Source organism: Tyto alba, unplaced genomic scaffold (genome assembly GCF_018691265.1).
Source record: "Tyto alba isolate M040663 unplaced genomic scaffold, T.alba_DEE_v4.0 Super-Scaffold_9, whole genome shotgun sequence".
Lineage (NCBI taxonomy): Eukaryota > Metazoa > Chordata > Aves > Strigiformes > Tytonidae > Tyto > Tyto alba.
Window position 1 is genome coordinate 27,541,038 of NW_024881330.1, and position 144,179 is coordinate 27,685,216.

General features: G+C 39.5%; 4 protein-coding genes across 5 annotated transcripts in view; 3 read left to right on the top strand and 1 right to left on the bottom strand.

The window, feature by feature from the left end:
- Positions 1–15,229, top strand: part of PIP4P2 (phosphatidylinositol-4,5-bisphosphate 4-phosphatase 2) — a 24,409-nt gene extending 9,180 nt beyond the window's left edge. Inside the window, exons 4-7 of the mRNA XM_033005898.2 lie at positions 347–470; positions 6,200–6,252; positions 12,410–12,500; positions 13,647–15,229. Coding sequence (XP_032861789.2) covers positions 347–470; positions 6,200–6,252; positions 12,410–12,500; positions 13,647–13,790 — 412 coding nt within the window. The 3' untranslated portion in view covers positions 13,791–15,229. The remainder of the gene's footprint in view (positions 1–346; positions 471–6,199; positions 6,253–12,409; positions 12,501–13,646) is intronic.
- Positions 15,230–31,062: 15,833 nt separating this feature from the next.
- Positions 31,063–45,395, top strand: CUNH8orf88 (chromosome unknown C8orf88 homolog). 2 transcript variants are annotated; one of them, XM_042786156.1, is made up of 6 exons: positions 31,063–31,118; positions 33,325–33,417; positions 34,229–34,299; positions 38,387–38,471; positions 41,858–41,964; positions 45,156–45,395. In XM_042786156.1, exons 2-6 carry the CDS (start codon positions 33,339–33,341, stop codon positions 45,192–45,194), a joined length of 381 nt encoding a protein of 126 aa, XP_042642090.1. In that variant the 5' UTR covers positions 31,063–31,118; positions 33,325–33,338; the 3' UTR covers positions 45,195–45,395. The 2 variants fall into 2 exon arrangements, with proteins under 2 accessions (XP_042642090.1, XP_042642091.1); XM_042786157.1 differs by lacking the exon at positions 31,063–31,118 and adding an exon at positions 31,189–31,259.
- Positions 45,396–48,196: 2,801 nt separating this feature from the next.
- NECAB1 (N-terminal EF-hand calcium binding protein 1) lies at positions 48,197–109,997 on the bottom strand. Its single transcript, XM_042786254.1, has 13 exons — positions 109,540–109,997; positions 104,788–104,812; positions 95,490–95,598; positions 83,112–83,137; positions 80,651–80,748; positions 65,290–65,426; positions 62,824–62,936; positions 60,709–60,785; positions 56,477–56,530; positions 54,840–54,952; positions 52,676–52,753; positions 51,596–51,687; positions 48,197–48,564 (listed from the first exon to the last, which is right to left on the bottom strand). Exons 1-13 carry the CDS (start codon positions 109,579–109,581, stop codon positions 48,536–48,538), a joined length of 993 nt encoding a protein of 330 aa, XP_042642188.1. The 5' UTR covers positions 109,582–109,997; the 3' UTR covers positions 48,197–48,535.
- Positions 109,998–142,324: 32,327 nt separating this feature from the next.
- The window catches only part of TMEM64 (transmembrane protein 64), a gene marked incomplete at its 5' end in the record, with an annotated part of 13,168 nt that continues 11,313 nt past the window's right edge, over positions 142,325–144,179 (top strand). Inside the window, 2 exon segments of the mRNA XM_033005877.2 lie at positions 142,325–142,373; positions 142,376–143,694. Coding sequence (XP_032861768.2) covers positions 142,325–142,373; positions 142,376–143,694 — 1,368 coding nt within the window.

Below are 144,179 nucleotides of genomic sequence, written 5' to 3' on the forward strand. Positions count from 1 at the left end.
TCTTTCTACATGTTTGACATGGGTATGTACATTCCAATTCACAGGCTTGCTCAATCTGGGTATTAAGATTTCATTTTCCTGAAGTGTTTCTGCCATGTGATGGCAAGTCTTTGATCTCTGCAGAGTTCTGGCTTGCATAGCTAATCTTACAGTGGAAGAGAATATTTTCAAAACTGAAAAGGAGAACACTTTGGAGAGAGACCAAAACTGGGTGCATCATCTGTTTAAAAAGCAGATTATAGTTTAAAAGTGTAAAATATTTGGTAGTGACAGAGCTAATTGTGTAAACGCATCGTCCTTCTCTTTTGCTAGCTTAATTACATGTACATGTAATGTTCTTACACAGTAGGCGCATCATTACTCTTGGTCCAGTAATGCTGATCCCAGAAGAGCAGCCAGCTCAGCCTGCCTTGCCAGTTCAACCAGACGGAACTAGAGTGGTATGTGGGCACTGTGGAAATACGTTCCTTGTAAGTAAAGCACCAGATTCTCCTTCTCACCGTACCGTGCTATCCCACAAGCTATTTGTTGTGAGCACTTTTAAGAGCATATTGCCTCACTTTATGGCATCGTTGAGGAACTAAAGCTTCTTCTGTGCTCATATTGCTGTGGATGTATGGCCTGTGTTTGGTTATCTTTACGTGCATTTCAAGAAAACTTTTAACAGTCTCTATGGATGCACAAATAAAGCCTATAAAGTCAGTCTTGTTGCTTAATAACGTGTGAGTGGACAGCACTGGAAAGGGAAGTTGTGCTTCCAGGTTCTGTTTGGGCTTGTTGATGATAGTTATGTTCTGGAGTGGCTAAGAGAGCAGTTCTACCGTTGCTGTGTGGACCCCTGAAAGCTGTTCGTTGTGGCACTTGCCATTAGCCTATCTGTAAGCTGTTAAAGAACTGGAGATTTTTGTTTATATATGAGGTTGATAGTTGAGCCTGTTTTTGAAGTGGAAGGATGCAAGAATATTCTTTTGCTGTTGAACTGTTTGCAGCCTTTTACATGGATAAGGGGCTGCCATACTTTAATTTTGATTTAGGAAGAGTCCCTGCAATACACAAGTAAGTTAGCATTTAGCTTCATCATCTAGCAGTGCTTGAATGTTTGTAAGGTTTGTGAGTTATGGGAAATGGCTGAGGTAAGTGGTACAGCTGAAGGACCTGCATAGCCACCAGAGTGGCATGTTCCTGAAACAAAGGATTGTAAGACACGTAAAGGCCAGAGAATACTCAAGTACATTTTGTGAAAGGAAAAAGGAAGCTTAGGGGATTACCCTCCACGTTGTCTTGTACCAGCAGTGAGAAAAGGGTTTGCTTGTGATGGACTCTGTAATGGAATAGACTTGTTCCTTCAAATCTTTACTTCGCATTTATTAGATCAGTGAGGTGCACAATAATGGCTTAACGACTGTAGTAGATGATGAATGCAGGGAACAGGAGATGGCTCTTATGACTTTTTTTTAAAGGGGAACTAGGGATTTGGTTATGAATTTACAAGTAAGGTAGTATCTGAAAAACCATTAGAGAGATGCTTGAGAGATATTCTGTCTACTAATTTTGCCTATATTTAAAAAAAACCTATATTCTTATTATAACCTTTGCTGAGGAACAGTAGTCTGTAACTGGAGATAGCTGGAGTGGGTTTTCTGTTTACTTAGTTTTTAAATGCAAGTCTATATGTGACCTTAACTATTAAGAATATTGCATGCAATATAGAATAATGTTACTAACAGAAAAATACTGGATCTATGGAAGAAAAAGGCCATCTCAAGTACATGTTCTAAACCACAAATCTTTTATTAAAGGTTGCCTTCTCTTTTAGCCTTTTTTTTTTAAATACAGTAGCATGCTACAAACTGTTAAGTACCTACATGAACACTGTAGTTTGATACAGAGTCATAATTTAATTTTGTAATGCAGAGATGTTTTTTAGCTTCAAAACTGCACAGGCAAAAGCAGTGCTGTGGAGGAGTTATGGTATTAAGTTTTAACATGGTCTCTTAACACAGTAGACCGTCTCCTCTCTGTGTTTTAATCTTTTTTCTTTTTATTAGGGAGAGCCAGTGTTATGAAGTAAAACACTTATTGCAAAATTATTGGCCTATCTTTGAGGTCTTTCATAAGCACAGGAGTTTTATTTATCCCCTATTTACTTTTTATAAGCACAGCCCAAGTTAATTTTATAGTTTACACTATGAACTTCTTTAGGTGAATTTAAGATTAAAAAAAAAAAAAAGCCAAACTCATAAAGGCTCGTATTGCCCATAATGACTAGATTATGACTTAAAAGGTGTCAGTTTTCTAATTTGAAATTTGTGCATGTGACTTCAGATCTGCTGTTTGCTTTAGGGAACTGCATCATTTTGAACTTCATAGTCCTATTTGCCAGTAAGACCAATTTACCACTTCATGGTACAGTGAAAAGAAACCCTCAAAATCATTAGATATTTGAAGATTGTATTATTTTATGCTAAGTTATCACGAAACAAACCCATTTTTCTCACTTCATACAGCTTCCCCACCACTCTTTTTCTTCTACCCTTTTCCATTACTAAGTTTGAGATTCTGCAAATTTTTTTGGCTAAGAAAAATCATAAAATTGCTTGGGTTTGAATGAGCAGAGAAGCAAAAAATAGAAGTGGATTAGCCAGCCTGGAAACTCAGCTGGAAACTCAGCTTCTGTGAGGGTATTTCTGCCCTTTGATATCTCCACATTGTAAAGCAAATATGTAATGCTAGATGCATCTCTCAGCAACTCAGTAAGGTATCTCTTTTACTTTACTTGGCAGTTAAAAAGTAAGTAAAATAGACAAGCAAAGCTAGAATCCCTGGGGTGGAAAAGTCAAACTGTCAGTTGCTTGTTTTGTGTTCTTTTAAGAGTATCAACTTGTGCACCACCTTTCCAAGAACTTTTTTTTTTTTTACATATGAAAGCATAAGAATGGGCTGTGCTTTCCCTGCCTCCACACACGGGGGGGTCTTTTTTATAAATTATTAAAAGCATGCTCCATGCTATGGAGCGCCTTCAAGTTTCTTTGTCTCAGCTGGGAGTAGGACTTAGTACTGAAGTGATACTGTAGCTGAACTATCACAAGCTATTCACATTTTGTTCATCAGACTATTTTTTTCCTTGGATAACCTGATAGGGGTCTTTTCTGTGTTAAGGTTTCCACTGTCTCTGGCAGATTCGGAGTTCAAACAAGTGGAAAAAGTGGTAGCATAGAAAAGGAGGGCAGGATGAGAGTTTAACTCTTCCGCTGAATTGCAGTCTGATCTGGTTTGGGCTTTTTTGAGGGCTTCTGGACTTGGGCTGTGGCCGAGTTACTGTTTCTGCCAGCAGTTCCCCTGCACTCATTCCTTGCAACCCCTCTCCCAGGGGCCTCTGCCTGTGATGATCTGTGGCTATTGGAGGCCAAGTTGCCTTTGGAAGTGGTGGCAGGCAGGGGAGAGGTCCCTGTGTCTCCCTCCATCCTCCTGCTACTGTCCTGCTGTCAGACACCCTCAAGGACGAGAGCCAGCAGCAAGCTATGTAGCCGCAGGCTGTAGGCAAAGCACTTTGGTTTGTCACTTCTGCTCTGTCGGTTTGATTTAGTTTTTAAAATCTAATCAAACATGAAAAGTATTTCTTCTAGAATAATTGAATAGAAACCCCTTTAAATTCTTCAGAAAAATAAGAAATGTTTTAATTGGCAAAAATATTTTGCTTTCCCAAAGGACCTGAGGGGAGTAGAGGGGAAGCTTTTTTTGGCAGAAGCAGCTGTATGTAGGGAAGTGTGTGTACATAGGTATGTAAGTCTTCTTTTTTTCCTCTGTCTTGTATTGAACACATTAACTACTTTAGGCTTAGAAGGAAGTTTGACATACTCTTCTAGTAAATCCTTTGATGGATGTCTGGTTTTGTCCACAGCTGGATGTTGGACATAACAAAACATTGGAGCTCTCTGAAATCCTCATCTGTGTTTCGTACATGTAACCAGAGATTTGGGTTATTGTTTATTGTATTGTTTCAATGGGAAAAATACAATTTGTATTGTCAGGGAGCTAAATTTCATGTAACTGTAACATCAAGTTTTCTTAACAACATGAAACAAGATGAGGTATTTAAAGCACTCTGGAATATGACTAAAAATACCAGCTTTAAGCATGATTTAAACTACTTGTTAAACCCACCAAAACTCCAAGAATTAGAATGTGCATGAAAATAACCTCTCCCTACAGTGCTAATGTGATCTGCATTCTTGTAGTTTGAATATCTTGTCACATTTTTGCCTTTTTTATGCAAATATTTACGATGTGTGCAGAAGGCATCCTAAGAGTTAGTGCTGCTGTTACTTCCAGGTAACTTTCAATGAAAACAGATTATCAATGCCTCTGTTTTTTCCATCAATATCTAGAGCCCAAGTGCATTTGAGTGTACATCCATCAGTAATTATGGCGAATAATCAAAAATCTTAAAATAAATAAAACCCTAGAAAGATCACTAAAGAATAACTTTGGAAATGGAGTTGCTTACCCTGGAGTAAAACTAGTGTACAGAAGTGAAGTTGAATTACAAATATATAAAACATAAATCCTGGATTTAATTTGCTTCTGTTTCTGGAATTGCAGTTTAAAAAGTTCAAAGAACAGCTCTGAAGATGTCTGTCTCCATCCCAGGTACTGACAATGGTACCCTATCCCACTTTTCCTGTGTAGAATTAAGCAAAACTGAGTAGTTTTTGATAGGGATGCAGGCAGATATCTAAATTGCTCTTCTGTCAGGAATATAGAAACAGAATTAATATTCCTAAAATGCATTGCTCAAGTAGGGAGTATTACAGAACCTTCCACTTTATTAAGGGATAAAATACAACTGTGCTAAGTGAGTTTGGCCAAGTCTTTGTAAACAAATAAATTTTAAAGAACAACTTTGTGACTGGAATTGTAATTAGATACTTCAGAACCAGGAAAAAAAATGATTAATTTCTTCTTAGTAGAGAATTAACCCATTAGAAGTAAATAAAACTGAGGGAGACCGTCAAGAGGCGGGAAAATGCACTCTAAATACTACCGATCAGAACCTTGCTCACAGCACAAACACCCATCTTGGCAAGGCATTACAAGCCACATCCTCCTTCTATGCACATAAAATCATAAATTCATTCTCAGTGTTTAAATGGTGCTGTGCTGTAGCTGGGTCCTGTTTTCCATACAAGGATGGGCTCTGATTTTTGATTTGTGTTTGTAGCAGTTACAATATTACTTGCTTCAGTAGACTGACTTCTGATTTCTCACAGAGATAAGGAGGATCTGAATGGAGGTCGTGCTGTGGCTTCTTTCCCTGCTAGTAACTTGCAGTGTGACTTTTGCGTAAATTAAGAGGGGAGAATAGAATTATATTTAACCAGGAAACTGCTAACTACCTCCAGCTAAGAAAGGCAGCAGAAAAGAGCTGCAATTACTATATAACCACTTACAGGGCAAAGAACAATGATCTTATCCCTTTGTCCAAGGCAAACATGTTTAAAATGTCTAATACTTCCATTGTCACAGAATTAAATTTAACAAAAACTGCTGGTTTTAAATGAGTATATGACTGTGTATCCTCTGGTTAAGGCAGTTCTAGACATTACTTTCACTAAGGCTGTTTCCCAGATAGGCTTTACTCTGTTCATGGGAGGTTATGATCATACCATGTATGGTTTTATATATCACCTCTTTATTGGCTACTCACATGACATTTTAGTGTTCTCTGTTTTATTGATATAAAACTCATAGACACCTACTTTCTGAAATATTTTTTAGCTAATATTTCTGTGTACACTTACTTTTCAGAAATGATGCAAGGGTTGGGGAAAGATGGGAAGATGCATCTATGTAATTGTGCCAAAACCCCCACATTTATTTTGATTCAGGGTATACTCGTAGTCGTGGAAGTAAGAGAAAAAGCTATATTAATATTATCACGTTGCTCATACTGCGCACGTGGATGAAACCACATTACGTCAAGCGAAACTTGTAACACGAAGGCAAGTCATGGGAAATGTTCACATGGAAATCCCGATCCTGTGTTGCCACTGATAAAAGGGCATCCCATTTATGGAAGAAAGCAAGAAACAAATAAAAGCCTGAGAAGCAAAATGTTTTCACAGTAACATTTAGCATGAAGTACAACAAACTTGTTCTCAGGCCAGTTTTTAAACCTCTTTACTTTTTCTTTTTACAGTGGATGGAACTGAGGTTTAACACACTAGCAAAATGCCCACACTGCAAAAAAATGTAAGTTCTCTGAAAACAAGGTTACGTAAATTAACTGTTAAATAAGTTGTCAGTGTTTCTTCTGTAACAGTCTTTGGAGTAAAATGTGTCTGCAGTGCTGATTAATTTGCTGTGCTCATCTGAATTTCAAGGCTAAAGAGCATGTTATGTGTACATGAATTCTCTACTCTTTATGCACAAATCAGTATATTTGACAAATCCAGCCTGCATTTATTAAAAAGCCTTGATTGAATTGCTAGGGGCAAAAATGAGCTGCTAACAATACACAGGAATGGGTTGCTAAAATTAACAACTTACGTCCTTGAAATTTTACCACTTCATGCAGTTAATCAGATGTCATGTTTACATGTAGAATTTGAATTGTCTTATTGTAAAAGAAGGAAATAATCTAGTCTTAATTTGAAAGAGGTTTTACTGATCTCATGAACTCAACAACTAGCTTGTGGTAAGCATCTTAATGCATTAGCTTGTTTAATGTTTATGAATTACTGTGGAATAACTTGCCTACACATTTGCTATTGCTTCAATAAGGAGAAAAATTAGAATAAAAGAGCTGTGAGGTTTTTCATGGGTTTTTTTGTTTGGTGGTTTGTTTTTGTTTTTTTTTTTTTAAGCATTTATTTGGCCTTTCTTGTCTGAGGTCAGGAATACCTAAGTTTGAATTGTTAAAAGCTACATTACTAACATACTTTAAATTTGCATGGAATCTCAACCACAGGGTGTGAAATAAGACTTAAAAATATTACTTCAGAGACTTTCTCGTCCTGCTGATTTATTTAAATATTTGTTTTCCTTTGATAGGCAAGTGTGACTTGCAGTTAAAGGAGCAAATGTGTTTTCCACTGGGAATGGAGAACCACAGCTGTGTTGCGTTTTATAGGAAAACTAACAGGTCCCTTAGGAAGCAGAAAGCTCAGGATAAATGTACTGTAGGTGTTGGCGTGGCCTGGCCTTGAACAGCAATTGAAATCATCTACTGGAGTGTTTGATAGAGAAGTTAGTCTGGTGGTACGTTTAACCTCAGGAGTGTAACTGATTTGATGTGGAGCAGTGGATATGTTCTAGTTTGCTTAGGTCAAATAAACTCATGGTCTTGATGAGAGGTTGCTTTGCAGGGGTGTTTTTACAGACTATAATTGCATTCAGTCTTTCCAATCCTGGGGTGGGGGGGAGGGTTGGTGTTTTGTGGTTTGGTTTGCTTCTTTTTAAACTAATTGCAATTATGTTTTATATTTTATCATGTTGCTGTTGATAGATGACTTCAGCTTTTTTTCTTGACCCTCCTTAGGTATAGAGTTATTTGCTGAAAAAACCACACACATACACACACCCCCACACACCCCACCAAAACAACAAGAATAGATCACAATAACAACAAAAAAAAACCAACCCCAACAATAACCAAAAAAACAAAACCACTCCAAGAAACAGTCAAGAAGTTATATCATGTGATCTTTTGGTCTGTCTATTGTTGATTTATGTTGCTTGTATTTTAAAATCCAGCTGTAGTCTAAGGATTTTTTTACTATTTTTGTCTATAAAGTGCAAAGTGTGATATCTGTAGGTAGCAAACTGGAGCGTCTCTGCAGTGCAATTTGTGAAAATTGCAGCTTGCATGGCAATGGAATTGCAGAATACAAAACAAATCTTAACAAATAGGCATTTCTGTCTTTGGGCTGAGGATGCAAACTATGGAATATTGTAATTTAGCTTTGAATGTGTTGCTTGGTGTCTTCTCACATTTGAGATACGATGGTCACAAGTTCTGCGCTTCCAGCAGCATGAACATTTCTAATGCATGGATTTAGGGCACAACATAGGTGAGGCAGAGCTTTGAGTCATGGTGGTGGAATAAATAACTGCAGTGACCTGCTGCTTTCTATCAGCCCTTTGTCAGAGGTTGTCTTACCTGTTGTCAAGTAGTCAGAAGGGAATGCAGGGTTCTTTATTTCAGCTTATTAATGCAAAGTTCTTTCATTAGTAGCTGACGAGTCAGATGCAAAACTAGTCATGCCTTCTGTTGACTCAGTTGATGATTGTCACTGAAAAAAGGATAGTGTAGACTGAGGCAAAAGGCACCTTGAATCACTGCAATAGTAGGTTTTCCAAAAAGACATTTGCTGAGATTTTTAGATTCTCAAATAATTTTCATGGTTTTGTTTCAGACGTTTTTAAAAGTGCAGTGAATCTCTGCAAATAGCTTGTTTGTGACCACCTGTTTGCTTGATGGAGAGTAGATCTTAATACTAAGAATGCCTTGTGAAACTGCAGGGGAAGTTAGGTGTTCTTACGTGAAAAGGTCAATAACAAAACAATGATGGTGCCTCAGAGTACATAAACAGAGGAAACTTTGTCATCTAGATGTTGGGGGAAACAGGATCTTGCATTTCTTGTTTGTTTTTAATCCCATCTATCTGCTACCATTGTGGTTACAAACTATTATTTTGTGACAGACTTCTTTTTGTTGGTGTTGTCCTGTGTGTCCCCTCCTTTGCTGCACACATGATAATTTTTTTGCAAAATAACTCGGGAAATACAGGAAATTAGTTGTGAAGCAGATCAGTTATCTGGTAAATGGACTACAAACCTGGTCATGCCAGTATAGGTAAAGTGGTTGCAGAAGGCCTACAGGTGCGTAGTGCCTGACGTAGGCCCTTAGTTGCAAGTTACCTGCTGCGTTGGGACAAAAAATGTAGCTAATGAGGAAATTGTTGCAATATGGTTTTAAGTGTAGAGGATGACACCTGGAGAAACCGTTTTGTTTTACTGTTTTGGTGTTCTTCTGTGTTTCAAAATACAAAAGGTCGATGTTTATCAGGCCTCTGGTATTTTTCTCATTTAATGATGGAGAAGCAGGAACTGTGTTTTGTCTGCTTTCCCGAGATGTATATTAAATCATCTAGAAACTTCAGGATCGTTAATTTAGTTATTAGAAAAAGAATTGAATGGTACAAGTTTTTATTTCAGAATGCCAAATGTCTCTACCTTTTTTTCCTTTAGAACCTACTTATTTTTCTTTCTAAGGCCTGACAAAATTACGAACCCTAATGAATTTATAACACTTATCCCATAAAGTCTGCAGGTCATTTAGGAAAAGGAGAGATGTTGGAACCCTGTCACTACTGTGGAGGCTAGTTTCAGCAGTGCTGTTCACCTTCAGAATACAGGCATTTTGATCTTCCTCTTCAAAACCCTTCTAAAAGCATGCCTGAAATCCTGGCAATAATTCCTATTATTTGGAGCACAAGAGACCTTGCATTCTTTTCTGTGCTACTCTTTTAACAGCCTCTGTCCCTTGAGGCAGTTTTCCCCTCTACTAATTACTACCTGATGCTAAATTGGCTTTGGTGTCTTTCATGGGCAGTGGCATTAGATGAAGGTCTGGCAGGTGCCTTTGCTTCCTCAGCAGCAGCTCAGAAAGAAAGAACTGCTGCCGCCGGACGGCTTTCTAGTGAGTTCACCCTCATTTAGTCCCACAAAGGAAGCAGCTGCTTCTGAGATTTAAAAATGTTCTTTCAACCCGAGTTTTAACATTTCTAAATGTGTCTGTCAGAGTTGCCACAGTTGGCAGGTTTTGGGGTAGGGTTTCAGCTTTCTTTATTCAAAGTTAGTTTGAGGTTTTTTTATATGTAATTTGGGGTGGGTAGAGGGAAACCTCAGTATTTAGAGTGGCCCAGTGGCTAATATCCCTGTCAGGAGATAAAAAATAAATTATTTATTGGGATTGCTAAATATTCCCAGGTCTGTTATGTGACTGTAGAAACTTAATATATTTATTTCATCTTTGCTTTCTATGGAGAAAAAAAAGGCAGTTAATTTAAAACATTCTTTACATTTCCTTTTTGCGGTATTTGAGGTGGTGGTTTCTCCTTCAGCCTTTCTTGCTGGATAGGAGGGGACAGAGCTTGAGAGAGATATGGATAGAAAATACACAGGGTGCCTGCAATGTTCTGATTACAAAACCAAGACCTTAAGTCAGACAGCTCTAAAAGTGAAGGCCTCTTTCCCAAAATGAACTTTGTCACTGTGTGAAATACACAGTGCGGTAAATACCGTGTGTGTGTTAGGTGTATTGAACATGACATTTCTATCAGCTTATCTGAAGGTATCCAGCTCTGTAATAGAATTAACTTTCTGAGTACACAGCCAGGAAATCCTGCAAAGGAGGGAACCTGAGGTCAGTTTGGCAAGCAAAGTGCTCATCAGTTCAGCTTTTGGAGAAGTCTCCTCCCTGTCCCCTTTAATAAAACTTTTGGGTTTTGTTTTTTGTTTTTTGTTTTTTCCCTCATGTAACTTGGAATCAGACAACATATCCCTCTTCTGGAATGGCTGTAGAAGTATTTAAGGTAGCTCTTGGGGGGTGTGTGAGAGAGGGTGGTACAATACCATTATTTCTTCAGCTGGGAATTCTCCCACCCTAATAACACCCAACATGTCCTCCAATCCCATCCCAAATGTGTATGGTGAGGCTTCCAGTAAGAAGTAATTTTCCATGGGAAATTAATGAGCTGAACAGTTTGGGGACTTTTCCTATTCTTCTGGAAATATGTAACAGATGTCTTGTGAGTGGTCACTGTATTGAACCCTTGCCTTGTAAGATGAAGCTCAGCGTGTTAGCTTGAGGACTGTAGTGTGGTTTTTTGTTTTTTTGTTTTTTTTTTTTTTTTTTCTTGGAGCATTTTAGAAATTCTTCGTAAAGAAATAATATTGGAGTAAAGCTGCTTAAACCAATCTATTTGAAGGCTTTCTAAGATGAATGCTTAAAAAATTCTAGTCACATGCTAAGCATATGAGGCCTTACTATGGGGTTAATTAACTGGAGGCAGAAATTTGGTCAGTCATATGACAGATGTACTACTTGAGTAGTTCAGCAGTGCTTTCTTCTGTTATACACTTACCTTGAATATGTTGAAGCATCACGAGATGAAAATTACTTTCATCTTTGAACACAGAGTATAAACATCCCAGTATCTGCAAAGGTGTGTTGATCTTCCAGAATGGGATGAAGTACTTAACTAATAACAGCATGCTTCAGGGTGCCTCAGAACTACCTCCAGGATAGATGGTACACGTTTTATAAAAGCACCTCTGCCCCTTGTGCTTTCAATGGACCTCTGTGTTCACTGAGTTTCAAAGGAATTAAATCATGTTCCTGTTTTTCCAATTAATATAGCTGCATGTGATTGCAAATGTCTGACTTAAGATGTATTTGCTAAACAACGCTGAGCTTCTGGAATAATTTTTCTAATCTGTATTAAAGAATGTAATGTTTTATTTGCATTTTATATTCTGTTTGACTGGAGCGCTGTAATAGTTAGTTTAATGCAGCAGGTAGAGACAGAGCTGTCTGTCTTGGAGTTCATAGTCTAGGTGATGAGTGATATAACTTCCAGGGTATTTATTTACCTTGGTTATCAGCAGCAATTTGTGCAGCTCATGTAACTTTTGGTAGAAATTTAAAAGAAAATAGGAAAGTAAAAAAACTTGTCATGTTTTTGAAGTTACTAAAACTGACTTAAACATGTCTAAAGAATTTCAGTGTTTGGAAACATTGAACATGAAAAATTTTTCATGTTTCACTAAAATGGTTTGGGTTTTTCATCTTCAAGAAATGGGGTAGAGTTCAGCCACTCAACAGTATTGAGTGAACTGTTCCAGGAAATAGATAGTGGAGGTTGTTAGACATTTAGGGGTGGTAGATGTGATTCCTAGTTACTTAGATGCAATTGAATGTATTAATGTATTGATGTATTAAAAGTCTAAAGTGTGTCTTGCACCCTGTATAAAAGCTGCAAAGCAAACTTGGGTTTTGCAATTCAGAGGCTATTCAAGATACTTATCTGGGTGCACTGTGGATAAAGGAGGTAGACACACTCGAGCTGTAGGTGTGGCACCACTCTGTTAAAGCACTTAGATTTTTTGGATACTAGATAACCTTCACCAATAGTTCCCCTTTAAAACAAACCTGTGGACTGCTTGATATAATTGTAGACTTGGCCTACAGCTTTATAAACTTAAGGTGGTGTATGTATATTGCCATTCTCTTCCCCTCCCCCTGTTTAGACTAAATAGTTGCGATGTATGCAGTTTGGGTGGTTGTTTGGTTTTTTTGTTTTTTTTTTTTTTTTAATTTAAAATGCCATTTATTTCCTAACAGTTCTTCTGTTGGAAGTGCACTGCCACGGAGACGCTGCTGCGCGTATATTACAATCGGAATGATATGCATCTTCATTGGAGTTGGATTAACTGTGAGTGATGTCCTATGATATACATGCAACTGTGTGCAGGGGTGTGCATGTCCTTTGGTTGACCAGCTCTTCTTTCCCTAGTGTTTGAGTAAAACTTCCAAAGTTGTGTGTTTTTTGTCACCTCTATTAAAACCATGGATTTAATCATCTGAGTTAGCCAGAAAAATGAAATGTTCCTAAAAAAATATCTTCTGGCAGTTTGAGAGTCTCCTCTTCCTGATGTTAAATTTGACTCTTAATCTTTTCAAAAATTTCAGTTTTGTGAAATAGGTTTTACTTCACTATAGAAGTACTGGAACATCTTGCTCTTGCTAGAGCTCTCAAAACTTCCAGGTTTCCTGAAATACATATTGGTGTATAGCCAGGAATGTAAGTTCCACTGCAGTGGAGGGGAATGGGATTCCAAAAGTTAGAAACATGTATATACTTTTATAATTTGTACCAGCTATAAAGAGTAAAGCCAGATAATGAGCTATTTACAAATTAAAAGGCTCGTATTGTTGTTACTCTCTTACTAAGAAAATTATCTGGCTTGCTTGTCTCTGAAGTATCTAGTACTGGTTACTAGATCCAGCTTCCTACCCAGCAGTCATAAAAGTATGTATGGGGAAATAACTGCCATTGAATTCATATGTGTGATTCTCACTGTACCTCTAACTTGCATCATAACCTGAATAATTTTTTATGTGTGAGCTTAAATGAGTTATGAAGGATTTTCCAGTTTCTCTAATAAAAACAGTGGCAGCCAGAAATAAAAGCAGCAAGAGACAGATTTCTTTTTATGTATATATTTGTAACAATCTTACAGAGTTTGAAAATGATGAAAACGTTTCACCGTGAGGTGTGCCCGGAGCCTTCTGTAGCCTCCGTCCTTGGAGCTTTTTGGGACCTGGCTGGGTTAAAACCCTGAGCAACTTGGTCTGACCTTAAAGTTAACCCTGCTTTGATTGGGAAGTTGGCACTAGAGACCTTCTGATGTCCCTTCCAAGCTCAGTTATCCTATGATTGTGTAAAATTAAGCTGATAAAATATCTGATTTATTCTTAGAGTAAAAAAGGTGCTGAAATGCTTCTCCTTAATATAACTTGCTCGTCCCTGAAGAGCAGATAGTGCTGTATGTTTGACACTTCTGTTTTCTCTTTTTAGGTTGGTACACAGGATTTTGCCAGGCGATTTCACGCAACATACGTTTCTTGGGCTATTGCTTATCTCTTAGGTTTAATCTGCCTCATTCGAGCCTGCTACTGGGGAGCCATTAAAGTCAGTTATCCAGAGCACAGTTTCGCGTAAAGAAATTGTTAGATTATAGCAGATGAACATCTAGTAATTCTGGATATTACATCTTGGACACTTTTGAAACCTTTCCTGTAAGGATTCCATTCTGTTCAAAGTAGTTTTAAGACTGGGGGTCTCTAAGAACAAATGTTCATTGCACTACATAATATGCAAATAGTTTGTTTTGCTGCTAGATTCCCTAGCTCTGAATACTAAAGCTGCGTTTACATGTTCATAACTCTGTCTTTATAGGTGTTGAATTTTATTTCAACAGACAGTATTAAGTTTTACATTTCCTTTGTTATGTTAAAATCCGTCTGCCATTTTTCTAAATGATCAGTAAGAATTCAAAAGCAAGAGTGTTTATAAGTGTTTCTACAGTAGCTTCACATTTGTACTTAACATTTTAACTAAAATTATATTAAAGTGGCTTGCTTTAAAATCTAAGCAATAAGCATTTTGCTTGAACTGCTTACTGTATCTTTTGCCTAAGATCATAGTGACCTTATTCAGGAAATGGAAGTTAGGAGTGTACTTTAAAAGACTGACACTGTTGCTAGAGAGACATTTGTAAACACTGTATGCTTTGAGATTTTTTTCAGGTAGAGAGATGCTATTTTGGTAGTCCAATTAAATTTCCATTTATCCAGGATTGGATTTCAGTTAGGATAAATGCTTTCTTCTCAAGGATCCTGGGACTTAGGTGTTTGGTTTTGGGTTTTTTTTTAACTGGCAAATCCTAAAAGCCATGCTCGGATTATGGAACTTAACTCTGGTTATTCGTACAAGTTCCTTTACAGGGTCTAAGGGAAGCATTTCATATGACTTGTTTTGTAATACTTCAGTGTCACATAGGTGGCAATAAGGTGGTGATGGGTCGCCTCTTACTTTCCTTTGATCGTGTCAAATTTTCCCTGTGTGGGAGAGTTATGCACTGGTCACTGCAAAGGGAGACACTGTAAATTCACATTAACTGCTGTAATAAGAGAATGAATAAACTGTTACTTGGACCATTCCGTCAAAGTACATCTAGGCAATTTAGCACTGACTTGCTAACAGAATACGGAAACAGAAAGCTTTTTCTAATGATGTATTCACGAAGGATTGAGGGACCAGTTCTTGCACTGCCCGTTGTTACAGTTTTAAACAAGTTTTTGCTAAATTTGGAAGGAATGTCCTGAGTGATTTAGATGACTGTAGTAATTTAGATAATGGGGTCAGATGGGTAAATTAATGTGGATGTTTCAGGGATACATGTAATTTAAATTATCTATGTTCCTGCTAGGACAAAATGATATTCAGATAAGGATTTTGGAGCACAATAAATGTAAATGATCAAACTGTAAATGATCTGTCTTTGTATGATGCTAAATGTATAAAGCAGTAGCTCAGGATTACAATGTACCTTTTACAAATAAACTAATAAAGAAATAAAGATTATTATTCAAACTTAATATATTTTGTTATTTATATATAAATAAAAATACACAAGTGGAAGAACTTCCTAGTATTCTACAGAAAGAACAAAGATACTATGCAGCAGAGGTGGAGTCTGCATTTTTGCCAAATGGCAGCCTCAGGAATATCAGAGAGTGAGAACAAATTGCTGTTTTCTTGATGTTTTGGGAAGAATGAGGAAGTAAATAAGGGATGAGACCAGTGTTGGGGTTAGGCCTTCTTTAGCCAATGTCTTATTGAGGGAATATGGTAATATATTCTCTTCTTTCCTAATGTTATTTACATCCCTTCGCTGAAGGGATTCGCTGTGTTTATTTGCATCTTAAACCTTCAAATACTTTTTCCATTTGTATTTCAAAATAGTCTGTCCTCCATATCCTGAAATAACGTATGCTGGGGCTATACAGAACATCATCCACTTCTTTTGTAATTAAGTGAGGATGGGAGCCTGGGTATAAGGTTATATTAATGAATCAGTGGAATTTGTACTTTCCCCTCTGTGTTAAGCTGTACTTTATTTCTTATATTGTGTTTCTCCTTTTCCTTTTCAACCTTTTTGAGCAGAAGGGCAGATACATGGACAAAGTAATTTATTTTTGTCTGGATCAGGATAATAGCACAGTATTTGTTACTCCTTCCTTTTGCAAAGTGAAACAATGTAGTTACTTCTATAAAATATGAAATGTATTGTGTCATTACATTTCAACCACTTCTGGGTACATAAGAATCATGATATTTTAACTGTGTAATAAAATTAATGGTAGAATCTGAAGGGCCTCTACAGGGGACTCAAACAGATCCGGCTATTTGTGGAACAGGCTTGTTTGCAGACAGTCATGACGTTCTGTGCTGAACTAAATCTCAATCCATTAAATGTCTAAACTTTAAGTTTAAAAAAATAATAATTCTGTCCTGTGCATATGAATCACTAGAAAAACTTTCAGCTTTTAGAATCACTCATTTATTTCATTGACTTTTAATAGTCCCTTCCTCCAAGTATTACTTCTGTGTTAGATGGGGAAAGGAGCTGTCTGAATTCACAGTGAAGGGCTTCTGTGCTTTCAGGTTTTAACTTCCCCCTCCCCTACTCTCCTCCCCACCAAAGAGTTTTTATACAAACTGAGTATTGTTGACTAAGAAACACTTAAGACCTTAAACTGTATTTTCATTACAAACCTACGGGTTTTGTTTGTACCTGTCATACGTGTTGATAAATCCTCATTTAAAAATAGAAGTCTAGAGGGTAGTGTTTCTGAAATACCAGAAGATCTTTGTCATAAGCAGCATGTTGAAAGAAACTGGAGGTTTCAAATCAGCCTCATTCACCATGAAGTGCTTAGAGAAGATGCTGAAGCAACCATGGAGCTGTTAGTGGTTATTGCTGAGAAACTGATTATGAGCAATATTTGCTTTTTCCCTAGTCTTTCAAACAGTATGTGTCTTTACAAACAGAGAGAAAGCCCCAGGACAGCTGCATAATATCAAGTGCTAGAAAATCCCTGTAGCTAAGTAGAAGGACTTGAATAATAAACAGGTGAGTAGCAGCAAAGATGATTTGTCATGTTCGATCAATCCAACTGCCTTTTTTGACAGGGCAAGTATTCTGCACTGAATGCAATATGCCCTCTAAAAATATCTGTGAAATGTTCTTCCAAGCAAGCTTGAAAAACACATCACTAAAATTATTCAATGATAGTGATTATCAAGCTGGGAGGATGTGGCAAATACATGCCAGCTTTCTGGAAATATTTAGTATTTTTGTAAAGTTAGTGTGCTGTTTACTTCATCTATTTCACTCCTAACTGATAGAAACGGAGAGCAAGCTGAATGACTGGATTAAGTTAACCTATTCTATTTTCCTACTTACTTTTTTTCCTACGTGTGATTCGGATGCCAGGGACTGAGCTTTCCCTTAAAAAAAAAATGTGGAGAAAGACATGGTGGAGTAATGAGTATCACTTAACTACTTGCAATAGAAAATTGTAATCAACATTTAGCACAATGTGTAATGTTTGAAAGCTGGACTCTCATTATTTTAAATCCCCCTTCATACCAAAAATTATTTTCTTTATAGCAGGGATACAAACCATGTTCCCCTCAGTAGCCGTATCGGATTCAGTTGTCCCCATTCCTTAGCCTTCCACTTGTGTCCATCTCTGTCGCACAGCTCAGCAGCGGAGCTGTATTCCTGGAGCAGTGCGAGTGACTGCACTGCACACCTGTAAGTGGAGGGGAATAAAGCCTGCTTGAAAATAACTTAAAAAGTGCCTCCTTAATTCAGACTTCTTTCAGTGATTTTATTGGTACAGTCGTGCAGCAGATTGCGTGAAGGTGGAGGAACAAAAGGGTGGAGGTCACGAAGGAGAGGGGAGAGAGGAACTTAATCCGATTTAAGTTATTTGCAAGATTTTGTTATGGTTATTTGAGCCAACAAGACAAGAATACCTAGGCTCAGTTTCCTACAGCTTTTAACCACAAAAGGGCTTTTACTTCAGAACAATAAAGCTACTTGTTAGCCTGATGAGCTAGCAACCCCTCATGTTACACTTCACTGGAATCTGGAGAAGTCTACCGGGGCGGTATCCTTGTATCACTGTCTCTGCTTTTTTTATTCATCTATTGGCATTCACTGTCGGCTGCTTTTGGAAAAAAAGAACATTGGGCTAAACAGATTTTGGATCTGGACCTGTACAGTAGGTTTTATGGTTCCCTTTTAAGAGGTTATTAGCAAGAAGTGTATTGAGCTACACCTGGTGAACAAAACTAAGGGATACGACAGAATGGATTGGAGATTGCTGATCCAGGTGACAAGCTGTATGTCATTGCAATGACTTAGTAAAATGATTATCAAATGGGTTTAAGAACACTTATTATAAATAATGGGTAAAAGATAAAACTGGATGAGACACGTGGGGTCATAAGGACTGTTGCATATTAGGCTTTTATCCAATAACAGTGTATTTTGTAGTGGAGAAAGAACTTACTTCAAAGTAAATTTAAAACTAGCTCTTTTGCATAGCTTTCTATCAATTTGTAATGACATGATTATGGTTCCAGCCTACTTAAATTTAAGTGTGTTGCTTACTGTTATAAAAAAAAAAATGTGGGAGGGACAAAGAGACTGAGGTTAGAAAAACACCTCTGAGGGCATGCTGCTTATTTTTTGTGCAATATTTCCTAGGGAAAATGATGTGGCTGATGGAATTCCAGACTGATTTGAGTTCAGCTGTGTGAGAAAGAAGTTACTAGTAGGCTTATGGGTCCAGGCCAATTGGCATACAGTATTATTACCTTCACAGAAAGATCAAACTGAATTTCTTATATTTCCAAAGCAACATCTTTCAACTTTAACTATTATTTAATGAAGTCTTTTACCCTTGTATAATACATATCTTTTCTCGTACTTTTGTTTAAAAAATTAATACAGATGCCTGGATAGAAAATAACCAGAGAATTTGATTTTTATATTATTTCCCTCCAAATTTTTGCCTATGTAGTATTACTGGAGTATTCTGGATCCTCTTTATTTTTGTAAAGTGATTATCATATTTTTCTTCAGATATTTTTAATTTTATATCTGTAACTGATACTACTGTGTGTAATACCTGCCAGTTTCTCAAACTTTTGAAATACTTTGAATTCTTGCCTATTTAAGGGATGCCTTTACAACATACTGAACATAATTGCTAACCATTTCAGAGAGATAAAACATAAAGCAACGTGAAAAAAATGAATCTTTAATACAGGATGTCTATCGAACATCAATTTGAAAGGTAAAATACACCTCCTAAGAAGCTCTGCAAGCCCCAAACACCCACCAGCCCAGCCGGCAGAGAGCAGGCAGGTTTTCACAAGTTCTCTGGCTGTATTTCATTGAAAAGGAAGAGGGCTGAAAGAGCCTACAGTGCTATTTATAGTTTGTGTACATTTCTTATTTAGGAGTAAGAAAACAGTACTTTACATTCATTTTAACATAAATGCACGCTATTGTTATTTTGATGGAAAGGTCAATGAACTAGAAAGTGTGCTTTAAAAAATATTTAACTTGCCTAACATTTCCATTCTCTGAGCTTTAATTGTCTTATTTCTGCTTTGATGCTTATAATGTCAAGCATTAACATTTTAGATACAAATTTTCCATCCCAGTTGACTGTCTCAGGTGTATTTTCTGTGCAGTTTCAGTTTAAATAAAATGTAGCTTTTCCAGGAATAAGAGCAGGGGGAAAACTGACTATCTGTTTATGCTTACATAAAACCACATAGCCAGAAAATTCCAGCTATCCCTGCCCCATGCTTTAGAGCAGTTTGGCAGGATCAGTTGACATTGTCAGGCAAGTTTTCAACTCTCCTGCAGAAATGAGCTGAAATATGGCTGAGTTAGAAAAATGTCACCTTTGTGTTCTCAGTTAACATTGTTAGCAGTAGTCAGCTAAACATCTCAGATCTGTTTTATACTGGATATCCGTTTCCTCTGAACTGGTCAAATTGGTACCTTCGTTCTGGAGGTGCAAGAAATACACCTGGCTTTCCCATAACTACTCCTTCTATTATATCTGAAAGAAGAAGAGGACTGCCTCTTCCTGTACTGTGGACTATTTTGTTGGCAATTGGGCAGCATGATGGAAGAAAGAAAAGTAACAAGGAGTGTCAGGATGAAGAAGCCTAGAGAGGAATAGTGATACAAAAAAAGAGGTAGAAAACAGAGCCTGCGAGAGTCAGACCAAGGAACAGGAATAGAGGAAATCACACTATGGAAAATGAGGAAGAAATGTTCTTAAGAACACTAAATTCCACTTAAACCAACATTTTTTTTTTTTTTCTCTCTTTCTTTTTTGCATGGTATGCCTTTTGGCCTAATATCTAGTCCACAAAGAATTGCAGCATCCCTGAGAAGATGCTTTTAGTACTCCTGATCATTATCCACCTGACTTCACAGCAAAAGGATGAGGGTGGAGAGAACCTGAGCTACAAGGTGGTCTTCTGGGCTTACTCACTGACACTGTCATCATCTGCATCAGTCTATCCTGGATCAGGTAACGGGAGCTGGAAGAGCTGTAGAAGCAAGACATTCACCTCTGAGATTAAGAGCACATTTGTGATCCCCACAACTTCCCTCCATCAGCACTGTCCTATGTGACCGAGGGACCTCGTTGCTGCTGACAGAAATGCCCTGAGCTTGACAGCACCCAGGGACATCCTGCATGACCCAGGAAAAGGGGAAGCCAATATAAACTTCAGTTAAATTCACTCCCAATGGCCAAAACAGCTAAGGAACAAGAACTACAAGGGCAATCATAATTTCTGCATTTTTTAAATTATGAATGAGTAAATGTCACTTACCAAGCTGTTGTATTTAATGTTATATTTAGATTGTCTAAACTGGACACTAGGAAGCTAATGGAGCTAAGCAAAATTGTTAAAAATGCATGCACAGCACAAAACAAAACAAATAAATCAGAGCCTGCTATGGAATAGCTTAGATTTTCCTCAGAGATTTGTCTCTCTCAAAAAAAAAAACCAAACAACCTTCTCGTTGTTATGCATTGATCTATTTCTAAACTGGTTTGCAGTCAGGCCTCTTTACCAGCCCTGACAAGGTTGATGAAACACTCGTCGCTGTAAGCATCACTGTGTCTTACGCAGTGCTAACACAAGTACTGTCCCCAAATTCACGGATTTTATTCTGATTAGAAAAATACTAAAGTGGTCTCATTTACAAATTGCTGAACAGAACAGATACTCTAGGTTTCCTGAAAAATCGTTAGAATATGCACTTCTCTTCAGAATACTTCCAGTTTTGTTTAAAATGCACTGTCACCAGTATCAGAGGTGATATGCAATAGACTTCATTGACTGGTAGGCCTGCAGCAAATTAGCCCTTTCTGTGATTGTCAACACTGAAAAGAAGACACAACCTCACAAATGGGTTTTTCTTTCCAATTTTGGAAAACATAACATAGCAGCTATTATTGATAATAAAACCTCAGATGAAGAAACATACTGTAATTTGCTTTGCAAAAGCAGAAACGGTGTAGTCATAAGACACTATATAGTTCTGGTATTACATCTACGGCTGGAAGCTTAACAAGAATGCTTTTTATAGATTACAAAAGTAAAAGTAACAATTAGTAAAAAAATGATTAGCTTGGGAAAAAATAAAATGCTTTTTTTTTTTTTTTTTTTGAAATCTAAACTGAAAGCTTGGGATGTATTTCATTTTGGGAGACAGTAACGAAAGCTTCCCATAGTTTCCTACCTGATGAATTACAGAATGAATATTGTTGCCTCCTCTAATTCAGGCTTTGTCAAACAAACTACTGAATTTTCCTATGCTTTTAGCATTAAGAAGACAGAGCAGGTCAAGAGCGTGGAAAAAAATGTCATGCTTCACCGCATGTGGGAAAAGCAACGTTTGTGTCACGCACAGGCAGGGTGGCACTGCGTTGGGTGTGACACTGCCCTTCTCTACACCAGACGAGCAGCCTGGCTGTAACAGCAGCCGGCCATCAGCACCCAGACAGGAGCAAGAACTTCCAGCACTGACAGTTACCATAGCACAGTTTATAATCTTGTTATGGCCAAAACAGCTCACGTATTTTTAATACTGCATGAAGTGTATTGGACTGTTGCTAATACTGATTTGATTTCTGAGAGTTGACAGAGGAAGAAGAAAATGATCAAATTTACAATTTAAGTGTTTGTATTTGTGAAATTTAGTTTACTTCCTTACTAGGATTATCTGCTTTTAGTTTCACACTTGTAAGCACACAGGCTGGCTGAGCTAGAAAGCTTGAATGGAATTTTCAAATAACAGCAGAACCTAATCTTGGCTTGAAGGAAAGCCTTGGTGTGAGCTGATTTAATGAGATATTTATGTGAGCTGACTGAACTCTAAGTTTCCTATTTCATTAATATTTATGGAATCTCTGTCATTCTTCTAAGTCTATAATATTTTCTAATTGATGAGGAATATATGCTTTAATGAATGTAAGAATTTCTCTCTCTTTGATACTCTGGCTAGAGTAACATTTTCTGTTTAGCACACCTTTCTATAATATAGTTTCAACAATGGCCGTATTGTTAAGTTTTCTTGGACTCAAGACATCAGAAGTTAGGATTTACTGATCCTGCAAAAAATGGTATTTCTGGTAAAAGACTGATACCCCCGGAGTCCTTGGATGCCGCTTTGCAGGAGTGAGATCAGACTGAACAACAAATTCCTGACCCAGGGCAGCACATGCTCAACGTTCAGGATCGGATACCGACATCCGTGTTTAACTTTCAAAATATGCGTATCTGCCCCTGGGTGTGGGGGGGTGGAGAGAGGGTCACAGCCGCTCACAGGCTGTTTTGTTTCTCACTGAAACTGATTTCCAAAGAGTAGTAATAGGCTTCCGCAAAGAATGGCTGAGAAGACTCCCTTCAAAACACCAACCTCCTAAATGCTTAAATAAAAATTTGGGATTTAAAAAAAATAAATCTCAAATCAGGTTATATTTGTTGCTATAATAACATATTAATGAATATGTTATTAAAAGGACTATTCCACAAAAGTTCAGGTTTCTCATAAACCTTGGTTTTAATTGGCAGTAGCAGTGAAAAGACAGCATGCAAACTGAAATACTTGCCTAAAAATCTTTTTTATATTTACAACCTCTGAGGAAAAATATTGGGTTTTTGCTACATCTTATATAACGAGGCTAAATAAACATTAACTCTGGATTAAAACTCTTTGTAAAAAAAGTTATCTGAAAACATTTAAAAACTAATAATATAAACTGTGGTAGAAAAATATAAAATAGAGAGATATGATGTACCTCCATAAATTTGCTCTAGACTAAGGCATAGTATTACTGTAATACTTCTAAAGCCCTGGAAAATAAGATATATAAATGAAAACAAAGGAATACCTGTAACTACCTCGTGGGGCCAAATGCCTCTCTAAGCATATGCTCAGAGACTGATTAACGAATAGTATTTCCTACATAGAAATGAGAACTTTATCTAATTTTTTTTTGTTTCCTTTCTTTTAGTAAGAGGAGTCTAAATTCCTTTCATTTTTGCCAGTTAGGGGGCCACATTCTGTGTTTATTCTCAATAAGGTCAAAGACTTCAACTGTTGATTTTGCAGACAGTGAATTTCTTCTTCCAATTCATATATTGAAAAAGAGACTTTCGCTTATTCAAAAAATCAAATTAATTTTGATTCCTGTGGTGCTTGTATGGCTCTAGTTCCAGAATAGGGTTTCTAGCCACTATTTTTGCTTTTCTGTGTTTTGTTTGTTTGTTTTTTTTTAATTAAATAATTCTATGTTTGGTTAACAACAGCAACAATTTTGTTGTTTATGGCCTGCTCTTGTTCCTTTTTCTAATTTTCTGTTTGGTGACCTTTGCTTTTTCCCTCTCTTTGGCAGTGTTCAAGGAGCACACAGTAAATTACAGGATAAAATCCAGAGCATCTGGGTGAGAAAACCCACCTTCTTGGCCAGAACAACCTGCTGTCCCGAGTCACATAAACAGCTGAAATTTGATGTGTCCATTGCTACAATGAAGTGGCAAGCTTAGATAACTGACAGTAAATAAATGATGAGTGTATTGGAGCATAAACTGTACAGTTTCTGGCTTCTATTAGCAGGGTAATCTCAGTAGGCAATGCTAAGCCAAGCCCCACAATACATTAATTTTCCCTTGGTGCACCCCAGTGCAAGTCTTCACTTGCCAGAGCCTCCCTGATTCTGGCAATTAGTTTTTATTGCAAGGAGTCCCTGCCCAGGCAGGAGTTATTTCACTAACTCTATCAAACTGCTATTTCTGGCAGAGGAAATCTAGTCTATCTCAGTGGATAGACTTAGCTTCCAGTGCCAGACTTCCTTTTATATTCCTCTTAACTGCCATCTCTCAGATCACGCCAATGCACTGTCTTGGTTCTCTCACGCTAGTTTGCAAAGCAAGAGATCGCAGTTCCACACAGTGAAGCAGAAAATGATGTTCTCACATCTTCACTGTCTTCAACAACACACACAGCAGCCAGAGTCTCTGTGCTGTAGGTAGGTGTGTGCTCCAGGCTGTGTTTTAGGACGAGATTAAGGCTCTTCCCCTGCCTCTTCCTTGTCTTGCTTCCAGAGGGAACGGGGAGCGGGAACTGCAAGGAAGCTGCAGTATTTCTCCCTGTCCTTTTCCATAATTACAATGTCTGCTGGACACTACACGAAGCGTTATCTGTCCTGCAGTATACATACAGGTGCAAATGCAGAAAGAGCTGGAAAGCACATCTGCTGTACAAAGCTTTTAAAACCTCTGATACACAAGCATGGGGACAACGCATTACATAATTCAGACAGATCAATACATGCTAAAGTTACACTGACTGCTGTCTTGATAGTTTGTTACAAGTGTTATAAATAACAGAAGGATTTTGCTTTTGCTAAAAGTAATTAAAGAAATACTTTTATTGAGGTAGGCTAAAGGTGTCATTAAATTAGTATTGTTGAAATGATAAAAGTTAAGCAAGCCTTTTTTGATCACAAATGAGGCATATGGTTGGGCATTGTGGGGAGTTGGGCAAGCAAGAGGATGGGGGGGTGGTCTGTGGTTAGGTGTCATGTAAAGGGGAACCTGGCTGGGAGGGGCCGGGGAAGAATGGAAGCTAGCTGAAAAGGAAGCGGAGAACTCCTGATGAAGAGGAACCTGGACTTGGCTGCTGCCCCCACCCCCCCCGGAGGGCAGTGGAAAAGTAGTGAGAGAGAAACAGCCTCGGAGAAACAAAGAAAAAGGAGCTGCGCAGGTGTAAAGAGGAGAAACCCCGCCACATTCGCTTAACCAGGGAAATCTCCTGGTTGCTCTATAAAAAGAAGCCCCTGCTGGGGCGGGGCGCGCGCCATTGCGCCCAGCGCCGTGTTCTTTGCTCCACTGACTTTGTCCCTGAATAAAACATATTTCTGATATACGTGAGCTTGTTTCTCACACAGGCTATTAGATATACACTACCACTGAGAAGAACAGTGAACTGACGACAGATACTAACAGCTATAGAAATATTAATCTCTTTCTCTTGTAAGTAAATTAAAATTTAATTGGCAATATAAGTAAGAAACTTTATTCTGGTTCCTTATAAATCAGCCACACCTTGCATCTAGAAAAACCTGAACAAGGTCAGAATTATTCCATTCTGATATGTGGTAATTTGCATTTAGTAATTTTACAGTAATATATTTCAAGGTAACAAAGCAAACCTGATTTCCCAGGGTGCATGAAAATGGATTAATCTACAAACAATTAATTTTCACTTAAGTCATTCTTACCCTCATATGTATATATGTGTATATACACATCTGAACACATAACAGTTTTATTATTCTGAAATCATACTTCTTATTTGGTGCATAAGCTAAAATTATCAACAATTTTGATAACCATTTTTCCCACAACTATTATCTCAGTCCAGAGAAACATGAATGCATAGTTTTAATGTGTGTGCTTTTTATAACCACTACTCTCTTGCATAGATAATATGTGTTTCCTTGGGTCACATTCCAAACTTTGGTCTTTTTTTTAACTCTTATGCTCTTGGTCCTGACTCTTCTAACCCCATTTTACTCTGTCTTTATTTATCAGTACAGGCTTTGGTGGCATTTGCTGAATCATGCTGATTTAGTCTGAATCTAAAGGTAGCAATGCCTTAGTCATAAGATACTATATATACTCCTGGTATTAAAACCTATGACAACAATCTCAATCAGGTTAAGAACTAAACCCAATTCCAGTGACTGAAATACTGGAAAGCAAAATTCTGCGTTCTGTTGGAGTATGAGCTGATTTCTCTTGAAGTTTCTTTTCAGATTCAGAGACTATATCAAGCATATATAAAGATTTTTAGGTCTTGTAATTCATCTGTGATATATATACCAGATGAAAGCACATAGAGTAAAAGAATCTATGCAAATAACAGGTGAAATTCTGGCTCAAACCCAGAAAAAAGTGCAAAATTTGCACTAAATTCATTAAGCTACAATTTCAGAATTGCAGTCTTCCAAAGTAAATCAAGCTCTCCCACGGTATTATCATCAACTATTAAATGTGTGAGTCTCCCTGTGCATATATATAAACACACAAGAGAAATATATGTGGAGGTTTTTTTTTAAATCTGTCTATTACTAAGTGTATGTTTACATAGATTATAAAGCTTTGTTATTCTGGATAATGACAGATGTGGATGAATTTTTATTGATCGATTCATGTAGGACCACAAATCTTTCCTAACTTCTTTGTCTCATGCCTTTGTTAGTACAAAAACATAAGCAAACACCAGATATCTTGATACTTTCTGATAGCCTCCTTCATATACAAAGTTAGATTCATCAAGCTGTTAGCTGCAGTCTAGCAGTCTTCCTTCTCTAGGGATCAGCTGTCCCATGGCAGCTTCTTCCACTATCCAATGCAATCATAGCAAAATAAAGCTCTGCATCTGAGGTGTGCCCTCCACATGACAGTTCCTTCAACAGAGGCACAGTGTTGTGTATCAAACCCAAAAGGGCAACTCTGAGAAGCGTGCAGTGGCCGTGCTGGTCCTGGCACCAGGTACCTGCTACCCAGGTAAAACCCATGACATAACAGAGCCCACAGGTTCCATGGGCCATTCCGCCTGTTCATCCTCCTGCCGGGAGCTTCTGGGATCCCCCTCAAAAAGCAGGACGTGCAGGTGGTTTTTCAGAACCTACAAAGTAAGGTCAGTTGAAATTTTGATATTCAGTACCTGCAGCTATTCAGTTCATACACCCTGAATGCACCGTTCAGTTCAGGTGCAGTAATTAACCTCTGCAATTCAGTACTGCCATCTCTTAGTGACAAGAAATGAGCAAGACAGTCCCCCCCCCCAAATAATGAATGTTTAATTTTGATATATCTTTTGTATATTTATTTATAAAATTAGTTTCATTTGTCATTTGGGGATTTTTTGGTACTTGTATGGTGCCTTTGATCCATGTTGTCAAGATTTTTCTCCACATCACAGAAATCAGAAATTTTGAAGAAAAATATTGAGAATGTTAAAATTAATGATCACAGAAAAATATTTTAAAAGAAAAATACAAAACCCTAATCCAAGAGAAGCATGGCGGTTGACAGAAGTGAAAGAAGTTTTATATGTGAAAATATATTTGCATATATTAATATACACACTATGTGCTGATCATAAACATTCAAACCTCTTTTTAGTTATATGTGGTAAGTACTAAATACAGCAAGAGCTTCCCACTTTTAATTCAACAGTTTCTCTAGTCAAAAAGAACAAGATTAATACTCATGTTTAATACACTGAATTCTCAAATCTATTGAAAGAACAGAATCAACAGGCAGGGGGTGAAAAAGCTTTTGCATTCTTTCCTTGTGCTGCCACCACAGGACAAGTCACTAGTTTAGCTGAAGCAGCCGCTTCACAAATGTACAATTAAAATATCCTATGTACACACATATATATTTACATGTACATTCTTGTCAGTGTTTGTTCTGACCGACTAATAAAGCATGTAAGATTGGAAATAATGCTTTCTTTGCTTTGTGATGAAATCACTTTGAAAGTGGCTTTAGGAAAAAAAAAAGTCTCCTAAAAAAGTACTGCTAAATAAATCACGTGTGCAAATAAGCTGATTACATTTGGCTGCACAACCAAATGACAAATTACACCGAAAATGGCTTTTTAAACTTGCAACTGTAAGTCTGCCCCCAAGGCTGACCCAAGAGTCCTTTCAGCTCAGCTCAAAGCCATTACTTTGCTATTAAGTGCCATCCATTACAAAACTAAAATCATGTGCCATTACAATTACACGCTCATTTAGATGTGCAATTGTTCATTTTTACATGTGCAATATTGATATTGTCTTTCATAAATGTTTGATGCCTTCCTGAACCATATCTAGTAAAGGGAGTAAGGGTGACTGTGTGCCTTTCTGCAATCTACAGCCTTTAGGAGCCCAAGCAATTTGTTAAAAAAAACCCAAAAGGAAATAATATCTCTGATTAGTTTTCCAGGTAGAACAAGGCAGCCAGTTTTGGGGTGGATTTTTTCTACATGTATGCATTTTCTTCACACAGCAATAAACCCTTTAATATTTATATTTTGCTATATATAACAAATCTCTATTGGCTATACCTGTCATTGGCTCTTTAAATTTATTACTGTATATACCAGATATCTGAGAGAACACTAGGTTATCAACATGTAATGTAAGAACATCGTACCAACTGAGGTGGAAATTTTCAGTAGGGTAATTACCAGCACAAGGCTGGTAAATTGATAAAGCAGAAAAGATGTTAGCTTGTGTTTTCATTTCCCACAGTCAGAAGCAGGATCCTCTCTAGGCACAGGCAAAGTTGCTTAAAGATGGGCAGGTTGTGGGGATCTGAGAAATGGCTGTGCTCCAGTGCTCCCTCTGCCTATGACAGAATGCCAGAAAGCTGGCCGCACTGCTACTGCTCGTATTGCCAACTCATGGGTGGCAGCGTGTGAGGTGATAACTATTCCTGCTGGGACCATCAGCACCTCAAAAAACAGCCATTACCAGTCCTAATATTCCCATCTTCCCAGCAAGCCCCGGAGCAACAAGCTTTCAGAATACCTGGCATATTCAATTTCCTTTCTCTTGCTCTGTTTTTGCTCCTGCCCTTTCTCCTTCCCTTTTATATTAAAAGCAGCAGCCCAATCTGCAGCCCCTATGAAATGCCCAAGTGAGGTTTTTTTACTGTTCATCCTTAGCATACTTAAATCTGCAAAAATACTGGAAGGATAGGGAATTCTACATCACGGTACATGATACCATTTTGGTATGTCAACCACAAAAAGGGTTGTGTTGATCCTATACAAATCTGGTTTGCAGCACCTGACACACCTCTTTCAAAAAGAGCAATAGCCCAAGGAAAACCACACCTTTATCTTGGTTACCCCATTGACTTTCCTGTCAGTAACTCTTCTGGGTAGCAGCAGACATGTAATATTTATGTGCACTTACATATTAATAATTGATAATTAGTTCTGATTTAGCTAAGGGAAACGGTTTACATGAATAGGGGAGTAACTGTTTTACATGATAATCTTGTGAGAATTGATGATGGGTCAGAAGAAACATGGTATGGCTGAGTATATAACTCCCTTGGGAGAAATTACTTCATATCAGTCTTTACGAGGCAGCAAGTGGGTTAATGAATATGCAGATGTACTGCATCAGTGTCTACAAAAAGCGTGTGATGGTGCACCATGCGCAAACAGTTCAGGAAACTAACTGGAAAATGATGTGTTATGAGAGAAGACGATAGGAGCATGACATCTATATATTAGCCTCTATTTCAAAGACCGTATTCGACTCTCCATACCTAGCTTAAGAAAAAATAAAACTCAAAGATTGCAGCAATGAACCAAGATGCTTAGTGGAACACAAAAGTCTTTGTATATAACAAACCAGGGTTGTAAATCTTAACATGGATATTAATAATTAAATACCTATTAATTAAGTACTTGTCTATATAATTTACATACTTGATGTTATGTACCTATTTTGAACCTCTGGATTCAGAGTTAGTAGGTGGTATAAAATATTATAAAAAGAACAAAAACCAAAAAAGTTACCTGGAATATAGCAAATTAACATCAAGGAATTTTAGTCTGCCCCTTTGGGATAATTAGCAGGGCGTATCCATTATTGTTGATTATATGTTGGAAGAAAAAATGTATTTTAATTTCCAAAACATGCAGGATGCCATCACGTATATAAATAAAAAGCTGACGGCCGTTCTCTGGTCCCTCATACCCATGTAACTGGTTGGCGCAATCAGGCAGGTTGGCAAGCGCCGTTTTCTCATTCACAAACCACACCTGAGAGCTTTCCCAGGCCGGTGGATTTTCCTTTTCTTTCTGGATGAGTCTAGTTGTGGAGGCCTCACAGCTGTGTTCAAAAGCCAATTATTTTCTCCTAATTTCCACTGTAATGACCTGATGAAACATGACAACACTTTGTAGGACAGAGTAGTAGTTCTAGCGATAGACTTAATTTTTGAAAGAAACTGGAAATCTCATTAACTACCAACAAAGGTAGGGAGAATGGGAAGAAGCACTTTCTGTTCAGCCAGTAAATCACCCAGACACAAGCTGTCTCCTAAATTGGACTTTTTATGGGCACGGTAGTGATTGATATCAGAAATCACCCTCGGGGGTGCCTCAGCGTACAGGCCTGAGTGTGAGCACTGGCTGTACTGCCTCTTCCTCATACAGGCCCCAGCCTTCTCCCCCCACAGCGGAGAAAGAGGCTCTGCCCCTGACTTGAAGCAAGCAGTGTTTCATGCTGGTTTTGTGCTGGTGGTGCACTAGCTGCTATAAAGTAACATACCTTATTATTTAAAAACAAAGCAAACAAACAAACTAAAAAAATAGCCTCCACAAAAAACCCCACCAAAACATAAACACAAAGCACTCAACAACCTGAAATGGCAAAACCTCGAAGGCAGTTTTACTTTACAAGCGACGCCACCTTCACTTCCAGTCCCCCCTCAGTCCTGACATAAGAGGGAGCTGGTGGCAGCACCTCCTCTTGCCCTCCCCGCACCTTAGCAGGGTCGGCAAAAACCGCCTCGCCGCGCCCCGCACGGCACCCTCCAAGCCCGCACCCCCCTCCCTAAATCGCGGGAGGAAGCCGCGGCAGCCCCGCGGAGGGTCGCGGCGGGCCGCCACCCCCCGCCTAGGGGACCGTTAAACGGCCGGCGGCGGCGGGCACGCGCCTGAGGCGAGAAGGCCCGAGCCCGCCCATCGCTGAGGGAGAGCGGCGCCGGGGAGCCCGCTCGGGGGGCGGGGGCTGGAGGCGGTGCCGCCGGCCGCGGGAGTCGCCCGGGAGGCGGTTGGAGGTGGGCTGGGGCAGGCCTTGCGGTCCCTCGGCCCAGAGCGGGGCGGGAGGGAGGGGCTGGCGAGCGGCGGGAGCCGCCGCGGGCTGCGGAGCGGTTTCTGGCTGGCTGGTGGGGAGCGGTTTTGTGTTCTTGCGGGTTGTGGTAGGTGCTCGAGGGCTTGTGAGGGAAACGGTGCTGTGCCTCTTTGGGCAAAAATCGTGTTAATTCTCTTCCATGCGTTGAGGAAAGAGTCTTCCAAGTAATATTTCTGATGGGCCCTCATAACATGTCAGCTGTGAATGTCCAACTTGTTAAGATGCTCAGAAAAACTGATACAGAAATCCTGCTGGGCTTGTTAGCTACTGCAGAAGGCTTCCTTTCTGTTGGACAGGTCACCAGTTAGAGTAACTACTGAGAAGCAGCATGGCCTTTTCAGGGGGAAGTCTCGGGGTGCAGGAGGTGTCCCTGCAGCAGCAGTCTCATGGAAGCAGTATATTTCTCAGCTATTGAAACCAATCTTTATCCACTCTTGACAGTAGTCAGAACACACTATTAGAAGGTTGGGCTACATAACTTACTGAGCTCTTTCTTAGCCTCTTCCTTCTGCTTAAAGGAGGAAATAGAGCTGTTAGAATACTGTACTTGATTTCACCCCTGCCCAAACTGTACCCTCTCATATTTTCTGTTGTGCTTGCTTTGAGAGTATGTGGTTTCACTGACATCCTTCTCATGGAAATATGGGGGTGGAGAAGGGCAGAGGGGCAAAATGTGTTGTTTTGCTGTCACCAGAAGTCATCTTATTTTCATGATCAGGAAAACACTTCAGAAAATGCAGGTGTGCTACATACTAGAAACTAGCTGTCCTCTCAAACAGATTTTCCTGTTGTTAAAAAGTGTGCATATCATTTGCAATCAGGGTATGGAGGAAAACTTTTTTTCTTTTTAAAATCTTCTGATGCAAATATTATTACTGCACTGCTTTATGAAGAAATTTAGTATCTAGTATACATAAGGTTTAAACAAGCATTCCTAATCTGGATAAAAGGAGACATATCTTCTGTGTCAGTAGTCTCAGTTCACCTGCAGGAATTTTCATTGTTGCTTTTGGCTACAGCTTTCAAGTCTTTTAAGTTGAAAAGCTAGGAAGACCAGGGGGATCAAACCAGAGCTTTTTTTCCTAGATTTAGCTCAACTGTTCTAATTCAGACAGTAGCCATTTAACAGTCAGTTTCTAGACCTGAATGGGTTCAAACTGGCTATGTTGGAAAATTGTTACTTGGATATAGTGTAAGTTCAGCATTTGAGTTCAAAAGATTGTAACATAGTAAATGGTCAGGTGATTTCTTTTTTTCTATAATGCAAAGACCAGGTAAAGTGGGGAGTGATACTGGATCATATTTTAAATAGCCTAATTTTTCTTTTCCTGTTCCATACTGGAATTGGATAATAATCTCTATAGTTTTAATGCTTGAAGTCATGGTAGTTTTCTCTGAATGCTTTTTGTTACAACAATTATCCCCTTGTTTTGTAAAGTCTCTTAAGACAATTTCAGTACTGTTGTGTTGTCATTTCTGCTATGCTTTTTCTCTAAAAGAAGCTGAAGTTCCTTCAAATCATGAAATCTCCCAGCTGACAAAGGAGCTGAGTGTGGAAAGAAGAAATAATATACAGATATTACAAAATAAGATTCTGCTAATTATTGTTTACTTAGAGTGGGAGATTTATCAGCCCAGCACCACCTTAGCAGTTTTTGGTGCTTCTGTAGCAGCTAAACTGAGTGGGAACATGCAAAACTATATTAATTTAAATAAAGTAGATAATAAAGACCAGTTACGCAAGTTTATTAAGATATATATCTATATATATATATATAGAGAGAGAGGAGGAATTCCTGTGCAGCCAGCAGACTGTAAAGGGTACACTGACTAAAATCCTATTGAATTAAATTGTTAGAAAATATCTTAATTTTCATCACCTGTCCCCATCTCCTTTCTCCAAGTGTACAGACTTGTAGAGGAAAAATCTTTTTGAGAAGAAACTAGGGTAGCTCAATTGGAAGGAAAGATGAGAGAGATGTCTGATTCAGTTAGGCCTTTTTTCTTTTTCCTGCCCAGATGCTCAAATATAGTATAATACAGCTAACAAGGGGTAGATAGGCTGCTCTACTCACTTAACATCTGTATGTGAAACTGAATGCTCTGTATTGATTTCTACTGCTTTTTTAAAGTGTGATGCTTCAAAATGTTAAAGGAAACTAAAAAGTTTATTGGTAAATCCCTTCAGCCAGCACGACCTGTGCATCATCTGTCTTCTAAACAAGGTAAGTAGCATGGCTAAGATGCGGTTTACTTTGGCAAAGCTTCAGTTGATTTTAAGGAAATAAAAAGGATATGTAAGGTGACTTGGATTTTTTTTTTTAATGACTTTGTTCAAACTACAGCGATGTATAAATATCTTGCTGTGTGTTGATCTTACTGCATCATCTATGTGATAAAATAGGAATTTATATTAGGCTTATGCAGAATTCTTTTTGGTGGTGGTGTTCTAGCTTGGCATCTGAACTTCTGTTTTCAGAAAGCTGATTTGGGCTCCTCTATTAAATTTGGATTTCTTAGGTCAGTTGACTCCTGCTATTGAAAGCATAAAATACACATAATTTAACAAACAGATTATTGTTTAGGTTTTATTGTGAGTATAATATAGTGCACTGTAGTGTTCTTATCTAGCCTTCATACGAGTTTAAAACAAAAAAGCCTAAGAAAAAAATCATTCAGTATTTATGTGAGGTGTGTACATTTTCTTTTTTGTTTTTGAATCTCTGTATGCCTCCTAGGATATTGCAGTATTACAGCTATTGTTAGAAATTTTTGGTAGCTAGAGAAATGGTAATAACAGTGATGATGTGGACAGAAGCTAAGTGACATCATAAATTTTTACTTTGTTTAAAATTCTTGGAAGAAATGGAAAAATGGTGCAGTAGTGATTTAGAGCTTTTAAATTGTGAATAAATGCTCATATAATCTCTTTGCAGTTGGATTTCAGTAATGTTCTTGTGGAAAATATCACAAAATAAAAATAAGGAGTCTATTTAAAATATTTTTTTCTTAATTTTTTCTCTTTGCCGGCATCAGCCATTGCGTTAAACTTTCAGACTGAATTAAACAGCGACACTGAAGTATGTTTGCAGAGTAAGGTTGACTGGGTGAGTATTGAGTAAATAGTAAATGACAAAGTTGATGGAGTATGTTCTAGTGTTGAACCTCTTTTGAATTGGAGGTCAGCTGATCCCTTAAGTTACCAAATGAAAAGTAAACTGTATTTCCAGCTAGGAATGCCCTTGAATCCATTTGTTATAAACCAACAGTCTTAGAAGTGTTAAAAAGAAGTATGAGTTTCAGAAATGCCTTTCCCTGATACTTGCATGCACTAGTAGCTGAAAACTAAATCTTATGTGTTACTTATTTAAGAGTATTACAAAAGTCTGTGGTGTTCGTTTAGTCTTCATTGAATTGAAGACAGCTATTTTAAATTTAAAGTACGCATGTTCAGTCATACGATGTGTAAAGAATAACATCAGAAATAATTTTTATTTTGTAGTTTTATTAGCACATGCACAAATTCATTAGAGGCAGTAAACTTCACGAAACTAGATAATTAAAGAGTTCCAGTGCATTCTGTAGTTCTGTTTCATTGACTCTGCTGGACCAGTCAATAAATGGGCCTTAACATTCGAATAACCAGAAGCACTGTAGTGCTTTATTGCCAGGAATACTTGGGTTTAGACATGGTCAATGTGTCCTTCAAATTTGAAATTGGTTCTAGCTGTTCACTGCAAAATGCAGTTTGTAGTGTTTCAACTGGAATGCTTGATGTTTCATAGTCTGAATTTGATATTCTGTTGATACTGATTTGAATGTTGTTCAGAGTGTATTGAAAGTTGTATATTTTTGTTAGACCAAGTGTCCCTTCATTTTTTATTTTAGAAGAGGTCTAATAATCCTGTAGTCATTCCTTTAATGTTTGAAGCTTGTGGTAACTGCCTTTGACATAAAAAGATAAAATATCAAGGTGTTGGCAACCTATCCTTGATCACACATAGGGAAATTAACGGTTATGCTTGTCTCTTGAGCAATATGTATTTAGGAGAACAAACTATTCCCTTTTAGAATAGGCCTGTGACCAGCAATGTTGTAGAACTCAGTTTCAACAATATTTGGCTACATGTAGCTGCATACTGCATTTCTTTGATATTAGTATAGCTGTACTATTTTTTAAAAAAAACTTCTTTTTACATAGGATGTTGAAAAGGCTTTTTATACTTTTGACTGTCAGCTGTTTCATGGGTACCTCCAAATACCAGCTCATTAGTACCTGATGAACCCCTGCTGGATGGACAGCATTGTCCTGGAGGCTGGCACAGCAGCTTCACAGAATGTTTTTCTAAGCAGGATGTTCAGTGTCTAGTTCTGAATACTTTGGAATCTGAATCTGATCATACAGTGTTGTGTATTAGTGCTCTTTAATCTTTCTGAACATTTTCTGTGTTTCAAAAAGTGTCAGTTATGATCTGAGAAAGCTGTATGTTGTTACCTATTTACTTTTTGGCTCCTGATACAGTGAAATAATGTCCCCATTCCTAGAATAATACATATAAATATTTCACTTCAAGAACTTGTTCTTCAAAATTGTAATTGTGTTTTGGGTACTTTAAATTTTATTGCCTTTTTGGCAAGACAGTAATAGTGTTGTGTATCTACAGTCATAAAATTTTAATTATCCTCATCCCTTTTCCTTCGTCCTCCAATATATTTCCTTTTACAGAAGAGAAATGAGCACAAGACTAAACACACTGTAAAGTGAAAAATAAGAACAACCATTGACATAATAGCATTGCTAAAGGAAAAATCACCTTGTTACAACTTTTTATACCAGTCATACATAGCAGCAATCTATTAAAGAGAGAATAAATACTCAAATTGATATAGGTTAGGAAATGCAGGTTATGTTTTGGAAAGTGTGGTGAATGGTGAAGATTTTAAAAAGTAAAGCAGATTTATAAGTTAGTGGCAAATACAAAAAGATTTTTAGAAATAAGAGAGGCTTTTGAAACAAACAAACAAAAAAAAAAAGCCAACTCTGACAAACCAGGTTCCTAAAGCAGTGAAAGAACTGAAAAAGAATCTGGCAACCAAATTCTCCAAACTTTTACTCTGGGATATTTAGTAGGCACACTGAAAGCTCCTTAGACTTCTTCCAGGAAGAAAGAATCATCATTATGGCACATCAGGAGTACTGCTCAGTGTTAGATTCAACTCTGAGTATAAAAACCAGTGAGTTATAGAATTAAAACTACTGTCTGAGTAACTTGCAGTCTGAAACTTCTAGTCTTAAGCTTTGGAGGAAGTGGAGTAGAGCTACTGTTAATAATGAGCACAGTGGTAGTGCTTGTATCAAAGATGTTAGTCTTGATTCTAGGGAATTTCCACCAAACCGATGTTCACAGTGAAAGTGCCCAAATACTCACTGTGCCCAAACTGGATAATTTAAAACAAAGAATAATTTTTATTCATTCATGGCACACAAAGAATTTTCAGAAGACCTGGAGAGTGTTGAGTTCACTACCTCAGATCTGTTTGAGGTAGAGTGAGAGGTTTGAAAAGTCTCCATCAGTCAGTATCAGTTTTAATTTACTACTTTTTAGCTACCATTTAAAAATATGTTGAGCTTCAGAAATACATGCCCTGCTCTGGGGATATTCTTTATAGATGGATTCCATTCTTTGTAGATGGATTTCAGATAGGAACATGTATAAGAATGATGTTGTGAGTAGAGATACTCAAATGTTAAGTTTTGTACTGAAAACTAAGCATAATAGAATTCTTGATATTATAAAGCAGTTGGCAGGATGATGTGATAGGAGATGGTGCAGGAAGAAATGTAAAAATACTGTGGTGACATTGTCTGGCACATTGCTGTAAATTCTGCTTTATCATGCATGTTTTGTGGATTTGAGAATGTGTTAAATCCTCGTTTGGACTTGGAAAGGGCCTTGGACTAGCTAAGACTTGTGAACACTAGTGGAACATCACAAAACAGAATTAGCAGTATGGCTGTTAACTTAAATCTCTGAAATACCTAGATTTTTCTGATTCCCCCCCAGCATTAGACAAATCAGGAAAAGATAAGCAAATTTCAACCATGAAAAATGGAAGTGCAAGCAGAGGGGATAATATACTAGAAATATTTCACCATTTCACTGTTTGTAGTCTTAGCACACCATAAAAGCTGATGACGCAGTTACAGTATGAAGTCTTAAGTGCATATCTGTCCAGAAAATAGGATGTCTTCTGCTTTTGACAAATGCTTTCCAAAATGTTCCGGTCTTCCCCCAGAGTCTGTCTCAGTGAGATTAAAATTCCTCAGCCAAACCTGTGGAGCCTTTTGAGAGCCAAGACAAACTGTTTCAGGATAAACTGCTTTCGTACTTTCCCAAACACTCACTTAAAGGTTTTGGCAGCTGGAAGAAATGTGACATTATACTGTAGATGTTGGGTCTTGATGCTTTTGAAGCCTTTTGCTAAGTGAGAGAATCCAGGTCTCTCTTTTGGTTTTAAGGCAAGTTCTTCCTTTTATTATTCCTCTGTGTAGCAGCTTCTGGCTATGTTCTGGGTGAGATAAGAGAAATGGAGAAATAATTGTGTTCTTTTTAAAAACTAGCAATAGCACTGTAAAATTTTATCTAAAAGATTGCTGTCTCAAATGTGCTTACCTATGCTGCTTTGTAGGTTGTTGAACTATTCCTTCATTGTATGTAGTAAATAGTAACAAATATTCTACAGGTTCAAATTAAGCTTCTCAGCAGTTTTACATTACAATTATTCCTATTTACAGTTTGCTGCAGTTATTTTGCAGGACCTTCATCTTTCAAGTTAGAGATGCATAAACTGTTATAAATAGCTGCAGTCCCGAATACAGTTTAATTTGTGCAAGACTTGTTGCTTTCTGGACTGTTCTTATATTGTAAAGCAGATGGTGATTCAATTGCAAAGAGTAGAAAAAATGAACAGAATCCAGTTTTCTTCATGCATGAAAGAAAGTATTAATTGTCCAAAATCTTGGTGACTGATGAAATAAAAATTTATTACTGAAGCTGTGCTACAACTGTTATTTTTAACTAAGAAACTCAGAAATATACATTCTTGGTTTAATATACTTAAAGGAAACAAGCTTCATACCATAGTTTTGTGAAATATATAAAAAAATGTTTAACTCTTTCCTCTCAATTTTAGTTACCTGAAATGACTGAAGTGAAGATCTTAACTCAAACTATGCTGTCTTGTCAACCAAAACAGCATGAATCAGAAGCAAAAAAAGGTAAAATATTGCATGGGGCTCTGTCAGAATTGTATTTTCTGGATAGACAGAAAGTTGAACTTTGAAGAGATGTGGGCTGCATGTTATCTTTTCTGATTAGCCAGTGCTTTGGGAATTTGGCTTCCTTCTGTACCACAATTTGAGAGCAATATGAAACATTTCTGCTTTTCAATAACACTCTAGAGAAAGTGTAGAACTTTGCCATAACTGAGGTGGGAAGCTTCCACTGGTAGACTTGCTGGCATATAAGGGTGTACCTGTCTTTTTTTTTTTTTTTTAAAAAAAAAAACCACAAACAAAACAATAAACAAAAAACAACAAGGAAAATCAAGGAAAAACAAACACTTAGCATAAAATTTTTTCTTCACAGAAAATCCTGTTTATATAAATTGCTTCTGTGTGTAGAAGTACAGATTTGAGTTCTATCCTTTAGCCTGTTGCAGGGGTCAGCCATGGCATACAGACTATTGCATGCAAACAATTTAACAATTTAGGATTTTGCTTTCCTTTTTCTACTCTTACTATACTGTTTCTGAAATATTAATTTTCTGATGGTTAGAAATAACGTGATTTCTTTTATGATTAGTCCTGGACACTTTGTTCTTGTGTCAACACTCTTCTTAAAGTATGCTTATTATGCTTTTCTTTCTGTACTGCCTGTCACTCAGTACTCATAAACCATAATAGTGTTTTTGTCATGCTTTGGTAGTTTAAACAAGTCAAACTTTTTTTCATTAAAGGATAATCTCAGGTTCTAGGTGTATTCTCACAGCCCTACTTTGCACTGCTTCCTGCCTAATTCTTCATTCTTAAACGTGTCACAAGAATTGTGACAGTGATCTAGGTTAGGACAACAGTTCATTGAGACAATTTTTTTTCTGTTATTGGCTCCCTGTAATTGGGCTTCTCAAATCTCCCATCTGTAAACTCCAATCCTTAAGTAATCTCTGGACTCTTGGGTTGTTCTATTGTTTAGTACTTAAGAATTGAAAGAATTCTATTAAGTTTTTTGAGCATTTCCTATTTTCCCTTAGTTCTTGCACAGTAATTCTACACTGTTGCGTGTTGCTGACTTGAAAGTAAGTCTTGCATGTATCCCCTTTGAGGCTTAGGTTTGTTTCTTCTTCCATCTTGGTAAACAGAATAATGTTCTGTTCTTTGGATCTAGCTTGGTGTCCGGCTTGTCAAGTTCTAACTGTTTGGTGGTGGCAGCTTTCTAATTCTACCACTAGCTCATTCACTTCCTTGCTTTCTCTTAGAATCATAAAATAGTTTGGGTTGGAAGGGACCTTTAAAAGTCATCTAGTCCAATCTCTCCGCAATGATCTGGGACATCTTCAGCTAGATCAGGTTGCTCAGAGGCCCGTCCAGCCTGACTTTGAATGTTTTCAGTGATGGGGCATCTACCACCTCTCTGAGCAGCCTGTGCCAGTGTTCCACCACCCTCACAGTAAAAAATGTCTTCCTTATCTAGTCCTGAATCTACCTTCTTTTAGTTTAAAACCGTTACCCTTTGTCCTATCACAACAGGCCTTGCTAAAAAGTCTGTCTCTAACTTTTACAAGCTCCCTTTAAGTATTGAAAGGCAGTGATAAGGTCCTCCTGGAGCCTTCTCTCCTCCAGGCTGAACAACCCCAACTCTCTCAGCCTCTCTTCATAACGAGAGGTGTTCCATCCTTCTGATCATTTTTGTGGCCCTTCTCTGGGCCTACTCAAGCAGGTCCATGGTCCATGTCCTCCTTATCCTGGGGGACCCTTGAGGTCTCTTACAAGGGTAGAGCAGAGCGGTAGAGTCACCTCCCTTGACCTGCTGGCCACACTTCTCTTGATGCAGCCCAGGATATAGTTGGCTTTCTGGGCTGCAAGCATACATTGCTGGCTCACGTCCAGTTTTTCATCACCCCCTAGTCTGTATTGATACCAGGGATTGCCCTGACCCATGTGCAGGACCTTGTACTTGGCCTTGTTGAACCTCATGAGGTTCACGTGAGCCCACTTCTTGATCTTGTCCAGGTCCCTCTGGGAGGCGTCCTGTCCTGTCAAGTGCACCACACAGCTTGGTGTCATCTGCAAACTTGCTGAGGGTGCACTTGATCCCACTGCCTGTGTCGCTGGTGAAGATACTAAACAGTACTGGTCCCAGTACAGATCCCTGAGGGACACCACTCAACACTGATCTCCATGCAGACGTTGAACTGTTGACCACTATCCTCTGGATGCAACCATCCAACTAGGTCCTTATCCACTGAACAGTCTACCCGTGAAATCCATCTCTTGAATTTAGAGAGAAGGATGTTGCGGGGGATGGTGTCAAAGCCCATAGTCATCTTTGTATGTTTTTAAACAAGGGTAAACAAAAAAACCCTGTAAGTATGCTCATGTTCTTTAAACTATTATTTTTAGTGTTGTCCTCAAGTCTTCACACAGGTTGAGCAGCTATTACAATCATTTGTGGTCAGAGTCAGGAAAAAAATCACATTCATAGTTGACTTTGTGGCCTCTCTTGTCAACAGCCCAGCCTGAGAAGCAAAAACTGTAGTCAGTCAAGTCAGTCACACAGTTACACAGTCAAACTGTGTAACAATCTTACAGGAGGTCCATTATTCCTAAAGGAGTAAACTTCTTTGTCATCAGGAGATAAAGTTTGTCCCTTCTTTGCCTAATTCCTTTCCTCTTGTTCCTGCTCTTGTTTAAAAATGTGAACTTTAAATATGGACATGGGTAGACCTATTATATTTGAAGCTATGCTAGAGTAAAGATAGTGGTACAAACTTGAATGATAACATGCATGTTCTAAGCAGTGCCTTTGACTCTTGTTAATTCAGTGTAAAATCCTCAAAACGATTTCATTGGTATTAATCTGTTTGCCAGTTTATATGCAGCAGATCTCATAATTACTTTTAGTTGTTGAAAGACATCGTTAATAGCTCCAAGAAAAGAGACACTCAGTTCTTGTTAGCTGTCCTATAGAAACATGTGCCACTTTGGTGTGACTTATAAACAGGTTTTCTTCTAGGGTTCCAAGACTAGTCTGTGGTATTTCTGTTAATTAGCACAAGATACAGGGAGTCTGCCTGTAGTGTGAGGTTGGATTCACTTGGTTTTGTTTTTTCATATTAAAACAACAAACCCTCATTAGCTTGGGATAGCTAATGATAAAACCCCGTATTTATTAAGTCAATGTGATAAATTGAAATTATCTGTAATTTATTACAGATTGTCTTGATGCAAGGTCAGACTTAAATTACTGCTGGTTTTAATACTGTTTTTTATATTCCACATGCAGCATTTCCACCCTTTTGTAAGAAATCAGATCAGTTCTCTGAATTCCCAACGTTAATACCTTAAACAACAGTGTTGAACTTGGTAATTCTGTATATTCACAGAAAGAATCAAATACAGCAGAGATTTCCTCCTGAAACTTTCAAGTGTTTCTCTGTCTCAGAAGAAGCCAGAGTTTCTTCCTGATCATCCAATTGTACTTGAAAAGCCAGTAAGAAAATTTTGGTATTTTGGTAATATATAAATAAATTGTATATAGCTATATAATTATATATATTATTATAGAAATAATATATAATTATAAATAATTATATACGTTTTGGTAATATATACACTTTCACACGGTTATGCTCATAGGTAAAGGAGGACACCCACAGAAATGGCAACAGTGGACAAATGAATTCTAAAATCACTCATGACATGGCTAAATTGCAAACAGTTTGGGTAGAGAGGAAGTATAGTAAAAACTGGTGCAAACCAAGATGGGTTGCATGTGTTTTAAGATACTGTTTTGGGGTTGGAGGATCTGTGTCTGCAGGATGATGACATAAGTGTATCCAGTTATATATAGTTTTGTCTTTAGAAATAACAGCATCTCACAGTTTGTGAGGCCTGCTCTTAAAGTCTTGCCTCTGCTTTGTGTTAGTTGTATGCTAGTTTCTCATACAGATAATAAAGCAGTGAGCTTTCTCATTCTATTCAGCTGCAAAAGGGGATGGGTAAATTACAAACCCTTATTAGTCAGGATGTTGTGTTAGAATAACGTAAAGTGTATCACTTAGCTGTTATTATTGGTGTCTTAAGCACAAAGTATGGATGGTTGAGTAGGAAGCTAAAGGAAAAAAAAATCCTGTTCTCATTAAAAGACAGCAAAAGCTGTTGAACTTGCTGTATGATTTTGGAGATGGTGTTGAAAAGGGTACTGTAGGTATACTGGTCTCATTAGTAAATAAATGTGATATTTTTAGCCTGCCAGTCATACCTCAGAAGTTAGTCCCACATAAGTATGAAATTTGGTTGGTGATAGTCTGTATTTTTTTTCTGAATTGACTAGAATAAATGTCTTGCTGTTAATATAGGATAAAACTATCCACTGTTGTGTTCTAGTGTTGAATTTTAGTATAGACATTGAATTCTTAGTAATTCTGGAGTTTGTTTTGAGGAATATTAACATTAATTAAACATAAGTTCTTTGGATGTAGACTGTCTTAAGATGTATTTTGTGTCTGCATGGGTATATCAGCTTGCTTTTCATTAAGCAGTTTCCTTACTGGCATGGAAGAGGAAAAAATTACCATTGTTTCCAAGAACGTTGTAAGATCTCAGTTAAAGTATATGAACCTTGTTAAAAATCTCATTCCCATATACTGAAATAAAAATTTTTGTGGGGCACATGAACCCTAGCCACCTAATCACTTTCTATAAAAAGATTGAAGCACTTGGGGATGTTAAGTTTTTCTGTGAATAGAATAGAAGTTGAATCTTACCCAGGAATGCATTAGACTTGACTTGGCCTGTCAACTAATAGATCTTACTTTCAGGTCTTGTATGTTAGTATGAAAAGATAACATGCTGAATTTCAAGAATGAGGAGGGATAAAACACATTTCAAAATTAGAAGGAAAAAACCCCAGTAACTACAAACATTTTATGGGACAAAGACCTGCATTATTTCCTCTTCTGAGTTAGATGCATCTCTTGGACAATGTTACTACTGAGACTTTCATGTAATGTATGACTGATTAGTCAATATGGAAAAAGGAGAGGCCTCTGTTCAGAATGCAGGGCTCGTTGTCTCCCTTTAAAACAGTGACACTGAATAAGCAGTTTTTCTTTCAAGGAGAGGGTTTATCTCAAATGAGAGTAGCCTGAGCCCAGTATGGGAGAACAAGCATTTAATAATTCTTGACCATGTAATCTGTTTGGTTTTTTGGTTTTTTGGTTTTTTGGTTTTTTGGTTTTTTTTTTTTTTTGCTTGTTTGTTTGCTTTTCTTTCCTAAGCATGTTTTTAGTAGCTTTTAATCAATTTTACTGGAATCATTTAGTTTGGAAGGAACCTCTTGAGATCACCTAGTCCAACCCCTCTGCTCAAGCAGAGTCAGCTAGATCAGGTTGCCCAGGATCATGTCCAGTCAGGTTTTGAATAAGTCTGCAGGCAGAGACTTCCCAGCCTCTTTGTGGAGAGATTGCACAATGCGTTGCAGTGCTTGGTCACCCTTGCAGTAAAAAAACAATTGGTTTGGGGAGGCTGTGAAAGCTGTGTCTCTTTCATCACATTTTACTGAATGTTCCTATTAGTTAAAAAGAAAAAAAAAAAAAAAATCAAAATTCTTCTGCATAGCCTTTGTGCTTTCTAGAAGGGTGGGAGAGTGACAGACTAATTTTAAGGACATCCTGTAGCAGAGTTGTCGTAATAGTGAGAAATTACCTGAATGTTGCTGTTTCTGAGATCTCTAAGGTAAGTGCTGAGATGGATTTCTGCACCGTTTTGCATGTGGCATCCTGAAAACAAGTCATCTAAAGACAGGACGCTCTTGGTAGAAAATTATAATAGAATGTTTGCATCCTGATGGCATCATTATTCTGGACTTGTTTTTAGTGGAGTGTGCAAGACCACTTGATTTACTTACACTGAACACTGAGTGATGTTCAACTGTCCCATTATCCATCCTCTTTCCTCTGCACTTTAGTTTCCTCCATGCAACAGATTCCCTGGCTACATGGGAAAATGCCAGTGTGTTGACTGATCCCATGTCATTCGTTTTTCTGCACAGAAGACAGAGGGATCACTAAGATATATGTGTAAACTAAACGAATGATGCTTGAAAGTGGCAGAGGGAGACCTCATCATTTCTAATGATGAACAGACAGTCCTACAATGTGTCAGTAAGCTTGTATTTAGGAGCAGGTGGTTGCCAACAGTTTGCCAACGAATTGAATATTCAGGCATTTCTTGCCCATCTTAAGACATTGCTAGTTCTCAATTTTTTAAGTCACTGCTGAAGTACATGCCCATCTCTGAGTGAAAGCCGTATTTTCAGATGGAGAAGTCTTCCTAGAGTGACTTGTACAAGGGAGATGCTTTTGTTACAGTTAGTGGGCTGTGAGTTGCATTTGTCCCAAAAGACACCGGGGTTTTTTTGAGATGTGGTGATGAGGCCTACCTATGCCTAGCTCAGCATTGGAACTGAACTGATGCTACTGTGTTGACAAAGTCTTCTGGGAAGATTTCAGATTAAATCTCTCTGATTAATGGAAGTAGAGCTGTTTGTATTAATCAAAAAAAAACCCCAAATTACTAAATGTACATGGAGTAGAAAAGGGTTATGAGCAGACCCCTGAAAATTTTGTTCAAATGACCTCTTATACCTTGAAGTAATTTGAGGGTTTGTTTGTCTTGCAGGAAAAGAGCAATCCTTTTATTGATATATGCAAGAAGTGACAGGTTGTTTGGAAGATGAGAAATCCATCAATGAAGGAGCTACGTATGATGTAGATCTTGAAGATTTTTTGAAGGTACTTGGGTGCTTACAGATGAAAGTAGGACCCTGTGAAACCTATGGAAATGCCTGCTTCTTCCTGTAACTGCCTGAATGCTTTAAAACTCAAACCTTTAATTTTAATGCCTGAGATGGTAATACAATTACAGTGAAAATAAATAATTTTACATTTTGCTGTGAAAGAATTTGTCCTCGAATCATTTGTTTTATGTAGCTGTATAGTTTGTCTGACCATCAGTTGTAAACCAATACTTGACTGGGGCTTTTTGATTGCTCCTACCTTCCTTCCTTAGCAGTAATAGTGGAACAACAAATGCTAGCTGTGTCAAATCTCAGATGTCTTAGGGTATGTATTCCTCTACCTTCCCCACCCCCCCTCAAAGAACTTCACTTCTTTTCTGTCTTAATTTGAAGCCTTCATCTTGTCAGAAGAGATTCCTTAATATTTTGTGATTACCTACCTTCTTTCAAGGTCCAAAGTCTCTTCTTACTAACAGTTTCACTAAAATGAGAAATCTCTCATCATTGACCAGAACAAGAGAAGTGTCTATGCATTGCATTCCTTATAGTTCTTCATAAATAATTGTCCAATGTTTTTTTTTTTGACGTTGAAAAGTGGAAGTAATGAGAAAAATTGAGAAACAACACAGATTTTAATCATGTCTTATATGGGTAAATGGGTATACTGATGCAAAGTTAATTCTATAATTTTTTTTTCTTAAATTAGTATAGTATTTAATAGTGAAGTGGAAGGCAGGAGTTTGAGTAGTTCCAGAAAACATCCTTCAGCTGACAAGCATCAATAATAGTTATTTTGTATGAATATAATTACCTTAAAAACCTGTATTCACACCTGCAATAACGTCATTTGGGCACTGAAGGCAATTTTTTAACCTCTCTCACAAATTATAATGGAGGATAAATGAGAATGTGTTGCAATAGTGCAGAAAACTTTCAAGGTGCATTTGATAGTAAGATTTTTTTTCCCTGAACTATATAAATGAACTTGTTTAAATTCAGTTTCTTTTATGCTTAGCAGCAGATAATCAATTAAAATCATTTTCTAAGTATATTCTATTTGTATGTTGTTTACAAGTAATGTTACAAAGAACTGAAATATGTGGTTGGTTGGTTGGTTGGTTGGTTGGTTTTTAATCACTGGGAGTTTTTTTAGAGTGAGTGCTATGGATCTTTTTCCCCAGTATGTGTTGAAGGCAATTTCTGTGTATAGCTTTCAAAACTCTTAAGTTAAACTTCTCAGATTTATTCTTCTGTATGATTCATCAAAGTGTTTGTTTACTAGTAAATATGGAAAGGAGAATAACTGTTGGAAGGACATATGACCTACTAGAACTTTTCCCTCCCTCCAGCATCTAATTGACATGAAGTTCTAAAGCAGGTTATTTTAAGAATCATTTTAATGTCTTTTTTTAGTGAAAAGGAAAATTGTCATAAACCTCAGTGTAGTGTGTTAGTTTTCACTTAAGGATTTATCCTGCAGCAGTGTCACATGTCACTGTATTTCCTTGGTCTTTTTATCAGTAGTGACAAAAGAAAACGTCATATACTAGACTGACATCTTGGCATAGGAAGAAAGCCAGCCAGATCTTCAGGAATATGAGTAGTTTAATTTTGCTAAAGACAAGAAACCTTTAAACTTCCACTGATATGTCATTTGTGACTGTAATATGACTATTCGGATGCTTTTTTTAAGAATGAACAGGTCTGTAGTTGGATCATGTCAATATGGGAAAGCTTTGGACTTCCTTATTAAAAGCATTCACTTTTTCCGAGTTACTGTAAGATTTAAAGGTGAAATTTGTCTCTAACATGGGCACCTAAATTTAGATTTCGTTTGCATAGAGAACCTAGGCTCCATTGATTTTATTGGCAAAGGGTTTGATTCAGCTACCTAAAGGTTGGCATTTGGCGTCATCTGAGACATGTATGATATCTGAAGTAGCTGCATGGGGCTGGCGTAAATGATACATAACATGTAGGTAACTCCTGTCCTTCTCAGCTGAAAGCTGGAGACTAGTCAGGATACCCTGGAGCATCTCACATGTACTAGATGCCTTTGTTTAGGCAACCAATTTGCCTCAGAACTCTGTTGATAGAATAGGAGCTAAGATGCCTTGCTCACATGCAGGTACCTAAATGTGCCACCTTTCTTAATCTTGGGCTCAATCCTGGTCATGGTTTCTGGGATAGGAAACCTTACTGTGATAAAGATTGCTTGTTAGTAGTCTAAATTGCCCACTTTTAATTAGATATGGTAATGTGTTGGCTGAGTTGAAATACAAACAGGTAAGTTATTTTATTGAATATGACTTTTAAATTACTTTTTGGGTACAGTTTGTAACCTTGGACAGCTAGATGAGTGGAGAGAGTGGTCATTCAGTGTGTAGAACTTGCCAACCTGTCATGGAGGTGTGAGGTTACAATAGTCACTTGCCTTTCATTCTTGGGCTGGAGGACACACCTCCTGCTCAGATGCAGGCGACAACAGCAAGACTTCTTAGGGAATAAAGTATTTCTACTCACAGGTTTATGGCTATTTGTGTTCTAACAGCAGTTTGTCTAATGACTTTTCAGTGAGCTGCCAGTGATCTAATGAAAATATTTTGAGTGGTCAGGACATGGGCTTCAAAGCAAATTAGTTGTGAAATGCTAAATCTGAGGATCCATAGCGGCTTGATATACAGGCAGATATGTTTCCTGTTGTGAGAGTAGGGGCTAAAGGCTGTGAAGAAAAAACGGTTTTGCAGTGTCTGGTCATGGGCAGAAAATATCCTCTATGAGTGAAATACTGTATTAACATAAAAAGTTGTCCCTATGTTTGTTCTAATTAATGACTTGCAGCTTCTCTGAAGCATAAGACGTTAATGGAAATGTATGTTCGTGTTCATACCGGTTTCTTCTGTAAAAGGAGAAAACAGCAGCATTAAGTAACAGTTGTTTATTAACGTGACTAAAACTTTTCACAAATATTTAGTCATACCAATCAAGACACAGTTTTCTGTGACAGTTTGAACTGAATATACACAATAAACAGTTTACAGTAGTTGTCTTATTTCAGCTTTTAGAATGCATCATTTCACTGAACGAGTCACAAGAAGAGAAGGTAATGTGCAGTTTTCCATATTTTAAAATGGAAAATATCGCATCCATAATAAACAGTATCACAACATAAATTCATAACCCAGCACACCTGTACACTGCTATATGAATGTTATTGTAATGAAAAACAATGCAACATTAGCATTACTTGGAACCACAGCTTCTAGTTGTTATTGAGGACCCACCACGATGCTGAAAGAGAGGAGAATTTATGTATTTATTTGTTAACATAAACAGTATTTCTTTTTCTACCGCTTTTAAAAGTCATAAATAAAGTAGCTATGATGTATATAAAGAAACATTCATTTCTATATGCAGCTAATACTACTTTATTTGAAAGCTGCATACTTTCAAGGACAAAACCTCTCAGTCAGGGGAAAAGTATTTTAAATACTAGGAGAGCCAAGTATAACTGGTGGGGGGATAGCTTTAGCACAAGAAATTATATCTCCTTTTGATAACATCCAAAGAAGCATTAACGTCATAGGTACAGTTGCATGGAATTAAGCACCCGGATCCCAGAGGGCAAACCAGATAAATCCTCGCTCGTGTTCTGCTGCGTGTGTTAGTGTTTCAGTTGTGCACTGCGGCCCCTGGGTGGTTGTGCTGCGTTTAATGACTTTCTTTCCTGGTGACATTGTTCAAACATGGTGTTCTTTTACACAACTCCAGGAATTAAAAGCGTTTTGCTCCAAAAGTGAGAGAGCTGATGGATTTGTAAAATGTCATTGCCATAAAAGGTCTGAAATCACCAGATTATAGACAGGGCTGGAGTAGGACACATTTGTACATCTGTCCCATAGTCCCTACCCTTTGGCCTTTTGAATTTGAGCCTTATGGAGAGAGGAACCACAAGATTTATGGAGAGAGAGAGAGGAAGGAAGGAGAGGAATTATGACTGTATCTGAGATGCCACATCCTCTTAGCAGAGGGGTGTCCTAGGCTCAGTAGGTTTTGCACTACACAGTTTGGGGATTAAATTTATTAACACAAGCTGTTTCTGTGAATGTGTCCATAGATCCTTCAAGTTATGCCATTTTATGAAAAATGTTATTCTTGAAGAAGAATGTTGAGAAGCTACTTAAGAATCTTACCTGAAATGGGGCTATGAAAGCCTGGTAGTCTCTGACACATTGGTGGATTAATGATTTTTGGTCAAAAAAATACCAATTTAAGTTTATTTCATGGATTATAGCATCATAAGTATTCAGTGGTTTCCCCCCTAGATGTTGTTTTCTTCACCAGAAGGTTCTCTAGATTCCTCAAGTCCAGATCCTTTATAAAAACAAGGCATTCACTGAAGATGAACTGAGTGATTTGTGCTGCCCTGGTAGATTGGCCTGAAGCAGCTTGTCAGTTAACAGGTGTGCAAGTGATTATAATAGGTTGTGATTCCTATTAACTGATAGTAAATTAATTTGCTTTAGGATAATACTAGATCTGACAGTCTTGAAAACCCTTGTCTTCCTGAATCATTCTTGGCCACAGAAGTGTATCCTTATTAATTTTAATTAATCAGCAGAGTAAAGACTCTTAGGTTGTAGTCCTTGATTGAGTCAGATTCAGATTACAATTTAGAATTGTTTCAGGGTTTAGATACCCAAATGCGTAAAAAAGTGTGGATGTGTCTGAGATAGGCTCTATTTTAAAACCAAATTTACCCTATCTGTGTGCTAGTTGCAGACAATGTTGTTTTGTTTTTTTGTTTTGTTTTTTTTTTTTTTTCCTGATTTTACAGTGGTATCACTTTATGGTGTCTAAAATTCTTTCATAAAATATCCTGGTAGGATTGCAGCCATCATTTTTTATTTCAGGAACATTTTCTGCCTATTAAATACAAATATGATTTGTATAGGTCAAACACGGGAGGTACTTTCCATGAAACAAAAGTTCAAATCTCTGCACAGATTCCTAATTCATAGATAATCCATAAAATTGTAAAAATAACTGTGAGTGCATTCCTTCCCATTGCCCCCCCAATCAAGGAGTGCACACTGAGAAATGCTGTTTCTATGGCAACTGTCTGCCAGGATGCAGCGCTGCAGACTGACATCCTCCTTAGCAGGCAGAGTCCGTGCTTTAAGGAGCATTTAAAATCCAACTGCAGACACTTTTATACTTAGGCATTTAAAAATCATGTTTACATTTTATTTTATGTTAATCATACTTTAGCTGTGAGTAAACCTCCCCACCCCCCCCCCAGGAATGCTCCTGGGTCATACACAGTCTAGCTCTTGGACATTAACCTTGGGAAAAGGCCACCTTGTTTCCTACAGCCAAGTTTTGTCTTAAACTCAGAAATTTCCCAGTAAGATAGAAGGTTTGAAGTGATTCTTGACTAATTAAGTGCAATACTCCAAGAATCCCTGGCATATGATTGTGTGTCCAGAGCAGGCTCATGAGGTCTGAAAAAGTCTTGGCTGTTTTCTTTTAAGGAGAAACCCCAGGTACAGGACTATGTAGTTTCTTTTTTTCTTTTTCCTACTAGGTGGGGTTTTATTATTTTAAGTTTAGTCTGTACTCAGACATAGGGGACATTAAGGTTTCATTGTAAAAGATTTGAGTTCCCTAAGCTAAAAAATTTGCTGTCCTCCCTCTGGTAAATATGGGACTGACTCTTGCTTTGTTTCATCCTGCACTGTCTCTCTGAACTACCATTTCTAGGAAAAAAAAAGACTTTGCATGTTCATTGGTTTGTATTAGAAATAATAATTTGGGATCTTTAACACCTTGCTTTATCAAAGTAGCTTTTTTTTGTGTGTGTTTTTTGTTTTTTTTTTTTTTTTTTTACATAGCAGTAAGTATATATAATAACTTGGTTATTAAATATCAAATATTAGTGACTGAGGCTCCCTTAAACCAATGTAAGTATGATGAAGTTGAAGTCTTCATCAGAAATAACTTTTCTGCCTGAAAATCTTAAACAGGTTCTATTTTTCTAATCACAAATAGTGTTGTTTATTCTAGATATTTTCTTAAATAGTATATGCTAGTGTAACTTTGAACTATATAAAATAAAGCATTGCGGGTCTTATTCTTGCTGATGCCTTTTACATTTCTGTGCTTAAAATAAAAACACTTGTAGTCTCTTTCTCCTCCATACTTTACCAAAGAAGATATGACTAAGGGGGATATTATGCAGTGGTCCTGCATATGGAACACCGTAATATAGCAGAACTTTTCACATGGAACAAACAAAATAATGTGAAAAAATTATATTTACCAGGGACTAGCATTGTTGTGATGAGCTCTGGAGTTTCCAAGAAGTCCACATTGCTTCTTTGGAATGTCTTGCTGTAATTCATTTGAAGGTGTCTAAATAATTGTAAAAAATAAGAATATATCAAGTTTTTTAAAGGGGCTGAATTTCTTTTATGAGCATTAGACATTTTACAGTTAATGCTGTAACAGAAATTTTGTGTTTCAAAACTTAGGCAATGATGGTAGTGGGAGAGGAGACCAGGTAAGCTGTGAAGTGCTTGCATGGTATATTAAACACAGGTTTTCTTCTGTACGGTTAGCTGTTGACTCTGGTGCTCATCTCCTGTCTGAGACCCAGTATACTGTTGATGTGCATTACTAGTGTTCTTGAGTCTTCATAAAAGTAAACTTTGAACTGGGGTTTTGTTCAAAAGGAAAGCAACTAAGCTTCAGGAGACTTCTCCATCTTCCTTCAGAATGGTTTCTGTCTACAGATTTAGGATCATAGGGTTTGGTTGGTTGTTTTTTACTAGCAAATGTAGTTAATGAAAATCTTTTTGTCTTTATTCAGTTTCTTAGCCATCTGCCTGCCACAGACTAGAATTTGGCTGGTAGGACTTTTAATCACCGTAATTTCTATTCTGGGCCCAAAAGAGGCACTCTGGGAATCTGTCAGATAGGTTTTTGTGATGTGGATTGGGAAGCTTTGGGAGAGCTCCCCATGACTGCTTGCATGCTGAAGTGTGTTGCTGGATGGCACACCTCCTGTCTCACTCACTGGCTCCTTTTGTTTCTTTCATTAGTAAACTGTGGCAATATTGCTGTTTCCATATTCTTTTGTCTCTGCTGAACTAACATCCATCTGATGCCATACCTTTATCTATTTACTTTCAGACTTTTTATGTTCTATTCAAATTAGCTTTGTCTTTCTGACATTTTTATTTATATGTTTCAGTATATTTTAGTCTTTAGCAATTGAAGTATTGTTCTGAAGTATTAACTGTAATATATTTAGCAAGAGATTGATTAGCAGTATTCAATTGCTTGCTAACCTTCAAAACTTTCTGTATTACAAAAACAAAACCAAACCCCTGAAACTTACCTATTCCAGGCATTGCTGTTCTCCCAGAACTCATAAACAATGAAGCGGGAATCACTTGGAAGCTTCTGTATAGAAACACTAAGAATTGTAGCACAGAACTAATGTAATAAAATATGACAAAGTTATCGGACATACAAATCTTATTCCAAACTGCTTATGAGTAGGACCAAATGCAGTGATTTAAAAAAAAAAAACAAACAAACAAACAAAAACCAAACCCCAAACCAATCCAAATATAAGTTAAACAAATAAGTGATCACATACTGCAAATGACCTGAGCTTTTATTTTTATTAAAAAAAAAAAAAACAAAACCCTCTTGGAGTATTTTCATGGCTTTTTATTCATATTTTATATTACTACACTTACAATGGACTTATTCATGAAACTCATTTTTCATATTGTCATTTATCTAAAGAAATGCTAATCAGTAATACAGAAAATTAATCAAAAACTTTGGTTCAGGGAAAATCAGCTAATACGGCATATTGCACATAGAGAACAGCTCAAGTTAGTTTTACAGAGTAACTTGTGCTATTTCATTGAAGAATTACACTGTGATAAGTCAGCCTTTTGTATGAGAGATGCATCAAAGTGGAATAGAGCTTAGCGCTTTGAAAGCAAATATATAATGGAGTATGAAGCCAGATAGGCTGATGTCTGCTGCAGATAACACTTTTTAAGTAATACTTTCAGGTACTCTTTACTTGTTCTTACGCTGTTCAGCTAACAGCTTATCATGGGTGAAAAATGACCCACAGGATATCTGCTGATCCTCTACAAAGAATCATCCCACTTACTATCCTGAGCCTAAAAGCTTTATAGCACGTAGGGTACTTACACAGTTGGGTACTCAAATTGGTGTTTGGATGTATAGCACAAAAAGTACATGTACATCCTTCTCTGAGTGCCCAAGCGTGAGTTTGCAGATTTTACTACTGATGTGCTTGAAAACTGGTCTCATTATATTTCATACTGTACGAAGCAATAAAGTTATATGATTTATTGGTTTTCTCCTGCCGTAAGTGAAAGTACATTGTAAAATAGCAAAAATACCAAGAATTTGGAAGAAATGTGTCAAACGGCTACAGTAAAATCCAGCCAGTAGGTGGCATTACAGACTTTCCAAATGCCTGTAAACGGGAAAGTAACTTTTTGCCATCATTTAAGTTGCGTTCTGAAGTCATGCAAGCTCTCTCCCCTAACAAGTTTGCAGTCACTACTGTGTTTTGCTGGATGTTCGGTTTTGGAAGGGGGCTGGGAAGCTTCTCGTTTTTTTCCAGCTCTTGGCCCACAAGAGAAGCGTATTTTTCTCATCAATCTCCCTTTACAAGTGAACCAGTGCAGAGAGGTCACTATTTTCTTCTTCTATTTTAACTCACTTTTTCTGAGCTGTGAGAAAAATACTCATACAATCCTAAGTGTGACAATCTCATAGCAACAAGGCTCGTAAATTAAGGATGGGATGGGCAGCCTTTAAATATAGAGGCAGATCCTGTAATGTGTACATATTACAAGAATATATTTCATAATGGTCTGTAGTGTGTGTGGTAGTAGCTTTCTCAAGTATGTAAATTAAGAACTACAGTACAGTGGTGAGTCGCTAAAATTTATTCTTAACCCAGTTCTAATGTTTTAATTAAAGGGAACAAAGCAGAAATACACTATTTCATTGAAAATTTTGCTTTTTAATTTTTCCCATTCTTTATTATGAGTGAAAATTTTAAAATGACAGCCTAAAGGGAAGATTTTTAAAGCTTCCAAACAGAGAACTGGCAAACAAGTTGATAAGTTGCTCACTTGCCAAGTGAGTACAAATGAAGGATGGCAAATGAGTTTTCCAATAAAGTGTATCAGCCTGTAGCTTCCACAAGCCATGACTTTATGACCTGCCAAGATGAGAAGTCTTTAAAGATTGTTTAGCATCTTTGGGATAGCCCATATTTTCAGTTTCTGATACTACTTAAAGTCTGCATGTACACTTTGACATCTCTTTCTGGTTTTAGTTGTCTTTGAAAAGCTCTGTCTCACACACATGCATAACCAGCCAGGAAAGACAATGTTACAGGTTCTCTCTTCAGTAATGATCCAGCTTCACTTAGAGGTTATTCAAGAAATCAGACTATATTCTTTCCTGCAGCCCAGGGACAATAACATTGTACTTACTGCAAGCAGCCACCCTGAGTAGAAGCAGATTCCACATACTGCTTCAGAGCAAGCCGGAATTCCTTGATTTCTTCTTCTATCACAGACATTTGACGTTGAACAATCATTATGTGCTGATACAAAAACACGACAGTATTACTGCCACATCATCCTCTGAATTCCTTGTACTTTAAACTCAGAAAAGTCTATCATAAAACAATAAAAACCACAATCATCACAGAAAACCCACAAAAGTTCCTTTGAAGTTTGCAGTCCCTGTTTTAGTGCACTGGAGTGCAGAAGTAGAAATGCTTGAGTGTGGCTTTTACATCTCGGCGGGCTGCACTGCAGAATGGAAATGCCCAAAATGAGCGTCCACCTTGGAGATAGCAAGTCGTCCCCACCCTGGATGAGAGACTCTTTTTTTGGAAGAGTGTGAAGCAAATGTTGATCTTTGAAATGCTCAGTAATGAAGTCATCCTGTTTCCTGGGATGAGTCTCAATGCGAGCAGGTGTGAGGTTTGAGATAAGAGTGTACATGCACAGTCTGCGTGGGATGCAGTGTTACTTTTGTTGAGGTGCTCTCCTAGAGCTCTGACTCACACCTGAATGAGATGCCTAAGGTAGCTCATGTTAAATGATGAATAGAGAGGGGTATTTTTCCTCCACCTTCTGCAAAAAATGAACAATCTTTATAAGCAGAACTATGGAAATACTTGTCAGTAGAGAAGACCTATTTATCCTGAATTGTTATGATTGTCATTTAGCTGTTTGAAGTAGTTTACATATTGATTCACCTATTGAAGCTTGTCAACTTTAGTAATGCAATATTTAAAGAAACAACACATGCTTATTAACACAACTTAATCTTTTTACAGGTTTTTGACTCATTTCTGCCTTGATTACTGATACTGTTATCTCATCGATTATCCCTCAGTCATAAGCAGCCTGTCTAGCAATACTGTATAATCCACTTAAAAAAAGAAAAAATCTAATGTAACTCCTGTGATGAAATAAGGAATTTGATGGATCATCTATTTTGGTTATTTTTTCATGTGTATTTGATTTGCATTTTGTTAGGCTTAAAGCCCTGAATTTAGTGTATTTGAAAAATTTACCTTCATCTTAGGACATAAAATTATTTAACAGTAAGTTTATTTCAGATCATGATTTTGTTTTTGTAAGTTCTAATATTGATTATTGCTTAGCACTAGATGCTCTCCTTTCTTTCCCAATAAGGTTTCCTATAGCAGTTTTGAGGGAGGCTGTACATCTATGATTTAAAGCATACATGCAGCATTAGGTGATTGGGAGCAGAGAAGCTACGACCCCATAAACACTGCTCGCAAATTTGATAAATGTTATTAATGACACCTTTTTCTCCTTATGTGAGTTGAGGTTTTGGCTTACTGTATCCTTGAAAAGCAATTCAAAAATCGATATAAAATTTTTGCCCACATAGTCTAAGTTTTGTTTTGTTGCCTCTTGCACAATGTGTTCTGCTAACTAAAATGGACTCTTATCACTGGAAAAAGTGAGGATGGTGTTTTTTTTTTTTTTTTAATTATTCTTTAACAAAAGAGGTCAAGTGAGATTGTTGTCTCAATAGCTGGCATTCAGAATCAAGTATAAAAATCATTATCTTGAAAAGCACTTACAGATCTTGCATTTTCTTCCAAAACTTCCTCTTCAAATGGATCAAGCTTTAGGTCCTTTGAGGCAGTTGAAAAGAAAATAGAAAAATAAGAGGCAATACTACAGTTGTGTTCTGCTCTTACCTTCTTAACAAACTGTTCCAATAGCTAGATTCTGTTTTATCTCTAGGAGTTATAATGAAATCCCTTCTTTATTAAGACTCCTGTAAGTCAAATATAAGCATTATTTGCAGAATCTTGCACGCTTCAGGGGTTAAATCCAACAAACTCTGTTATGTAAAGTTTTATTTATAATGCTGAGCAGGTGATCTTCCATTTGTAACAAATCTTCTTGTTCACAAATATATGTTGGACTTAATTGAGAAAAGCCAGATACCTTCTCAAATTGTCAGGTGGACTATGGGAGGTGAGCAAGGATGGTAATTTGAAATGCACTATCAACCATTACTATGCAATCATAAAACCTTACACAGAAGAAACTTCTCTGTGGGGGGTCTATGGCTGCAAAGGACAGTTTTCTAGCACTGAAAAAGATGCATATGATGCAGTTCAGGTTACTGAACTGCTGCACTTGCTTCTGAGGATGGGCTGGGCAGCAGCAAACGGATGCATCTGCAAGGCAGCAGTATGCTTGCTTGGTGCACAGACTGAATTCACACTTCATAAATCGGTAATTCATGCAAATACCACGTAGTAATGCATACAACATTTTCATTCACGTGCCAGGCACGCACAGTACCTTCTAACCTAGTGCTATCTTCTGAAAAATATCCGTATGTCTGAAAATAAGCAGATCAATTTGCAGTAAGCAGCTGCTGCAAAATGCCCTCATTGTTAGTGGTGCTTTGCTTCTTATTGCACGCAATTCTTGTGAAACAAAGATAAAAAATTTTCTTCTGCTTCTAGCTGGGTGAGGAATGATTGACCTCGGGTAACAGGCATTTTGCCAGCACAGATACTGTACTCGCTGAAAAGCCGACAAGGGGTGTGCAGGTAGAATTCAAATGAACAAGGGACCTGCACCAGGAGCAGGTGGCAGAGGAAGGCAGGAGGGAAGTAGCAGTCACACAGTAACTGCTGTGTAGCTGTACCTCTCCCACAGAATGTGCCTAGAAAGGCTTTAAACGTGTGTGTGGAGGGAAAACCACACCGTTTTAGTAGCTCATTTGTCAGTGCAGACACTTCAGATAAAAACCCTGAGGGAAAATGCATATTCCTGTGGATCTATACTTTCAGTGCATTTCCCCCCCCCCCCCCCCCCCCCGGGGAAATGTATGGAAAAATAGAAGAAAGGAATGACTAAAGTTGTACTGCAAACTTTCTCTTAAGGTAGCAGGAAAAGAATTATATTTTTTTCCAGTATATATATAAATTTAGAACTTGAGAAAAAAAAAAGAAAAAGATTCATAAGACTGATTTATGGTTAAATTCACCTTTGACAGAAGACAGCAGAAGAGTTAAACAGCACTAAATCAACCCCTCACCAGGTAGTTCTCCAGGAAGAACCACTGATGGATAACTTGCTGGCCCCCTCAAGAAGTTAAAACTAATGTATAGCAGTTTTTCGGTAACGTTATGTGATTAGGCAGGGCATGTCTACTCAGATGGGGTAAATCTACACAGCCAGCCGGCCTGGCCTCAGAGCATGCGAGCACTGGCCTGTAGTCCTCATCTCCGCAGAAAGAGGGCTCGGGCATTGGCTGACTCAATGTTGAGCATGAGTGAAGTAGCCCAACGTGGAGAACAGGTCCTGCCAGATAGTTACCATGCAGCCTGGAAATAAAAGCTGGTGCAGCTCAGAGCTGGGGCTCTAAAATGCCTCTACAGCCCTACCTCACCTCAGCTGAGAAGTGGTAACATCCGAAATTGCCCTTTAGCGTAATTGTGCGATCCTGGCTAATCTGTTTCAGGGCAAAGTCAAAAGGAGGAGCTTTAGTAGCTGCTGAAAGATGGCTGATGCTTAACACCTCTCACAGTTAGACCTGGGCATAAGATACAAACATACAAAGTTAGGCAATATGGGTATAGGCTGCCTACTTGCAAAATTAGTCTTATCTAATTGCTATGCTTTATTAGTCAAATTTTATACCGGGAAGGAGGTAATTACGGAAGGTCTATGCTCTGCCACTCTTTCTCTTTGGCACTGAGCTTCTTTTCAGATTGAGGTTCTCTGTTATTTATTGGCAGCAGATTTAATAATTTTATAACATCCTTCTTGTAAATTCATTTGCTACAAAATGGTTCTGTAAAATTGGCATTGCATTATTGCTGTATGCTAGGTTTCTTTTTTTCAGTAGCATTCTTTTAAATGTTAAATTTCCTTAAGCTCCTTTTGGCATCAGTCTGTGTTGGGAGGCAACTGTGGCAGGGCAGCAAGCTGCTGTTTGCAAGGCAGAGCTGGGAGTATAGCTGGACCGAAAGCGAGAGTTACATTTCACGATGGACTTTGGCATTTCAAAATCCAATTTATATCTATCATGAAAAAAATCAAGTTGCTACTAAAATGTTATTAATGTGGCAACTGCTGTGTGATTGCTTTTGTCATGCAGAAATGACCCCTGGGAGGAAGCTGCTGTGTGCAGATGGATGGTTGTGCCCTGGCCAGGGGCTTAGTGGACTGAGCAGACCACGAGGAGCTGCTGAGCATAGCAAGGAGCGGGGTGAGAAGCTGACAGAGGTTACAGACAGTGCCACAAGGAATGGCCGAATTTCACAGCTGGTTAGGGAGAAACAATGGGAGAGATGTTAGACCTCAGGGATAACCAAAGGGGGTACTGGGCTCCTTCTGGAGAGCAGAGTCTTGCAAGGCCAGCAGTGGTGGGGCTGACTGTGTCGGTAATGCAGCTAATCAGTAATAAGGCTGAAATAACAGAAATACCAAATTTCGGTCCCAAACTGGGACCAAAGGGGAAAAGTAATTAGGGGCGGTTTGTTCATTTGGGAGGCAACAATGTCAGAGAAAGGTCAGCATTCTGTCTTGTTAAATCCCTTACTGAAGTATTTTCAGTGTGTATAATTTGCTATTGAACTCAAGTGGGATTATTGGATGAGTAGGAGGAGACAGTTGTCTGTCAGGACCCAAGGTCAGAGCCAGTGCCTGGGCAAGGGGCGTGGGTCCAGCCACAAGTACTAGACAGACTGAAAGCCCATGGTGACCTTCACGGGGGAACATCCGTCCTGGTCAGCTGGAAAGAAGGATCAGGATCAGGCTGTTGCACGTTCACGTTTCTGCATGTGCTGCCTTCCTGTCTGCAGGTGGTGGTGAAGGCACCCGTGCCGGTGTGCGTGGACCCATGTTTTTGGAGTATGTGCACAGCCTCACAGCTGGTGAGCACTGGCCTGCAGGGAGGAGCAGCATCACCTGCACTGGGGTCTGACAGCACTTCAGCCTAAAACCTCGCCACTGGTGGACCAGCAGGAAGAAATCCCCTGAGTCCCAAAATCCACTGAATTCAGCACCCATCTGAAATTGTCTGTCTGTCCTTCAATGGGGACACTTTATGTAGAGAACACCACACGAATTAATAACCTTATTTTTTCCTCTGCTCTTCTTTTTTCTCCAAAAAAAAAAAAAAAAAAAAGTCATCACACACAGACATAAACCAACTTTTAAAAAAGATATTTTCTGTACAGATGTTACTCAGGTTTTTACAAGCCCAGGGAAGCCTTGGTATCATTGGACCAGATGGGTTGTTTGTCAGACTCCTGAAGGGCTTTGCTTTGGTGTGGGAACTGCAGGTGGTCTCAGGGCTCTGGGGATTTTTGGTTGAACTGTACTCATTAGGAAAGGGTTTTAATTTTTATAAATGAGTATTCTCTGATGGGGAAGGGGGAAACAAAACTTTCTGTCAAGTTTTAGTGGGAAAGTTTGGAGAGGAAGAGAAAAAAATCAGATCCTAAAGAGAGAGGGTTGGCCCATGTTCCCCAAAACAAGGATAACTAAATGCAATAACACACTCGTCATAGAGTAATGTGACCTTTCAGATCTTTATGAAAAGTTGGATCTGTGGTGATGGCAAGAGGAAAGGGGAGCATGTCATGCTCTCATGAAATAGGAAAGAAGAAAGTGGAAGGAAAATGTAGACATATTTAATGCGTATTAGCTCTCTTAGGTGATGTTGAAGTTTCACTTATTATTGATTGGAAAGACTGTGACTGGGACATTGTAAGCATTTGTGGTTTAAAGATTGCTTAACTGAAAGTGAGAAAGCAAACAGGTGAAAAGAAACACACACCTTCTTTTCCAGCCTGTCAATCAGCTTTTGGAGTCTGTTTATCTGGGTCATCCACTGGCTGTCTTCCTCAGTCCAACCTTTGGAAAATATAAATAATGAACATTTATGAAATGTTACTAAATGCTCAAAAATAGTGTATTCATTTATTTTATAAATACAGTTTTGCTCACCGTGCAATTTATTTTGCCTTTCAAAGATTGTGCTGCAACTAGCATTAACTGGATGTCCCTTGCAACTAATGGGCCTTCTTTACTTTTCCAGCTGTACAGCATACCTAGGTGCTTGATGAATTGCAGCAATATGATTATTGGGATTGATCCTTCTTACACAAGACTTTCTAGAATGAGATTTTGATTTTGAGAGGTGTAATTTATGCCTGCGGTGACTGCGAATTTTGGCCAACTCAAGACTGATTATGTTTCATCATAATAGCTTTCCTATGTTTATTTTTCTGCCAAGTCATGGAACTCAGCAACAGAAGAAAGACTAGACACTGTGTCTTGTCTTTCTATATGGATAGGACATGCCCCTTTCAGAAGACTTCCTAGCTCTCATCTCTACTGTAGTCATACTCATGACTGCATAATGACCTGGTGTCATATAGCAAACATGAAGGTAGAAAATGTTGTTCTACAAAGGCACAAGCATCAGTAAGCCTCTCTAAAATCTGGAAAATTTTGCTTTGCTGAAGTCTCAAGAAAATTGTTTATCAGATGAAAAGGATAATACTCAAGGAAACAGGTGTGTGCGTTATGAAAGCAGTTACTGGCATCACCCACAGTGAATGTGTACGTAAGTGATGGCTTGAAGGAGAGAGGGAGGTTATTTATCAGAAACTGAAGATTTTTCAATGCATGCTCGATATGCACATTCATTAACCTGCTCATTTTTCCAGCTGAGAGTTCCTGTGGCACTTGGACTATGTTTTGACCAAACAAAGAAATCCTAATGCTGGGGATGTACCACAGGTGTGATACGTAGATGTGGCAGAGTGTGGCTTTGCCTGAACAAGTACAAAGGCTTAAGAAATGCTGGCTTGAGTGTTGAGTGCATATACACACCTACAGTGTTACTGTACCTGTGGGCAACAGGCAGTAGGAGGAAGATTAAGTGCCAAGACAAACACACATCTTGTCTAGGAAAGGACACAGCTCTTAGACAGCTATTAGAAGAACTGCGAAGAAAGATGTTAGCTCTTTAAAATTACACTAAATGGCTTTGTTACAGCTTGCATGTGTTTGGGTTCCTTCTGAACTCTGTGAATTAGGAGTGCAGCAACAAGGCTATGTGACCTTCCTTGTTATGAACACCAGCAACTCACAGCAAGGGACCAAACTTCATCCTGCATCATTGTGCTGAATGAACATCATCGTTTGGTGAGTGGCAGAAATTGAGTCATGAGTGTGAGTGAGAGAAGGGTCTTCAAAAGAGGGTTAAAAAAGAAGCGGTAAGCACGTGGCTGCAAACAGTGAGATCTGCATGACTGGTCAAGAAGTGAGCTTGACCCATCATGTACTTCAGTGCATCAGTCACCTTCATGCTTTGATTCTGGGAGGCATCACTGAACCTGGAGATGGCTTCATTGCAACCTCATGCTTAATGTCACTGCTTTGCAAAGAAGCAAAGAAGAAGAGTACCCTCTCATGTTTTCCAAAGCATAAATACTGTTTCAGATTTTTTTTAATCTTCTTAAATTAAATATTTTTTTCTTTCAGGTTTTATATTTTCCCCTCCTGTTTCCTGTTTGTCCCTCAGGTGGGATGTAAGTCATGACAGAGAACTTGGCTCTGTATAAGTCGTAGCCTTCACCTTCTAATTCTTATTTGTAGAGTACAAATATTACCTAAGAAATGGTGAATCAACCCACAGCCCCAAAACAATATCACAGTTTGGCCCGTAATTATGTATTTATTTTTTATCAGTTCAGAACTATGGGTACATATTTATTTTCCTCACAGTTTGAGCTAATATCTTCTGTATTAAACTGAAGATTGATTTCTCTCAGTAAAGTATCTGAGTTAGTTACCATGTCTAAATTAAATTTCTGAGCGGAAGTTACATGTTTATTTTTCTGTATATGTGTGTGTATGCACATGTTTTAAAATATCACCATACCTGTGCTAAAATGAGGGCTATTCGGTGACAGGCTGTTGTTCCTCTGAAGCCTTCGAGCTGAGCGTTTTCCTGGCCACTGAAATGAGGATACTTCTGTATTTTTTGGATCTTGTCTGCACAGAAACACAAGAGACTTCATAAGGTAAAGCATGTGGGAGAGCTCTCCTCTCTGTGTTCCCAAAATATGTTCTTATATGTTCCCTTTTGAATTCAAAAAGGAGAAATACCTACTACTGAGACCACTGAATTGTTTTCCAGATTTTCACTATTACTAATTAGTTGTGTTTATGTTGCTAGTCATTAGAGAAGTTTTTTAAAAAAATAAATAAAAAGGTGGGTTAAGATGGCATAAACCTGTCTTTTAGGGAGAGAAAGCTCAAGGTCAGTGTCTGTCCATGATGTGGTTCTGACCTGACCTAAAGAACCACCCACACCATTTCTTCATTCATGGGAGTTTCGTAACATCTCTGCAGAGGATCTGGGGTCATAAGAACAGCTAAAAGTGAGATACGAACTTTAAACATTAACCGCTTCAGCTTAAAGATTGGAAAGATAAACAGCAACATGTATCAGTTATTAAGGAAGGAAAACTGATGAGAACTATCTAATATTGTATGGAGGACAGATACATTTCTGGGACCAGTATTGAAACACAACAAATACAGAAATTAATTATGTCTGTACTGTGATGACAGAGTCACTGAAGCTTTAGAGTTTGTGTGAGGACTGAAAGCTGTCTCTACGTGGTTCTTCATCATCCAGCTGAAGAGCAATGAAGGACCAGGACTATGGTTAGTTTTGAAAAGTTAGTTGGAAGAGTGGTTGCAAAGAATTTTAGACAGTAACTTAAACAGATCAGTAAATAATTCCCAGCTTTGGAAAGCTCTCTGGTCTTCTGAAGCACAGAATGAAGGCTCACCAAAAGCTCACACACTGTGTTAATGAGATATTTTAGGATGGTATTTTTTGCAACATAAAATCCCCTCACAATAAGCCAGATTATGGCAGTTCCCCACTCTGGGCACTCTTAAATTAGTTTGAGAGTGTCTTAACGGGATTTTGATTCAGACAGTTTGCCCTGAGTTAAGTTAAACATAATTGGACATAATTTTACATAGGGACTGGGGCATTTGCACTAGGAACTAACTCATTTTCTGCAAAGTAGCTGTACTTAAATTGCTGAGTTTGCCTGGCTTTTCCATTGCTACCTCAGAAAATGGGGAAAATAGTATTTGGCTTAACAGCGTCACACCTCTCTCATTTTCTTTGCCATAAACCAAATTCACCATCCACGAGGATATTTCTGAACAACTGTACTGATAAAACTGGAGAAAGAAGTCTCCCCAATGCCCTAACAGACAGCCAATGCAGATGAGAAAGCTGGCAGCAAAAGGGATGTTCCTATCTCCCAATTCTACTCACTCAAGTGAGTAGTTTGGGTTACTCAGATGGTCTTTCTAGGCTGTATTTCTAGAGAGACTGTCCTAAAAGGCAAGTCAGAGAAGATGTCAATGATTACTGCAGAGGATGTAAGAGCATCTAAGTTAGGCTCCAGCTCTGAACTAGCCATTCAAGAATTCTTTCTCTCACATCAGCTGTGTGGGGAACCTGGAAAGATGTATGCATGAATGGAGGGGTATCTATAGTGTGCATACCTGGCACACCCTCAGCCTTTCAAAACCTGCTGATTCCTGCGGTCAAGTTGCTGTCACAAAACACCATTGTATTATTCATGTACTTCAGAGATCTCAAAACCAACAACAAAACCAACAAGAAAATTACATTTCCAAAAGAAAGAATGAAACAGCAATGCATTTTCTGCATTATGCAACATATGAAATGTTGAGATCTTCTTTGTCCATGAAACACAGTGGCTTGTATTTTGCTTTCCCTATCCTTTTTAACAATAGCTTACTGAGGAAAACAAATCCATAAAGCCAAGTACCTTTTCAAAAATTTTTTGATCCTTGATCCTACAAACCTCATCTATGAAGTCATGGTATTCAGCTAAACCCCTTGGATAGATATAAGTTACCCAGATGATTGAGAGTTTATACTGGATCATTGTGCAACCAGGAATGAAAAAAACCCTAAACTTGGAAGAAACAAACAAGGAGACAGTCAATTGCCTTAGTAATTTCAGAGCTCTTCACATTGCAGTGGTTTGGTTTCTGCATTTGATATTAAATAGTCAATGGATTTTAAAAGTCAAAGGAGCAGAGCCTAGGATATAATAAAATGGCCTTCCTACGTGCAACCCGCCACAGGATCAGATTGGAACCTGCTTGTATTCAGTTTCAGGAAAACTCCTATTAGTGAGTTCCTATATTGAATAAAAAGTGCATCCTCATTTCTCCTGTTATTCCTTACATCAGGTTGCTGGGTGAAATGTAAAATGGTCTTGGAGGTTCACAGTGACCCCACTCCTCACCCCCTTCACTGCAGCTGGGCAGAGGGTTTGCTCACCTCTCCTGCCGAGTCTGCTCCTCCGTGGTTTCCATGGCACACTCCAGGCTGCTCTGGAGGGACTGAAGCTGGTTCAGTGTTTCCTTCAAAAGAAAGCGAGTCACAAACTGCTCCAAATTAGAAGCTTCCTGATAGTCCTAAAAATTACATGGGAAAAAAAAAAAAAAAAAAAAAGGGTAAGGATTTGCCTACTGGGTTAGAAATACGTGAGGGAAGATTCAGACTTAATTCAGAAAGGAAGCAGCTTAGATGTTTTTGTGCTTATACATACAAACCATATAAGCAACCTTTATGCTTCTGGACAAAAAGACTTCTGAATTTCCAGGTATAGACATTGATCTCACCCAAACTGAGAGAGGCCCAGGTACATACTGGCACAACATAATTTCTACTCAAAAAGCCCCTTTTCCTTACATTCTTTAACTCCAGTTGATGGCAGTACCACATTACTTCTTAAGTATGGAAAAGCCAATATATGATTGACAACTACAGAAGTGAATTTAAAGTTTTTATTCAGATCCACTCTTGTGAAAATATGTTTATCTAGCCCACCAGACTGTCTCTGACAGTGCTTATGGGAATAGTATTTGAGCAGGGCATGTGCTTAGTGATACTCCCTGGAAAACTCCACTAGCAGCTTGGCTGAAGGACTGCCTATGCCAGAGAGATTGCGTTCTGAATTTTACCATCTTTGTCTGATTTTTGTTCCTTTAATTTAATTATTTTTGAAACCATACCTATATATTTCACAATCACATGAAAGGGACCCAAATGTTCTTTGAGTTGGAGCTTGGTTATTAGAAATGTTTGCACCTATATTTAGCAGTCTGTAATGATTTTTTTTGTAATGACATTTCTAATATATTTTATGTGTTCAGAAATATTTATACCTATTTTGCATAGATAATTTCAGAAATAAATTCTTATGCCTTCTCTCTCTGTGGCCCAGTGAATCATATTCCCATGGATGGGGTCAACTTTAATGTTTCTGGCAAGCCCTGATCTGCAAAACACAGTTTTGCATATGACATGGAGGTAATGCTGTGTGAAGGGAGTCACCTGTAAAATAATAGAAACACCCTCTTTGTTGTTTTCTCATTAATAAAAGTAATAGAGAGGATAGAGCAGATCCCTTGAGCCTCTGCTTTGTAGAGGTCCCATCAGGAACAGAGAGGGAAAATGGACTTCCATCTCAAAATCAGAATTAATTTGTTCATTCCTACCCTGATGGAAGTATGCTGGTATCCATTTTACTTATGTCCTCAGTCTGCTTATGTGTGCAGAAAACCCAGTCTGCTGAACTTGAAAGCCTTTGGGTACAATTCCATCTAAAATGGTTTCATAAAATATGAGGTGTGTTGAATGAAAGATTTCTCTAGTCACCACATCTGAAGACAGATGATGGTCTGTTATCTTCAAGCTTTAAGGAAACTTGTCATTTAAATGGTGTTGCCTCCTACTCTAGCTGAGAACCCATCTGAGTATTTTTGGCAAGGCATATGGGTATTTTTAAGCCCTTCCTTGCTCTTCCCAATGCGAATTGCAGCTTTTTTGACTTTTAGACTTCTCTTAGAATTTTTGCATGTATGTGTTTGCAATCAGAACACAAATATGGGATGTTATGAAATTTAAATGTAAAAGAAAAGATTATAAGATAAGAGCTTTAAAAGAATTTTGCTCTCAATGAGAGCAATCTATTCACAATATATGTTATTAAGTTAGTTCCTGTTGGAAGAATTCTGCTACTGAAATCTCAGATGTTAAACCACCTGTGAATCATCAGAAGTAATTTATGTATCCAGGAGCTTTATGGTCTATATTTACTTCTCTGTCTTCAGATTAATCAGGTGTGAGCCACTCTCCAACAAATAATTTCTTATTTATACATTTTTAAAAGAGCTACTTATGGCAGATTGTCTGTCTACCTTTTGAGTGAATACCTGAGACTCACACCAGTCCTATAAATAACATTTATGGCAACGTTTATGATTACTAAAGCTGGTTTTATTTTCTTCTAAATTGTCTCCATTGTAACTGATTTAAAACTTTGTACACCTGACAGAGATCATCTGATTTCGAAAAATTTTGATTCTCTGTGGCATGTTAGAAAAATGTGTGCAAATCTGTGTAGCATGGGCAGCTAAATAAAACCTTGCAATAGAAATCCAGGGTGTGTTTTAATTTTTCAGTTTTCACCAGTGCTCTTGGAAATAACGAAACAAAAAATGACAGAAATGACCATTTCTTGTAAGCTTTTGAATACCAATGCCATCTCACAAGGGTAGGATAATCAAAGTGGTTTAAAATTCTGGGCATCCAAAAAGTAAATGCTACAGATGCCTCCATATAGCTTCCTACTCATACTTGTAGTAAATCTGATACCACCATGCTGAATTATAATTTAAAAAGTACATTAACGCTGTTTAATTTTTCAGACTGTTCAGGTAGGCCCTTGCTGATGGGGGGATTGTATAAACATCAGCTGTGTAATACTTGCTGTTGTCTGAGGCTGGCTGCTTTTTGACTTCTTCAGAAATGCTTTCCTGCATCTGAAAGTTATTAAAGTTTTTTTTCATCAAAACTACTCCATGTTTGTGCATTTCACCAGGATTGAGTGTTTCTTCCTGTTCTGTTGTCCCATAAGTTCTGTATTGAAAGACATCCCTCTGGAAAAGGTCCTTGTGGTCTTTAAATATGGCTTAGAGTTACCTGAACAGATACACAGAGCTTTTTTTGTAAGGATGGGCTAGGCAGGCAGGATGTTAACGTCATTTGTGGGTGTCTAGAATTATTGAAGACTCTTTCCTTAAGTACATTTTACCCAAGTATTGGTGTTTACAACTCTTCTATGTGGAATTACTTGATTCTCTGAATGCACCCACTTGGGCAAATGGTTAATTGACATTTTTCTTTACATAATGGCTCTGAGGCCAGCAATTATGAGCTCACAGCAATGTTGGGCAACTTTGACTCCTGCTGCCCATTGAAAGATAACTAATCCTACCTGTCTTCTAAACTTTTTCGAAGATCATGGAAGAAGGCATTCAGCGTATAAAAGTTGTCAGCATTACTATAATTGAAGTCATGGAGGGAAAAGCATCCTCTGTTGCAATTCAACTCAAGCCTCAACTCCAGATCTCATCAATGAAGAATTACCAGCCATGCACTGTTATCCTTTCACCACTCTACTTCCTACAGAAAAGTGCCATCATTTTCATCTTATTAAAGGCAGTGCAAGATTTCACTAGAAGACAGAAAATGTTAATTCTGAATTAAGAAAAATGTGTATCAATTTACTACGTGTATATTATGGTAGAATCAGCTTAACTGGCATGCCCAGCATTTGTATTGTCAGTATAATGCACCACCAGTTGATAATAGGACTCACTGATGGCATCTGTACATAAACTAGAAAATTAGCCTGTTTCTTGAATTTCATTAGTTGTAAAGTACTGTTCATTAGCATATACATTATACTGCATAGCAGTCTGGGCAGTCCAGATGAAATAAGTCTGTGTGAACATATCGTTCTGCTTGTTAATTTTACTGATTGTGAGTGAATGAGCATAATTTTCCCCATCTTCCTCGTCAAGAGACAGCTGCGACCTTTGTGATCAGATAAGTTTTGGCTTTCCATTAATGCAACTGAAAATACATATAATTAGTGATTTCCTGTGGAAAAGGTCACAGTGGTCTTTAAAAGTGGCTTACAGCTATCTTAAGAGGTACAGAAGAGGTTCTCCTTTTATAAAGGCAGAGGAAGCAAGGCTTAGGTGTCTCCTAAGGGAGGCCACATCTTAGGGCTATCACAGGTTCAGTGACTCTCTTGATCCTCTTGAGCCCTGCTGCCAGCCCCAATCGTCTCCCCTTGGGTGACCTGACACCATGCTGATCCACTTAACAGAAAAGCAGCTCCTTGACATGGGGAAACAAGGAGATACCTGTCTTTGCTTACTTGGGGCAAGCAAACTCAACTTGGTTGGGACAAAAAGTAACTCTGAAATCTCTCAGAAGGGGTGAGAGCTTAGGCAGGAACTCCACGATCTTAGTGGGAAGGGATGTCTGGCTGCCATCTACTCCAAGCCTGTTTAGAGCAGGGCCAACCTCAAAGACAGTTCAGGCCACTCAGTGCCATGTTCACCTGAGTTCGAAATATCTCCAAAAATGGAGATTACACCATCTCCATGGGCAACCTGGTCCAGTGTTGCACCACCCCCACTGTGCAAAGTATTTTCCATATGCCTAGTCAGCATTTTCTTTTCTGCAAGCTGTGGCTGTTGCCTCCTGTGTTTTTGCTATGCACCCCTGAGAAAGACAGTGTTGTTTTGTCTTCTCTATAATCCTCCTTTAGATAGTAGAATTACATCTTTCCAGAGCCTCTTCTCCAAGCTGACCAAACCTAGCCCCCCTGGCTTCTCCTACCTATATTGCTCTTTTGTTATATAACAGTTTATGTTACATAACATTTTATAGCTTATTTATTTGTACTTTATTTTATTTGTAACGTTACTTATAATAGTTACTTATTACTTTTCTATTACTTTGCAATTTTCTGTTTCTTATTTTTTATGTTGTATCAAAGTAATTTAATAAAAATTATTTATGCTTGTCTTTACAGAAAATATTTCCAAGGCAACTGAAAAGTAGTTGTCATTGAGTAAAACTCAGTAAGGAATAATCTATTTAAATTTCCCTTGATCCTGGAACATTTCCTGTCCTGTATGTTTAGACCCTACATTAGTGGGAGAGTGCTTTGGGTTACAACTTTAAATTGAAGATATAAAATTAGTTAGAATAACTGTACTAAAAAGAATGGACACCTTTTTCATTTAAATCATTAAGATCTAGTTCTTCAGACTGTAGGATGGAGTCAGAACAGAGTCAGAATAAAATCATCACTTCAACAGAAGCCAGATCCAGACATGCTCACTGTGTTGATGTCACACAAATGCAACTTTTACAGCATCCTCATTGTAAGAGCGAGCAAAGGCATAACATGCCAACTATTAAATAGATTCAACTTCAATTTTAGAATGCAGCACAAAGTATACAAGTTTGTTGAAGTTTTACATTTGGAATAAATTACATGTTTATATTCTGCCTAGAGAACTGGGACAGTGACAGTCTCTACTAACCTCTTGCAGTGCTGACATAAGAGCAATGAAAGAAAATAAGCAGCCATGGGTGATTATAGGAGAATATTGAGACACATTTGTAATAGCATCCATCAGAACAGCACAAAAGAATTCATGCATGGATAAAAAGTAGCTCCTATTTAACTGCTCTTAAATGCACCACATAGATTAGAGACAAGAAGCTGTGCTTTGGCTGTGTTTTATATCAGCAGGTAGCAGGGATCTGTGTAATACCATTGCTCCTGGGAGAAGGTTGTAAGAATACAAGGAAAACATCAAAGCTGTTGGTGGTTTTGATAGGTATTGACAGGAGAATGGCTAGGTTAAATGTTTCTTTTTCTGCTGTGGAGACATTTCTATACACTTCTATGTTCAAATATATGGATATTACCTTAATTAAGGTTAGTTTTATTGTGGTTTGGGTTTTTTTTTGGTTTTTGTTTGTTTGTTTGTTTGTTTTGTTTTGGTTTTTTTTTTTTTTAAGTTCTGACTATTTAACATATCTTTTCTGCTACCAGCAAAAATTTGAGCATTGTCTCTTTCTGACCCAGTAGATATAAGACTGCCACAAAAAAGATCAAACAAGTTCCCGAGAGTTTTCATTACTCTGATAAGGAGCTCAGAGGAAAGAGGTGAATCTCTGGAATATTCTTGCACAACTGCTCAAAATTCATCACTTGCAGCTTTTAAAATTTATCTGTGTTTGACTTGACTTGCAATGATAGTCACAATCTTAAATAAATTTTATAGACAGAAAATCCTATTAAATGAAGTTCTAAAACCTCATTTAATAATGTCCCTAGATAAAAATAGCTGTTTATTCATAGGGTCCTCTCTGCCTTGTAGTAGGGTGAAACTGGTGATATATTTAGCACTATCACCAACATTCCTCTCTTCAGCTGAGTTTACAGGCAAACAGTTGAGCACATGGATTTATGCATAGAGGATCCAGACTTCAGTTCTAACCACTGGCAAGTCTGTCTCATCAGAAATTAAGGAATGGCAAAAAAACAACTCAAGGAATTTGGTTCAAGTCATCCATGGTCGAAAGAAAAAATGTTCGAATGGTTCTTTTTAGGAATTCACAGACTGTGTTTAATCAGTTGTATAGCTATTTTAGCTAGAAAAAGTAGAATATGACAAACAATTATGCCTGCAAATAGGAACAGTTCTTAAAAGCTTAAGCTGGAGCTTACTAACAAAGTCATTTATTGCTCTGATATTTTGATGTTACTACTTTTTATTCCTTTGATGAGTTCTGATTACTTAGAAAGGACTTGTTGAAAAACTCCCACCAAAATTTTAAGCTGATAAAGCTTTGAAATTTAAACAACACCAAAATGCACAGAAGGATCCTGCTTTACTCCACTTTTTTGTTCTATTTTTAACTGAAAAACCTTAGACAATTCTTCAGAGTTCAGTCAAGAAGGTCCAGTCTTTAGGACTCTGTTCAACAATTGCTTTAGAATCCTCTCTCAGTTCATAGATCTCATGTTGAACACTTAATATTTTAGAGAGGTATATTTTGTCTAACATTAGAGCTGAATGAAATGCCTGTGAGAAATGAAAGTGGGAGTGGCACTATACCTGTCATTTCTTTGAATGAACGGTATGTATGAAATTTTGAAATTTTTCCCATTTTTTCTTAGAATGAAAAATGGAACTATTTTTTCACTAGGAGAATCTTTTTTATGTTCTTTTGGCCCAACAATTAATGCATTTTTTGCTGCAGCATATCCAACATCTGCCCAGAAAGGTAGGATGCTTTTTTTCTCCATTCAATTTTGTATTTTTGAGGCTGGGCACTGGCAGTGCAGGGCACCTAATGCCTCATCTGCAGGCAGCCAAATCTTTTATTGGTTTTCCAGCTTTGTCTCTCCCTTCAGCTCCTCTGTGAACAGCATGAATTTACAGCAAATCTTTTAACCCTAATTCCCCTCCATGGTATTAACTTATGACATCCATGCAAGTGGTGCCTAGCCACTGAAGGTACCTGAAGATAGCTGATAAGATGTGAAAACACACCATTAATGCAAAGACAAATCCTGAGTCTGAAATTTGCTTGATGAGCTGGATGATAAATATTCTGACAGGATGTTTTCTGATGTGGAATTCAGAAAGTACTCACTCTTCATGAAACTCTCTTCAACAATGAACTTTTAATCAGCATCTTACATCTTTTAAAAATTATGAGAATCAAAACCCGTACTCACTGTAATGGAAGGAGATACAGTGTATATCCAAATAAACTAGTGCAATAGAGTTAACCACCATTAAAAGACAGCCTGAAGCAATCAAATATAGAGGAAGAATTAACTGTGTGCAGTTAAGAAATACATTACATTGCAGTATTTTTGTCAATTGGCTTACAGTATTGATCATTGCATGCTGCAGTATGTACCACTGCTGCTCTTTATCCCTTGAACTTCACCTGTGTGCCTTCAGGTTTTTTATGCAATCTTCATCCTAAATAGATTTATATTTCTTTATCAGGAATAATAAAATCAGTAACTCCTTTTTACTCTGGATTCTCATTTCCAGTGGAATCTGGTTATTTTGTCCACTTTAAAACATCAATATGGGAGATGGCTATGTCATTTTAGACTGAGGCTGACCTGAAAAAAAACTTTAGTGATGAATGCAAGGAACAAATTAACTTGGTTCAAAGCCAATGCATGAAAATTAATAATCAGGATAAACTGAGTAATACCTGCCTTAAGCTATTCTTTGGCAGCAACTATTCATTACATTCATTCTGCTAAAGGTGCTTTTATAAAAAGTGCAATTTCAAAGCAAACAAGACTAGATTCTGTGGAAACTGTTAATAAAATCTAATCATGTGCAAAAAGTGGGGCCAGTCAATTTAACACAAATTTTGAGAGAAAAAAAAATGAAACAGAACAATTTAAAACTTCATTTTTGCTCAAACGGAACGTTATGTGTGGAACTGTTGTTGACATGTGCTTGTCTATCTTTTTTTTTGCAGTTATTTTGTTTTGCAATATAATTTACATAATCACTACTGTTACTATTACTCAAACATGCAATTAAAAAAATCTAGGTATTCTAGTCTGTAATGGGTATCAACCCTCCAGAGTGCAGTGATTTACATAACGACTATAAATGCACCATCAGTAACTAAATTCCATGCCCCTGTGTTACTCTTTCAGCTCCTATAATCTTCTCTCTGACTGGTTCCTATTTTTAGACTGTTCAAGAAGTTTTCCAGTAATAACAAGGCTGCATTGACTTCACTTAGCTTTGGGGTTTTTTTGAGCAAAGCAGAAAAATGAATGATTTCATAGGAGCAAAGAATTAGACAGTCACTGAATTCAGCATGTTGCTGTTACACACCACACACTCCCCTTTCTATGTTTTTGCAAGCAATGTTTAAAAAGTAGTTAGGATTTTTTGCCCCCACATGCTTGGAAGGCTATTCCAGAATTTTATTGCTCTACTGAATAAGAATTATCTTTCATTTCCATCCTAAACATAATAAGTCTGTGTTTTGCATATTTAAACGCTGGGTATAAACCAGTCATGGTTACTGCTGCTTAAGTGGTGTTTGCTAGTTCACCGAGTCTGGTCCCCAGCTATCACAGACAGATCATTTGGTGTCCTTCATAAAATAGTTGCAAAGGAGGGAAGCAAGTTCCTTCAAAGCTAAGAACATGAGACTTTACAGAGGCTGAAAAGGAGAAAATTTGTAGTGGCCCATCCCTCATTTTCTAAGTTGTCTGCCATCCGTTTCCATGGCAGTCTGCAGTGCTTTTGTCTCCAAAAGAAGAACTGTATCTCTGTATTTACAGGAGGAGTGTGCACTCAGAAGGTCATTGCTCTCTTGATTCAGTTTTGAAAAAGTGTACATTAACTTGTCTAGCCAAAGTACCTTCTGGCTTTCATCTGTGGAAGAAAGATTTGGCTGTACTTTTGAGGAAGAAAAGAGATGTAAAGAAATGGAATGAGAACAATGAAATAAGGATGATGAAAATACAACAGAGAACAACAGATTAAGGGGGAATTTTCAATAATTGTTTAAACAATTTCCTACTTCGCTGACAGTCCCTCTTGGTTATTTTGATGTTCCCTTTTCTTCAGATTTGAATATATTATTTTGCTGCTCATAAATGTTTTCTATTGGCCCGTACAAAAGTCCTGCCCCAGTCCATCCAGGAGGTTGCTGTTGCATTATAATTATTGGATTTGCATTTCAGATATAAAGTTATATAGGGTCAAGCTCCACTCTTACTCACTGGATCAAAGTTTAATCTTATAAGAACTGGTAACTATAAAAGCCAGTTTCAGTTTACTTTTTTTTTTTTTTTTTAAAAAAAAAAAAAAAAAGAATCTATTGGACTATTTACTTTTGAAATTAAAATATATGGTCTACTAAAGATAACCAATATAATCTAAGAAACAGCTTAGATATGGAGTTTTTTGTTGCTGGAGGTTGGATAACTTTTACCAAGGGTATAGTGGTCCTAATTCACCTTTGAGACAGCTCACATGGTGGCCCTTGTGACTGCTGCACAGACTCTGCATTTGCAAGGAAAAAAACCCAACTGCATGGGCAGTTATTGCCACTCTGCCGAGGAAGCAGCCTTCACTGTGTGGGTGCTAGTGGGGACACACGGGCACATATCCTGGCTGGGAAATGACCCTGTAATGTTGTCTAAAGAGAAGACAGGAGGCAAGAGAAGAGGAGAGTGCTCTTCAGCTGGTGAAAAAAAAAAAAAAAAAAAAAAAAAAAGTGAACTTCAAATGGGTGTTATGACTTCGGTAAAAGGCACTGACAGATCAGGGTAAGCCACCACCAGCTCTTCCTCTGGGAGAAACACTTTGGAGACCACAGAGCTGTTCAGGTACCTAAACTGGAGTCTGGTGCCCTACAGAGACTCACCTGGTGTTCAGCTGCTGCCTCAGAAGGGGGACTCATCCTGCCCCTGGGTCTCCTAGAGGTCCTGTGTGCTGTTTCTCAGACCTGTGAAAGTATCTTGGACATCCCTGAATACCACAGGTTTTCTAAAATACCACTAGATGCCTGTTTAAACCCCTGAATAATTCTATATCATCAACTTAATTTCATATGAAAATGACATTTTTGATGCCTAAATGAGCTTTTGCTAGTTTACCGAGTACAGAATTATTTCACCACCATTAGCAGGTTGCATTTGCAATAAACTACGGCAATACCAGAAATAAAAATGATAGAGCAAAACTTGTTCTTACTGAATAACAACAATTTTATGGCTTGATAACTTAAGGAAGACACGTTCTTTAGTCTGTAAGTTTCTGATTTTCAATATTCACAAGTCAATAGAAGCAAGATGTCAAGCACCTTAAAAAAACTAGTCTATTTTTATCTATCTACATCATTACTCAGTGACAGATTTTATTTTCTGTGCTGCAGGTTGCACTGTTTCTCTTTGTTGTATTTATATGTGACTGCAAGCTACGGAATGTAAAAAAAATGCATCTTGCTGAAAATGTTATGCTTATTTGGGTAATAAAAAAAGTTAACATTAAATATTTTAATTAAATATGCTTCTGTGTTTTGTTATAAAAAATGTCAGAAAAAAAAGGTTTAGAGAAACAAGCCTTCCAATGCATTTGTACTTTAGTTGAGTCTTTAATTTTTAATGTTTCCTGTACATAAGATGAAGAAGAAACATGATAAACAGAACTATCCCAGCTTGTACTTTGATCAGGAAAATATCAACCTGGCAGGTACAAGAAAAACAACTGACACCAATGATTAATCTGTCCTCACCACTGCTGTAAAAGCAGCTCATGCAGACTCTCCATCCTACAGAGAGAAGTTATCAAACATCAAATGCCACAGGTCCCTCTAAAAATCCTCAGATAAATGTTTTCCTTCCTTGTGTAAGGATAAAACACAAGAGACCAGCATCAAAACAGAAGGGCTGTAGCTTCCCCAGCATCCTTTGGTAAGATGTCTTTTGTATTAAGAGTATGTTGTTTGTAAATACAACTCAGTCTTTTCCCTGCTGAAAGATAGCCTTTGCTATATCTAATTATCTGCATTTTTAGCTTAGCACCCTTCTCTTCAAGCGACGGAGCATGGACCACTCCTACGCCACCAAGAGTTTCCCCTTTTCCCAGGTACTATTTAGCTTGGTTAGGCTTGAGGGATCTGTCCCCAGAATGGCGAAAGGAAGTCTGGTTTCAAAGTTTCTTGAACCTGCTAACACACGGGAATATTTACTCCAGTAGGTGACTTGATATTTTCACTTTCAGATAGCACAAGACTGGAAGACTGGAGAAAAGCTCACTTCAAGCAAGCTGTGCTGACAACCCTTTCAAGCCACAGAGGGCAATAAAGTACACAGAAATTATGCTACAATTACCTTGCAGGAGTCAGTTTATCTGCTAATATGTTGGGTTAAAAATATTTACACATGGAAATAATTCGGAGTGACGAGGACACCATTGTTGACCTTGGTTCAAATCCAGGAGTCTGCAGCCAAATCAAACTCCAGTTGCTCTTGGTAGGAGATCTTTCTGACTAAAGGCTGAACAGGTTAGGAACATTTGCAAGTAAAATCCAAGGTATTTATTCATTAATGCATGTTATTTTCAAAACTGATCATGAATTAAAAGAACAAGATATGTGCAAAATCTACTTGGGGCACACTTGTGTACTGGACTTGCACTTAGGAGTCAAATAATGCCACACACTTTGGTGTTATCAAACTTACATTAACATATGCCAAAAAGTAAAGAAAAGTCTATTAAACTCTACGTTTTAGGGGGTTTTAATCTCTAGTTCTGTCTATATCTGGAATAAGGAGGGTTTATAGATTAGGTTTTTATATTTTTCAGACATGCTGATTCACTGTTCAGCTTTTCATTGAAGACTGACACATCTTCCTTCTCCAGGGTTTCCTTGGAAACTAAAGCTGAACAATTTTTCTAGGTCTCCAATTCCACAGCTGCCTCTCGTGCTGTCCTGGGTTGAGTGAATGGTGGGGTTTTTTGGTGGCAGGGGAGGGGGCTATCGGGGTGGCCCCCTGTGAGAAGCTTCTCGAAGCTCCCCCAGCTCTAAGTCAGCTCCACTTCTGTTTGGGAAATTGAGCCAATCAGCTGCTCCTCTGCAATAACGTATTTAAGAAGGGACGTGGTGACGGGCAGTGGGACTTGTGAGGAGGAGTTGCTGCAGCTGCATGAACACCAAGGTCAGTGGAGGAACGGAGGAAGAAAGGAGGGGGGAGGTGTGCCGGAGCAGAGACCCCCCTGTATCCTGTGGTGAGACGGCAGGGCGGCCCCCCCCTGCCACCCATGAAGATCTGCGGTGGAGCAGACATTGATGTGTGGCCTGTTGCTCCTGCTCGACTGATCAAGGTTCTGTGCCCGAAGAAGGCCGGGGTCTCATGGAAAAAGGTAGCCCCGCTGCTGTAATTCAGTGCTGGGAGGATTGCAGCATGCGGGGGAGTCCCAAGCCGGAGCAGCTCGGGAAGGGCTGCAGCCGTGGGAGAGAATCCAGTCGGAGGAAGTTAGTGACCCATGACGGAGCAGTGTGGGGAACGCTGCGGCCCATGGGAGGAATTCATGTTGGAGAAAGTTTGTGGAGGACTGTCTCCTGTGAGAGGGGGACCACGATGGAGCAGGGGGGAACAAGTTCCGGACACTCCCCTCACCGAAGATGAGGGAAGTGGCAGCACTGACTGCACCCCCCATTCCCTGCCTCTGCGCCACTGGGGGAGGAGGTAGAGATATCGGGAGCAGAGCTGAGCCTGGGAAGAAGGGAGGGGTGGGGGGAAGGTGTTCTCAAGATGTGGCAATGCTTCTCACTGTCCTACTCTGTTATGTGTTGTTAGTGTCTGTAATAAATGTATGTTCTTTTTTTCTTCCCCTAACGAGTCTGCCTCTTGCTCGTGATCATAAAGGGGAACTTTTCCCCATCCCAGTCCTATCTCGAACCCCAAGCCTGGCTCTCTGTCCCTTCTCATTGCCGGAGGGGAAGGGAGAGAGAGCTGCTGCATTGTGGTTGGCTGCCAACCAGGCCTAAACCATGACATGTGCAAAGTACCTATTGAGTACAGGCTACCTGAATTGGTAGGGAAGCAGGGATTTTCTATAGGAAGGACTGAGTTGTGTTTGTTTATTTGTCTCTAAACTGGATAAATAAAATGAATGAAGTACCAAGTTGTTAATTTTTCCCCAAAAATATTTAAGACTGAATGAGCTGCCTTCCTGAAGTGGCATGCACTCAATGATGTTCACACTCTTGTTTCTACTAATTGGAATTAAAAATATTTTTTCCAGTGTCAGCCTTGCTCTAGTTCTACCATCTCTAATGAATAGTCATTTGGAATATTCCTGAAAGAGAAAAAACCCATTAATCTTGAAGCTTCAACCAGGAAAGGAAAATTCAAAGAAACTGTGGTTTGGTTATTTTTTAAATGAGCTCTTCAAGCAGACAAATTAACCCTTATTATTATTACAGATTTTCTTATCCATTTTTCTAATCAAGCTAATAATTACTTCTTACGACTTGGATTGGTCTACTGGGACTCCTCCTTGTAATTAACTTCTGAAGTAATTCTTAAATGCCATCTTCTATTTACTTTCAGTAGTCATCAGATGACGTCCTGCCCTTCAGCAGTAGTTTATACACAGGGCTCATTTTTAAAAAACATTATGCATAGATAGAATAAACTGATCTGTTGCTTTTTAGTGTCCAGCTCAATGAGGCTGTGAGTCAGTGCACATTCACTTCATTAGGAATGGGAGATGCACAGCATGGCTGGAGAGACATTCAGCTTACTGGCTCAAGCTCCAAATAAATAAGCTACACTTTTGCGTTTTCATTTTGGCAGTTTATGTAAAATGTATGAGTACTACACTCTTGCAAACACCCGAATGCCAAAAGATAACAGCTTTGCTACAGAAGCACAGCTTTCTCCCCATTGATCTCTCCATTGATTGACTGAAAAAAACAGTTGTTGGGTTGTATTTTTTTTTCACCCCACAGGAACTCACTGAATACTTTTGGCTGATATTTCTGTTCTTGACAGCTCGCCTTCAAGTGAGTAATCTTGTGGTGGAGGTCTAGGGCCAGGTTTGGAGGATGTTGGTTCACTTCCTTCCCTGGTTTGTGCTTTCCCTCCCCTTTTGAAGCTGTTCCACCTTGCACAGAATATTTAACTGTTTAGCCAGGGAAAAGAAGCATATTACCCAATGTCTTGATGCATTTTTTGATCAGACATCTAGCTGGGATGTGGTATGAACAAGCAGATCTGAACATACGAGCGGGTATGACCATAATGAATTGGGTGCCAAGTGAATTGGCCACCTAGCATGTCCTGCAGCACAGCTACATCCCCCGTCAGACAGACGGATGGAGAAACTGAGCTTCTCCGCCTGAGAAACATCTCCTTCCTCCGGGTGAATGTGCTCTTGCTGCGCTGGTGGGCAACAGCCCTAACACCTCAGAGTCTGAATTCTGCTTTTGTTTAAAATGCCTAAAATGGAAATGAAATCTTGTTCTTGGTCAGGAGGTTTCACTCAACCCGAATTTCTACGTCTTCTGTTGTTACTATCAGAAATACTTTCAAGTGTTTTACATTGGTCAGTTGTGTTTTAGGACACACAGCTGCTGCCTAAAGGATAGTTTTATATACATGAGGGTATTGGGGTTCAGCTTCAGGGAACACAGGGAGAGCTATTATAGCCCTTTTCAATCTTCTTAAACTATCCTGGAATCTACATTTAACAATAACATAAATACAGCTCCCCGGTATGTCTCCAGATGACTCTTGCCTACCTAATTTAATGTTAGTCATTAATATAGTTTAAGTCCTTAGCATCTTTATATTAACATGTTTTCTACTTAAAAAACTTGATTTTTTTTTTTTTTAATTCAGACTATTTCCAAATTTCCAAAAATACTGACAATACTTACCCACATTTGGCACAGGACATGAAACCCGCTCTCAGTACAACAATATGAAGAACATTCTTCAGATCATTGGGAAAGACAATTGTGGTTATATCCAAACTGTAGTACTTTGCAGACAGAGCTTTACAGCTTTGATACTCAATCATTTTGACAATCATTTTCCTACAGACCTTTGCTACAAACATGTATATGTGGAAGATCTTAAATATGAATTAGTAACTTTATCTAGATAAGAAAAATACTGGATACATGTTCAAATAAACAAAACATACAAGGTAAAGAAGATTTCACAATTTTTACTTACTTTCTTTGTTTTGTCCATTGCCTTCAATATGGTTATGTTTAAGTCTTCCAAGACAGATAAAACGTTTTCATACTCTCCTAAGTGCTGGGAAAAATATTCTAAAAGAAGAAGAAAACCCATGTCACCTATTAATGACCTGAAAAATCAATATTTCATTAAATATAAATTTTATCAAGTCTGAATTCAGTTATGGTATTATTAATTATCTGAATATATGAAATGAACAAGAGTTACAATGAAAAAGTTGATTTTCTTTTTAAATTTTGTATTATTTTCCCTCAAAATCATTCCTGGAGTACTTAAAAATAACAAAATCAGTGTTTCAAAACATTTTATTTCAATAAATGAGTTGCCAAATTGACAAAAATTTAAAATGTCTGTTTGAGAGCTGAAACCAGTATTTACTAAATGTCTACATGTTCTTTCTAAACTGGATTTTCAGTCTAATAGTCTACAGCTACTAGCAGGAAGTAATGTTTTCATGTGTATATCTACTAAATCTGATTATATTGATACAAAAATGAATAATTCTGGTAAAGCCCCTATATGAGTAAGGTCAAGTGGGGGCTGTTGTGAGTTGGGGTCAGCTGAGACTGGTTGCTTCTCTCTGAACAAAAAACAGACAATGAGTTGGCCAGATAAGCTTCTAGTCCCAGGTAGTGTGGTTATATTTTTAACAAACACGATGCATGCAAAATATTTTCATCAAAAATCATGGAAATAATATAAATTGCAGGATGTCCTTGCATATCTGTTCAAAGCAAAGGGCATTTTAACATGAAGCTGATATAAAATCAGGGGGCATAACTCAATCAGAGGGATTACAGTGAGAGAAAGAGGCAAACCTGGGAAATCATGACCCAAGTTCCCATTTGGTTGATGCAATAAAATACAGTGAAGGGAGGCACAGGAAAGAAAAAGCGTGAGAAAGAAAGGAAGATGATGTTAAAGCTAGAGACTGTGTTAAGGCATTTAAACATCAGATGACCTGGAAGAGCATGAAAAACATCTAAATGGCAAACGGGAAGAACAAGATTAGATAGGAGCTTTTGAAATAATGAATAGTAATATTTTGAGGCTTTTAAGAGGTCAGCATGAGCTTCTCAAAGGAGTCATGAAAGCATGAGGTTTCGGGAACATTGCAATATAACCTGGTATTGCTGAGAGGTTGAATAAAATGCTTTAGAATGAAAATGTACTGTGAATTAGTATCCTGGAAGTGAAGCTTCATTTCTGATGACAACTGAGACACCACAGAAAGAGCTATATAATCACTAGCTTAAACATGTGCTGAGTAAACTCAGTACTAGATTCACAGATGAGAAACACCCTTGTGGCAACCTAAGAAAGATTCAAAAGGCAGCTGAAGAAGCCCATATTTAACCAAACCAGATGGAAAACAGAGCAAGTGCCAGGCTGACACCCCCCTTAGCTCTCTGGCCAGCCTGAGGCAGCTAGTGGGGTCAGGTGCTGAGCAAACTCCAATGAAACTTCAACAGCAGTAAATCCCTTGTGGAACAAAACCACCTGTTTTCCTTGACCAGTTTTATATAATTTGGACCAGGTGCTTAACCACCAATTCACTTCAGCTGAGTCTCTTGTCACATTTATAAGCCACAGGCTGAGGTGCTTCTCAGTGGGTTCCTGGCTGTGGATAGAGTTATTCTGTGGGTGAGTAAGTGAGTTGGTATTCAACTTGATAGTATTTTTGACTTTTATAGGTCCTTGATTGTTGGCTGTTGGAAAATTTATCAGGCAACCATTTTTCCCCTCAGAAATAGGCTTGTTTTGACAAATATAACTATTTTTTTAATGTTTTACAGGAAGACTTGCAGACATTTTCTGTGAATTGTTTTCTGCTGCAAGCAGCACTCCTAAATCAGGTCCCATAAGGTTAGCTGGAGAGCAAACTCTTTTGGGGAGATGACTCACATCCCAGAGTGTGATATAGAAAGGGGTAACTGGGCCAAATTCTAGGCCTTGCAGGAGTTGTTTGTGATGAAGGATAATAGAACTTGTCAAACTGCTGTTCTCACTGACTCAAGTTGGAGGAAAGTAATGAATTTTTGTCCAGTGGGGTACTAATATAATAATCTCTTGGAAAATTGTCAAAGCACTCACATCTCTGGAAGTGATAAAATAACTAGAAAAAAATATCTCACATGAAAGGGAAATAAGATTAAAGTTATCTACCTATCTTTACATCAGAGAAGATCTTAAAGCTCAGAGAATGTGAACTATTGATTAGGAAAAATATGTCCAGAGTAATTTCTGTGTGTAATAGATGATAGAGTCTGAAAAGATTGAGCCACTTGCATTTTTCCAGAGGTTCTTCCAATGGAAATTATTTTCTGTTTAGGTTACAAAGATTAAACAGAAAAAAAAAAAAAAATCATGGTATGTTTACTTGCACAGGGTTGCCACAGGCATAGATTATGTTCTTGCCTGAAAAGGAACTTACCGCAGAGCTCTTCTGTGTCAAGATTGCTGAAAAGATAAAAGTATAGAAGGTTAGCAAGCTTAGCAATGTTTGTTGTTGATTTGGTAAATAGTACATCTCAAAGATTAGCCTGACTGGGATAGGAAGCCTCCCTGCCTGGGCTGCAGCGGGAGGTGAGAGTGCCTGGCCCGTGCTCTGCGGCATTAGGGAGCTTGCCCTAAGCCAAAGGCTGTAGCTGTGCTGCAGCCTCTCTGAAGCTGGCTGCAGGTGCAGCCTCCCTTCTCGATCCTGTTCCCACTGGCACCTTCCTACTCACTGACAACCCTCTTTGGAGGTCCTCGCCCAGCCCTTGTGCATCGCAGTGCAGAGTCACTGCTCCTCAGGCTTTACTCATTTGGTCCTAGTGCTGGCAGAAATAATTCTAAACACCAGATTTTTCCCCACCGCCACCTTTCTGCCTGTACTCCTGTCTGTCGTGCTGGACAGCATGGCTCTGAGAGCTTAGCCTTCCATCCTAAATGAGAGAAAACCCAATAACTTTTTCCTATTCGCGATCCTCACTGTGCAATAGTGCTCCATGGGAGAGACAGTACAGTAGGAAGATAAAACCAGACATAACTCATCAGCACACATAATTTCTAAGGCTTCCTGGCCCAAAACCCCATTTTACCAGTACTAACTTCAGCAAAATTAGTGATATGAAAAATATAACTGTATTTCCATATTCCTGTGATAAATTTATATAAATACATAAATGTATGCAAGTATTCTATACAATTCAAAACTGTTCATTTGAAACAGATTTCATCTTGATCAACTCTTAAGCCATTTTTTCTCTCTGAGGCTTTAATAGTCAAAAGACAAAACAGCTGACCTACAGATCAGTTCTGAAAGTTAGCATATTGACTTTCTTCCAAGGAGAAGAAACTGGTTATTAAAGAAACTTAAACATGAATGTCCTTTTCAAATCTTGCTGAGGGGTGAATATTGAACGGCTGATTGCACTTAGGATTTTTTCACTTATCTTTTTAATAAGATTTTTTTATTGACCTTTTAATAAAATGATGACACAGTATTATCCTAAAGGGCCTTTCACCAATGCTAACTTCCATACATCTGGGTTTTATTTCATGAGGGAGAGAAACAGACAGAAATTGCAGGATCCTGGGTTGTCACAGACTTGCATACTCAGGGCTATAAAAACTTCTGAATGCTTTTAATTGCTGATGAAAATGGGATTTTCCTACAACTTTTATTAACTGAAGGTGACCTTATCGGCATTTGAACAGGCCAAGTTGGATGGCTGCAAATGAGTCTTGCATCTGATTTTTCCAATGACCTTGGTGGCAGGTATAATGAAATTCATAGTCTGTGAGAGTTGGTGCTGAAGCTGAGAAACTTAACTCTTAGGTCAACAAATTATGTGATGGAAAAAAGTGTCTGTGACTCTTTAAGGCCATTCACCACAGATCACTATGGCATCAGTGATCAAACATCTGACCAACCACTTCTACAGTTCAGCAGTCATTTTTGGAACAGTCCAGACATTTACTTCTTGAATGTAAACCGAAACCCTGAAAGCTGGAAAATTGCCTGAGTCAACAAGCAGTGACAGAATATGATGATGTTAAATGACAGGAGTTTGCTGTTATGATGTCTAATCTTTCTTCATTGTCCCTGCATTTTCTGCCCCTTCACATCATCTGCTCTAATGCCTTCTCTTGGAAAAAGACATTTCTGCATTTATTTTAATGTACAGTTTGATAATTGTTTTTAAAAGAGTCTTTCATATTGTTAGCCAGTCAAATTCGCACTCTCTTCAAATTCATATTAAAATCAATTCTGGTCCTTGTTGTTCTGCAGTATCCTCAGCAGTGTTGTAGCAGAAGCTTTCAGCATTGGTGTCAGCAGAACATTGCTTTTAGTCATACTGACAGGAGAGACACAGCTGCAAATGGCTACAAGTGAAAATGGAAAAGTATTTATTTAGATGCTGAATTCATTTTCAGTTAGAATTGGGCACCTGAATAACAAGAAAATTATTGTCCAAAGTGATTTGTGCAGTAGCTTTCAGGAAGCCTGTGACAGAACATAGAAATGACATAAAGAGCATGGATTTCGGTCTAGTATACTCATAGTATTTCTTTGTTATGAATACCCTCTGAGGCTCCATTGTTTTTTGCATCCTATTTGAAGGGGATGCTGTTCTATGTAGGGAAACTATAATTTGGGTCACTGATTATTTAATTCTTTCAGAAATAATAACATGCTGCTTCAAACACAGTCATGAACAAACCTGTAAATATCTTTTCTGTATACAAACAACTTTAAGCTCCCTGCAGGATGCTACAGAAACAAAGAAGTTTGGAATATATTTAATAGTACAGGATTGAGGTGCACACCAGAGGGCTGTTTCTACAACTCAATACTCAGGTTTATAGTGGGCACATGCTCATCATTTCAGTGGGTATGTATGCCAAGGATGCTTCTCCTTAGACCTATAATCTGGCAGTGCTGAACATGTTATTTGCAATATTTGCTGGATGACTCACATACAGGCACCAGCACTCCACTCACGACAAGCGCCCAAAGAAGAGGGTGCAGCCAAATGTAGTCACGGCATGTCAGCACGATAATTTTTTAAACTTCTGCTCTTGGTTTGCTTTCTGACTACGAAATACAATCCTTTTACATGTCTGACTTTGTGTCTAAAATGTTCTCTACCTAATAACATGAGCTTTTTTTAAAGGATTATTACAAATATTCCACTGAGCAGTCCTGATCATTGAAAAATTGATCATACCCGTTTCTCAGTGACAGAAACATAAGCAAATTCATTTGAATGAACTGTGACAAAAGTGCCTATTTGTGGTACCTCTGGAAGAGGTCCAAAATGTAGGAGTGCAAAGCAGCTGTGATCCCACCCTTGTCCTGCCCAGCACTGTCAGCTGTGGACTGGGGCCAGCCAAGGAGGAGGGAAGGTCAGAGCTATTCCACCAATTCACTGGTGTGAATCTACCAATCCACAGCCCCATCCACTGACCTGACACATAAGAAAGGCACTTCTAGGCAGAGGTACCAGCAGAAGATATGTATATTTTCCCTGGGCCACAAGAAGAGGCAATGACATCTCTTCAGCACAGGCATTATATATGAAGTATGGACTCTGGCATCTGAAGCAGTTATTTTATTGAAGAATCCAATACTATATGAAAGACTTTATGAACTAACTTAATTTAGGAAATTCATTGCCATGACTATCATAGCTGGAAAAGGATAACACTTTCTTCCTCAGATCTCTCTTCATTCTCAGATTTATTTCAGAGGCTGGAACCAACTCTTTTTTGGGTCCCATTTACATGCCTCTGCTAAATTTGGTTTTAGGGAGGGAAGTTTGAGGCTGGTATGTCCTATTGTTAAGTAGAAGCATATAATTTATGACTGAAAGGAATTAAGTGCTACTTAGACTGTGCAAGGGTAACTGAATAGTCATCCATGGACAATCTCAGCCAAAAAGCTGCAAGCTCTTTGCAACAAGAAAGACTGCATACCATCCCACTTCAAGTCAGCAAGATAAGTGCTGCAACACTACAGAGGGTGTTGTTCAAAAATCTTATGTGTACGCTTCCATTTTAAGGATATTCTGCTTCACAGCTCCTTTGCAACAGTGAAGACCTTTTTTTTCAGGCTTGTTCAAGGTTTCTTATCAGTGGAGGCAAAACTGCCTTTTGCCATCAGTAGGATGTGGTGTTGGGACAAGCCCAGGCATTGGCCTCTTGCCACAGAAAGGGGAGAGGAGGAAGAAGGGGCAAAAGTGGGACAGAGCTCCCAGGGCTGGTCCCTGGGGAGCCAAACTTCCCACTGCCCTGAGGACACTGTCTCTTCAACCCCAGTGCCAGCTGGACTGTGTGCCCTCTGGCCTTTCAAAGGCAACAGCCTGCTTGTCTTTCTGGACTCTGACACGGGCAGTGGGGTCGCAGCTGTTTTAATGTCCCATATTTTGCTGCATTAAATAATTGCTTGGTTTACTTATGCTTAGCTCCAGGCCAAGTGATATCTTCAGAATCACCACTTACTGCTCTGCATGTGGCAGAACTATGAGAGAAAATAAAGGTTTTTTTCCTGACTAATAACTTGTCTGAAAAACAACCCCCCTAGTCCTTTGCATTAGGCAATGATTCACATGGACACAATGAATACATAGCTGGCTAGCCACCTTAACCATCCCAGCTATAACAGTCTCTGTGTTGATAAAGAGTCTTAATAATACTATTAAAAGTTTCAGTGCATGCTAAAATATGTAGAGAACTGTACAAGGGCTGCAGAGCTATGATTTTTTTTTTTTAGCAGATTCTGAATGATACCAACCTAAACGAGGAGATGAGAGGCAGCATTATGGTGGCCCTTTTGCCACAAGGAACAGATTTCAGAATTTTCACCCTATAGAAGATGATAACATTTCAACTTCTGGTTTTGTACCAGAATGATTTAAAAAAAAAAAAAAAAAACCAAACCCTGAGATTAAATTATTTATTGTTACACAAAATAAAATGTTTATTTTGGTTTATTAAGCTCCTTTGAAATGCATATGTTAATAGAGATACAAAAACTGCTGTGGTTCTCTGGGAAATCCAGATTATGGAAATGACTGGGCCCTCAAACTGCACCTACCATTAAGCACCGAGCTCACTGCTAGGAAGCCAATGTTATCTTCTGAAGAACTCAAGTGAAATGAAACATTCTAGCTCAGCTCCATTTAGGTCAATGCAATTGAAGCTGCTCATTACTGCTTGATATTCCCAGTGTGATTCTCATTTTTTCAGCAGAAAGCTGAATTTCCCATTAAAAATAACCATTCATATGGAAAATTTCCAAGCAACTCTATTTGCAAATCGTCTGTCTGACCAGAGGACCTGTTAGCATCAGGACTGTGCAAATCATTCTCAGTGAACTTTTGTTCAGTCATGAAATACTAAACTGTATAATCGGCTCATTCTGACCAGTACCTTATCTTTTTCTCTGTACTTCATTTCCAAACTGATTTCTGTAGCTATTGTCTTGAAAAGACTGAGAGTTAAAACCAATAGCTATAATTACATCTCTTAAATAATAGCAAACACACTTTTCTGATGTCAGTGCTGCACCATATGCCTAAAGTTCTTATCTAATCTAAAAGATCTAGTTTTAAAAAACGGGTCAAAATCCCAAAGTATTATTTTCTTCCTCCATTTTTTTGTGTTCAGTAATTACTGAATTTAGAAAAAGCACTTTTTACTCACCTGCAGTTTACCTATTTAGAGAGCCTGCCTGTGTTTCCTGCTGGTTTTAATAATTTTTTTTTTTTTTTTTCCCCTCACTGTAGTTGGAACTTCATTATTTCTTTCTGTGTACTTGTACTGAACTGTGATAAATCAGCAATAGTATGAGACTAAAATATGCCTTCCAACTGAAACAAAAGAAAACCATCCAAGGCACAGATAATTACTATCCTTAGACCGCTGTTAAACTATGGAGGATTTGTCTTTATTGTCTTTACAACCAGAGTCTTGAAGGAAGCACTGTGGTTCTATGCATTTCATTTTAGTTTCAGTGCACAGTATTGGTTAATGCAGTCAGATGGGTTCCCTCGATTGCAAGGATAATGCTAACCAACCTCTTGCTCTCAGTCATCAAATTGGCATCATTTTGGAGTTTGCTATCAGGGCAGATGATCTCAGCATTTCTCTTTTGACCCAGGGGAGGAGCTAGGGCTCTGTTAATGGAGGGAGATGGATTCACTTTGGGGCTGAGTCCTCAATGTAGATGGCCATATATGCACTGGGTGTCCAACCTCCCCTGCTAGGCAAAGGATCCCCAGTGTATTCAGTGGAGTTGGGGATTTTTCAGTAGACCAGCTAGCAGGAGCCTGAGTAATTGGGTATAGCATAGGAATCTAGTGCTGATTCAGATGCTCCAGCATTTCTCCCACCACCCGTGCCCCAAATGCTTCTCCTGTGTCATCCTGTCCACCTTGGGCTCATGTCTCAGGTGGGAGCATCTTAAATGCCTTACGCCTGGGCAACAGTGCTGAAGCCTTAGACACCCTGCTGACACATACACATGCAAGTGTAGTTGTCTCTCCATAGTGCCAAGTCCAATCTCTACAAGTGCAGTACATGCAGCATGACAGACTCTCCCAAATGCCCAGCACAAGCTTGGCCCTGCAGATGGCTGAGGCTCTCAGGTCCTCACCAAACTCATCTCTGGTTGTGCATAGTTTACCTTTAACTTGTGCCCCACATGAAGGCTTAACGGGACCTCCCTACCTTTGGGAGGCTGCCTGTGCCCCAGGTCTGCTTCAGTAGCTCTAGCAACCTTCCTACCTTGTAACTAAGGTTCTGGCTGAGGACTTCATTTTACCAATGAGAGAAGTGAGAAAAACAAGTCTGATTCCCCACTGACTCATATGAGACAGTAATCAGTGAAGCATTTATCACACTATCTCTCCAGCAGTGCTGCAGACTGAATCCCCTTGGGATCCTCTGCATAGCTCTTAGTTTGTAACTTTGCCAAATCTTCTCATTATCTTCTGACACCTTTTCCCCGAGAATGCTGTTATGCAAAAACAATTTCCATTAAAGTTATGAGTGGGGGGGAAGGAAGGGAGAAGGATAAAAGGGAGGTTTACATTTGCAATGGTTGCTAAAACCTGTTCACTGAACCGTTAACCCTGTCACAGATTCTTCCTCTGCTGAAACACTGGCTCATCAGAGTTGACATTAAAATTAATCAGGGACAGATTTACCAAGGAAATTAACTGTAAACTCATTCACCCTGTAAGTCACAAATTACAAACTTTTCCTGCATAATTCTCTGCATTTATAAAAAGACCTGTGCTGCTGATACTTTTCTCTACTTTCAGTACAGTTATTCAGGCAATAACGCATGTAAACAAAACAGCTATAATTCTGCAGAATTATCTCCTCTGACGTTGAACTGTACTTCAATACTGTCTTGCACACAAGTTCTTTAGCATTTAGTAAAGGCAGATGTGAACTTCAGGTAATGCAGTCTATTAATTTTTTAGATCATGCTAATGCCACAAATTAGGGTTTTCTGAGTTGGGATAATTGGGAGTTTAGATAGCTTCTTCAGCAATATTAAAACCCCCAGGTATTTGCATCAAACAGGCGTGCACACACTGGATTTAGAAACCAGATGAGAGCTCATAGAACTGTTAAGATACAAACTAGGTAGTAGGAATGATGCACACATTATTAAAGTACTTAAAATGTCAAGTTTATAATAAAATTATCACTTTTATTTCTCATTAGATGTGAATACAGGAGGAAGAAGATCTTCAGATTTGGGTTTGGTGTATACATTATGATTTAGTTATTCAGAAGGGCCAAGAAATTAAATAGCGATGGAAATAACATCAAAAAATTCTTCAATTTTTTCAAGTGGAAAGTCAGCAAAGCCAGTCACATTCCATGATTGTTCTTCCTATTCAACCTGTAAAATATTCTTGTGCTCCAATCTGCTCCTAAAAATAGTGCTTAGGGCAATATGTGTTAAGAAACACAATGCTTAAAGTTGCAAGACAACTCCACTTCTCTCTCAGCCTTAAATTTCTCAGATACTGCCTCTGTAAAAGTCTGCAATTTCTGAAAACAAAACATGTTTCTTGTAGTTAACATCACCATCTCACCTTTATCTTCAGGTGGCTTTGAGCATCAATCCCTGACAGCCTTTGCCTTGAGCTGTGTGTACTGATTTACACTTGTGCCATGATAATACAAATTGCTACACAACTAAAATGAGTGTTTCACATTCACTCAGTAGAAGAGTTAACAGCTAGGGTGCTCTAAGACAGCAGAGCGTGTAGGACTTCAGCTATGACCTACAGACCATGTCCTCCATGATCCGTGTGCTTCCACCCTCCTTGACACTCCTGGGAAAGACTTCTGGTGCCTTTGCAGCACCTGCATTTGCTTCCAACACCCTTCTCATTGCTCCCATCAGCCCTGAGGAGCCTCACTGAGCAAGGTGTAGCTTGGAGCTGAGGTTGTAGGGGGAGAGAGGGGTGAGAAAAATCGCTGGGTTTCCTTCAGCTTATCAGAACTCCTACAAAAAGGTTAACTCAGCTTTCAAGCAGAGAACATTGAGGTTTTTTGAAGTCTCAGGACAAGCATTGATAAAGTTCCAACTGTGACATTACAGATGTATAACACAGATGTCATGCCAAATATGTGTCAAATCAGGAGGCAAAGATAAGCTCTTCCTCTTGTTCCTTCCCTGTTCACAGCCATGTCCTCATGTTAGTTTAATTCGTTCTGTGAGGGCTTGGCTCCTACTCAACACACTGTGGGGATTTACCTTGGCCTCCTGGCACTCTCAACAGAGCTTAAGATGTTGCCCAGATGCTTATAAGTATGCTTATGTCTGGGCTACCTGCAAAACACTTAAACCATTATGAATAAGGGGAGAAGGATCGTTGTACAACTCTAGGTTGAAGCTTAAGGATTTAATAATAATTGCTCTTGATTTCTTGCCTATACTTCCTATACTTTCTTTTTTTTTTTTTTTTTTTTTTTTTAAGGGTCTTTAAATACAAGACACTGCTTTGCAGTATATGCAAGCACTAAGTGCGTGATAGGAAATGAGAACCTGGAGACTGGGCAGTAACAGCCCAGACCTCATCACTGCTGCATCAACGCAATTTCTTACACTGACAGAGTGAGGGCCCCTGAGTGTGGACCCTCCAAAACAGCTTCTTTATACTATTTAATGGTATGTGATTGAATAGGGATTACCAAAAGCTTTCATGAGATCCTGGAAAGAACAAATAGAAATGACTTTCAGTGGAAGTCAAATGCCTAATTGGTTTTCAGCTTCAATCTAAAGTAATGACAATAGTGGAAACTGCATTTAAGGAAGAATAGTTAACTGCTACCCCCTAAAGCAGTCACCTTGTGCCAATCACATGTCAGGAATGCTAGTGGTATGGCCTCATCAAAGCATTCTACTGTCCCTTTATGTAGCTTCTGAAGTACAGTATCTCTGAATAATCAAAGTTGCTTGTTTTACTGAAGAATGTTAAAATTACTTTAAGGTATGAATTAATTCTTGGTATTATTTCCCTGCCTTCATTAACAAACAGGAGACTGGCATTCACTGGGTTACCACTGTGGCCCATTGGTCCCGTGTCCTCTTGTTTCTTTGTGGTCATAGGAGGCTTTAAAAAAAGCCCACAACGTATATTAGGGCCTTGTGAACATGTATGAGCTACTCTGCCAATGGGGGGAATTTCTGTGTAACTTTGTGTATCTAGTAGGGTGCCTATAAACTAATTATTACATTGGCTTATGGTTCAGTGGATGGAAGACTCCACCACAGATTTAATTGTTTACAATATATCTTTTTGATTGCCAGTTCTTACAAATATCATTCATGTATTAAAATATCTTCAAGAAAAGTAAAACATTGTAGCATTACTAAAATATGGGAAAAAATAACTTCCTGTTTGCATGGACACAATACTTCACCTAATTTTATTATCTAGAGATAACAAATCTATCATTATTGATCTATGCTGTATTTGGTATGCATTAACTTATACACATGTTTCTAGCTGTATCAAGAGGAAGAAGTAATGGAAGTTAAAGTCAGGAAATCAGTTTGTATGGTGTGTCTTTACTGGTATTTATTTAATATTTAAAATGTTATAATAAGGTAATGTAGATTTAATTAAACAAAATAAAATAGCCTGTCTACACATAAGTATATTCATAAATTGCAAAATTTATGTTGAAATGATGTACTGATGTAAAAGCAATCATTTTTTCTGAATGAATAACCTGTAATTTAGGGTCTAGACAAATTGTAAATATAAATTCATCCTGGCATAATGAACTTGTATTCAACCTATCTCTTGGAAATTTTATGCAGTGGTGACTAATTTCTACTCATCTTTTTTTCCTGGTGATTATGGTCACTGCAGTACCAATTGACTCTTTTTTTACTTTTTAAAAAGATAACACCTGTCTGCACCAAGTAGCAAGGTGCAGAGAGCACAGTCAGTTAGGCAGACACGATCCTAACTACTGGGAAGTTAAATCACCTATTATTTGCCCTGCTATCAGATTGAAAATGGTAATTGCTCATTTTAGCAGTATTCTATAGCACATCAGCTTTGTAACAGGTATGTTACATTAGCTTGGCTTGGTCTTTTTAAAAGTTAAGAATCTTCCAAATCTCTCTTCAACAAGACCGACATTAGGACCTGTGTAGCAGGGGGTTTTAATACCTGGTTAATTTAGTTCTCTTAAAAGTGCAAAGCAAATGTAAGTTTTTTATGCTTTGAGTATTTTTTTGAAAGATTGCTGCAGCAGAACTGAGAAGAGAATTCAGATCTCCTGAGCTTGTGGCCCATGGATATCACCACAAGGCCACCTCTCCTTTTTTATCTTTGGGCTTTGAAGTACAAAGACTCATGCACACAGGCAGTGAGGTTTTGAATGCTGGCAGAGCTAAAAGATTTAATGCAGGTAGAAATAACCAAAAGTCTGCTCTTGTGACAAGCTGGGTATGAAATACTGAGAAACTCCAAGAAATGATATAGCAGATCATGACATTCCTCCCTAGCTGTCTGTCCTAGGCATTTACGTGTAGTGTAAATCACTGCATAATCTCAATGCTTACAGAATGTTTCTGGGATAAGGAACTACAGTCTGCATTTTGTAAATAGCAAAGTGAAGAAGAGAGGATAAATGACTTGCCCAGAGTTTGATAAAATCTGTATTTTAACTGGGTAAGAGAGACAAAATAATCTGTGCAAATCTTCTATTGGGTACACAAGTGAGTAGAATTTCTCACCTTTCCCTACTAAAAACCAGCCATAAACTACTCTGAAATTATAGGCACAAACCATGATTTTAATTTCATTCCCTTGGATAATTTGCAAGTGAAAACATCGTAAAATAGGTGGTTGGGGGATTGCTTGATATGTAGATGGTTCTCCTAATGCTTAGATTACAAATATTCCCAAGGTTCAATGAACATTTTGCTATTTTTATTAGCCAGCTGGTTAATTTGAGACATTTTACATAATCTGCCCTTTTCAGCAAATGTCAGTAAGTAAACTTTTTGCTTCCTTATTATATCTGCTTCACGTGATTTTTGCTGGAAAGCTATACTTACAAGGAGTTTATATCATACTGTCCAAGCTGTCACTGCTATAACCATCTGATATTTGGCATGCTCCATCTTGCTGCCTACCTGATGACAGGGTTCTCAAAAGCTTTCAAAGGTGCTTTAAAATGTATTTGCCTCTGTTAAAGAGAAAGATCAAGTGGTATAGAATACTTTTTAGCTGCAAAGTCAGGCACTAAGCCTTTTATCCATTAAAGACTTAATGAAAAAACATATTCAGAAAGCTTCCTGTTGCTGTTTTAAATCTAAGCTTTAAGCATGTTTTCTTATTATCTATATCTAGGTTCTGCTCTGTAACAAATGTTAACCAGATAATAGAAAGCACTCTTTCTTCTGATTGGAAAAGGTAATTTAGTACTGTCTCCAGTGTGTCATGCCTCTCCTGTACTGAGGACCCCAGAGCTGGACACAGAACTCCAGGTGTGGCCTCACCAGTGCTGAGTAGAAGGGAAGGATTGCCTCCCTTAACCTGCTAACAATGCTTTGTGTAACGCACCCCAGAATACCATTTGCTTTCTTTGCTGCAAGGGTACATTGTTAGCTCATGTTCAACTTGGTGTCCACCCCAGGTCCTTTTCTGCCAAGCTACTTTCCAGCTGGGTGGCCCCCAGCATACATTGATGCATGGGGTTGTTCCTCCCCAGGTGCAGAATTTGCATTTTGCCTTGTTGAACTTCATGAAGCTCCTGTCAAAATATTTCCCTGTGGTCTTGTTGAGCCCAATGGTAACAGGGATATCCAAACAGTCTAAGTGACAGCACCAACACAATTACCATGCCAGCACCAGACAAGATGGCTTTTTCTGCTCTTTACTATATATGATTGCTTCATTTAACTTTTCCCCTGCTCAATATCTGGTCCAAGTATTCATCTCCTGTATTCATTCAATCAGTGAAGTGGGATCAAGAATTGAAAAACTCATATTTAAGCCTGAAGGAGGCCACAGTCCTTTTTCCTTACTATCGTGGGTGGGGAACACAGAATGCATCCAGTTTTCACTCTGTGTTCTCAATACCCAAATCACATTTATTGGAACAGGCAGTTATTTCTACATGGTTTATGAACACTTCATTCTTACAGTTTAGAGTCATATGACACAACCTATCTTCCCTAAAGCAGCTTTCTTCTTAGACTTGTTTTCTAAAATCAGCCTGATGTCTTCAGGTACAGAAAATAGCACTGTAATTGTAAGAAGGGGGTACTTACTCAGTATTGTGCGTATCGATGGTGTGAAAAAGTTCATGCAGTTCTTCTCCACTCAGAACTCCATCAGCAAAGTAAGCTTTGAATTCATCAAAGGACAGTTTTCCATCATCTGAAACAACGAAGAAATGGAAAGTGCCTTAGTTTCATTTATGGTTTTGCTTGTTTACTTCATGCAGTAAAAGAGGAAACTATTGAAAACTTCTAGCTCTTCAGATTAAATGTGGAAACCTTACATATTTGATCAAGATACATAAAGAACATGATGGATGCTAAATGCATTGGCTGTTGTATCAGAATCCTCAGTTTTCCTGGTAACTCTGTTATTCTTCCTCATCTTTCAAGCAAAGATAGTTTGATTTCGGTAAGTCTGTACTGACAAGCACATCAATATAGTCTTGTCTTTGCCCTGATCCTATTCACTGTGGCTCCTTTCCATCCTGCCCCACACTTCCCCTACTTGCTCCCTGCACGTGTCCTTGCCTCTGTATGGAAAATCAGGGACCTTCTGAGACTGAGTGGGGCAGAGAAAATCCAGGGAAATGCAAAAGCAAATATTTGTTGAAGGAACATATTAGTTCAATGAAAATTTCATCAGCTGTCTGGAGCTATCCATTTCCCTTTCCTTTTCTTTCTCTTTCTTTCCTCTGCTCCCTGCCTCCCACACGGGAGACCGAGAGTCAAGTGCACAAGTCAATGGCAGCAAACTGGCGCTTCTCTCTACCTAAAGACACTAATCCAATACACTGTACTGGCTTGCAGCATTTTGATTCTCTTCATAAAATGCATATTTCTCACAAATCTCTATGCCTGGTGTGTAATTGACAAAATAAATTAAAAAGAAAGTTTGATTTTCATGGAATAAGAAGAAGCTCTGTGTCTTCTTCCACTTGAATGAATTGCAGCTCATTTTCTTGGTCAGCACAGAAAATAATAAATTTCTATTTGCTAGCATGCAATTCATCTGAAGTCAACACCAAAATATAGGAACGGGAAAACTGTTTTGGACATATATCAGAGGTCAGTGAAAATCCTCAGATGGATTTTCAGATGCAGTTTTAATTGATCGTTTCATATACAGTGAAGCTCAACTAGGAAGAATTTGACTTTATTTTCTAAGTATCTGCTGTTTTCATTTGTTTGGGACAAAGCAATTCATCACCACATGGGTCCTGATCACCATTAGTAACATGTTCATGTAGTCAGGAAGTGTCTGCAGGACTGATGGGACTCAGACAGAGGGGAAGTACCATATGATAACATTTACAAGAACAGGAATGGAATGTACATTAATTCAAGAGGAGAAAGTCCTTATTACAATTTCTACTACATTATTTAGTGGAGTCTGTTTCATCTGTTTCTTAACTTAGCTTTAATTATAGCAAGACCTTGACTACAGGAGGCAAAATCCTTGAGATGAGATGTGTTAAGCAGATTCATTTCAGGATGTTATCACTTCAGAATGAGGCTCTACCCTCCTTTTGTCAGATCAAACTCTGCACAACCATCAATGCTTCATAAAGGGTATTCCAATAACTACTACAACATTTAATTGAAGAAGGGATCATACTTGTATCTCACCTCACTTACGCATGTCTGATAATCCCAGAGAAATTGCTATACTGCAGATTTTCCATTATTTTTTAAAAATTATTATCAGAAATAGATAAAATGTGCCTCAATATGGACATCCTTTCCCACTCACAGGGTGGCTGTGGCTGCAGTGACAGAAGTGGCAGATTTAGGCTATTGTCTGTTTTGGAAAGTAAGACTCTGGGTGCAAGAAGCATTAGACTTTGTTAACTTTGGCCTCTAATCATATCACAATGACTATTTAAACAACATACGATGGTCAGTACAACTATTTTTTTCCTGAGTATCTGATTCAAGGCTGAGGAGAAGGTGACGTGAGAACCAGACCAATACTTGTCAGCAGGATGTCGAAAAAATTAAAGAAAGAAGTTTGCAAATAGAAAACTGACCCCACAGAAGCCCATGAGATTTCATCAGGGATCCCTCAGCCACAGCTGACATTTGCTTCTCTCCTGAAGAACAGCTGTCCCTCTCCTTTGCTGTACAGGTATGTCTTCAGAAGTGCATGGGTCAGGATGAGGCAAATCCATAACTTCATTAAAACAGTTAGGGCAATTGATTCCTCACTGACTAGTGTAGTGAGTTTTAAATGCAAGACTGATAATTAGAAAACAAAAGCCAAAGAAAGAAGATCCAACTTTTATTTTTATTTAGAAGTTTGAATGGTTAAGCAGTAGTCAAGTTGTAATTTATCTAAACTGACTGAGCCTTCACGTGAAGCATAAAGAATATTTTCAAAGCCTAGCACTTCATAACTCTGTTTTGGGTAGCACTGAATTTAAGTTCATGTCTCTTTCTCTTCCACCAGTAACATATTGAATCACTCATAGGGCACTAAACAACCGTAGACAGAAAGACTAAGAAGTCTTAAGCATCAGACTAATCTGCAATATATCGTGTCCTAATTTTATAATGGTGAAGAATCTATTATAAAGGCAGTATCTGAACGCTGTAACTACATGCTGTAGTACAGCATGCAGATTTGAAGAGCAGAGCTGAGGATCTTCCTCACTCTTTTACTTCCTACTATTTAATAATTTCTTTGACTTGAATATATGGCTTCAAATATGTAATCCTCAAGAAGTTTCAAAACTGTACAAATTAAATGTCTGCTTCAACAAAAATATTTTGAAGTGTTTAATATGAAAAGACAGATTTTAGCTGGAGATAATCATCATTGCGATCAAAATAAAATGTCAAGATTTACAAGAGCTAAAAACCAAGATGGCACAGCACTGTGTTGAAGGTAGGAAATTTTCTTTGACAAAGTTGCAATGACTACCTAATTGAGAATCTAAATACATCTGCCATTTGGCACTGGTTACAGAGAAGGAATATCAAATATTGAGTGTGTTGAAACAAGCTTCTTTTCACAGCTAAGCTTCCTTTGGCTCATACAGATATAATCGATTGTTTAATCAAACTGTGTCTGTAGCTTTAGCCTTTGCTGGGAAAGGTGATTTGCATGCAAGTTATATACATACTCAAGAAACTAGTGATTTTTGGCAACTTTCCTGAGATAAACATATTATGAGTTTACTCATAGAACAGTCTGGATATGACACAAAACCTGAAACATGTGTCTGTTTATCTCTGTTCTTCAGCATCATTTGCTTTATATCCGTACAGAAAATCAATGATCTGCCAACAGCCAGACTGGGTACTTGAGCTATTTTCTTTAAATTTTATCATCCAAGAGCAGGCATAGCCTTTTGCTTCATTGCTATTTATTCTCAGTAACATTCTGAATGTTACTGACATTGACTGACACATCACTGAGCTTGTTGCTGGCAAAACCCAAGGAGGTTTGGAACTGTTTCGTTCTTACAGACTTCATGCATTATGTTTACTGAAAAAGGCTCTGATTCTCCAGGGCATTTCTCTGATTTTGTATGTGTATAAATGTTTTGCTAGTGGAGCTCAGGAATCAGCCACCAGTGGCCCAGGCCACCCCTGCGCTTCCTCAGTGCTCAGATGAAGCTCAGACCCAACCCCTAACAAGTGCTCCTTGTGCTGTTTAATTGAAGACATGTTTGCCTAGCCAGGTTTAGAGGGGTTTTTAAGTGTCAAAATGGCTTTTGTTTTAAAGTCTGTGTTACATATCCTCAGCACTGCCTCACTGGGGCACACCTTGATGCCCTTGGAGCACCCAGATAAATATTGTCTGATTTAAGTGCTTCAGAGCAGCTGAGCAGAAACCTCTATTACAGATGCTTCAATCCTTGCCACCGGCAAAGCGACAGGGGATCGATGATTCATGGAAGACAAACTTCTTTGAAGCCATTCATCCCTCAGACAAATCAACCTTCAGTAGTGTTTGCCTTGGCAATGTTATCTGAAAGAAGCTGTTTTGCAAGCCTTGCTTGCTTTGTGTATGTTTTCTGATGTCTTTCAAAAGCAGGGTTTCTTCAAAAACAGTCACAGTTGCCTGTCCTCCTTGGACACTCCTGACTGGCAGACAAAAATATAAACAATAAAATTAATCTCGCCAGGTAGCACTTGCAAGTTTAGAAATATATTTACACTGTGATTTCAGGGAGCCTTCCTTCAGGTTATAATTGCATTCTTACATTTATTTCAGTAAAATTCACCTTTCTATTGGATAGATGTTTTTATGTTTAAAATAGGCTCAAGTGATATCCCCCAGCCAGTCTGCTCCAGAAACACTAGTAACCTCCAGGACACATTTTGGATAGCTTATGACTTCAGTAGACAACAGCATATCTGATAAAGGAAAGCCACACACATACTCTCTTTTTGAGTTGAAAGAAGATTTCAGTGAGTGAAAAGATATCAAGCAAATAACGAACAAGGGCATATATACATATATATATATATATATATATATATATATATATATATATATATCTGGAGTCTACATGTCCAAAGACGGCAAATGGTGAGTCTGAAGCCACTGAAGGGAGTTATGGTGATGTAGAGGAGCAGGATGTCTTACAGAGATGCCAGCACATGCTGGAGGGCATCAAAACAGCTTCCATTCCCACCTATTTTGGGCTTCTTGTTGGGACTGTGAGCCTTTCCTAGGAGTGAAACATGCCAGTGGGCTCCACAGAGGAGCACCAAAGCAGTCTTTCCATAGTAGGAGCCACATCAGATGGAGCTCATATGGCTAAGTGGCCATTATTCCAACTGTTATGCTGGAAAATCTTAGCACATGTAACCAAGTGGTTGTAAGTGGACTAGATTAACAGGTTCAGGTTTAAAAGTAGGCCCTTAGTCTTTACAGAAATGATAATGTTTGGAATCTGGAGTGCAGAGTCCAACCCTGCAGTACCAGGGAAGTGGTATGGAGAATCTATTCAGAACCTGGGCTCTGAAACAGGAGGCAGAGTGGTGTCTGCAATGGATCCAGGTGGTCAGGAAGCAAACAGCAGCGTAGCAAGAGTCCCTGGAGCCTGTGCTACAAGGATTTTGCCTTACAAATCCATTTTACCAGTACTGATTGAATAATTTGAGAGCTCAAATAATCAGTGATGTAGTTCAGAGAATTTCTGTGCTCTGTCTTCCATTCAGAATACACGTTCTGCAAAGACATCCAGTAAATCTATAGCTCAAATGCAGCTACTATGACGTCAAGACCTGGCACTTCTGGCTATCATGGTGCATAGACATTCTCCAAGGGATCCCTACACATTGCTGTTTTTCTCAAGGAAGGGCACGCAAGACCTGGGTCATCCTGTCATGCTGTAACATCTCTGGTCAGTCCATGTGTGTGGAGGAGAGATCCCCTGCACTGCTGCAGCTGCCACCGCACAGCATTACTGGGGGCACTCTGAGCTAGCTGAAGGCCTTCTGAGATGCCAAGACATTGTGGACCCAGATTAGGAGATATTGGCCAAGGAAAAATTATGAAATCAGGGACTTGGCATGCTTTGCTTTGGTGTAACTCTAAAACTTTTATTGAAAAAAATTTAATACCACAGGTGGTGACCTTCAGAGTGCCTCCAGGCAAACTCTGGTGGTTCACATTAGAGTGATTCAAGAGATCTCCTTCCTGAGGTGCTTCCCCTGCCTCTGCCAGGCATATTCACTCAGTCCTCTGGGATAGCTTAAATTAGCATTCTCAGCTACAAGATAGCATGAGGCTATACTAACAGATCACATCTCAAAGCTGCACGGTCAGGAAAGGCCCCAGGGTGATCTTTACCAACAACTGATACTGTTTCACTTGATTGTAAATCACTGCAAGGCTAATGGGATGCCCCATGTCCCTCTTAGCATATCAGAAGAGAAACACCTCATGAAGACAAGCAGGAGAATAAGCACATATAGGTGCTGGAGTCACATGTGTGTGGGGCAACTACTGTTGCTTGTGAGATGAAGGAGGTAAAAAATTATCTTGATTAGGAAAGACTGAATGTGGCAGTTCCAGTTTTCCATATTGCTTTTCCCTGCTGGCTAGGGTCAAGATTTTACTTTTTGAGAGGAATTTAATGTTTGGTTTTGTTTTAAATATAAAAGGGAATTAAATAAACAAAGAACTTTAATTTTAGCCAGAACTTTTTCAAATTAGCTTTCCTTTGAATGTATGGAGTTTTGTAAAGTAGACCTGACCAAAACCTCATTTTGACATGCAAACCTGAAACTTCTCCTTTCCAAAAAGGTCATTGTGCAACATCTCACCTTTATGAAATTGCTTTATTCCCCGCAGGGTTTTATGTTGGTTTTGTCAATATTATGAACCATATATTTCTTATAAATGTGGTATTCTGTCCCTATGCCTGGTCCTTCCTTTAAGAAAGTCACATGACCTTTTCAGTTACAGGAGGAGTATGGATATGCTCTGTACAGAGTGGAGTTGCTCAGCCATGAAATAAGAATTATAGATAGAGTTTATGAAGCTGATCCCCTTGTGGAAGCTGTGCATAGCTGATATTTCCAAAAACAGGAGGTTAACAGAATGATATATGTGCCTGGGCTGGCAAAAAAGGAAGGCACTACCCCAGAGGAATCAGTGCTTGTACAGCTTCTTTCAAATAGAGGAATGACTGTTTGATAAAGGAGTTTCTCAATTAAACCCAACTGTCATAAATCATTGCAGTATTTTTGAGTAACAGCAATTGAGCAGGATTTCTTGGCTCTTTCAGTCTCTTATCTTACATTGTCTTTGCAAGAATAGTTGTCTTTCCTTGTTGTGGAAGCCAAACCTGAAGTCCCACAGTCCCTAAATTCATAGTAAGAATGCTATCTCCTGTAATTCTCCTATTTATCAGCTTGATCCACTTTTTTGGATTTTTTTTTTTTTTTTTTTTTTTTTTTCCCTGCCAAGCAAGTACCTAGTAAGGTTTTTGATGATAAAATTTTTTTGGAGCATTTTAATCTCACAGACAACGAGTATGGTAGCTCTGACAGAGACCTATTAAAAGTGTATGGGTTAACAGGAGCCTGTCATGGACAGTAACATAGTATTTGTTACAGTAAGCCAATACTTTGTTTCCTGCAGCACAGAAAGGTGACACTGAAAGTGTAAGTATCTTAGTCGTTAACAAAAGCTAATAATCTGTGTTGACAACAGTGTAAGCATGTTAGATGAGCTTTCAGTTTCTGAGAAGGTTCTTAACATCCCAGCCCTAAACCAGATCTCATTAATGTGGCCTAAGCCTGTGCAGTGCTACACTAGCAAAGTAGAAGTCCCACGGACAGCTGATGGTTGAGCAAATACAATCAAGCACATAAGAATCGAAACCATTTCAAGCTCATGGATTTAAAATAATAGAACTTAAGTGGATGAACTTCGCCACTTTCCTCCCAATAATATGTTGTAAAAGACCCATATATAGGTATGAACTCCAGTGACCAAAGTCTCTAGGGCCGATGTGGCTTCATACTGTTCTGGAACAAGTAAGTTTGCCACAGATCATGTGAGCCGTTTCCTCTATTTTAACAGCAAAGTATCAATAATAAACTGTGGGGTAAGCCCACTGAGGACTGGAAGTCTTCCTGACCATCGTAGTGCTGTGGGTCCACCAGGGCTGGGACAGAGCATGAGCTCAAAGTCCAGGGCAGGGACATGAAGCTGCAGGGTTTTTTTTTTTTTTGACTCCAGGGAGATGACTGCTGCTCTGCACCATGCGCTCTGACTCTCATCACTCCTCAGGGTAGACACATAAACATCATTTCAAACACCGTGAGGAGGTCTGCGGGGGATGCCCGGAGAGTTTGGCTGTGGCTGGCACATAGCTAAGCTGGAAAAGCATGGCTGAAGGGGAAGGTCCTTCTCTTCCCCATCCCAGCCCTCATCTTCGGATTCAGCCTGCACCATCACTGCCCTTCCAAGCCACTGGCAAGCTGACTGAGGGAGACAAAAAAAAAAAAAAGTAACAAAAAACTCTCACAGTGATGAGTTTTGTGGTCCCCAAGCTCTCTGAAGAAGCCTGCCCGTTGTTGCACATGAACTGGGGCAGGAATATGCAGCAGGAGGTGGGCTGTTGGGGTGGGATTGCCCTCTCAGCAACAATAAACAGTTATTTGACAGGCTCAGTTATACTGTCAAACTGTATGGCGATCCCTTACTGTCCAACAGCTCTTCCTTGAAAGTGACACACTGATTTTCCCAGAAGTATCCCTTATGCCTTTAAATACCTGAGAATGCACTTTATCGAACCTACAAAATACCTATTTTCTGAGGATTGAGTGGGAATTACTTGTCAGGATTAAACCTGTCTGAGCTGTATGTTTGACACTCTTCAACATTTCCAGGAAAAGGTGGAAGTCTGGCCCGTGCTTCTGCAAGAAGTCTTATCTCTGTACTTCTGTAAAACAGTGCTGAAAAATTGCGAGCTTGTATTTCCTTCTCATCCTGTGAGATCTAACTCTGGTTATCTAAGTTAAGTATAAATACTATTATGGTAACTGCAGAGCTAAAGAAGCTTTTCATAGCCTCAAACATACTGAATCTCACACTCTGTGTGATGCAGAGAAGTAGTAGGGGTTTCATTTCTCTGATGGGGTATGTGGCACAAAAATGGCAGTGTAACTTGTCCAAAATTGTACAGCAATTCTGAGATGGGACAAAGAGGTAAAGTCAGGTTCAAGAACATGACCACGTATACCAGCAAAAAATTCCAGTGGTTACACTTGAGGTCCTTACAGCAAGGACATTTCCCTGCTGCCACCAAAATAGAAGCATTTGTGAAGCCTTACAGTACTATATTCCAACTTACTGAATTTAAATAAGGGGGAAAATATATGTGGAAGGAAATACAGTTAGTAGCATGAAGGCAAAACTTTTGATTAAGAACATAATAAAAAACTCATGACTTCTGTACTATAAATATGTGAGTTGCATTCAAGGCTTTATTCTGCCTACTGACATGTCAAACAAATACATAACTGCAAAATGTAGGAAACAAATCTGATTGCTGGATATAGCCTACGGTGTTTTTAAAAAGTAATAAGATGGAGATACTAACAAGTATTTCAGACCTTCTTGTCACACCCACATGCACCCAAAGTGCAAATCAAACACTCATTCCAAATTGTGAAAACACAAGTTCTGTCACTAAAGAACCTGTGGCAGGATCAGTACACAACAAAATACATTGCATCAAACTTGTAGAAAACAAGAAATGACATGGGGGATGGCTGTTTTTCCTGTTAGGATGTTTAAAGCATGACTTAAAATGCTCAATCAATGGTATTTGCTTTTTTTCCAGAGGGAGGGTGGAAGATACATAACCGGTCTTACCATTCTTGTCTGCTCTTCTTAATATCTAAACAAAAAGAGAGAGAGAACAGAATCAGTTTTGTTTTTTTTTTTTTGTTTGTTTTGTTTGTTTTTTTGTTGTTTGTTTGTTTGGTGAAAGTTTTTTTTGGTTGGTTGGTTGTTTTTTGTTTTTTGGGTTTTTTTTGGTATGGGTTAATAGCACACAATGCTGTATTTAATGGGCATTTATAGTTTGAGCTCTACATCGTATTTTCACAAGACTGTATAAAATTGAAAAGCCCTTAGTGTGTCCCCATCCTTCCCTCAGAGTATTGTTTTCTTTGACGTCTCCTGTGCTGTGTGCACTGAAAACCAAGACCATAATAAGAATGAGCTTTATTTTCTAGCTTGTGCATGGCTTATAAGGATGATGCTCAGACACAAAACCTGATACTGTATGGCTACCATGCTAGGGGATTCAGGGTTTAGAGAAGTGATTTCAAGAAGCAAGTAAGGTTGATAGCTGGGAGGATGTGCTGAGCATCTGTGATGGTTGAAAAGGCTCAGGGTTTGTGTGGGTGAAGGAAGCAAAGAGATAAGTCAAGAGAGGAGCTGGGTGGCATGAGGGATCAGACTGGGTGTGGGAGGCAGTGAGATCAGATGTGTGGGAGCAAATTTGAGGATTGCTCTGATAGCAAGTAGAAACCAGATATGGCAGAAAGGAGAGAGGGAAAGCATAGAAGTTTATAAGCTGGGAAAGCAAGGGCAGAGTGAGGCTACCTGCTGCATGTCCCTCCTTGCAATACTTCTGCCATGAAAACTGTATGTGACCCCAGCTTACCCGCACAGTGTGCCAGTCTGCCTTTTCTCCCCCCTGTAAATGGCACTGCTGGAGAAGCTATTTAAATACATAGGTGAGAGCCTGTAACTTCTTGTGCAAAGTCTGAGATGATCCTGGGGGTTGCATCCCAGGAGGAGAGGTGGCAGAGCCTTCCAGGCCCAGCCCTGCCCTCGGCGGGGGGACACAGCACCAACCCATCCGGGACTGTATGCAGGTGCACTGGCCCTGTCGTATGGCTGGTGACACACTGGCCTGTCCGCCTGTCCCTGCTGGAGTCCCACTGCAGGTACCACCACGTTAACCCACGCTTTGGAGAAGGGATCAGTGATAGGGAGTGGAAGCAACAGAGGGAGTCTCCTGCAGTTTCTTTGCTCCCTGCTCTCCAGGTGAGGTGGTTTTGCTGTGGCATGGGTCACCATGTGACATTTCAGATATGTGTGATTGCCATCCATTGTCACCCTGCTATGTTTCTGGACGTAGTCCCCATCGCTACTTCAGCCTGAGCCGCAATGGGGAGTCATCCGGGCAACACTATAACAAGTTTAGGCATGGGAAGAAAGCAAATCTTCTGGATATAGTTCCTATTTCTGCTATGAATATCAGTAAAGGAGTTTCAAAATGGTGACATGTATTATGGAGAGATAACAGCAATGGAAGCATTTTCTGGTTTGATAAACTGCTAGTGGTATTTAAACAGCTTCTGCAGCACATGCCATAACTGCTCTGCTCTAGAGGGGAAACCAAATGAGAAACCCAAGGATCCAGATGCCAAGCTCTGTGGGAGCATTTTCATGACTGTATTCTGTAGGGTGGAGTTGGTGGGGAACTAACAGAATTGTGACCCACATCCAGGACTTCACTAATGGTCTCTAAACTGAACTTTGCACCGGACCAAGTTTACAGCACATAAGTATGAAATAAACTTAGCAAGATGACATCTTCCCTCACTGTATACCCAAATAAATCTTATCTTGCAACTCAGTTTTCAGTATGAGGATTAGACTGTTTAGGGGTTTTAAATTTTGATTCTTAAACTGCAAATTGTCTCCTAGTGAGAACTAAAGGCTAAATGCAGATCAAAGGGAAGATCATTAAAAGCATTAGAACAAAATTATTATTTATTAGAACAAAATAAAAACTCTTTCTACAATTCTTAACAGGTGAAATACAGTCCTAGATTCCTGGCAGGTTTGGCTGGATTTTCTGGGGAACTGTTGTTGCTCTTTCTCCTGTCTCACTAGCAAGCAGCCTTGTTTCCTTTTTGTGTCACCTGAAGAAAAAGTCACCCTGCTTGCCAAGGTAGGCACCTCCATGCTGCCTGTAGGACTTGGTGCTGCTCAGGAGTTAGTAACTATATGCTAACAGATGGCAAAGCCTGTGTGCTGAAAGCTTTTGCAGATTTTCAGCTGGAAGCGGAGAGGTCGTGAAATTTGGGGAGGGTGGAGACACAAGGTGCTCCGAGATCTAAAGGCTTCTTCTGCCCAGTTACACCCAGTAACAGGTAGACGCGTACAAAAGGGGGCTGCTAGCGCTGGCACCTCGCTCCTTGCCTCGTGGGTGCCTGGGCTGCGCTGAGTGCCGTGGGCACGTGCGCAAGCACGTCTGGTGGGGAAGAGCAAGGTGTGCTTCGGCGGGGGTCGTCAGTACGCCCTGCACCGGCCCGAGCAATATGCACAGGTGACCGGTGACCTGTGCCATGAGTAGCAAGGGCCGGTGCAGAGCCCCGCGGGTGTTACAGCCACACCAGGTGACGCAGCCCACACCTCGTGCGAGACTTCTATGTGAGCAAGAGCGCTGGCTGCTCAGGCTTGGCTTGTGGATGTGCAGGACTGGGTCTGCTGCAGCAGTGGAGTTTCAGTCAACTAGGAGGGCTCCGTAAGTATGGGTCAAGGATGACAGCAGTTTCTGCGTAAGTAATTTTTCTTTTTTACTTCAAAAATTACTTTGAATTGATTATTTTAATGTATGTATTTATTCATTTTTTAATTATTATTATTTTTAATTAATTTAAAGAATACCCCTAAGGAAATGTTAATATCCTTTGGGCACTGGATAGGGACTTTGACACAAAACCAGTGTGAAGGTTGCAAGGTTGCATCATCAATCGGGTCTCAGTCTCATCAGGTCTCTGCCTATCCCCCCGTGGGACCAGCACCTCAGTGCTTTCCCTTTCCATGCAGCCTTACAGCCAGTCTCTTGCTGCCTGGTCTAATACGCAGTTGAGTGTTTATACAGGTGGGGGGTTACTTCACTGAGGGGTAATCACAGAGCTGCACACCCTCAAATATCTATGACATGAGTGTACTCTCACAGGAGGAAGGACCCCCGGTGTTCAGTCCCTGCTTTGAAGCAGGCAGAGATTAGGTTTGAATTTAAGGTTTTCCTTCAGATCTAAGAGCAGAAGTATGGCAGCAGCCCCCTCCTCCCTCCTCTTCACCAGTTTTGTGAAAGGCATCTGCTCTTCTATAAATATGAACCTGACACTGGTTTAAGAAATTGCTGAAAACTAAATAATTTTCATTTGAATTGATTTTTTTACATTGGCTGACATAAAAACTTTTCAGTTTATCAGATATTCTGACCATGTGCAGACAGTTTCCTAACTCAGTGTACAGAGTTACACAGGGGAGTTGGGTCCATTTAATGTTTTTTAACTCTCTCCTGGCAAGTTAGGTTTCTCTTCTGCCTTTATGATGTATGCCTGTAATTCTCCTGTTTCTCTTACAAGTGGTATTTATAAGACAAAAGAGCTGCATTTTCATTATACACTTGAATGGAAATAATACCAGTCAACAAAGAGTCTAATTTAAATGATTTCTCATGGAGGCTACAGAAATCAGGAGATAAGCAGATGGGATCTGCTTGAAATAATGTGGGGAAAAGGCTGGGGAACTTCATGTGGGCACATTACAGAAAACCTCTAGGTAAAGGGTCCTTTAATAAAAAGCATAATTTCTAGCTGATATTGTGGACTAAACCCAGTGTAAGAGTTGGTATGGAGTAGGTCAGGGCTCAGAGTAGGGTTGGTCTGAATATTTGTAGGTCTCATCAAGGACAGGGGATACTTTGGAAATCTTTGCGTGGGACTTTGCCTTTTATCAGGACTTGCCTTGGACCAAATAAATGCTCTGTGTCGGGTAAGTTTAGACATTAAACTTTACAGCTGCATCTTGTGAGATGCTGACCCCCTGGCGATGGTTTAGCACAGCAGCCCTGAGGGGCAGGATGGCCAGGCGAGCAGGAGCACCTCACCGGGCTCCCCCTCAAAGGGCTGAGGGGCTCAGGGTTGCTCTGCACATCAACCCTGGGCACCTCAGCTCCATCAAGGTCCCTTGGGATGGAAAGGAGCCTGCACAGTTTGGTAAAAAAACTTTTGCAGGGTGAGAAACTCCTCAGTGAAAAGCCGAGGAAAAAAATAAAATAATAAAAATCCAAGCAACGTATTTTGAAAAGTGTCAGCATTTTCACCCAGCACCCCTCCTAACCACCCCCGAACTGCTAACCTGCTCTCCTCACACATGCATGCCGTCAGAAGCAGACTCTTTCCCCTCTTTAACATTGTAAATGGTAAAAACATTAAAAAAAAAAAAAAAAAAAAAAAAAGGAAGAGGAAGGAGAAGGGAAGGGGAAGGGAAAAAGGAAGAAGAAAAGCAGGGGCAAGGGAACGACGAAGACCCACAGTTTTGCCGGGCTTCACCCCCTTCCACTCCAGGGAAGAAATCATGGCCCCAGGGGAAAAAAAAAAAAAAAAAAAAAAAAAAAGAAAAGGAAAAAGAAAATGAGGAAAAGCGGGGGGGGGGGGGGGAGGGGGGGGAGAGAGAGAAAAGGGGAGCGGGAAAGGAAAAGAGACAAGGAAAATAGGAAAAGGCACCCCCCCACACACACCCCCCAAACGCTTGCAATGGCTGTCTGTGCTGGAGTGGGGGTTCATGTCAGGGGTGCCGCGTACTCACATCGCGGAAGATGCGCAGCCCCGCTCCCAGCTCCGCCGCCATCCGCCCGCCGCCGCCGCCGCCGCCGCCCGGAGCGGGGGGCGGCCCGCTGGGCGCGGTGCCCGGGGCCGGGCCGCTCGCCCCGCCTCGCGGGCCGCTGCAAACCCACCCCCAGGGAGCCCGGGGGGCGCGGCTGCTGCTTCTCACCCTCGCGGGGACGGCGGGGAGAGGTTGTGCCGCTCCACCCTGCAGCCGCCCCGTCGCATCTTTAAAGTGTGCTCGTAGCTCGGCTGGCTTTCTCTCCAGGAAAGCAACTTGCAGTCTGTCTTTGTCAGCTCAAGCTTTCGTCATCGTTTTGGCCTCCTTCCCCTTCAACGCGGGTCACTTGGGGGGAGACCTTTCCGGAGCCCCAAGACCCCAGGCTGAAGACGCTTGGAAGTCTCAGCAGCGTGGAGGGGTGACGGGGCGTAACCGTGCCTTCCCGTGGCTGATGCAGACACCGCGATAAGCTGCGCTCTGCAAAAGCACGCGGGCTCGAAATAAGGCCCTTGACTACAACCTTCAAAGTGGCCTGGCCAAAAATCAGGGGCTGTGGGGACTTGGTTGTGCGGGTGTTTCTGGAGGGGAGCAAGGTGTGGGATGGGGCAGGAGCGGGCTCCGCGGGGTGAGGGCAGTGAGGAGGAGGATGGCGGGGTGAGGGGGAGAGCGGCTCCGAGGGAAACTGCCTCCCGTGTTATTTCCGACACATCCCGAGAGGTTGGTTATACCTGGCCGTCGCGTAAGGGGGCTTTGTCTGTGTTCTCCCACCATACACCGCCAGCAGATGGCATTGCAATTATACATTATATACTGCACGTTATATTGTTATATTTTATTATAGATGATATTATGCTTCATAAAAAAAGTTAGAGTGAATATTTTACTTTAAAACACCTTAATGTATGAAAAGCTGTGGTGTGACTTGCGATGCATGGGTGTTTCTCCTTCTTCTACCTCCTTTTCCACATTTCAAAACAAAACCTGTGAGAGGGAAGAGAACCGTCCAAAAGGAAACAGATGGCATTTCATGGGTTGAGAAATTTTTATCTCAATTCCTAAAGATGACTTGAAAAAGAGATGGAAAAATCATCTCAGGCTAGTTTTGCTTTTTGATAATACTGAAAGGGTTTTATTTAATCTGATTTTTATGATGGAAGTATCAAGGTATTCTTTGCAAAGAGAAAAAAAGAAGAAAAAATATCCAAAGGTTGTCTCAAGAGCCAGGAGGGTGAGTGGAGACAAGGAAAAGCTTCTTTATACCATAGAGGGACTTGGTTTTGTTAAGTGTTATAACCACCACCAACAGTTTACATATTCAACTTTATTGACTAATTACTATCTTGAAATGAAAATACTTTTGCTGAAGAACTGGTATCTTTCCCCTTTGGTTAGTCTTAACATTCACTGTGAATATTTTAAGTTTGTCTAGAGAAATCTTCCTTAAAAACAGTAAGAAAAATATCGTGTATTCCTGATACTTTTTAGGGCAAAAATTAAAATACCAAAAGCAAAAATAACTCCTAGGCTTTTTACTGTATTGGGAAGCATTATTTCCATTATTAAAGAACTTATTTGCAAATCACCTTTGCATGATATAGAAATGTGAGGACTGTTTAAGTAATCAATTTTAAAGACTTTAGTTTTCAGGTTCAGATGATAAATCTGTGAGTATATGCGTAACTTACTGGTGATACTCTTTTATACCACTTTAAAGTTATCTGAAGTAGTATCTCAATTTTAACTACACAAGCAGGGTGAAAGCTCTGAGTTTTACCAGCTTCTTTATTCATTCCATGATTTCCCTCACTCTGAGCAAGAGGCTGTGAGGCGGAGGAGAGGGGAACGCGGCCCCATGGTTCTCCGTGATGTGGGGGTACAGGTATGGTACCCGCTGCCTTAATGGGAGGTTGATGGCTTTGTGAAATACCCAGGTGAGGTTAGCAGAGATCAGCAGCCAGTGATATGCTCACTTCTGCAGCCACAGACCCGTGCTGCTCATAAACTACTACAAGAAATAAAGTTGTTTCATGTGCGGATGAGGATAAAACCTAGAAGTGCCTGATCTTTTTCTTGCTGTGTGTCAAATCACTAAACATTTGTTTAGAAACCAGCCTACTGCACCAACATCTTCACTCATGTGAAATGGTCAGCCATTATTTAATGGTTTTGCCCTTTTATCTGGGAAAAACAAACAAATGAAAACTGGCAGCAAGAGCTAACTTATCCTTGCTGTGCAGCAGGCTGTGCAACAAGAGCCATTGATGATGAGATAGATAGCTCAGCTTCTTTTTCACTGAGGAAATGCAAGCTGCCTAACCATCTAATCAAGTTTCTAAATCACTCCATGAAGTTTAGCTATGTGTGCTGCCTCTAAGTGATGTGAAAAACTGTATATAATGCTTATGTCAAAATATAACCTTTCTGGCAGAACAGCTTGCACCCTCAGGTACCCCATGGGTCTGTAGTGAAAAGTACTATTTGCCTTTGGCTAAGGAAATGGATCTGCTTTATGGTCCTTTTTTCATTGCAGGAGTTGATTGGTACCTACCTAAAGAGTTGAGTTAGCATAATATGACGTCTCCCTTCAGCTCTCAAAACATGTTTTGTCATGGTTTGACCACCTGGTCTGGTGCTCTGTAGGTCAACCCCAAACCAGCATCTGTTTTGAGTACTCAAATGCTGTCCCCATGTAATAGCTCCCTCATGACTTTTCTTGATCATAAACTGTAAAAATGTAGACATTTCAGAGTTAGTATGTATATTGCCGTGGCTTGTTATGTGAGCAGTAACAGAGGATGCTAGAGGCCACCTTTCATTTCCATCACCTTGTGTCTTGCACATGGACTAATCTGATCCAAGTGAGGAGCCAGTTTCTTTACAGCTCTGTGTTTCCACAAACGCGATTGTGAAGATGGAAAAGTGAGTCCCCTTTCATGTGGTATCTGTACCAGTGACAGCAAGGATAGATGTACTAAATCTCAAAAGGAGTGATGGTGTGCTTGCAAAAACTTTGAGTCAACTACCTATGAAGGGAGTGTGTGGCTACGTGTAGTTCATTGGATGAAAATCACCTCAAAGTCCCCAGCTCCAGAAGCTCACTTTACACTCATTTTGATCCCTCCTGGGGCAAGACCCAAGTCTGCTCTCATCCTGCATCCCTTCCTGCCCTCCTCCTTTCCCTCTGGTCCCATACTCACTCTTTGGTGGAAAGGAAACCCAGACACAGGCTGGACTGGAGCCACAGTGCACTCCAATGGCAATCTCGTGTAGACAACCAGGATGCGAGATTTACATCAGCAGATGAACCTGGATGCAGACTGTGTATATTGGAGCTCTTTCCTAAATCACCAGGAAAATAAATGTAATGTAAAGTCATAATTACACATGAAGAATTTAGTGAGATGCTGGCTTCCATGTCAGTAAGAGCTCCTGCAGGAGGAAACCACACAGCTTGTACTACAATGTTATTTTGTTCTTTTTGTTTATTTGCATGCTCTCCATAAACATGTTTGGGAAAATCACTGAAGACCTACTCGTTCAATCCAGTGTTCATGTAGGTTCCTAAGGCCAGTTTTTCTTAATAATTCAGTGCCTTTGACAGACTCTTCCCAGACAGTGGGAAATGCCAAGCCTGGGATCTCCTGGCATCTAAGTCAGGCTTTAGACCAGCAGCTATGGATCTCAGTCTCTCTTTACCTTTCTGTCTGTAGGGGACACATAATACTCCTGGGATAGAAAAGTATCATTATAGAGATAAACATAATGGAACAGTCCTGGGTCAGTAATGCACAGCAGTGCATTAGAAGTGCTTAAGTAAACTACATGTACATCACTGTACACTGAGTATCAGTAGTTCCTTGCAAGATGTAGCACACAATTTTTTTACACACTCTTTCATGAAGATCCAAACAATTTGGTAGATTTAAGGACAACTTTTTAGGCACATGCGAAAAGCATAAAATGTGTGATGATAATATAGCATGTAGACTCTCCTATGCACATTCTGTTTATGACCAGCCCTGCAAGGGTGTTTTGGAAGCAAGCAGTGTAATAAAAATGACTCTAATGGGGCATCCAGCAGAGACTATGGCTTATGCTGAGAAAAAGCCTGCTGTGTGGCTGGATGGCTAAGTCAGATATTTACTTATAGTATTTAAGAAAATGAACAAAGGAAAAGATCAAAACATGACAGAGAGCCAGAAGCAGAACAATACAAGAGCACCAGTAAAAAAGATGCACTTTCATCCTTTGTATTTGTAACATTCCCAGAAGAAAAGGTAGAAGGAAACTCCTATTGTCAGTCTGCAGCTAAAAATAATTTCCCATTTAATCCAAACCCAAAGAGATCCACTTCACAGTACCCGTCAGACTCAGATATAAACAATGGTCCTGAGCAGTCCACACACCCCAGCTCCTTCCCCCCTCAGAAGGGGCATCATAAGATTATTTATATTGCAAAGCTTTAGTTGCTAATTATTTGTCAAACCTGGGAGGACAGTTTTTGCGTACATCTGAAGAAGGGTGTGGGGCTCCATCAAAGGGTGAAGTCCAGTCTGAAGGGTCCTGGTCTATATTGGCTCTGAAGAAGCCATTGACTACAGAGTAAATTTAGGAGCCTGGTTAATGTATTCAAGTGCTTGAGGCCTGTTGGACTGTGTAAATAATTACTGTTTCTTCCAAGGCTGTGTACCCTCCCACCAATGCCTACCTGTGAGTAACATGTTTTGAATTAAGAAGTGTTGCTGAATTAAGAAGTGAGGACTGCTGCTGAGAAAAATGCCACAGGCTTTTTGCCTCACAACTGGGCCAGAAGTAAGAGCATATATACACGTACTAGACAGCAGAGCAATCTGGGAGAGTTCCTGAGACCTATGACATGATGGTTTTGGACTTTGGCAAAGCTTCAGTGCCTAAGCTGTGTTTAGGTGCCCAAGTATTTTTCTAGGTGCAGGACACCATCCTTCATATGCAGCAGGAATTTAATTACATGAATCCTATAACAAGATCATGGAACTGAGACGAGTATGTCAAATTCAATTTCTGTAGCTAGATTGGAGAAAATTAGAATATTTTTTAAGAAAAACTGTATTCCAATGATTTTGATAAATGAAGAATTTTCTCTCTACACTTCATAGGCTGCCGATGCTTCATCTCCCATGAAGTAGTACCTGATGTGACAATGCTGGTTCTTTGCTCTTCACTTTGAAAATCCCTTGCAGTTGTTGAAGTTCTGCTGTCAGAAGGGGCCACCTGGCTTATTCTAGTTCAGCGATTTCATCACTTGCAGCCACGCTGACAGCTCAGAGTGTGCGGGCAACCCCCCGAGGCAGTCAATGCTCACAACCTGGTGGCACATCTCCTGGTACTTCTCACCCGAAGGAAGGGCAAGGGCTCTTCAAGGTCTTTCTGACTGATGTTTGTGACCATACTGTTATAACTGTAGCTGATACTCTGTTTTCCTTTCAGAGGATTTTTCTCAGGGACTGAATTCTTGCAGAAAAAGCAGATATGGAACCATCATATTTCAAAAAAATCTCTAGCAACTTTATATTGACAGAGCATTCAGTGACAAGCACTCTGCTCCCCAACTGTTATCATGTTCCATCCTAGGGTAAGGAGAATAATGCAGCAAAATGCAAAAAAAAAAAAAAAAAAAGAAGGAAGGAATCAGCATGTGACTTCTCTGCTATTCATTTTAGCAACAATTAATACAATTAATAGGTCAATAATTAACAAATAATAGGTGTCTACCTGGAATAAAAAATTAGTTCTACTAAATGACAGAACCAAAACTTTTAATTCAGAGTGCATCTCTGGAGAAATTTCTATCCAAATGCAACTCTGTTCTAGAAATTGAGATAATTTCTAGTAATGACTGTCAAAGTTTTGGTGTGCTTCTGAATATTGTGGTTGCTTTGAAGAAATTCTACATAGAAGTTCCTCTTACAGATGACATTGACAATAGCAGTAAGTGATTTGGACAAACGCACCCCACTAATGCTGTTGTTATCCCAGAGCCAGGCCTGTGAAAGCTGGTTCAATGCCACGATGCTAGCCCAACCCCAAAACAACTAGGTTAAATTCCTGCCCATATTGCAGACTTTCTGTAGGGTCCTAGGCAAACAATTTAGTAGCACTGGTGTGCCTAGGAGCTCCTGGATCCACAAATACCTGCAGACTTGAGGGTGCACCCTGTCCCATCATCCCTGTCTTTAATGAAGATGTTACATAGTATTGGTCCCAGTATCAGCCCCTGTGGTGCACCGCTAGTGACTGGCCTCCATCTGGCCTGGAGAGGCTGAGAGAGCTGGGACTGTTCAGCCTGGAGAAGAGAAGGCTCAAGGGGGGACCTCATCAGTGCATATAACTATACAAATAGAGGCAGGAAAACAAAATTCTCCATATGATCTCAAAATGCAGTCACTCTCTGCAATACTAACAGGGAACTGTAAACAAAATTTTATGGCGTGTATTCTCTACAAAGGCCAAAATACACAAACTAAATCATCAAAGGATGCAATAAAACAACGGGGATGTTGTCTGTGTTTCACTGTGGGAAGCATTTTTAACATTCAGGGACCAATTGTACAACTCACATTAAAATTAATGGGAATTGCAAGACTGAGTTTTCTACATGAGATATGTATCCTGTCTGTGAAATTTTAAAGACTCTTTATTACCCTCAGTTTAAAAATAAACAGACAATTTACACTTTTTTGGTCTGTTTTTGTGCCGAGTTATATTAATACAAGAAAAGAATAATTGTATTCTTCAGTGTCAGCCTATTGAGTTTTGGAGAGCCCCCTGAAGGGGTGCTGCTGGTGTGAGTAGAGGATCTAACAGTATGAAATAAGAAGTTGATACCTTTCATTTCAGTTAGCATGAGAGCTGTAGGAATCAATCACTATTTCTTCTCTCCTTTTCCTTTTTTACATTTTCCTTTTTTTCCTTTTCCTTTTTTCCGTTTTCCTTTTTTCCCTTTTCCTTTTTTTTTTTTTTTTTCATTTTCCTTTCCCTTTCCCCCTTCCTTTCCCTTTTCCTTCTTTTTCTTCTCCTACAGAGTTCTAAGCATGCATTCCTTCCCTGTGAAGGATTTTAATCTGAAGGCTCAGCCCCCCCCATCATTATTGGCTTCCTGGAACTGCATTCTGTATTTGGAGGACTGAGCCCTGAAGTAGGTACAATACTGCAGTGAACGATAACGGCAGAAGTATGGGAAGAATTAGAGGGGAAAGAACATTATGTATTCAAATCCCTCAGGTTGTTTTGAAAATCATATCCATAATTATTAGTGAATGTCAGTGACTTAAATTCTTACTTATTAGTTCATACCTTATAAATATTATACCAGGCATAGCAAGTACAGTCACAGGCATTTCCCAGTTAAAATAAGGAAGACTGTCAACCCAAATAAAAACCTTGCTAATTAAAGTTTCAGATCTGATTTTAAAAAATGCACACTTTTGTGAATCTCCTCACTGTCCAAGTCAGAGAATAGTTTACCTGCATGAAATGTAGCAAATTTGGAAAGGCCAGTCTTTAATTTGGTTGCTAATGAGGAATTCTGATTTACTACAAGAAGACCTGACAAATAAAGTTATCTTCCTCCCCCTTGGATATAGATTAGATGACTAGATATAGATATTTTTGATGGACATATATCAGTATTTAGATAAGTTTATATTTAGGTTTTGATTATTCTGCCATAAAGGGACCTCTCCAAATACCTCGCATTTGTGACAGTTATTGATTGACAAATATGGCAGTACATAAATGGATAGAAAGTTAATATTTTTATTGCAGACACTCCTAGAAATTTTAATCATGGACTGTCACTGTTATGCTAGATACTGAACAGCTGCAGGACAAACGGCAAAACTCAGTGGTGAATGATACAAATCACACAATTTTTAAAAAAAAACCCTCACAACATAGACATAAATAAATTCTGCCTCCCTGCATATATATACAATATATGTCTGCTTCTCTTTACCTCAAATCATCTCCTCAGTAGTTAGGAGATAATAAAAGCAAATTTCCTGAAGACAACAAACCTGTACTATCTAGTCCCTTGCAATATGCTCTCAGAGATGACTGTGTTGAATTTCCATAATATTTTCTGGGTCACTTGGAGCAGTAAATCTGAATCCCATAAAGCCATATTGCTGACATTATTGTCTCATAGAGTACATTCGTTGCCTTGTGGATTGTATTATAAAAAGACTATTTTCAAAAGGTCATTGGTATCTGACATCTAATTAGGGATTGTCCTCAAACTCTTTTGCTATTCAAAAATTGAAACTGGTTGCAAATGGAATTGTATGTAGGACAGAGTTGGTATTAAAGCATTTTCCAGATTAAAAAAATAGATCACTAAAAAGCTATCTATAATCATTGCAACATTTGACTGAAAAGAATCTAAAGTCACAGGATTCTATTACATCTCAGATGAAACTGGTTTCCTTGTTCAAAAGGAATTTCTGCTTTGAAATGTTTTGTGCTTTTTTTTGTTTTGATTTTTTTTTTTGTAAATATATAAGCAGTTGATTATTGAAAAGGAAAGATTTCAGCACTGTGTGTTGTTTATAGGCTCAGAGAGCACTGCCTTCCAATTAGAAATAAGAGCTTTTTCACCAGAATAGGATAGGTTTTGCTCTCCCCCATCTCTAATTGATATTAAGTACTATGTTAATTTTTATTTTAAATCTGTTCATGCCAGGCTGCCTTATGCAGTTCTATATAGCTACTACAGCTGTGCCATCTTGTGGTCTGCACAAAGCTTGTAATGTTTTGTAGCTTGGAAATTAATCAGAAGTGTAATAACTTGTCATCAGCCACAGCCGAGGTGGCAGGAGTGAAAAGGCACCCCCCTAAGCAACGGCCCAAGCACTCTGTGAAGAGGGGGGGGTCCTCCACAGATGTGGACATGCCCAAACCAAAGTTTCAAGTCTGTAGGCTCCTTGGCTTGGTGGGCAGGGAGAGCAAGGGCTGTCATTGTGATAACACCCACAGGTCTTTTCACCTTCAAAATGCATGCATGTCCCACCTAGAGTCTTAATAATTCATAGAAAAAGTGCAAAAAGTGCATGTAAGCTTTTCTATCAGGTCTTGCGTTTTCTCCAAAGCAGAGGATTTATAACCAACCCTCTGCTATTGAAGTTCAGCTGTGGTTCTGAATGTTGGCTGAAGTTACTTATTATGGGCCTGTTGCTCTTCTTGTTGCCATTCTTTTTGCTCCTTGTTTTTAGGAGCAGCAGCAGGTGGGTCTAGAGGGGCTAGATGGATTTCATTCCAGTTTCACTTGTAACTCCAGAGCAAAGAAACTGTTTGTTCTGATGTAGGAGGGGCCTTTTAATCCCAGCGTTAATAATCTGTGTTTAGAAAGCAATCTCTCCCTTTGAGAGAAGAAGAGGTGGTTTTACTTACTGCCATACAATTTGGTATCCCCCAGGCTTCTGTATGTTGATCTGCAAATCAGAAATGCCTTATGGCTTCTTATGGTTTCTTTTTTCTCCTGCAGGATGGCAGTGTTCAAGGTGGCCCTTCTGTACGCTGACTAGCTGCTGTCCTAAAATTGCATATGCTTTTATTTGTCTCTACTGGGAGACAATCCTGCTCCCTGATAGTTAAATTTCTTTTCCTTTTTTTTCCAGATTAAACATATCCATGGCCAGTTCGTTCCCATGTCTTGCTGTGTCAGCTAAAAAGTCCTTTTCCTTTCCTGAGGTTTGGTCATGATAGCTTTACAGAGAATAATTGCTTCTTCTTTCAGCCTTGATTTTGATAGACTAACTAAGATAAACTCTTCAGTGTTTCTCTCATTAAGAGAAGCTGTCAGTTCCCTTGTCATGCCTGACTTCTCTGCACTGGTTCACATTTGCTTCTCTTTCTCAAAGCAAGGGACAAGGGTTTTATTCCCTGTTCCAGAACAAGCTCACAAGAAAAATGTCATTATATGTTTCCTCCTCTTTGTTAGAAGTAGCTCAGGCAATACTTTCTAGGTACCTTTGTTCCTTTGAAAATAAATCCCTGGTCCATCATCTCCACAAATCATGAACTCCCAGTCTGTAACACAAATGTAATTGTAGGTCCAAAGGGCATGGTTTTACAACATATTTGATGGAAGCTCATCACACTGCTGTGACTCCATGCCCTAAGGTCCTCTAGTTCCTCCTGAATGATATTGCAATCTTCTGCTTGGTCACATCTGCAATTTCAATTAAAAATAACATTTTAAGGTTATGAACAAAAGCTATCTTTCTGTGTTCATTATTTGTTTCCACTCAACACAGGAACCTATTTCTTTACCAGTTGAAAGATGACCTGGAGTGCTATCAATCAGATTTGAGACCAGAAGGTTTTGTGGTGTTTGTGTGGCCCTGTGGTGCTTTCTAAAAGTGTCCATGGTCAAGGAAAGCAGGAGGCATCACCACCCCTGCACTTGCTGGGTACTGAAGCCCTCCCTGGAGCAAATGCTTGCAGCCCAGGTGAGGAAGGGAAGGGGCTCGTGACACAGGCTCACACTACCTGGGTGACACAGCTCATGGTTCAGGGCAATGTTGCATTAATTTGCTGAGCAGTACTGGAGCATCTGATAAAAAAACCCCAACCCTCAGGAACCTATGGGGTTGAGGGAGGAGGAACCGTATAAGTACTGTTACAGAAGATGATTAAACCCACCACAAATCCATGAGGATCTCTACTACTAACCCCTTTCCAGCATAGTCATTTTCCTTTCAACAGAATCAGATTGTCATCTGCCCTGTTCCAAACCTTATGCACTTTTATAGTTCTTTTATGAGTTCCTTTATCATTCATCTAACAGATACGGTCCCAAGTGGCAGCACATTAATTGTTTTCCTGAAGTTCAGATAGATGAGATCTTAATTTCCTATTCAGATCTCTTAGCACATCAAAGAAGCTTAGTCTGGCATGATCTAAGATTGGTAAACACATGCTGTCTTTGATCTCATTTTCTATTAACCTCTGTGAGCTAAAATTATAACAGATGTACAGTGTTTCTATTTAGAAATCAGAGTTCCCACGAGTTTCATTTTCATTTCTACTTTAATGGTTTTCCTTTGTTTCCTTCACATTTGCTTATACATTCATGAGTATCAATGCAAGTATAAATAAATACACATATCATGTTCTTGAAAAGCAGGAGATTAACCGCTGGGCTTGCTGAACTCCATTAATCTACAGATCAGGTACAGCACAGGCTACAGACTTAGGAAATGCTGTGCTGACATCTGCCACAGACTGCACAGGAGAAGTCAGGACAGAAATATTCCGGGCAAAGGGTCTAGAACTGGGCTGCCTGGGCACAGCCACGGGCTGTCCTCTGGCCACAGAAGCAAACGCTCTGCCTCCAATGGGCCCTGCTATCGAGTCTCTGAATAGCATGTGGTGCTCAGATTTTTGTTTTAAGTAGTCTGCTCTTAACTCTCAGAGATCTGTTATTTTTCTCTTCTCATCTGTTGCAATTTTACTGCAAAAAGCATACAAAACCGAAGCTGTTTTCACCTTTTGAACAAAATGACCCAGGCTGCAGGCACGCTCTGGTCTCCCATCTGAACCCTAATCTGCCATGAGAGGAACACTAGTCCTTTAATTTAGAGTTTATATTTAACATTGCAGCCTAATACTGTCTAGTCAAAATCTTTAGGGAATTTTCTCCAGTCTCCTAATTAAAATGTTAGAACAGCATATTTTCAGTAAATGTTCCTTCTTCTGGCTCTCAACCAGAGTTGGCTGAATAGAATAGTAACATCTGAAAAATATTCCCAACTTCCCACATTAAAGTGTTTGCTCAGAACTAAACAAATAAATCATCAAACATGCTTGTGAATAATGCACTTGACAAAAGTTGTAAAACATTAAAATGACTGGCAAATACTCAGATCACTGTCCCTTAAAAGATAAAAGGAACAGGAAAGTTATGTTACTTTTCTAGAAAATAGAGTTTATAAATCTCTGATCTATATTTTGAAGTATAAGCATGGTGCATGTATTAATTTTAACTCATTTTGAGTTTATTATATGTAAATAAAAATTGTAATTGTACTCTGATGAAACAGCATGAACGTGGTTTGAACAACATAACTTCATTTTATTAGCCTTGTCATTCCCAGTGAGTTTCTGAAACCAAATTCTTTAGAAATTCTGAATCTTACCTACCAAGTCACTAAAGCAAGAGATTTAAGGCCATGTCAAGTTAGTCTCCTATTCCCCTTTGCATGACATTCAGCAATTTTGTTTAGTCTTTAGCAAGCTGTGGTGCATGGAAAGAGGTTTACCAGTCACATCTGGTTCCCATCTTATATTCTTTTCTTTCCATTCATTTTGCATTTAAATTTTTACAGTTGAAAGGGTATGAACAGGTTAAATGAGAGCAGCGGAAATAAAATGCATATATGTACAAACTCCATCTGCACAAAGAGCATTGACCACACTAATCTTTCCTCATGGATAAGGATTTGGGAGTTAACAAGGTTTAGGAGTATTTGTCATGTATTTGATTAAACCAGGAAAGCAGTTAACAGGATGATGACCCAAAATACCTACTAATGGGCCATCAATTCCTACAAACCACAAATTAAAGCAAGGAAAGTGCTTACACAGAGAGCACTCTCCCCCTCGTCTGTATGAAGACAAGCATGTGCACTGTTTGCAGAAGCTGGCACAGTCTGTTGGATGCTCCTCTCTCCTTAGTAGCACTGTGTGTTTAACTGGATCGTCTTTAATAATTCAAAGCTGTTGGCTCCTGATTCTGTTTCTCAAGGTAGAAAGCAACTGAATTATCAGAAAAGCTTACAAGGAGGGAGCTTTACTTCTGGTGAATATAAGAAGAAAGTCTGTGATGGATGCAACGCACAAAAAATTACAAAAGTACCGGATTTAATCCTTTCCCCGTCTGTCTTTACTCAGCATTTGATTTGTCAATGTGAATATTCTTAGACAATTCCAGTTTCTTGACTGAGAGTAGATTTAAAGGTCTGAAGCCTTTGTATGAATGAGAAAGTTTATGGAGATGTATGGCAGCTATATTTTTGCCCTTTTATGTTTTTTGTTTTTTGTTTTTTTTTTTTTTAAACATTTGCAGGATCCCAGCTGATGGCTCTCTTATCTGTAACAGACAAGATCCTCATAGCCCCAGAGCCTTGGTCCAGCAGAGTCTTTCCCCTCAGCTGCCTCTGCAGTCATGTTACCCCCATTCCAACTTCCTTCCCACAAACCTTGCTTCACACTGTGCAAAGCATTCTATGGATCATCCTGGTCCTGACCATCCTGGTCCTGACCATCCTGCCTCCCTGCTCAGCAGACACGTGGAAAACAGGAGTCTGCCTGGGAGGTGGCATTCCCCACAAGAACATCTACGCTTACCTTAGGATAGCTGGCAGATGAGTTATATAAACTATTGTTTCATGGTTTGTAGCTTACACTAAAATGGTCTGCACTGTGCTCCTTGGTTCTTGCATGTGGCAATAAAATGGCCGGTTATGGCAGAGTCCTTAACTCCCAGCATAGCCTTAATTAACAGCTAAGATTTATCATCCCTTCTTGCTTTATGTTGTCAACAATGAGGAGCGTTCAGGCAGTTGAACAGTAAACATAAATAAGTACTTATCAGGTGGATCTCACTTGAAAAGGGAGCAAATTGTATCCAAGACATTTTTAAGCCACTAAAGCAGCCCTTAGTAGAAGAACATCACTACTGGCCATCGGAGCGTGGGAATAACTCCTCTGCTAACTCTGGACTATCTAAAGTAAGGACAAAGATGCATCTGCATAAGATTAAGACCCTGGGCTTGCCGGTTGTGGCCTGGTCTTACCTGTGTCACCAACTTGGTGAGATGCCAGAGCTGCAGAGAGGGTGTGCACCCTCCCCTCCTCCCAAGGACAACATGCATTATTTGTTACACAGGTGACACGTGCACAGACTGTGTCTGTCTCCACTTTATAACCCCAGTGTACTTCAGCTGCTGCTTCTTCTGATGTCCTCCTTCAGCAGGAAAGCCACGTTGTCTGCGGTGCGCATAGTCTGGCTAATCATATCTTCTTGCCAAAGGTCAGATTTCCATATCTGTGCTTGGTAATAAATGTCTCTAATCTCTGGCAAATAAACCTTGATTCTTGTGTTGGTATTTGTTTTCCACTTGTATTTTCCTGTCCTTCAGAACAGATGTTGGGTTTGAGTCTACCAAAACCAGACTGGAAAATATTTGTCAGCGGTTACCTTTGACAGTTTCCCACCCACAAATCTTTTCCTTTGACTCACTTTGGCCCTGCTGCATACTGCCTGTACCAATAGCTGAACATTGTTTCTTAGTTCTTTTCCCTGTCTTTGGGAAAATGGACACTCAGTTAAAGCAAAACTCCATTCACTTCATTTGTAAGAGCAGTCAGGGAAATCACACAACAGATCTGCAATGAGTCTCCATCCTCTAATTCCCTATTACCCTAAAGAGAACCAATTAATTTTTTCACTGTGCTCCAAGTACAACCATTCTTTGGAAAGCTTTTTCTTGTTATTTTGAGATATTGTCTGTGTATTTTGCAACTTCAAGCCTTATTCCTCCCTCCTAATTTTTTTAGTTAAGCTTCTTTTCCTAATCTACCCATTTCTCTCTGATCACCTCTTAAAAAGCAGAAATGCCTTACTTGGCTAGCCCTCACTTCAAACATACAAAACTAGATTTAAAGCTTGGGTGTACTGTAGACTTATAGCATTCACTGGTATAGTTTGGTATAAATATTTAATTATTACACAATCTTCAAACTATGAAATGCCATATACATAGAGCTGTAACATCTATTGTAATACATTTCTGTACTGGCAGATGGAGTAAGAGACCCATACTTAGAAAAAGTGGTAGTGGTGGTGGTACAAGTGTCTGCAGCATCTATATAATTGAGTTTCAGAAGAACAGGGTATATAAAACAACAGATAAAATTAAAAAGGTAAGAAATTTGCTGTAGGAAAATTTCCCCTTTGGGAAATGAAGCTTCATTAAAAACTGAACCATCTGAAAAAATGCATTGCTTTTCATGAAATTCTATGATTAAAAGAATTGAAAAGTATTTTAACAATGTCATTGTGATTAATTTTGATCCTTTCCAGAATAAATTGTCATGTTTGAAACTCAAGGCTTTTTCTAGTTAATTATCTTAAGGTAATGCATTTCAAACTTCCCGAAATACCATCTCCTCAAGAAACCTGAGTTTTAAGAAACTATAAAAAGTTGATTTTGTTCCCATTCAGAATGAGCATAACTTTCAAAGAGTCAGAATTTTCCTACAAATTCTGATTGCTGAGCAGCTGAAATGATTGGAATTATGTTATAGCAAAAGTAATTTGAGAGTCTCAGTGGAGACAATAATAAGGTTTGGAAATTAATTCTAAGGTTGGTGAATTAGTAGTCACATTTTTCCATCACTTCTGCCAATGTAAAATCTCATGGGAAAGGTAATATTAATGATTTCTGTTCTGGGTCTTTCTAGAGAAGGCCAAGGGCTCTTGGCCTCCTATTCTCTTGCTGATGTAAATGTAATACTGATGTTAATCTAGATCTGTACTGTTGTAAGTGATGACTGAACCAGACTATGTTGTCTTAATTTTAATGCTAGGGACCTTCAAGACATGACACAGAAATGTGCTAGTATAAAATGGTAAATATCTACCGCTGGAATACATCACTGGAACATATGTCAGAGATATTTATTTCATTGTTATTCTTACAAGCCACAAGTCACTTTTGTCTCTTGTATTGTCACCAGTTAAAATGTCTGCACCTGGAAATCTGCTGATTCTGGGAACTTTACTAACAGGTCATGAGACAGAATAAAACACTGGCTAGTTCTGCTGCCTATACAGTTTTAACAAATGAGGTTAAAGCTTTGCTTTGTTTCCAAAACCAAGCAAATTCAAGCAAAACTGTAGAGAAGAAGGGTATGATTAATCTCTGATGATACCTGCACAAATTTCAATTAGGTTAGCACATCTCCAGTTACATTACAGCCACAGGTTTAGACAATTACCTTTTAATTATCAAGATGGTAACTGATTATTCATTATCATGTATCATATAGCATTTACTAGTATTAGTTGCAACTGCATCCTCTCTTCTGTTGTAGATTTTCTCTCTCCTTTGCTGAGTGACCGTTCCCTTCTCCTCACTTTGCTGATTAACTCACATGAGAAAACAACGGTATAATAGAGAGTACTGTTTAGTGAAAGCGTTTCCCAAGATGGCCTAATTATTTGGCAGCTGTACAGGTTTCAGCCAGGCTCACGGGTCTAAATGAAAGTTTTTGCTTTGGCTCTATACTTCAGAAATAGCAACCAGAGGTGTCCTTGCTGCTTATGAAGTGGTTTCCACAAATAAACTCTCTCTTCTCTTTCCTCATCTTCCTTCCCTCTTCCTTTCCCAGGTTCCACTGGCAAGTCCTTTGTGAATTATAACATCTATATTAATCTAATTAGTACTAATTAACATCATCATCTTTAGTTTGAAGGATGAAAGTGGTTCTTGATCAGATAAGGAAGAGAATACGAGGAAGGATCATTACACGCAAAAGGTGGGTTCTGAGGTTGGGCTGGGAGAATCTCTATACCCAGATACAAAATGGGCTGCATACACTGGTTTGGAAAAGACAGCTTAGAATGAGAGAGATAGGACTCTGATTCATCAGCAAAATTCCTTGCAGTTAAGTCATTGCATTTCTGAAATACTGAAGTTTAGCAGAGGATGAGTTTGGCAGCTGTTGAAACTTAAAATAATAGAAGAATTTATACCTCCTTATACAGACAATTTTACCATTAATGCAAGGCAAAAGATTTTTATTCCTCTCTTTCCTTTGCTTTTGTGAGTATATGAAAAGAGCTACAGTTTATAGACTCTCCAACTTTCTGTAAACATTGAAAAAAAAAAAAGATTTTATGGTTTGGCAGAGGTTCTGAGAAAAAAGCAGCAGTGGAAAGGTATTTCATGCACATTTGTTGGCATAGCAGTAAATATGAACAGAACTATGCATGGAAACATCTTCTGTGATCAGGGAAACAGCATCAAGACACTCTATTTTACTTTGCATACTTAATAAGTGGCAAAATTACGGAAATATTAATTTTCTCCCCTGCTAAGGATACAATAAGTATTCAGAAGTCCTCACCATTTGGCATTCCTGTGAGACCTGTTCTGCCTGTCATATCCAGCTGAGCAGTTTCTGAAGTCTCTCATATTGGTGGGCCAGAAATCCTGGCCTCTTATAGGCTTCAGGTGTACAAACCCATTGCTGAGTATTCCGAGTATTTCTCAAAGCCTACTCTACAGTACTTTTCTCCATAGCTTCCACTTCTAGTGTCCTTTGTCACAGAGAATAAGGCTTAATAATTTATTTTTGGCAAGCATTAGAGAGAATATTCCAGATGCTGAATAACCTGAACTAATCAGATTATTTTAAGCATAAATGGCAACAGAATCTAAATGAAACAAAAGCATGTCTTTTATCGGACAGGCTGTATTTGCACTGCTCTTTCTCCCAGGTTCTCCAGCTCTGAGTATTCCCGTTTTCTTCTTCTTCAGTCCTCAGCACTAAAGCTGATTGTATAATGCTATATAGAATATACAAAGCTATAATTCTGCTAAATTATAGCTACTTAGAATGAGTACACTTTCTAAAAAGCGTCTAGAGGTGGACAAGAGACCAAGGGTTTGTATCAAGGTCTCATTCATGGTTGTCTCTGCTCACCATGTCCAAAATCTCTCTGCATAATGCAATTAGAGCTGCTAATTCCTGGGGATTTTCCCAGGTGGGAACCTGGTCCAATTCAGGGAGTGATTGTGCTCCATCCATGGAGAGAAGTGTGAGTGTGTCTCCGCTTGCTGCAGTGTACACATCCGATTGAATGCCAGGTCACACACAGGGCACTGTAATCTGTGCAATTTACACTTATTTCTGTATAGTTATTAGTATTTTCCCTCTCTTCCTTCTCATATGCTCATATTCTATACAATACAGCTACACCTGAGGCTTTATCATAAAGGGCAAAGATTACTAATATGCTCTCTGGGAAAATCTGATTGGCATACTGATATTCTGAGCATTAGATGAGGACAGACAGTATAAATTATTGTGGGGTCATGATGGCCCTAATCAGATTAGTTTCACTTTGAACCTCTCCTAAAAAGTACATGGCATCTTTAGATTGACTGACTTCTAACATTTTTAAAGGAGTCTTACTGCATGCTGAAGAGAGTCTGTCATGGGAGCTGCCAAGGAGATGGCCTTCAAATTTATCTTTTGATTTTGTCCAATTGTTAAAGTGCTTTTTCCGGAGCTGGCCAATGTCAGCTAGCTAATAAAAGCTTGGGAAGTAAAAATAGAAGAATAATTTCCTGGTTTATTTTTAACTTGTCTCATTACTTAATTAATATCTTAATGATGATACAGTCCTTGTTTTCTTTATTTTTGGTTACATAGGCTGAAAAGTGATGTCTGAATTAAGCACTGGGAATAATCCCTTTACAATTGTTCCCCTTTTCTAGAGCTGTATGAGCAGTACAGGCTCTCTTGCATGACTGCTAAAGCAGACTTGCAGCCTCCAGCCAAGTTTTAAAAGTAAAGTTATCTCTGTATCTTGCGGCATATATTTCAGTGTTAGATTCTGCTGTCATAGGAGAGAATTTTGTGTACACCATCAGGCAATTCTGTATTTGTTGACAGTGGTGTTGCCAAGGCACTTGCAGCATCCAAGACATGAGGCTTCTGAAAAACCCTCCAAGAGAGCTCCTGTGTGGCAGTCCTGTGAGAAGGCATAAGGCTCAGCTGTAAGTTTAAGTCACCTTGGTGTAGTAGTAATCTAGGTCTGTTCTGCACTGAAAAGGGACTATTTGATTCATTTCAGAAGGCTGATGAGACTACTTCCTTTACAGAAGGCTCTTCTGTCTTAAAATTAGGTTAATTCTTTGAATGTTTAATTGCCCTTTTGCAGAAACATAGGAAATAAAGTGTAACTGCTGCGGTAGTAACACTAGTTGTGCTACTACAGTGTATGTTTAAATTTAATTCCAAAAAACCTGCAAATGGAGAATCATGTTTGTGTGGTAATCTATACCTTAAAGGGTAGGGCTTAATGTGGTACTGCCTGTAGACGTCAGCAGAGAGGAAGAACCAGAAGTTCACTCATTTGCTGATTTCCCCTAAAAGCAAAGGTCTGTTAGAGGCAGGCTGGTTGGCTTCCCTCCAGCATAATTTTCTTCTAATGCTCATGCATGCTCATCCTCTCCTCTCTGAGATCTTGGTATGAAGCATCTTTATCATCCCTTGCCACATTTTTGTCTTGCTTGAGCTCTGAGAAAAAATAAATCACTTGATTCTGTAGTTTGTCCCCTTGGTTCACCAGATTTTCATTCTTTTCTGCTCATGGTAGAGCAGAGATGCTGCCCCAGACCACAAAGTGACGATTTTTGCCACGGATGCACTGAATCTGCAGGTGTCGTACAATGGCAGGGCAGCCTTTTTGCTCTTCTGCAGGACAGCAGGCACAGCAGGCCCTCTTGCCACACTGAACGTTGCTCTCATGTTGTGCTGCTTTGAAATCACAGCTTCCCTCTTTCATTCTGCTTGCAAACCACAGAGACTGTTACAGTCTGTGCAAGGGCAGGAAACAGGTGGGGAAATATTTTTGAGGGTTTCACATGTGCTTTGTTTTGATCTAAATCCTGGCATGTAGAGGAACAGTTTATTGTCCAGTCATACATGGCATACATCCACTTTCTCCAACCACAGGAGACCTACTCCAGACTCTTCTTAACAAACAGCTTAAAACCAGCTGGCTTTATGTCATCAGAAGGAAATACAGGCTACATATGTGAGTCTACTTTCTTAGGAGCTCTGGTTAAACTGTGAATCCTACAGCTGTTTCCAGGGGTGGCAAGCACTGCCTTTACACTTCCACACAGAAATAAAGGCCTTCCGTGCTCTGAAAATAACCTAGTCAAAATTGTGCAGATCACAGTGTATCATGAAGATGTTGGGTGAGTTTTTAAAAAAAAAAAAAATAAAAAAGAAGGGAAAAATAGAACACTTCTTTTTAAAACTCTCATTTTCCTGAAGTTTCCCTCTGCTATGTGCTTCCCTGCGACTTCCCATTATTTTCCCACCATCAATCAATAGTACTCCCCAGTGAATCAGCTCATCCACTCATCTTCAGATTCCTGCAATTTCCCAGTGAGGTTAGCAAGAGCAAATTGCTGTAATGTTAAGTAATAAACCCCAACTTTTTCACAACTTGGCTGTTGCTTATTTTTCTCTAGTGGATACCAATAAAATAGAAAGAGCTCTCTTGAGCAGCACATCAGAGAAGCTGGAATGCTTTTAAGTGCGGCAGGTTAGAAGAGTTCTTTAGAGATAATCTCCAGTACTCTAAAATTAACTCCTTGGAGGAAATCCTAAATAATTCTTCATAAATAGAAACTTCATAATTGGTTGCAGCAGAATTACATCTACTTTATTGCCTCTCTTGTTGAGCTGCCTTCTGTTACACTGAAGCCTAGGTAAGCCTGCCTACTTCTGTGTTTCCCTGCTTTTCTGATCATGCAAAACCTCTGACGTCAAGGAGGATAACTTTTCCTAGAGCTACTATAATGCTCTGTGGAATCAGATCAAGTCTTCAGCTATGTAACTACTTGTTGTTTAGAGTTTTTATTAATTTCCCTCCTCCAGTTTGTTATCTGTTTACAGAAGTAGTTCCTAATGAGAGGAAAATACCCTGCAGGTAGGGTTCACTGGAAGAGGCAGGGTGACAGGGATGGAGGGGAGACAAGTAACACATCTCTTAACCTCTTCCTTCTCCCTGCCCGTCCTTTAGCCTCTTCCAGCGTGGCACATGGCTTCAGACACCTGGTGTGAAGGCTCACACACAGCACAGTCCCCAGATCTGGATCAGGGTTGGATCCAGCCCTGCTTACGTTTTCTATCCATTGGTGACATTCAGTGCTCATAGTTATATGTACTGTACCATAAAATATGTGGTGAGAAATGTGGAGCAGCAATAAAAATACACTTTGATTAACTATTTTCTGCATGCTATCTAAAATATACACAGTTCAAATAAAGTCTTCTGAAAACATGAAGGAGATGATTAGGAACTGTCAGCATGGATTTCACAGAATCATAGAATCATGGAATGGTTTGGGTTGGAAGGGACCTTAAAGATCATCTAGTCCCAACACCCCCAGCATGGGCAGAGATGCCTTCCACTAGATCAGGTTCCTCAAAGCCCCATCCAACCTGGCCTTGAACCCTTCCAGGGAGGGGGCAGCCACAGCTTCTCTGGGCAACCTGTGCCAGTGTCTCACCACCCCCACAGGAAAGAATTTCTTCCTTATACCTAATCTAAATCTGCCCTCTTTCAGTTTAAAACCATTACCCCTTGTCCTATCACTACACTCCTTGATAAAGAGTCCCTCTCCATTTTTCCTGTAGGCCCCGTTAAGTACTGGAAGGCCACTGGAAGGTCTCCTGGAGCCTTCTCTTCCCCAGGCTGAACAACCCCAACTCTCTCAGCCTGTCTTCATAGGATAGGTGTTCCATCCTTGTGATTATTTTTGTGGCCCTTCTCTGGACCCGCTCGAGCAGGTCCATGTCCTTCTTATACTGGGTGCCCCAGAACTGGACACAGTACTCCAGGTGAGGTCTCATGAGAGTAGAGTAGAGGGGGAGAGTCACCTCCCTTGACCTGCTGGCCACACTTCTCTTGATGCAGCCCAGGACACTGTTGGTTTTCTGGGCTGTGAGCACACATGGCTGGCTCACAGTCAGTTTTCCATCCACTAGTACCCCAAATACTTCTCAGCAGGGCTGCTCTCAATCCACTCACTGCCCAGCCTGTATTTTCACATGGGATTGCCTTGACCCATGTGCAGGACCTTGCACTTGGCCTTGTTGAACTTCATGAGGTTTTCATGGGCCCACCTCTCAAGCCTCTCAAGATCACTCTGGATGGCATCCCTTTCCTCCAGCATGCCGACTGCACCACACAGCTTGGTGTCAACAATAAACTTGCTGGGGGTGCACTCGATCCCACTGTCCATGTCACCAACAAAGATGTTAAACAGCACCAGTCCCAACACTGACCCCTGAGGAATGCCGCTTGTCTCCACTCTCCACTTGGACACTGAGCCGCTGACCACAACTCTTTGAATGCGACTATCCAGCCAATTCCCTTCGCACTGAGTGGTCCATCCATCCAATCCATGTCTCTCCAATTTAGAAACAAGGATGTCCTGCAGGACAGTGTCAAATGCTTTGCACAAACCCAGGTAGATGACATCAGTTGCTCTTTGCTTATCTACCAATGCTGCAAAGAATTTACCAAGGGAAAATCATGCTTGAGCAACTTGATTACCTTTGGTGGACTCCATTTGTAGTTTCTGAGATAAAGGAATAACAATAAAGATGGGAAAGGGCTGCTCAAATTTAGCTAAGTAAAATGCGAATTAAAAATCAAAAGAATAAAAAAAAAAAATAAATGCTTCTTGAATTCCAAATGCCAGCACAATGAGTTGTTTCTGTATTTGGTATGTCTATAAAGGGTAACTTTGCAAAAAGCTTCCTGTATCTCTGGGGAAGCTACTGGGATTGACTTTATCATTACACATCCAGTTTCTGATCAGTTGTCTTAATTCTGAAACAATCTCCAAAGGTAGTCTGCTTTCTGCCCAGCAAATTTTGGCCAAATTGGTAAGTGGAGGAGTAATGGATATTGAAGTAACTTGAAGCATCTGAGGGGCTGAAAGTTTAAGGTGCATGACAAATTTTAAAGGAAGGGGCAACTAGGAAACAAGAGGGTGAAATCATAAAGTCTGAAGGTCTTTAACAAACCCAAGATACTGGATGTCTCAACACCTCACATCCAGTTTTCTTGCCAGTTTTATGATTTCTTTAAGGAACTTCTTCATGAGACTTCATTTCTACCTGCATGAAAGAAAGAAAGTCAAAAAATCCAGGAAAAGCAATAATGGCTACTGCAAAACAACCAAACATAGAAACAAAACAAAACAAAACAAAACAAAACAAAACAAAAACCCAAAACCTTTTTAATGCCATGTATGCAAATAAGAAAAATGTGATCCTCCTATATACTTATCAACTTCCATTATATACTTATCAACCTCATCATTAACCATGCATAAGCCAGTCAAGTAGTTTGCATTTGTAACACAATTTTACTTAGAATTAGAAAAATAAGTGATATTATATATATTGAAATGGGCCTTTACAGTTTGGGATATCTGCACATTTGATGTCAGTGCTCCTGAAGGTAGTACAGGTCCTGAGAGACAGCAAGCACAGTTTTGTCCATGAATTCAGACTAGAGGTAATTTATGTCTCTGTCATTACTAGAGTGTATGTCTATGATAAAATTGATGAAGGTGATCTAGAAGGAAACTGCTTACAACATCTGCTTTGTGAGGAAGTAATGGTTTTTGCAGGAATCCAGCAGTTCTCTTTTAGCACCTTGGATCAAGGTATATGCTAAAGAAAAAGTCTGTAACTTCATAAATGAAGAAAAAAGGCACCACAGCCTCCTTCCTATGATTGCAATAAGCTACTGTGGAATGGAGAAGCTCATAATAGAGCATGCCATCGTCTTACTGCAGCCATAATTAGCAAATAGCACATTAGTTCCTACATACCATATAGTGTGTTTGAGAACATCATCAAAGTACATATATTGGGTTTAGCAGTGTAAATTGGTCTGCTTTTTGTACTGAAGATTAATGTTGGCATCACACACTGTAACTATTTGCTCAGGTTATTAAATATCAACGTCAACTCCAAATGTATTTTAATGATTTTTGTCTTTTTTTTCCTTGTCAAATAATTATTTTATGGAAATTTTTGTGCACTTTAGAGGAGGTGAGGTAGACTTTACACTTTAAAATATATCTATTTCATAGAAAAACTTTTCAATGTTCTTGTATGTCCTGCTAGATGTGAGACTAATTTGGAAGGCCTGGATGCACAAAGAAGAAAATTAGGAATACTTCAGAGTAAGGCACGTTTTGTGCTGGAGTGGTGTGGAGTTGCATTCAGAACTCATTAAAAAATCATACATACATGTCTACATAGTAGCTCTTCAGTATTTCCTTTGGTATAAAATTAATCCTGTCTTATGGACAAACATTAATAACACACATAAAGAAGACAGATTTTAATGAAAAAACATAGCTGATTAGGTTATCTGGTTTCCAGTAAGGAACTTAATGGCAGCACTGCTGTAAGGATGGAGTGGCAACTTGGCTGGTCCTGGCTCAGGACTGGTGCCTCCTGCCCATCTGGCAGCAAAGTGATAAATTAAGCGACAGCTGCTAAGGGGCATGGAGAAGTTAATTTGAAGAGATATGCATGCCTAAAGTAACTGGTGTAACTGCTTGGAGAAATAATATGTACCTGCTACCCCACGGCTGTAGGCAGAATGACAGAAAGGAGACAGAGGAGGAAGGAAAACAGAGGTGAACCTCCCACCACTTTTGACTGGAAATGGGAAATAAAGGATGATGTTAAGTGTTACCACTGGAACCATACATAATGACAAAAGCTAACATTTTCCTAAAGATGGAGCAGTATGAAGTGTCTGTATACTAAAAAAAGATGTTATTTCATGAAGAAATACAAACTACATTGGAGTAGTGATTTCAGAATATGTTAAAGAAACTGTGAAAAGCATAAAGAAAATTTTGGGAACTTTTCCTGTTGCACAACTTACTTTTAAAAAATATATGATCCTCTAGATTTTTTAAGAGAGAAAGAACTCACAGCATTCTAAATCTGTATAATAGGAGCAAAGAACTGATTTAAAATCCCAGATTTGGTACTAATTCCATTTGTGCCTAACTTAATCCTTCTACCTTATTTCTGATCACAAGAGCAAGCAACCAAACACTACATAGAGTTTTTATAAAGATAGCTGGTTCAATGTTGGAGAAAGATTTTAATGTGCTCTTTCAATGAAGAAATTCTCTAGTTAGGACTTTCTACAATGGTTAACATAATAATTTCTGTTATTTTGGGAGTAATGATGGGGAAAGACTGTATTTTGAGGCTGAGAACATCTTTCTGGGATATCTTTGATATGCTGCGATATGTTTATTTTTCTGAGGGGACAGCTGGGTTTGCATATTGCCTGTTTCGCCTGACGACCCGGAAAGCACTTTAGAGCAGATTCATTCAAATGTACGATGTGTTTGATTTAATGTATGCATATTTTATAAAGGTAATTTTAAGTGCTTCAAGGGACAGATGGAAGCAATAAATCCAGCACAAAATGCTTATATGGTGTTTTGAGGATGCAAAGCACAGGACAGCCAAACAGCTGAAAAAATTGTTGTAGCCCACTGAAAAATGTTGAAATTTAAACTTATAGGAAAGACTGAGCAGAAATGGTATAGATGGCTCAAAACCCCAACCAATCACCTTCACAAACAAACTAAATCCAGGTAAAGATCTGAGCTACAGAAGAGCTGAGCTGTAGAGCGTATCAATGAAATCCTCTGGATGCTTTGACGTTTTGTGGATGTCTTTGCCTGAACATGTCTACCAGTGACATCTGTAGTTTTTCTGTGTGCTTAATAATGCTGTAAGCAACTGTTTACAATAAACATTTTGGTTTTATTGGCTGCAGAAAGCAAAATTTTGCTCAGGATACACTCAAAAGGTGGCAAACCAAAGTATCTACTTATATGACTAAAACCCATGTGCTGCTATGTCTTTGCAAGATCAGGTTTGGAAACCTTTTTTTGATTTTATTTAACAAGATCATTTGAACCGGGTTTACTAAATAACTTCAGTTTAAACACATGCTTTTGGGTATCAATGTCTGAGCAGTTTAAGTCAGTCTCAAAGGCAATAAATAGTTTCAACACATCTAAATATTTTTAATACAGCTATTCTGGCTCTGTTGAACCTTGAACCTAGTAAGAGGTGCAATTTGGGAATGTTTGTTTTCAAAAGTCCACATTGCCATGCACCTGGGCTCCTACTTGGCTAAGCTGTGTGCCCTACAGAGATCTGCTCTGTACACAGTATTTAGTAAACACAATAATCTTAATTACTGTGTGCAAGGTTGTCTCTTTCATGCACAGACCCTGTCCCTCTTTCCTGTTTCCTGTACCTTCTCCTATATAACTCCACTTAAGTAGTACTAAAAGGCATTTTTATGTTTACAGCACCTCTTGTGACTGGAGGAGAGGGGTACAGGACTGAAAAGAACACACAACTTTTCTTCTTGTGGTTTCCTATCAACACTAACATTCTTTAAGTCCTGTCAGCCCTCTCTATCTTGTCTGATCATTCATTTATTTGTATTCTGTGTTTATCTCCTAAGCTGCTTGATGTGAAGCACCTCTTGCAAGTTCCCGAGTGCCTGCTAAGCCTTCTGAAGACTACTGAATGCATCAAAAGAAAGAGAGGACACTCCAAGCCTTTGGCAAAATCTTTATTGCAAACCTAATGAATTTCTGCTCTTGCAACTACACTGTGTCCCCGATCTCAGTTGCTGGAGTAATGGTGCAGACACCAGAGCCTCAAAAAAACAGGCAAGAAGTAGATTTTCCATTTTGCAGTCTTAGCGCATAAGAGGTGAGACCATGAAGAAGAGACTGGGAACTGTTTTCCAAACTCAGTCATAATCTGCCTCTCCTTTAAACTGCACAGCAGAGAGAGCCAGGCTGCCTACCGAGCTCTTACTTTGGGGGCTTCTAGATAAGATGCTCTTTTGCCTGGGTCTAGAGCCATAACAATTAGAATGGGAGGCAAATTAGGCTTCAAATAATGTTTTAACTGGTGTTTAATGTAAAACGTGAATGTTCCCTCAAAGGATGTTTGTAACTAATCAGTTAGTCTAGCTGGAAACTAAGAAAAAAAAATAAATAGTGGACATACTACAACAAGGATTGTAAACATGTAGACTGATATAGTTGTGCTTTGTTGCAACAGCAGCGCCTGATATAGTGTAACACTCAGACAAGGGTTCTGCCATTGATTTTAGAAGCTGGAATTTTTTCAATCCTCATCCTTCTACAGAGGCATAAAAACCTGCAATGTTTAATGCCTGCCAGCAGTTACCACATTGTGGTTTCTCAGATAAAGGAAGAACAAAGATGGGAAAGAGCTGCTAAAACTTTGCTAAGTAAAAGCTAATTATAAATCAAGACAACATGAAAAATCCATGAGCTTCTTTATGATCTTAGACTGCTGTAACTGAGATCAGTGGCCTGCTTTATACCAGCAAACTTAAATATGTGTTTATCCAGCCCACAAACTCAAATACAGTGTTCTGCTTCAGTGCTGACTTGAAGCTAACCTTAAAGCTGCTTGATAAAGCTTAATAGTAAAACTCGGTCAAATATTATTGTGCTGCTAAAACAGTATCTTTGGATCTTGGGTTAACCTATAATGTTACATACTTTTACAAAAATCACTGATCCAAAAATATTAAGAGAAACTGACCTCCAATCCATAACCAGCTAGGACTATACCCTTGCCATTGAAATAGTGAACATGCAATCTACTTTTCTTTGCTTTGTAACTTAGTTTAGCATACTTTAAAAGTGTATCTAAAAAATGAGATAAATATAGGTTTCATATATGGGATTTGGATAAAAAGCATTGCAGATGTATCAAAAGTAATTTGAGAGCTTGTTGAAGAATATCAAAGTATATTGCTAGAAAGCCACAGGTGTGTGGGCACTTATGAAAACATGACGCTAAGGGTATTCTAACATTTCCATATTCCTAAACCCCTCCCATTAAAAGTGCCATGAGCATGGTATCTATTTAAATATACTTCTTTTAGTCATTTTTAAGTGGAGAAGAATCTGTGTGTAAACAGCCTCAATAAATTACTGAGACAGTTTTCTATTCCTCAGATATGATTTGCTCTCTGTACCTTATTTCATGATACCCAAAATTCATTTTGAAAGCACACCTTGTGAATATTAGTGCTCTCAAGAACTGCCTCAAGTATTCTCTTGTATGAAAATGTAGATTTCTAGTTTGTGTCCCTGGCAGAAGTAACTACAGTGTTAACATTTTGAGGGGCGTCTAATGTTTGCCCTGTGCAATTCAGGAGGGCACTATGAATGTTATAAACTTGGTCTTTCTTCTATAGCTTACCATTTCGTGGGGCTGCCAGTGCTAGTATAGTCCTCATGAGCAATTTTGTGACTTCCAAACTTAAGGCTACTCTGCATTACACAAACAGCCCCTGACTAATGAGGTCATTTGGCAACAAAGCAGTCATTTCATGGAACGAAAAATTGGCGGAAGTTTCTTATGTCAACCTAAGGATATCCTTTTGCAAGGAAGAATCCCATATGAGTCTTTAAGATGAATTAGCTTAAGTTTTCCATTATTGCAATAGCTGAAAACAGCTATAGATGTACCAAATATATTCCTGTATTTTTGCCTTATGTATCAGGATGTTTAAGGTTTCTCATTTGCTGTTTCTGGGCTAGGACCCTCTAAGGGATATCATGCAAGTCATCATAAATCCTCAGTTCTACTGAAATGGACTAGTTTTAGGTGTCAGTATTTATATAATAACTAATACCAGAGTGATGTCTCAGAATCTTCCCTTCAATGTAAATATTTCAGTACATTGCTTACTGTATTTAAGTCTTCTTCATGCCTTATGTATAGTTGTAATAAAATGTGCTTGAAATGTTTCTTGTAAAATTGTATTAACAATATTTTTTATGTACAAATATGTATGGAAATAAACACATCCTTTTCTGAATTATATGAGTTTACGACAGTGTATCAAATCATTCAGTGTTTTTAACATGATTGTATGACACTCACCCTGAGAGGCTGGTACTACAAATAAAGTAATTAAGTTTCTAGTCCTATATGTAGACACCTAATCAATCAATCTGCAAAATAACAGAGTCTGGATTCCTATCCTAAGACTTAAAAAGTAGTACTCTTTAATGGATACATTTATTGAGTTTTACGGGCATTTAACTTTTCATGTCTGTATCTTTTATTTAAAGATCTTTTATGATCTAGATAGCTCCAGGTGAAATCAATGTAAGCTTTGTTTTTTCTTGATTGATATCTGTCCAAAAAATTAGAACACCAGATGATCCTAAGTTGCTAAGAGTACAATTTCTCCTCTTACACCTCCTGTTCTTGTTGCAGCAACTTCAGAACTATCACATTTCACTGGGAGTTCGACCAATTTCATATGAAGCTACATGATAGCTTGTTTTCCTTCAGCATACTTCTCATTTGCTTTGACAAAACTGTAATGCACATGCATTTAAAATATAATGACCCAAATCAGTGATGCCCAGGCTATGTCCTACAGACTCAGTTTGGTCTACAAAAATAACTTCTCTGGTCATGGCTTGCTCCTTACTAATATCTTCTCCCAAATCCTTGCAATTTATTCTTTGTTAAATATCAAAAACTGTACTGCCTGTATGAGCTAAGTGTATGCACCTTCCCTCACAGGGATGTAAAGGAACATATGACAAGGGAGACTGCAGATAAGATGGAGACACTTCTGGTGACAGCCTGCTGTGGCCAAAGAATGGTAACTCCTGACATAACTTAGTGTTGGAGTTCCCACCAAAGGACTTTCACATTAATGCTGACGGAATAAACCAGCACAGGCATTTAGAAGTACACTGGAGTTACAGTGTTCAATATAACCTTCTCAAAAAAGTCATGCTTCTCCCTCCCAGAGAGCAATTCAGAAATAACTATGGCAAATTTTCAGGACCTTGCAGCTCAGAATTATTTTGGTTCCTGATTCGTGGCTGAATGTATCCTACTTTCCAGCTTCAGGACCCCTATTTGGTGCGGACCAGTTGCATGGGCCTCAATGAGTCATGTCTTTCATCTCAGTAAGATGACTCACACGCTTAGTTGGGTGCGTTTGCATGCTAATATTCCTTGAAATAAAAAATGAGACAGGAGAAACAGAGTTTCAAAATGCAAAATAGCATTTCTCAGTTGCTCATGCCAGATCAAGGAAATTTCCTGAACCTACAACATGGTCCTGGAAAAAAACACCCACATGGCAAAAATTCTTCAATATCTACTGCAGTCTACATCATCATGAGAACATCTTTCCATAGAAACACCTTTTCTTGAAGCAGAACAGTTCTCTGGGTGTTACCCTGTGCCTCTCTAGTTTTACACTGATTTGCTGACAAATTCCAAAATTAAATATAAAGACAGCTCAAACGATAGATGAGTTTAATGAGAATCTAAGTAACTCAGCCTGCAGAAGTATGGAAGCAGTTTTAGTTGATATAATGTAATCATTCAAACCCATAGGTACTGAAACTGTAATATTTATTCCTAATAGTTCAAATAATTTCTGAAGCTAATCAGGCCAGTAGTGCTTTTTTAAAGAACAAGTTAGACAACATTTTTTGGAAATTATTCACTAAGTCAACTAAACTATCTGGGAAAAAAAAAAAAAAAAAAAAAAGTGCTTTCTTCTGGAGCACAAAGTGTTTGTCCGGGAGCTGTGTGCTCAAGAGCCTATTTTTCTAAGTTTAGTGATTGGTCTATGAAAAGATAATTACTCTTTCTTACAGATCTTGCCTTGTTTATATCATCAGACTACTGCAACTGCATCACCCATAGCATGGGAATATTTTATGATTTACTGACTAGTAAGTCTGAAAGGCAGACTATTTTGTCCAGCAATGTGTCAGTCTGGCGGATTTTCAAGGGTGTGTGAGGTTGGGTTTTCTTCCCCTTCAGATGGTATGAGTATGCTGGGAAGACTCGCAGGAACCAGCTGATGCTGCCTCTCAGCTCTGTAGCTGTATCCGCTCTGCGTGTGGGAGAGGATCCCAGCTCCGCCCAAGTCCTGCTGAATTCCTGTCGCCTCGCTTGGATGTTTATCCAAAGATGCTTCAGCTCTTGCTTCATGACCATGCTCTGTGTCACTCAAAATCTTAGTGTGTGTTGCCTTTCCTTCCTGAGCTATTGCTCCAAGGGTCTGTACAATGCCAGGATTAGCTATTTTGGGGGGGGGGGGGGGGTGTGTGTGTATCTGGTGATAAATGAGGTCAAGGAGTTTCAGCCTGTATATTCCTAGGGAGAGAAGAAGCATCTCCACTAACTAGCTAAACATTTTCATATGTTGGAGTGTAATGTCACTTAGAGAGACCATTACATTCCTCATACACTTTCACAGTCCCTTTTCAAGTACATTTCCTGTGATTATAAACACAGAACCCTGTAGCTTTTAGGAGCAGCAGCAGGAGATTCATTCCAGCTCTGAGCACAAGGTTATGCACTTTAAATGCATAAATGTAGTGGCAGAGTAAAGCATGTAACTCTGATAGACATTTCCACTCAGGCTTTTTCATATTATATGAAAGCAACTGTACTGAACAAAAATATACACAAGCTGAATCCACATCAAAGACATATGTGCTCTTAGTATAAAACTAGAAATTAATACTTTATCTTGTTTTACTACTGAACGTCCAGATGTCCCCAGTTTGTTGAAGTGCCTTACTGAATGTACAAGCATGCCGATCATCCTTTACAAGTGATAATGCAGGCCTTTCTTGCCACTATTATTATTATTTATTATTATTAATGCTATTCTGGATGTACACCCTGCCTGTGTTTACATTGGAAGTAAAGATCACAGGCAAAATCAAATGCTCACATTTCAATACAGGTAATAGCAAGAAAGCAGATTATGCTGGAGATCCTTATCTGCAACTCCCCTGTGGTACAGTTTCCCAGGATTGTTTTATTCTGCTGTGGTGCTGCAAGACATCTGTTCTTTTCTCAGGCTGATCTGTTGGACTGCCTTGGTTATATTGTTCCTAATGGCGTATTCTGCAAGTGAACATTTTTCAAGATACGTTCTTCAAAATTCGGGGCAGGGGGGTGCATGTGTGCGCCAATCACCCTTTAACATTACAACTCCCACACACATTCTCATTTTACTTACACTTGCAAATTTCCAAGCAGGGGAATATAACTTCACTGGAGCACGCTGTACGTTTAAGCATTGTAAAGAAAACAAACCCCTTTCTGCGCTCTACGGCTCCCATCACTAGTAAGGCCAGAGCAGCACCGACCTACCAAGCCGTCAAGCCTCAGCGAGTCTCCCGAGAAAACACCCCTCTAAATTGAGCCCTCGCCGCGTATTCAGGCAGTTTCTAGCAATGGCTCAAAACTCAAGCTCAAGCTCAAGCCACCCAAAAGTGCGTCTGAGCCTTGAGGCGGGTAAGCCAAGCTGTGCCGGTGCGGGCGTGCGGCGAGCACCGTGCCGCGGCCGCCGAGCCTCGGCTGTCGCCCCCCGGCTCAAACCCCCGGCCGCTGGCTGGGAGAGGTTTGTCTCGCTTGCGAGGAGGAGAAAACCGCGGTGCTGGCGATACAAACCCTTCGCGTAAGGGAGGGAGAGCGGCCGGCAAGCCGCGGCAGCAGGAGAGTGACCGTCTAGTCAGAGGCGCCCCAACCACGCGTTTCTCTGACCGACAACCAGCAGCTTTTCAGCCCGGCCGCTCCAAATCCCGCCGGCTAAGGCTGTGCGGCGGGCGAGGCCTTCCGAGAACGGGGCAGGGGAACGCGCGGGGCCGCCGGCGGCGAGGGCGAGGCCCGGGGCCGTGGCGAGGCGTGAGGGCCGCGGCGAGGGGCCCCGCGGGCGGCGCGGCGGTCCCGGCCCGGGGCGGGGCGGGGCGGGGCGGGGCGGGGGGGCGGGCCGCCGCCGAGCCCCGCAGCGGGGCAGGGCGCTGCCGCCGCCAGAGCCGCGCCTCCTCCCCCTCCGCTGCGAGCGGCGCCCGGGCTGCCACATCGGCACCGCCGCTCCGAGAAGGCGCTTCCCGGAGCGGAGCGGGAGCCCGGCGCGCTGGGAGATGGAGCTCCGCCGCCGTTGCGGCTGCTGCTGCTGCTGCCGCCGCCGCCGCCCGCCGGGACTCGCGCTCCGCCTGGGCCGCCGCTGCCACTGCCGGGACGGAGAGCGCGGCGGCGCCGCCGCCGTCTAACGCCGCATCCCCGGCGGCGCGGCCGAAGGGGGGGGGAGGCAGCGCGGAGGCCGCCGCGGCCCCTCCGCCCGCCGGGACCGCGCGGCGGCGGCGGCGGCGAAGAAGAAGAAGAAGCAGAAGAAGCAGCAGAAGAAGAAGCAGAAGCAGCGCGGCTCCCTCCTCCCCGCCCTCCCCGCTGCCGCTTCCCCGCCCCCGCCCGGCCCTCGGCTGGGCTCCGCCGCCGGCAGCCGGGCCATGGCGGGGCGATGAGGGAGCGGCCGCCCCTGCCCGCAGGCTGCGTGGGGAGGCGGGGAGCGACGGGGCCGAGCGGCTCGGCGGCGCCAGGGCCGGGGGGATGTGGGGCGCGGGGGCCGCGGCGCTGCAGCTCCTCTCCCGGGCCGTGAAGCAGGCGGCGGCGCAGGGGGCCCGGCAGGACCTGGGCCGCTGGCTGTCCCGGGCCGCCGGGACGGCGGCAGGAGGAGGCGGCGGGGACCCCGTCGGCTTCGTCCCGGCGGAGGTGGCGGGGCCCGGCGAGCTGCTGCTGGGGCCCTACGCGGAGCAGGGCGGGCTGCCGCCGGCGGAGCTGCTGCTCTGCCAGCTGCCCGAGGCGGGCGGCGGCGGGCCCGGGCTGGCCGAGACCCGGGGCTGGCGCTGCTCCTGCTGCCTCCTGGGCACCTGCTGGTGCAAGAGCTGCCTCAGCGTGTGCGTCCTGGCCGCCCTCTGCTTCGCCTCGCTGGCCCTGGTGCGCCAGTACCTGCGGGACCTGCTGCTCTGGGCCGAGAGCCTGGACAGCCTGGCCGGCGTGCTGCTCTTCACCGTGGGCTTCATCGTCGTGTCCTTCCCCTGCGGCTGGGGCTACATCCTGCTCAACGTGGCGGCCGGTTACCTCTACGGCTTCGTGCTGGGCATGGGGCTGATGGTGCTCGGCGTCCTCGTCGGCACCTTTGTAGCCCATGTGGCCTGCAAGCGGCTGCTGGCCCGCTGGGCGCGGGCCAGGATCCAGGGCAGCGACACGCTCAGCGCCGTCGTCCGCGTGGTGGAGGGTGGCAGTGGCCTCAAGGTGGTGGCTCTGGCGCGGCTGACGCCGATCCCCTTCGGGCTGCAGAACGCCGTCTTCGCGGTGAGTCCCGGCCCGGGCCGCGCGCCGCAGCCCAGTGGCTGCAGCCAAAGAAGGAGCTCTGGCTGGGAGGATAGCTGGTGGAGGTTGCCTCCTTTCCTTGGGAAGAAAGCTTGGCTTCTTTCTCTTCTAACAACAGTAAAAGCAACCCTCCCCGCTTGCTCTTGCTAGTGGCTCTTCCATGTTTGCGCAGGGACGGCAGGCGTGTTCGCAAGGTGCCTTGTTCCACGGCTGTGCGGTAGAGTTGCTGTCTGGCTTTCAAGACACTGTTCTGGTGTTGGAAGCGCCAAGGAGCTGTGTAGCAAAAATCTGTGGAGCACTCAACAGTTTTAGAGTGATCTGAGTGGGAGGAAAAGTTGTATTTCTAAGCAGCGTTGCCAGATCTCCCTCATCTACTTAATATAAATAACCATATTGGAAAGAAAAAAGTGGGCAGATTAAAATTCTTGCTCAGTTTGGTTGGTGTTTGTAGCATACATCTAGCAAAT

Coding starts and splice junctions, on each gene's coding strand:
- CUNH8orf88 (XM_042786156.1), top strand. CDS start 33,339: ATGTTAAAGGAAACTAAAAAGTTTATTGGTAAATCCCTTCAGCCAGCA. Junction 33,418..34,228: donor TCATCTGTCTTCTAAACAAG/GTAAGTAGCATG, acceptor TGCCGGCATCAG/CCATTGCGTTAAACTTTCAG. Junction 34,300..38,386: donor TGCAGAGTAAGGTTGACTGG/GTGAGTATTGAG, acceptor TCTCAATTTTAG/TTACCTGAAATGACTGAAGT.
- NECAB1 (XM_042786254.1), bottom strand. CDS start 109,581: ATGGCGGCGGAGCTGGGAGCGGGGCTGCGCATCTTCCGCGAT. Junction 104,813..109,539: donor GGCTGCGCATCTTCCGCGAT/GTGAGTACGCGG, acceptor CTTTTTGTTTAG/ATATTAAGAAGAGCAGACAA. Junction 48,565..51,595: donor CACAACAATGCTAGTCCCTG/GTAAATATAATT, acceptor CCTCTCTTTCAG/CATCGTGGTGGGTCCTCAAT.